This window comes from Furipterus horrens, unplaced genomic scaffold (assembly GCF_987537825.1).
Source record: "Furipterus horrens unplaced genomic scaffold, mFurHor1.1.pri manual_scaffold_6, whole genome shotgun sequence".
Lineage (NCBI taxonomy): Eukaryota > Metazoa > Chordata > Mammalia > Chiroptera > Furipteridae > Furipterus > Furipterus horrens.
The window spans coordinates 85,724,796-85,853,348 of NW_028327176.1; the positions used below are offsets into that span (position 1 = coordinate 85,724,796).

General features: G+C 51.8%; 9 protein-coding genes across 11 annotated transcripts; 6 read left to right on the forward strand and 3 right to left on the reverse strand.

Moving 5' to 3' along the window:
• The first annotated feature begins 2,800 nt into the window (after positions 1–2,800).
• C2 (complement C2) lies at positions 2,801–16,247 on the forward strand. 2 transcript variants are annotated; one of them, XM_090282133.1, is made up of 18 exons: positions 2,808–3,061; positions 3,237–3,443; positions 3,977–4,162; positions 5,919–6,092; positions 6,176–6,274; positions 6,449–6,582; positions 7,626–7,764; positions 8,340–8,480; positions 11,701–11,790; positions 13,902–14,042; positions 14,172–14,266; positions 14,363–14,477; positions 14,595–14,760; positions 14,849–14,925; positions 15,069–15,160; positions 15,359–15,485; positions 15,643–15,692; positions 15,838–16,247. In XM_090282133.1, exons 1-18 carry the CDS (start codon positions 3,016–3,018, stop codon positions 16,012–16,014), a joined length of 2,256 nt encoding a protein of 751 aa, XP_090138259.1. In that variant the 5' UTR covers positions 2,808–3,015; the 3' UTR covers positions 16,015–16,247. The 2 variants fall into 2 exon arrangements, 1 of the variants encoding a protein (XP_090138259.1); XR_016511996.1 differs by lacking the exon at positions 15,838–16,247 and having other exon boundaries at positions 2,801–3,061; positions 15,417–15,485.
• Positions 16,248–16,639: 392 nt separating this feature from the next.
• On the forward strand, positions 16,640–22,638 carry CFB (complement factor B). Its single transcript, XM_090282135.1, has 18 exons — positions 16,640–16,839; positions 16,929–17,162; positions 17,574–17,759; positions 17,906–18,079; positions 18,315–18,416; positions 18,520–18,656; positions 18,914–19,052; positions 19,371–19,502; positions 19,769–19,870; positions 19,961–20,098; positions 20,593–20,690; positions 20,827–20,944; positions 21,145–21,298; positions 21,400–21,476; positions 21,654–21,766; positions 21,868–22,000; positions 22,079–22,128; positions 22,430–22,638. Exons 1-18 carry the CDS (start codon positions 16,710–16,712, stop codon positions 22,583–22,585), a joined length of 2,373 nt encoding a protein of 790 aa, XP_090138261.1. The 5' UTR covers positions 16,640–16,709; the 3' UTR covers positions 22,586–22,638.
• A 145-nt stretch (positions 22,639–22,783) lies between these two features.
• On the reverse strand, positions 22,784–28,760 carry NELFE (negative elongation factor complex member E). 2 transcript variants are annotated; one of them, XM_090282140.1, is made up of 11 exons: positions 28,572–28,630; positions 28,054–28,136; positions 26,441–26,510; positions 26,196–26,341; positions 25,636–25,710; positions 25,511–25,548; positions 25,087–25,334; positions 24,829–24,973; positions 24,612–24,666; positions 24,268–24,370; positions 22,784–22,955 (listed from the first exon to the last, which is right to left on the reverse strand). In XM_090282140.1, exons 2-11 carry the CDS (start codon positions 28,126–28,128, stop codon positions 22,882–22,884), a joined length of 1,029 nt encoding a protein of 342 aa, XP_090138266.1. In that variant the 5' UTR covers positions 28,129–28,136; positions 28,572–28,630; the 3' UTR covers positions 22,784–22,881. The 2 variants fall into 2 exon arrangements, with proteins under 2 accessions (XP_090138266.1, XP_090138265.1); XM_090282139.1 differs by lacking the exon at positions 28,054–28,136 and having other exon boundaries at positions 28,572–28,760.
• Positions 28,761–28,949: 189 nt separating this feature from the next.
• SKIC2 (SKI2 subunit of superkiller complex) lies at positions 28,950–38,541 on the forward strand (the record flags this gene model as incomplete). The annotated part of the gene is made up of 27 exons (XM_090280783.1): positions 28,950–29,072; positions 29,637–29,746; positions 29,842–29,959; positions 30,051–30,165; positions 30,272–30,346; positions 30,610–30,663; positions 30,758–30,939; positions 31,105–31,233; positions 31,459–31,604; positions 31,985–32,131; positions 32,260–32,344; positions 32,527–32,633; positions 32,944–33,090; positions 33,171–33,267; positions 33,435–33,647; positions 33,739–33,849; positions 35,096–35,326; positions 35,667–35,804; positions 35,961–36,098; positions 36,234–36,338; positions 36,620–36,767; positions 36,863–36,989; positions 37,119–37,329; positions 37,470–37,580; positions 37,657–37,875; positions 38,052–38,192; positions 38,286–38,541. Coding segments are annotated over 27 exons (3,729 nt in total), but the record flags the coding sequence as incomplete, so codon positions are not given.
• Positions 38,509–40,925, reverse strand: DXO (decapping exoribonuclease). Its single transcript, XM_090282138.1, has 7 exons — positions 40,655–40,925; positions 40,083–40,473; positions 39,673–39,908; positions 39,366–39,585; positions 39,114–39,249; positions 38,882–38,976; positions 38,509–38,796 (listed from the first exon to the last, which is right to left on the reverse strand). The coding sequence occupies exons 2-7, from the start codon at positions 40,436–40,438 to the stop codon at positions 38,646–38,648; spliced, it is 1,194 nt and encodes a 397-aa protein (XP_090138264.1). The 5' UTR covers positions 40,439–40,473; positions 40,655–40,925; the 3' UTR covers positions 38,509–38,645.
• WHR1 (winged helix repair factor 1) lies at positions 40,243–47,859 on the forward strand. The gene is made up of 7 exons (XM_090282141.1): positions 40,243–41,183; positions 41,325–41,461; positions 45,654–45,749; positions 45,998–46,137; positions 46,918–47,015; positions 47,121–47,268; positions 47,471–47,859. Exons 1-7 carry the CDS (start codon positions 40,934–40,936, stop codon positions 47,514–47,516), a joined length of 915 nt encoding a protein of 304 aa, XP_090138267.1. The 5' UTR covers positions 40,243–40,933; the 3' UTR covers positions 47,517–47,859.
• A 609-nt stretch (positions 47,860–48,468) lies between these two features.
• LOC150006777 (complement C4-A-like) lies at positions 48,469–62,167 on the forward strand. The gene is made up of 41 exons (XM_090282142.1): positions 48,469–48,595; positions 48,689–48,887; positions 49,089–49,281; positions 49,442–49,512; positions 49,589–49,677; positions 49,864–49,946; positions 50,127–50,223; positions 50,383–50,488; positions 50,601–50,733; positions 51,169–51,284; positions 51,385–51,561; positions 51,671–51,856; positions 51,984–52,169; positions 52,263–52,421; positions 52,694–52,820; positions 52,995–53,069; positions 53,338–53,535; positions 53,624–53,735; positions 53,827–53,897; positions 54,135–54,274; positions 54,388–54,597; positions 54,853–54,904; positions 55,007–55,096; positions 55,242–55,451; positions 55,602–55,677; positions 55,843–55,999; positions 56,094–56,210; positions 56,317–56,488; positions 56,671–56,903; positions 56,979–57,146; positions 57,506–57,565; positions 58,498–58,591; positions 58,670–58,868; positions 58,962–59,052; positions 59,167–59,241; positions 60,603–60,705; positions 60,842–60,931; positions 61,011–61,109; positions 61,257–61,340; positions 61,625–61,757; positions 61,920–62,167. The coding sequence occupies exons 1-41, from the start codon at positions 48,531–48,533 to the stop codon at positions 62,059–62,061; spliced, it is 5,238 nt and encodes a 1,745-aa protein (XP_090138268.1). The 5' UTR covers positions 48,469–48,530; the 3' UTR covers positions 62,062–62,167.
• Positions 62,168–64,751: 2,584 nt separating this feature from the next.
• On the forward strand, positions 64,752–67,604 carry CYP21A2 (cytochrome P450 family 21 subfamily A member 2). The gene is made up of 10 exons (XM_090282143.1): positions 64,752–64,988; positions 65,072–65,161; positions 65,252–65,406; positions 65,491–65,586; positions 65,686–65,787; positions 65,881–65,967; positions 66,038–66,238; positions 66,422–66,600; positions 66,677–66,780; positions 66,867–67,604. The coding sequence occupies exons 1-10, from the start codon at positions 64,790–64,792 to the stop codon at positions 67,124–67,126; spliced, it is 1,473 nt and encodes a 490-aa protein (XP_090138269.1). The 5' UTR covers positions 64,752–64,789; the 3' UTR covers positions 67,127–67,604.
• On the reverse strand, positions 67,146–112,025 carry TNXB (tenascin XB). Its single transcript, XM_090280785.1, has 37 exons — positions 111,618–112,025; positions 109,510–111,255; positions 108,929–109,044; positions 104,003–104,159; positions 103,583–103,846; positions 102,082–102,807; positions 100,572–100,940; positions 94,074–94,367; positions 92,144–92,434; positions 91,492–91,797; positions 89,591–89,923; positions 88,886–89,209; positions 85,769–86,074; positions 84,272–84,571; positions 82,770–83,057; positions 81,995–82,303; positions 81,133–81,447; positions 80,683–81,006; positions 79,979–80,302; positions 75,814–76,146; positions 75,124–75,447; positions 74,301–74,578; positions 73,758–74,170; positions 72,162–72,487; positions 70,936–71,226; positions 70,293–70,628; positions 69,981–70,103; positions 69,720–69,863; positions 69,399–69,518; positions 69,166–69,309; positions 68,948–69,078; positions 68,679–68,811; positions 68,434–68,585; positions 68,246–68,342; positions 67,993–68,154; positions 67,754–67,917; positions 67,146–67,423 (listed from the first exon to the last, which is right to left on the reverse strand). The coding sequence occupies exons 1-37, from the start codon at positions 112,021–112,023 to the stop codon at positions 67,331–67,333; spliced, it is 11,262 nt and encodes a 3,753-aa protein (XP_090136911.1). The 5' UTR covers positions 112,024–112,025; the 3' UTR covers positions 67,146–67,330.
• Positions 112,026–128,553: the final 16,528 nt, after the last annotated feature.

The window sequence follows — 128,553 nt, forward strand, 5'->3', positions numbered from 1 at the left end:
TCACACCAGCCAGGGCTATTTATTTTACAAGTTGGGAATTTTATGTACTGAAATTTCTGTAAAAATGTTCTAAAATTTTTTCCAGTCTTTAAAACTAAGCATTGATTTCATTTTTTATCTCCAGATTCTCTCTGGGGAAGGGCTGTAGGGAAAAAAAACATTGTAACTATTCTTATGTATCAAGAAGTTCCAAGAATATTAGTCTCAATCTCTAATAGAAGACAATACTATCCTAGGCTCTCAAGTATAAGATGGTGGTCAAGATGGTGACATAGATAAACACAGCTTGGTTCCTCACACATCAAAATTACAACTAAACTATAGAACAAGCATCATTCATAAATTGTGCTGAATGGAAGTCCTACAACTACGGAATTAAAGAAGAGACCACATGCAAAACTAGTAGGAGGGGCAGAGATGTGAAAGTCTGGTCCCACATCCATGTGTGTGGAATAAAAATTGGGAGGGATATCTCAGGAGCAAGGGGTCCCAGCCCCACACCATGCCCCTCAGCCCAGGGTTCTAGTGCCAGGAAGATAAGTCTCCACAACTGCATGCTGTAAAACCAGTGGGTATTGAGGCTGAGGAAGATAGAAATTTCTGGAGTCCCAGGCATTTCCACTTAGAGGTCCCTTACACAGACGTACTCTGACTCACATCTTCTAAGCTCCAGCACTGGGGCAGCAAATTGAAAGGCATCAGAGACATACAGAGAGGAACTGAATTGTCTGGTATCAGGACAAGAACTAGGGCAGCTCTCTCCCAGACAGAAGTGCTGGCAGAGACCATTATTTCTTTTCTGAGCCCTCCCCACACACAGCCACAGAGTTGGCAGGCAGAAATTGTATCTGAGTCTCTATCAACCTGGCTCACACTGTTTGCCCTACTCTGGTGATTCCCTGAGTCCATGACCCACCCACCTTTTGGGCCTACCCAAGCTGTTTCCATACAAGAGGCTTGTCTGGGCCTGTGCTTCAGATTTTCCTAAATTTTATCAACAAACAGCATCTGGCTCTAGTGAGCCCCATACATATGCTAAGTCACCCCAGACCTGCACTAACAGCAGCTGGCCCTAGTTCACAGCTTGGCCTTGCCTGGGCACCTCCAAGCCCAGCACGAGTAGCGGCCATTGCAGATTGCTTTGTAGCTTACGCTGTGTGACCCCAGACAGAACACAGGTGGTGGCTGACCTTGGATGTGCCAACTGCAATCAAGGCTCAACTACTACAGGAGAGTGTACACAGCCCACACAGTGGGTACACCTTGAATACCCAGCTTGGGTAATAGGGAGGCTAAGCCACTGAACTCTACAGGACACCTACTACATTAGGCCAGGCTACCAAGCCTGGGAGACATAGCAGCTCTATCTAATACGTAGAAACAGACACAAGAAGGCTGCCAAAATGAGGAAACAAACATGGCCCAAATAAAAGAACCAAACAAAACTCCAGAAGAATTAAACAAAATGGAGACAAGCAATCTACTAGATGCAGAGTTCAAAATACTGGTTATAAGGATGCTCAATGAACCTTATAGTGAAAATCTCAACAGCATAAAAAAGATCCAGTCAGAAACAGAGGATGCACTAATTGAAATAAAGAACAATTTACAGGGAATCAACAATAGAGTGGATAAAGCTGAGACTCAAATCAGCAATTTGGAATATGAGGAAGTAAACAACAGGAAGAAAAAAGAATTTGAAAAAATGAGGATAGTGTAAGGAGCCTCTGGTACGACCTTCACATCTTGGGGGTGCCAGAGGAGAAGAGAGAGAGCAAGAAATTGGAAACCTATTTGAAAAATAATGACAAAAAACTTCTTTAATTTGGTGAAGGAAATAGGCATGCAAGTCCAGGAAGCACAGAGAATCCCAAACAAGATAAACTCAAAGAGACCCACACCCAGACACATCATAACCGAAATGCCAAAGATTAACTACAAAGAGAGAATCTTAAAATCAGCAAGAGGAAAGCAGTTAGTTATCTACAAGTGAACTCCCATACGACTGTCAGCTGATTTCTCAAAAAAAACTTTGCAGATTAGAAGGGATTGGCAAGAAATACTCAAAGTACTGAAAAGCAAGGCTCTACAACCAAGATTACTCTATCTAGCAAAGTTATCATTTAGAATCGAAGGGCAGATAAAAACTTCGCAGACAAGAAAAAGCCAAAGGAGTACATCGCCAATAAACCAATAGTATATGAAATATTAAAGGGTCTTCTTGAAGAAGAAGAAGAAGAAGATATGAACAATAAAATGACGATAAATACATGTCTATCAACAACTGAATCTAAAAAACAAAAGTAAAAAACAAGCAGAACAGAAACAGAAACATAGAACATTTTGATGGTTGCCAGATGGGAGAAAGTCAGAGGATGGGTGAAGAAGGTGAAGGGATTAAAAAGTATAAATAGGTAGTTACAGAATAGTCATGGTGATGTATAAAGTACAGCATAGGGAATAGAATAGCCAAAGAACATAAATGCACAACCCATGGATATGGGATTGCCTGAGGGAGTGGGGAGGGGACTGAGTGAAGGGGGAGTAAAGGGGGAAAATTGGGACAACTGTAATAGTATAAACAATAAAATATAATTTAAAGAAAAGTAAAATCCACTTGACAAAACCCAAATGAAAACTGAAACTTTATCTAAATAAGTGGTTTTGCAATATCTTGGATGGTTGGTGGGTTTGTATGCCTTAGATGATTCATGCAAGAGCATGTGCATGGGTGTGTGTCTATGTGGGGGCAGGGCTGGAGCGGCATGCAAGGGCTGTGCTGGACACACACTGACTGGGTGGTTGTATTTGGATTAGGGCACAGGTTTCCCCCCTTGGCTCTGATCCCAGTCCCTGACTGTTTTCTCCTAACAAGAGGCCATCCCCCTTCCCAGTCCCTAGTTTTCTTCTCTGGTAGCAAGTGAAACAGCTGCTGAGCCAGCTTTGGTTTTCAGGAAGTCAAATGACCTTTTCCCTCTTCTGCTGGCTGCCTGTTCCTGCCTGAAGGTGGACACCATGGGCTCACTGATGGCTCTGCTCTTCCTGCTGCTCCTATACCCAGGTAGGAGCAAGGGGCGGGAGAGGATGTGGGGTTCTGTGGGCGAGGCCACTGCTGCCCCCGTGAACTTGTATGCTGGTAGCAGTCTTTTGCTTTCCTTTTCTCATCTCCAAGCCCAGGGTTTAGGACAGTGACTTCCTTCTTACTCCATTTCTGTGTCTTGTCCCCATGCCCACAGGCTTGGCTGCAGCTGCGCCCTTCTGCCCTCAAAATGTGAAAATCTCTGGCGGCAATTTCACCCTCAGCCATGGCTGGGCCCCTGGGAGTGTCCTCATCTACTCCTGCCCCCCTGGCCATTACCCATCCCCGGCGTCCAGACTGTGCTTGAGCAACGGACAGTGGCGGACACCAAGATCTGCCCCCTCGAGAAAGGCAGTCTGCAAACGTGAGGCTCCCCGAGGGCCTCGCTCAGGGTACCCTGCTAGCTCAGAACCTCTATTTAGGATTTGCTGAGGGTGAGGCTTAACCTGATTAGATGGTGTGGGGGGGATGACAAAGCTGTTTTTCCATAGGGCTTTGCAAACTAGTGGGAAAATGTTGGCTTCTCATAGCAGGGCGTTGGAGGCAAGCTTTGATGGGGATTGTGGGGTGCTAAATGCTAGGGATGGTTTTCAAAATACTCAGCAGCTGACTGCATGGTACTGGCCATTCAGAAAGTATGCTGCTCTCTGGATGGTCTTGGAGCCCCTGTTGTGCCCACTCATGGGACATCTGAGGACCCAGGGGAGGGGCTGGGGTGACGTTGGTCCTCAGGGGCTGATCAAGTGGTTATTTATCAGTTTATTAGTTTGAACTCTATGAAATTGCCAGTGTTCACCCAATTTCCAGGAGCAGCAATTTCATGGGCATCAACCCAATACATAGCCAGCCTAAGTGCTACCTGTCCATCCCTATATTCCCATCCCCCTCTCTCTCCAGCTGTTCGCTGTCCAGCCCCTGTTGCCTTTGAGAATGGCATGTATACCCCACGGCTGGGGTCCCACCCCGTGGGTGGCAACCTGAGCTTCGAGTGTGAGGACGGTTTTGTGCTGCGGGGCTCACCTGTGAGGCAGTGTCGCCCCAATGGCATGTGGGATGGGGAGACAGCCGTGTGTGACAATGGCGGTGAGTGCCCTGAATGATGGCTGCATGAGGGCTGGGAGCTTCCAGGAACCCTGGAGCCAGATGTGTCCAGGGAGCCTCCGTAGAGACAGAGGCCTGGTGTTTGTTTCTAGTACCAAAATAATATTACTGGATTTTGGTAAATTGAGATAGACAGGTCACACATCACCGGCCTCTAGGGAGTCTGACCCAAGGCAGTTGGTTCTAAGCTTCAGGCCCAACGTAAAGGCTCCACACATTCTAGCTTTTTCAAATGCCTTAAAGCAAGATATTGGTATTCAGGCCACATGGGATTGCAGGGATGAATGATATGCTGAGAGAGTGTCATGCTTAAGTGCCTTGCCTCTGCAGCTGGATTGGGTTCAAGCCTGTCTCTGACCTTGACAGAGGTTATTTATCCTCTCTAGGCCTCAGTTTTCACATCTGTAAAATGGGGATAGTCAGCACACTTACTAGCCCCATTTTACAGATGTGAGAACTGAAGCATTGAGAGGTTAAATGAGGTTGTCATGTGCATGAAGTGAATTGATATTAGTAAGCATCTAGAACAACCCTTGGAATCTGATAACTGCCACATACACTTTTGTCATGGTTATTACTGTCCCAGTGAATGGTGAGGGGCTCTGCTTGACAGAATGGGACTTCCTGGGTTCCCTGGAGTCACATTTGCTTGTGGGTTTTGGAAGCTTCCTCAATCATAGTTCTAAGCACATAATACAGAAGACACAGAGTCTATGAGATAACAAGACCGTTCTCTCCCCCAGTGGCTGGTGGCTTCATACTCATGTTCTTGACTCTGCCAAATAGTCAGTTATTCAAACATAAATACAGTATACAAATCTTAAGTATTCAGCTTGATGAATTTTTGCACATGTATTAACCCATATAATTACCACCCAAGAGAAAGAAACACATCCAACAGCTCAGGAGGCCCTTGTCCCCTCCCACAAGTAATCACTCTCTGACTTTTGTCTCCCTGGGTCAGTTGAGGTTGTTCTTACCCCTCCTACACATGGAGTTACACAGAATGTGCTCTTTTGCATCTGGCTCCCTTTATTCAACATTCTTCCTGCGAGATTTATCCATGTTGTCCTGTGTATCCACAGCTTATTTTTTATTGCTGTGTAGTTCCACTATATGAACATATTATAATTTAGTTATGCATTCTTTTAGTGGGCATTTGGGTTATTTCCAGTTTGGGGCTGTTCTGAGGAGAGCTCTCTGGGCATGACTTCCATGCACTTATTTCTCTTGAGCATATTATCTAGCAGTGGATTTACCAGGTCCCCATCAGCATATTTAGTTTTAGTAGAGGCTGGCAGGCAGTTTCACTGACACTCCAGCAATATAACCAAGTTTGGTGGACTCACATCCTGCCTGACCCTTGGAATTACACATCTTTTTACTTTTAGTCATGCTGCTGCATGTGTAGTGAGGGCTCCTTGTGGTTTAGTAAGTGCCAATTTCTCTGTGGAAGTGGGCTTCTCTGCTGACATCTTCCTTGGGCTCTGGGATGGATGTACACTGAGTCCCTGGGCTGGGATTGGGATGCTTTAGCTCGCAACTGAGGCCACTGAGCTCTGAACATTTGGCCCTCCTTAGGGTTTTCTATCCACACCCGATGTGGAGACCAAGGGGCCTGAAGAGGCTCTGAGGGACTAGAGAAGGGGAGGAGCTGGAGGGACTGGGCGGGTAAGCAGGGTTAGAGGTTGAGGAGGTGAGTCCCTGATTACCTCCATCTTCCTTTGTTCACTTGTAGCTGGCCACTGCCCCGACCCAGGCATTTCAGTGGGTTCAGTGCGGACAGGATCCCGATTTGGCCTCGGGGACAAGGTCAGCTACCGCTGCTCCTCGAATCTGGTGCTGACAGGGTCTGCGGAGCGGGAGTGCCAGGGAAATGGGGTCTGGAGTGGAACAGAGCCGATCTGCCGCCGTGAGTAGCCATCCTGACCCTCCCAAGACTCCTGGGCACCCAACCCCCCAGCCCTAGCTGACCCTAGTGACTCTTCCCACCAGAACCCTACTCTTATGACTTCCCTGAGGATGTGGCCCCTGTCCTGGGCACCTCCTTGTCCCATCTGCTTGGATCCACCAATCCCACACAGAAGAAGAAAGGTGAGTGCTTGTGTCAGGGCAGCAGGCTTCTGGGCAGGCTTAGTGGAAGGTTAGCCTCTGGTGGGCTCAGCATGGCTGAGTTGACTGGAGGGGAGCCAGGGAGGCCTGAGCCCCTTAGCAAGAGAACAGACCAGAGGTGGAAATCTGAATCCTCCCCTTGCACATTTCTCCCAGAAAGCGTGGGCCGAAAAATCCAAATCAAGCGATCTGGTCACCTGAACCTCTACCTGCTCCTGGATGCCTCTCAGAGTGTGAAGGAAGAAGACTTCAATATCTTCAAGAACAGTTCCACACTCATGGTGGACAGGGTCAGGAAATAGAAGCCTGGGCACAGAGCAGGTCTTCCTGCACACTGTCTCTGTCTCCTTCCCTTGCTCAGAATCCCATTCACAGCCTACCTCTTCAAGTAGTCTTCCCAGATTATATGCATGCCATGAAGGAATCATGGGTTCAATTTATAGTGTCACATTTTTTTTGTTCCACAAGCACCTACTATATATCAGGCACTGTGCTGGGTGCTGGGTGCTGGGGGACACCAGAGGTAAACAAGACTGAGGTCCTAGTTTCTAGGAATTCATCATCTAGAACAGTGGTCTCAACAGAGGGGTACATAAAATAATCCACTGGATATACAGAAAAATACTGGTACCCCCCATTAAATAATTTTAGTTTAACTTAATCAATAACTTAATATTTAATTATTTGAAAGCATTTCAATATTTTGTATGTGTTTATAGTGATATACTTTATAAATATATGAGTATAATTTACAAGTATATATACCTTTATTGGGATATGTGCTCAAAATGTCCTTACTAATGAGATGCATGAACAGAAGAGTTTAGAAGTCATGATTTAGATTCATTGCCCACATTTTGCTTGATAATTATGCTTTTCACTATAGTTTATGTGCGGTTGATGTGCTCCTTTGTCTCTTAGGACTTAAAGTTAAGTAACTTACTAAACTATGAGGATGCAAAAGGTGACATTGGGTGCCTCAGAGCTGCATCAGCAGGTTCAAATTGTACCTCCACCTCTTACGAGTGATGTGACCTGGGGCAAGGTAACAAAGCCTCGATTTCCTCATCTGTAAAGTAGGGAGCATCATGCCCCCCTCACAGAGTTGCTGTGAAGATCAAATGAGGTGTGAGCCTCTCAAAGAGAGTAGATGGCCAGCAAATGTCAGTTTCCGGTGTCCTTCCAAGCAGTAGTTTCTTAATAAATTTCTACACATAGATCTTGCCTTTGTCAGTCCAGGTTCTCAGCCTCCTTCAGGGCCCTTTGCTTACTCTCTTATCAGCAACTCTTTGGTTTTGGGGACCCTCACACTGCCTCTCACTTCCCTTCACAGATCTTCAGCTTTGAGATCAACGTGAGTGTCGCCATCATCACCTTTGCATCAAAACCCAAAGTCATCATGTCTGTCCTGCATGACAACTCCCGGGATGTGAACGAAGTGATTCACTGTCTGGAAAACATTAACTATAAAGGTATGGGTGTCATCAAATGAAAGTGATGGGAGGGGTATGGGAATGAGTCTCCTGCAGACAGATCTGGACAAGTTAGAGAGAGGGGGGCCTCTTGGTGGCATTCAAGTCTCAGGGCTCTGAGGCTCTGGTTCCTTAGGTTTCCAAGTCATGTTCATGGTGGGGGAGTCCCTGCTCCTGCCAACTCCTGGCTTCCTCTAATGTGCTGCATATCCAGTGTATCATGCAGGTTTTGACTCCCTTCTGATGCCAGAACCACATGGCCTGGGTTCCATGGCTCAGCGCCATAGTCCCCTATGTCATGGTAAACTTCCTGGACATAGGCAGCAGATGTAACATGATCCAGGTTGTTTGGAAACTCCATCTTTCCATCTGGGGACTTTATTGTGGCCTTGGATTGGGGTTATACAATGAGCACTTCTTAGGGGAAGAGCAGCTCTTTGTGCCTGAACATGCAATGATGCCAAATCTCTATCTGGATATCCAAGGTCTGAGTTTATCAAATAATGATAATTTCATTCCCAGTGGTTAGGGGAAACAGAGTGATTCCTTTCTCCCTAACTCTTCACATATTCCAGACCATGAAAATGGAACCGGGACCAACACCTATCAGGCCCTCTATCGTGTCTATATCATGATGAATAACCAAATGCAGCGCCTCAGTATGAACACAGCAGCCTGGCAGGAAATCCGTCATGTCATCATCCTTCTGACAGATGGTGGGTGTCACTGCCTCTGGTGAGACTGGCACAGAAGGGGCACCGTGATGGGGTCAGAAGGCCAGCGTACTGGTTCTTCCTCTGCAACTTTGAGCCTCTGTTCCTTATTTATAAAGTAGAAATAGTGTTAAAAAATAGAAATACAGTCAACCTTGGTTCTTAACCATCTTGGTTCTTGAACAATTTGATTCTCGACCAAATTGTTCACAGAAAAATTGTCTCAGTTGTCTAACAAAACTTTGGGTCTTGATTCTCTACCCAACAATACTTCCTTTTTTTAAAAAATATATTTTATTGATTATGCTCTTACAGTTGTCCCAAATTTTCCCCCTTTGCTCCCCTCCACCCAGTCCCACCCCTTAGTTCATGTCCATAGGTCGTGCATGTAAGTTCCTCGGCTTCACCCTTTCCTATACTATTCTTAACATCCCCCTGTCTATTTTGATCTACCAATTATGCTTCTTAATCCCTGCACCACTTCCCCCTTTCTCTCCCTTCCCTCTCTCAGCTGATAACCCTTGATCCCCGTACCTATGATTCTGTTCCTATTCTGGCTGTTTGCTTAGGTTTTTTTTTTTTTAAGTATATTTTATTGATTATATTGTTAGAGTTGTCCCAATTTCTTTTCCCTTTGTTCCCCTCTTCCCAATACACCTCTTCCCTACAGCAATCCCACCCCTCTTAGTTCATGTCCGTGGGTCGTGCATACAAATTCTTTGGCTTCACCCTTTCCTATATTATTAACTTCCCCCTGTCTATTTTGTACCAACCAATTATGCTTCTTAGTTCCTGCACCATTTCCCCATTTCTCCTCCTTCCTCCTCCCAGCTGATAATCCTCCAAATGATCCTCATACCTATGACTCTGTTCCTATTCTGATTGTTTGCTTAGTTGAATTTTGTTTTTATTTTTTAGATTCAGTTGTTGATAGTTCTGAGTTTGTTGTCATTTTAATGTTCATTGTTTTGATCTTCTTTTTCTTACATAACTCACTTTAACATCTCATATAATAATGACTTGGTGATGATGAACTCCTTTAGCTTTCCCTTGTCTGAGAAGCACTTTATCTGCCCTGCATTCTAAATGCTAACTTTGCTGGATAGAGTAATCTTGGCTGTAGGTCCTTGCCTTCCATTACTTTGAATACTTCTTGCCGGTCCCTTCTTGACTGCAAAGTTTCTTTTGAGAAATCAGCTGACAGTCTTATGGGTACTCCTTTGTAGGTAACTCTCTGCTTTTGCTTCCTATAAGATTCTCTCTTTATCTTGAACATTTGGCATTTTAATGATGATGTGTCCTGGTGTGGTCCTCTTTGGGTCTAGCTTGTTTGGGACTCTGTGCTTCCTGGACTTGCATGTCTATTTCCTTCATCAAATTAGGGAAGTTTTCTTTCATTATTTTTTCACATAAGTTTTCAATTTCTTGCTCTTCCTCTTCTCCTTCTGGCATCCCTATGATTTGTATGTTGGTACGTTTATAGTTGTCCCGGAGATTCCTAGGCCTCTCCTCATTTTTTTTCAGTTCTTGTTTCTTCATTCTGTACTGTTTGACTGTTTATTTCTTCCTTCTGTTCCAAATCATTGACTTGAACCCCTGTTTCCTTCCCTTCACCATTGGTTTTGTGTGGATTTTCCTTAATTACACTTAGCGTAACCTTCACTTCTTCCCTTATGTGTTTGCCATACTCAGTCATGTCTGTCAAGTCTGTGAGCATTGTTATCACCAGAGTTTTGAACTTCACATCTGTTAGCTTGGCTATCTCCTCATCCCTTAGTTCTCCCATTAGAACCTTGATCTGTTCCCTCTTTTGGGTCATACTTTTCTGTCTCCTCAACTTGACATCTTCCTGTGTTTGACTCTGTGTCTTGGGTAGAGCTGTTGCACCTGTTACATTGTAAAAGGCAGAGCCTTAGGTATTCGTCAGTGCAGGGCAATTCGTTTTACCACGTTTTGGCACTGTATGTGGGGGAGGGCTCAGAGAGGGCACTTGCCCCCTTTTCAGGCACTTCACCTGCTTCCTGTATGGGACCGGAGCCCCTCTAGCTGTTGCCCTGGTTGTGGTTTCCACAGTGAGTGGGTATACGGATGTTCTAGGACTGTGGGGGCCCTCTAAAAAAAATGGACTCTGCTAGAGACCGGCGGTTTCTTCTGCCGCACCAATCCCCACTGGTTTTCACAGTCAGAGGCAATGAGGTTTTATTTTCCCAGACACTGGAACAGTGTGCTGCGTCATGTGGCCTGGGGCTGAAATCTTCCCCAGGTATCCTGCCTGACTTTTATAATGTGTGATTGACTGTGCTTTCTGCTGGCTATCCACAGCCATTGCCTTGCTGCTGCTGCTGCCACTGCTGCCACTACACAGTGTTCTCTCCGTCCCTTCTCCACCCCTCCTACCTGTCTGGATGAGTATTACTTCTTTATATCTTTGTTTTTTGGACTTCCATATAGTTCTATTTTCTCGTAGTTTTGGTTGTTTTTAATTTTGAGATAGATGTATTCTTTCTTTTGGTTGTGGAAGAAGGCAAAGTGTGTCTACCTACACCTCCATCTAGGCTGAAAGTCCCGAAAACCCTTTCATGCTGATATCTGTATGATTAGTCATGTGTATCTCAGGAGACAAACAAAGGAGGTTCAGTTTTTTAAAACGTTGCTTCCTGAACAGTTTTCTAGAACAAATTAAGTTCAAGAACCAAGGTTCCATTGTAGTTTTGCAGGTGACAATGGCAATGACATTGATGATAACTGCTTTCCTTTCCTTACACCATTTTTATGGAGGGAAATTTAAGTAGTTTGTATAAAAGTGCTTTTTGATTGTAAATTTTAGTTATTGTCACTACCTCAGAGGTCACCTAGAGTGAACTGGATTGGGGCGTGGCTCTAGAGCTGTGAAGTTGAGGAGCAGAAGGAAGGGTGACTGTGCAGTGGATCTGGGCTCTGTCATTGATCTCTTGATTTTGTTTACATTACATCGCCTGTCAGGGCTATGTTCTTGTCTATAAAATGAGGATATCCACACTCCCTGGGGTTTCATGAGAATTAAATGAGATAAAGAAAATGAAGCTCTTGGCCCAGTGCCTGGAATACAGAGAATTTCAGTAAAATTTGGGCAGGAGTGTTAGTGTTGAGATCCCCAGGATGAATGCCTCCCCGCTTCTCCAGAGCTGTGGGGAATCCTGATATCTCCACCCAAACAAACAATTATTTTCCCTCCCTGTTCTAGGAAAGTCCAATATGGGGGGTTCTCCCAAGCCAGCTGTAGACAAGATCAAAGAGATCTTGAACATCAACCAGAAGAGGAACGACCATCTAGGTGAGACTCTGCTCCCAACCCCACCTCTACTGCCTCTTTAGGGGGCACAAGACCCAGTGTCAGTGGTTCCAGCATCTTTCTAGTGAGAGTACCTCTGCCCCGGCTATGTCATTCTGTTTGAAGGCAGCTGAGTGTCATATTGAAGAGTTTGAAGTAAAGCTATTCATGGTTTCAATTATGGTTTCATCTTTGATTGGCTGTGGCTGTGGGCTGTTTCTTCACTTGTAATAGGGGAGCCTTGTAGGCCCATTGGGGCAAATATTCAGGTGTTGCCTGGCACAGTGTATGTTAGCAGTCATCATCTTCATCATCATCATCATCATCATTATCCACCATTTTATGTTCCACAAACCTCTCCAGGAAGAAAAATCCTAGATCCTTGTGGGGACTGTCCCTGGCATTTCCCCCTGTAGCAGTATAGATAAGTAACTAAAGATTTGGCAGCTGCAGACTCTAAAAAAACAATTCTTCAGGTTCAGACTAAATACAAATTGTACTGACCTTTGACCAGAAAACAATTTCAGAGAGAAATGCTCCAGATAAGGAAAGGCAGCTTGTCTTGAGCCTCCAAGTTTCACTTTCCCCTGGTCCTGCCTTTTCTGTCTCCCCTTACCAGCTATGCCCCTCCTTCCCTCAGTGGAAAACTCTGGCCTAGGGAAGGCAAAACCCAAACCCCATTCCCTCACTCCTTAACACCACTGGGCCAGGGGGAAATGTTCAAAAACACTTTACTGAAAAGAAGCAGGAACTGAAAAGAAATAGTCAGAGAACATGCAGGGCATGAGAATAGGTTGCTGCCTGAGGGAAGACTTCTCTCTGAGCATCTTACTCCTTACACTCATCTACTAAAATGGGCCATGAGAGTGCAAAGGGTGGGAGGAGGCTGGACTCTAGGCCCCACTGGGGCAGTTATGACTCATACCCATGCTCACTTGGAGATTGTGCCTGGATGGTTGTGTGGGCTGGGTTTTCAGTGGGAGGGGTGGCTCCAGGATCCTCTCCCAGAGCCTACAGTTTTCAGAGGAAGACTAGATCTGAAGTTTTGCCTCCATGCTATGTTCATGAGTTATTACTTATTTAGTCATTTAAAAGTACTTCTGAGAGCCTCTCCTGGGCTAGGCACCATTCTAAAGATACAGCTGTAAACAAGACAACCAAAAATGCCAGGTTGCATGGAAATGTCATTCTGGAGGGACAATGTATTAGTCAGCTAGGCCTGGTCAACAAATTATACAAACTTGGGTGGCTTAAAACAACAGAAATTTGTTCTCTCATGTTCAAGAGACTAGAAGTCCAAAATCAAGGTGTCATCAGGGTCCTGCTCCCTCTGGAGGCTCTGCCAGCCTCTGGGGGCCCAGGTATTCCTTGGCCTGTGGCAGGGTACCCCAGTCTCTGCCTCCAATTCCAGATCTCCTTCTTCCCTCGGTCTCTCTGTGTCGTCACAGCACTCTCCCTGTGTGTCTGTGTTCCAACTCCCCTCTTCTGATAAGGACACCGGGCATCAGATCAGGTCCACCCTACTCCAGGATGACCTCATCTTGATCACATCTGTAAAGACCCTATTTCCAAAGAGAGTCCCATTCACAAGTACTGGGGGTTGGAACTCGAACATATCTTTTTGAGGGACACAATTCTACCCATTGTCAGCATTAAACAAGAAAAATCAGGAACTCACAGGGCATGGTAGGTGGTGACACATGCTAAGGTACACCATGAAGCCAGCGGGGAGTGGAGGAGTCTAGGGCATTGCAGTCTCAGACAACGAGGCCAGGGAAGGACCCACTGAGATAGTGATGTTTGAGTCAAGACTTAAAAAGGTAAGAAAGTGAGCCATGTGGGAAGTCTGGGGAAGAGTGAACTATCAAAGGCACAGTCTGTGCTAAAGGCCTCAGGTGGGCGTGTGCCTGAAAATTCGAGGAAATTCATGAAAGCTGTGAGCCTGGAAGAGAGTAAAAGGTACACAATTGTAGGGAATAAAGTCGGACAGGTATGGGTTAGAGTTGAGGCTCATGCAGGGCTTTGTAGGGCACAGTGAGTTCTAAATACAGCCTCCTGCCTCACGGGGTAGCCCCCAAGATACAAAATTCTGGTGACTTCTTCCTCCCCATCAGACATCTATGCCATCGGGGTGGGCAAGCTGGATGTGGACTGGAGAGAACTGAATGAGCTGGGGTCCAAGAAGGATGGCGAGAGGCATGCCTTCATTCTGAAGGACACACAGGCTCTATACCAGGTCTTTGAGCACATGCTGGGTGAGTGAGCTTCATTTATCCTCTCCAGAGTAGGGAGGGCACTGAGGAGCCAGCCGGTGGTCCAGGTTGGGAGCCTGCTCACAGTGCCCATCACCTGCCTCCTTCCCTATCTGCTCCTCATTCCCACAGATGTTTCCCAGCTCACAGACACCATATGTGGGGTGGGGAACGTATCAGCTAATGCCTCTGCCCAGGAAAGGACACCCTGGCATGTCACTATCAAGGTACCAGGAAGGAGGGTTGGGGCTTGGATCCCAGAGGTGAAAGTGGCCATGGACCAGAGACACAGCAGTGCCTGAAGATCATCCATTTCCCTGCAGCCCAAGAGCCTGGAGACCTGCCGGGGATCCCTTATCTCAGACCAGTGGGTCCTGACTGCTGCTCACTGCTTCCGCAATGCTGACAAGGACCATTCCCTGTGGAGGGTCAGCGTGGGTAAGGCAGGGCCTCCACCAGGTTCCTGAACCTGTGGCCAGAGCTCCCAATCCTTGTCCCTAGCCTCTGGCCCCTTCAGGAGCCCTGGCCTACCCTAATCTGCCATATTGTTTCCAGGGGATCCCAACTGCCATTTGGGCAAAGACTTCCAGATTGAGAAGGTGGTAATCTCCTCTGGGTTCGATGTTTTTGCCAAGAAGTATCAGGGAATCCTGGAGTTCTATGGTGATGACATTGCCCTGCTGAAGCTGGCCCAGAAAGTGAAGATGTCCACCCATGCCAGGTGCCGACATCTGGGGTATAGCACTCTGGGAGCCCTGAAGGAGGGGGCACCAAGGATTAGCCTCCGTGACTCCCACTCTTCTCCCCAGGCCCATTTGCCTTCCCTGCACAGTGGAGGCCAATCTGGCTCTTCGGAGGCCACCAGGCAGCACCTGCCGAGATCACGGTGAGTGCTAGGACTTAAGGTGCATGAGGAGCTGGGACCAAGACTTGGTGTTGATAGCATAGGCTGTGTTCCCGTCCCTAGGCCAGGAATCTGGATGCTGGGTAAAGGGACCAGCACCAACCTCCCCTTCTCCTTGACTACAGAGAGCTTACTTCTGAACAAACTGAGTGTTCCTGCTCATTTTGTGGCCTTGAATGGGGGCAAACTGAACATTAACCTCAAGACAGGGACAGAGGTGAGAGTTTCAAATCTGGGATGCTGTGAGGGGATAGGGTTCCCCTGGGCATCACCCAGAATGTCTCTGCCTCCTCCAGCTCTGGCTGCTTTCTGCATCTGACCCCTAGTAACCCTTCCTCCCAGGCCTAGTTGAATTTCTAGGTGTCCCCTGGGCCTTCTCATTCCATCTTTCTCTCTTGTTCCACTCCCATTGCAGTGGACAAGCTGTATTAATGTTGTCTCCCAAGATAAAACCACATTCCCCAACTTGACAGATGTCAGAGAGGTGGTGACAGACCAGTTCTTATGCAGTGGGACTGAGGAAGATGACAATCCCTGCAAGGGTGAGTGGCTCCCACCCATCCCCCACCCCTGGAGCCTGGATGCCAGAGGGGAAGGCCGCCTGTGGCTAGTACGCATGCCAGCATGTGGGTGCACTGCCCTGATGACAGTGGAGAAAGGCAAGTCAGGACGACAGTCTCTTGTCCCTTCTTTCTGCAGGAGAATCTGGGGGAGCAGTTTTCCTTGAGCAGAAATTCAGGTTTTTTCAGGTGAGGTGAGAAGGGAGACACTCGCAGGACTGGGGTTACAGAATCTTGGCTTTGTGTGGGGAGGAGGGAGGCCTTTGAAGGAACTAGGGAGGTTGGGGCTTGGATCTGGGGCTGTGGCCATCTCCTGTCCCATTCTCTCTTCCAGGTGGGCCTGGTGAGCTGGGGTCTCTACAATCCCTGTGGCAACTCCAATAAAAACTCCCGCAAGAGAGCCCCCAGGGGCAAGGTCCCACCACCGCGCGATTTCCACATCAACCTCTTCCGCCTGCAGCCCTGGCTGAGGCAGCACCTGGAGGGCGTCCTGAACTTTTTGCCCCTCTAATCATGCCCACTGACCCCTTTGTTGGCCTGCAGAACCTGCCATCTCTTCCATGTCCTACCTCTGAATTTCTGCCTTCAACCCATGACCCATCCTCACTCCTCACCCTGAGTCAGTCCAGACTCCAGGAATCTGGGACAGTGCCAGGTCCACCCTCTGCTTTATATGACTCACTCTCTTTTCCCTTTCACGTGGTATTTTCCAGCTATGAAATTAATAAAAATCAGTGATTTCCACATCTGTCTGTGCCTCTGCCTGGGAAGAGGGGGCAGGGCGGGGAAGTCAGGAGTGATTCCAGGAATCACAGGAGGCAGGTCAGAGACCCTGCTGGACAAACAGGGACTCTGCTCCATAACACAGTCAACAGGAGGTCAGCTGGGACTTATTTCTGGCCCCTAAGTGGGCAGTCTTGTTAGGGAGGAGAACTGTGGCCAAGAGGAGCTGCTGAAGGGGAGAGTCCTAGGCCTTGGGAAGCAAAGGGTGGGGCTTATTCAATTTCTATTTCCTTGACTGGCAGCTCAGGGGGGGCCCTCCCGCCTGGACATTCCGGAAAGTGATGTGGGTAGGGCGGGCAGGGTGAGCCACAGGTGCCAGCACTCCGATCGCATAAAAGGCTGAAGGTTGTTGGGGGCAGGGCAAGGGAGTATGTGACCTGGCCCAGGTCTGCAGTTTCAGCTTGGACACTGAGCCAAGCAGACATGCAGCACACTCTGGGAAAGGTCGTCCTGCCTCCAGCCCCAGCCTCTCTCCTGCCTTCCATGGCCATGTGGAGCAATTTCAGCCCCTGGCTCTGCCTGGTACCCTTGGTCCTGGGCCTCTTGTGTGGAGGTAAGCCAGGGTCACTGCCCCGGTTCCTGCTGTCCCCAGAATCCCTCCTTGGCCTTGTCAGGCCAGACTTCATCAGCCTGTCTCTTTAGATGTGAGCACGACGCCATTGCTGGTGGCTGAGCCCCAAGGCCCTTGCTCTCTGGAGGGAGTAGAGATCAAAGGTGGCTCCTTCCGGCTTCTCAAAGAAGGCCAGGCACTGGAGTATGTGTGTCCATATGGCTTCTACCCATACCCTGTGCAGGTTCGCTCCTGCAAACCCACAGGGTCCTGGAGCACGCTGCAGACCCAAGACCGAAAGATTGTCAAGAAAGCAGAATGCAGAGGTTGGAGGGCAGTGAGGGTGGGCATGGGCTGGCACAGGGTTAGAGCAGGTGGTGGCCAAGGTCCAGACTAGGATGAGATTAGAGTGTGTTGAGACCAGGCAGGCTGACAAGTTGGGCTGAGCAAGTGTAGGAGCTGTCTGGGGTTGGAGGGGGCAAGGAGGGAGGAGGAAGGAAGAAGGGGAGCTAACTTTTATTCAGCATCTACCCAGTACCAGGCAGCCCTGGCAGTTAACAAAACACGCAGGAATGGGAAGGGAGGAGCAGCAGGACTCCCCATGTGTTGAGGGATCCTGTTCCTATGGGACAAAGAAGGCGCTTTTACTTGGTGACAGGGACATCAAGACCAGAAGGGATACTCTAAAGGGCAACCCTTTTCTCTCAGTAACTTCTGCTTATCCCTCTCCCCCAAAGCAATTCATTGCCCAAGACCACAGGACTTTGAGAATGGGGAGTACTGGCCCCCCGCCCCCTACTACAATCTGAGTGATGAGATCTCTTTCCGCTGCTATGATGGTTACGTTCTCCGGGGCTCTGCCAATCGCAGCTGCCAAGTGACTGGTCGCTGGGATGGGCAAACAGCCATCTGTGACAATGGAGGTGAGAAGCATCACCTCCCCCCCATGATGGTAGCCTCTCCCTGACAACTCTGCAGCCTGAGGAACTGGTGCCATAACTCCTGTGCTCTACCTTGCCCTCCCGGCCTCTGGCTTTGGCCCTCACCTCCTTGTTTCATGCCTCTGCAGCGGGGTACTGCCCCAACCCGGGCATCCCTATTGGCACAAGGAAGGTGGGCAGCCAGTACCGCCTTGGAGACAGTGTCACCTACTACTGTAGCAGGGGGCTCACCCTGCGTGGCTCCCAGCGGCGAACATGCCAGGAAAGTGGCTCTTGGAGTGGAACGGAGCCTTCTTGCCAAGGTGACTCTTGACCCGTACCCTCAGGTCAGATCTTGCTCTCTCATCCTCAAGTCCCCACACAAGGGCACTGTCTTCTCCCTCTCCCCCAGCCGAGCTACTTTTCACTTCTAAACCTCCCTGCAGAACTTCCTCATTGCTGAGCCCTTCCCACTCTGCAAACCCACCATTCCTGTCTCTCTGGTCCCTATGTCCCTGACCCTCCCAGACATTTGACCTGATTTCTGACCTCTGCCAGACTCCTTTATGTACGATACCCCTGGAGAGGTGGCCGAAGCCTTCCTGTCTTCCCTGACAGAGACAATAGAAGGAGTCGATGCTGAGGATGGGCACAGCCCAGGTTTGAAGGCAGAGTGGGAGATGGGGCAGGGAACTGGGGGGAGAATGGAGAATGGGCAGGAGAACTGCACATGCTGAGCTTGAGTGTCTCTGGTGGCACCCAGGAGAACAACAGAAGAGAAAGATTGTCCTGGATCCCTCGGGCTCCATGAACATCTACCTCGTGCTGGATGGATCAGACAGCATTGGGGCGCGCAACTTCACAGGGGCCAAGAATTGTCTTAGAGACTTCATCGAGAAGGTGGAACCCCCTCACCCTAAATGTGGGCACCTTGAATGGGTCTCATTGCCCTGCCAGGACTAGCTTCCTGGTGTTCCCAGCCCCTCTGAGCAACAGGGTTCTGGAAACATCCAGGCCCTCCTTCACCTTTACCTGAAGCAGTTTCTTGACCTTTAACCCAGAGTCCCCTGCAAACCTCAGAGTGACCGATCAGCCCTTGAGTCTCTTATTATGTCCTTCCCTGTCCCAGCAATGCCATGACCCTTTGCTTCCCTCAGGTGGCAAGTTATGGAGTGAAGCCAAAATACGGTCTAGTGACATATGCCACAGACACCAACATTTTGATCAGAGTGTCCCAACCAGAGAGCAGCAATGCAGACTGGGTCACAGAGAAGCTCAACAAAATCAGCTATGACGGTCAGAAATCAGGAAAGGGAATGGTGGGAGGTTCACTTAGGGGTCAGTGAGGTCAGAAGGTTCAGGGTGTTGTGTGAGATCACACGGGGGACAGGGAGGACCACTTGGTAGTGCATGGTTAGCAGGGTCAGTGGGGAATGAGGCTTACTGGGAACGTGTTACGGGCTGAGAGGGCCACTTTGCAGTCAAAGGGAAGTCAGAGGGGTGACAATCAACTAAAAAAGTTGGAAAATGTGGGATCTATTGCCAACAGGCCTTTGGGGTTCAAGGATGTCTTAAGAGGACTAGGTGAGGTAATGATCTCTTTCCTTTCCACAGATCACAAGTTGAAGACAGGGACTAACACCAAGAAGGCTCTCCAGGCCGTGTACAGCATGATGAGCTGGAAAGGCAACAGCCCCCCCGAAGGCTGGAACCGCACCCGCCATGTCATCATTCTCATGACTGATGGTCAGAAGGGCCCTTTCTCCCTCCTGACTCCCCAATCTCTCACACCAGTGTATGGCCCTTCAGTCCATATGCAACACCTGCCTCATGGTTGGGGCCCTGAACAGTAATGGGCCTCAACTATGTTGACCTTTTTCTGTGACACTTTACAAGGCAGGACTCTCCGTAATCTATCACTTTCATTTCCTTCCCAACCTCCTTAACCAGCTGTGTCACTATTTCTAATTTATCTCCCATGACCCTCCTCCTTGCTTCCATCTCTTCTGCAGGCTTGCACAACATGGGTGGGGACCCAGTCCCTGTCATTCATGATATACGGGCCTTGCTGGACATTGGTAGGGATCGCAAAAACCCAAGGGAAGAATATCTGGGTGAGTTTTATTACCCAGAACCCAGCACCCTGCTTTCTCAGTTCCTGTCCCCCCGGGTCTGGACCCTCACTCTGCCCTTTTCTCCCTCAGACGTCTATGTGTTTGGGGTTGGGCCTCTGGTGAATCAAGAGAACATCAATGCTTTGGCTTCCAAGAAAGATAAAGAGCAACATGTATTCAAAGTCAAGGACATGGAAAACCTGGAGGATGTCTTCATTCAAATGCTTGGTAGGAAGATATCAGAAGATTGTAAAATGGTCAGGAAACTTAGCTCTCCCCAGATCAGATCCCCCAAGGTCACTCATCTTTCCTCTCCTCCCAAAGCCCTGGCAGTCTGGAAGACTGTCCTCATTCCCTTTCTTGGAGTGTCATTATTGTTTCCTGACACTGTCCTTTTCCTGATCTTAAGAGTCAAGAGTTCCAAATGAAATGAGATCTTCCTCTAGTCCCTTGTTTTACAGATGTGGAAATTGTGGCCGAGATGTCAAGGGACAACAAACTAGGAAGAGTTGGGCCTGAAATTAGCTAGGTCTCCTATCTTAGTCTCAAGTTGTTTTCACTGTACCAGTGATTTCTTGTCTTCATCTTAAGTAAACAGATACTCCTGCCTTACTTTTCGCCTTACGGGCTTCGGCTCCCATGGACATGTAGGTGTCCCTACCTAAAAGGTGCTGTCATTTGGAATGAAGTGTCCCAGCTTTCAGCTCATTCTCTTTTGCCAGATGAAACCCGGACTCTGGGTCTCTGTGGCATGGTTTGGGAGCACAGGAAAGGTACTGATTACCACAAGCAACCGTGGCAGGCCAAGATCTCAGTCACTGTAAGCACAGTTCCCATGGTGGGGACTTCTGGGAGGTGAGGTCAGGGTGAAATGCGGGTAGGGGAAAGGGCAGTTTCCATGTTAGATTGTGGTGTTTGTGGAAGCAGAGCTTTCCCCCTCTGCCTTTTGTCCCCAGCGCCCTTCAAAGGGACATGAGAACTGCATGGGGGCTGTGGTGTCCGAGTACTTTGTGCTGACAGCGGCACACTGTTTCACAGTGGATGACCAGTCACACTCAATCAAGGTCAACGTGGGTAAGGATGATGCAAGAATCAATTCGGAGCTCCACACTTTGGCTAACACTTCCCAGTTCAAGAGCTTACAGTCCACCTGCCCTCCGTGTATCCCCTTCCTTTGTATGCTGGATCAGTTAGGGATGCTGTGGGGCCAGAGGCAGGAAGCTGCCCACAGACAAGTGGGTGGTCCAGAGGTACCTGCTCTCCTTTGACCTTAGGAGGGAACAAGCAGGACTTGGAAATAGAAGAAGTGCTATTTCACCCCAAGTACAACATCAATGGGAAAAAAGCAGAAGAAATTCCTGAATTTTATGACTACGATGTGGCCCTAATCAAGCTCAAGAAGAGGCTCAAGTACAGTGAGACTCTCAGGTCAGACATCTGGCTCATTGAGAAAAAGCTGCAAAAGGCGGGGCTGGAGGACTGGAGCAGGTGGTTTGCCATCCCTGAATTTCCCCATCTCTCTTTAACAGGCCCATCTGTCTCCCTTGCACTGAGGGGACAAATCAAGCTTTGAGGCTTCCACTGTCAACCAGTTGCCAGCAGCAGAGTAAGCCATGTTCAGGGAGAACACTAGGGTGAGAGTCCAAGAGACAAGTGGGACATAAGAGGGAGCTACAGGAGGTACCCACCAAGCTCCTAACTCATAGGGAAGGGCTAGTCATTTGCTGAGATGGTGGTGGTGGTGGGGTAGTGCTGAAATGACCCAGTCTGTCCATTCGTCCAGTGGAAGAGCTGCTCCCTGCAAAGGATATCAAAGCTCTGTTTGTGTCTGAGTTGGTCAAGGATGGGAAGAAGATGCTGGCTCGGAAGGAGGTCTACATCAAGAATGGAGATAAGGTAAGAAATGTGGGATCCTAAGGAGTTCCGCTAAACCCTGCTTCTCCCTAAGCAAACTTTGTTCATCCCCTTCTTTTCCGTGCTTCCCACCTCGCCTACAGAAAGCTGCATGTGAGAGAGATGCTCAGAAGGCCCCAGGCTATGAGAAAGTCAAGGACATCTCTCAAGTGGTCACCCCCAGGTTCCTTTGCACTGGAGGGGTGAATCCCTATGCTGACCCCAACACTTGCAGAGGTAAGAAAAGGCTCTTCGGTTGTGCTGCAAGTTCCTGAGGCCCAAGAGTCTTTCCCTACAGCTTCTCTTCTCCTGTAGGGGATTCTGGTGGTCCCCTGATTATTCACAAGAGGAGTCGCTTCATTCAAGTGAGTCTCCCCTTTCCTAACCATAGGGAGATGCCAACTGGTCAGCACAGGCCCCAAAGCAGGAAAGGTCAACGGATGTGGCTAGAAAGAGGAGGGCCAAGCCTGCTTCACATTAGGGCTATTCCCTGAACTGGCTGGCTCAGGACATGTGTCCAGTCTGGGTGCTGCAGAGGATAGGATGGTGATGGGTCATTAGTCTAACTACTCTAGGTCAGTGCAGATGCAATTGGGAGTAGTTGTCCTTCCTGGGATGAGGAAGGAATTCTACCAAATAGCCATGGCAACCTCTCGCTCTCTCCAGGTTGGTGTGATCAGCTGGGGTGTAGTGGATGTCTGCAAAGACAAGCGGTTGCAGCACCAGGTACCTGCTCATGCCCGGGACTTCCACATCAACCTTTTCCAAGTGCTGCCCTGGCTCAAGGAGAAACTCCAAGATGAGGATCTGGGATTTCTATAACGGGTTTCCTGCTGCAAAGGGCCATGAGCTCAAATTAAAATGCTATGACAATACCTGTGTTCAAGATCCTTTTGGGGTAAGGGAGTGGGGAATGTGCACTGGCCAGCTTGTTAACACATGAAATCAAATCTAACAGCCGTTTTTAAAGGCTCAACCGCCATCCCAAGTGCTGAAAAACCAGAGGCTGAGGGAGATGTATGAGCTTCTACCTCAGTGTTTTACTGAGACCAGTGTTGGGGCAGACGAGGCACAAGAAATCCAGCTCCGTAACTAGAAGCCATCCACAGGTTTTCCTTCTAGACATCATCACTGTAGACAATCTGCTGGGTCCTTTTGTCCCGGTGGCAACCCTTATGATTGTTCTGGACAGCTAGGTTGGATGGAAAGGATTAGTTAAGGCCTGAAGGAGAGCACTGGGAAGACCCTAGGCCCAGGGTCTGATCACCTCACTCCTGGCCTCTGGCTCTTGGAAGCCCAGTTTCTATGCTGCCCTCTGGTGGTCGGAATGGCCAGTCTCCCCTTAGCCCCTGAGGTCAGTGGCTGCCAAATCACTACCAGGGCTAAAAATGAGTGGTATGCTGTTATCTTGGCATACGGGGATACTGTTAACAAATGTTTTGTTCTTAGAAAAATCCCAAATATTATTGTTGACACATGTGAATGTGCTTATTTACTGCCTTTAGTCAGTACATCAAAAATTAAAAACTAGAAAATCTCTAGAGCCCTTTGTTGATATGCTGGTCTTTTCTGAATCCTTCCTTTTATCTGCAAGGCCACTCTTGCTCTGAACCCCTTGTTTTGTCCATGCCTTTGTCAGGAAAATTTATTTCAGTTAAAATGGGTTATTCACACTGAGAAATACTACTTTTCCTATTAAGAGAACTCATTCTGGGGATAGCTTTGGCTCTGAGCATTCTCCCTGGAGCCTCAAGCTTTCCTTCCCTTTCTCTTTCCTCCCTGTACCCAGTGTGTCCCTCTCTTGACCCCATCGCCAAGGTTTCCATCCCTGCCACACTGGGGCTAAATTGAATGCCCCACACTAGCTCCCATCTCTCGGATCTTTGTACCCTGACTGCTGATCACGCCCTCCTCAAAGCTGGTGTCCTTTGGCTTCAATGACCCAGGCCCCCCTGGTGCTGCTCCCAGCCCTGATTCCTCCTGTTGTCTCCTTTGCTGCACTGACTTCGGCCTAACGTGTCAGAAGGGCTGGGATGGGTGGGGCATGAGGAACACAGCCCTGCTTCCTACCATATTCTCTGAGTATTTCCCAAGCCCAATCCTGGGCCATTTTTCCTCCCTAATGTGACCACCATGAGATACAAATGACTAATCTGTTTTCATTTCTTACTTCATGCCTGAGTTCCAGATCCCTATTCCAAATGTTTATTTTATAAAACCTACTATACCTTATCTCAAAATGAACAAGGTCACATGAGATGTTCATCTTCCTCATGAACTTGACCCACTTCCCCTTCTCCCCTGTTCAGTTATTGAAAGTTGCTTCCAATCCTTTTCTCTCCTTTCTCCTGCTTCCAACTGACAGAGGGCCTTGTGCACCCTCCTTCCCATTCCCACAGCTTCCCACAAATCCTGACCTCTAGGGAACTCAGGGACACGCAGGGAAACAAAACAAGGGGTAAAGGGTGGGTTACAGGATGAGGGAGGAGAAATCTCATTCTTACCGAGGAAGCCCCAGACGGACTTCCCAGTGGCGGCATCCAGCATGGGCTGTTTGCGGGCAATGCTGACTTTCAGCTGCACGGACTCCACCTGGGTCCCATTGAGCTGGGCAGAAGAGGGGAGGGGGCAGAGGATAGGGGAACATTACAGACAAACCAAAGGATTTCCATGAGTTGCCATCCTAGGAGCAGACTGAATAGAGATCTGAGAATATAAGGTTTCCTGTGTGAGTAGGGAGAGACTTTTTTGTCAAGAGGAAATGACTTCCTCCTGGCTCCCAAAACTTTTAAGAGAAAACATGAGGATGGCAGGAGGGGTGGGAGGAACAGATCTGGGATATCCCAACCTCAGCAACGGCCTGATCTGCTGACTCCATCTTTTCATAGGTGACGAAGGCACAGCTGGGATGAAGAGAAAACAGGGTTAATAGAGGGATTACGGGCTCTTCTGAACCCAGCCAAACCCATGCTTATAGGCCACTGGAGACATGTTGGCTTCTTCCCCTAGGCCACACACTCCAGTTCCTCCTGGGATTTACTGCTTTGCCCAATTGTCATCCTTACTTTCTGGGTGGGTCCATGGAGAGGTCAATGATGTTTCCAAAGGGAGAGAAGGCCCCACGGAGGAGGGTGGGTGTCATGTCTTCCCCATACACATAAAGAGTATTCCCCTTGCGAGGGGCCCGGTGTTCAGGGAATGAGTCCGACCCTACGGGATCACAAGACATACAGTGTCTCACTCTCCACTTTAAGAGTGCACTTTAGTTGGAGCCACCGGAATCCTATCTGAGGTCACTTTTCCCTCCAGCCAAGTCTACTCACTGCGGAAAGGGCCCTCTCGTTCTCGGTCCCGGTCTCTGTCCCGCTCCCGGTCCCTGTCCCTGTCCCGGTTCCGCTCACGACTGCGGTCCCGGCTGCGGCTTCGGGGAGGGGAAACTGAGGAGCGGGTGCCACCACGTTCTTCATAACCCCAGTCAAAGCTTCGAGGGAGGCCATCACCAGCCCCTGGACCTTCTGCCTCATCTCCATCTGGCCCCAGTTCCCGAAGCCGATCGCTGGAAGACACAAAGCTAGGGGAAGGCGGGCAGTGAGGGTCAAAGAGGGCCTTCACCTTTTCTTCTCAGATCCTGTGGAGATTCAACACTCCTTCTGCATCCCCAGCTCCTTCCATTCCAGGCCCGTACTTCCCAAGGACTGTCACCTTCCTCCGCCGACTGGGACCCAATCCTATTTGAAAATTGCTAACCTCTCATATAGAGATTTCCTTTGGGGACGTCTGGACAACTGAAAAAGAGACCAAGTTTCAGTTAAGATGATTCCTAGTTGCTGGCATGTGGGTAACCTCAGGGACAGAGAATTGGGAACTGTTACCTCCTGCAGATCGTCGTCAGCAGATATGCTCCTCTGGAACGGCTGGAAAGTGGGGACTGGTCCCTTCTCAGGATCCTGGAAGGTGGTAGAGACCAACCTCAATGTGTGAGCCGGAGGCTGCCTAACCACAGGACAGAGGGGATTCCTCTTCCCTTACCCTCTTCTCAGCTTCCTCTGGCCTATCTTTTTTTCCTTTAAGTTTCTTTGTACTTTTCTTATTTGATTACGTGGTATTTTAAGTAAATGACCCTAATATACCCTTAAAATACATAGTTTATCTAAACATTTCTTCAACATTCCAGCCTGTTCAACTACTGAAAACAACACAATGCAAGGGCTCTAATTCATGGATTAAAGCCACAGAATGTGTAAAATGGAGAATGTAGGTGTCATCCATTTTTTTCACTTTTCAGATAAGCTACCTGAAGCTCAGAATGGTGGAACAATTTGCCCATGATTGAACAGGCATTACTTTTTCCCTAAACCTACCTCCATTCCAACTTGGAGGGATGCCCTCTGATGTCAAGAGTCCCCTAAACAAGCTTTCTGCTTGTGCTTACTTTTAACTTCCCCTCTAGGGTTCGAGAACGTTTGAAGCCCGAGTTCTTGGTCTCAGCCTTGATGGCACTGATGGCTCCTGATTTCACCAGCTGCTTTGCCTGCTCTGTTGCGGTGGCTGTGTCCACCACAGGCTGCTCTGACAGTGCTAGAGTGGCGAGGGAAAGAGGCGTTATGTTGGCCAGGGGTGAGAAAGATCAGTCCCCTGCTCCCCATTTCCAGCTTATCTCTGTTTCCTGTCACTCACATCGTTTGACACCGCCCTGGCTGGCTGTGCTGCTGCTACTCTGCTTCTTCAGAGCCAGCAATGCCTTTTTCTGGGAACAAGAATGAAAAGAGAGAGAGGTTGGTGAGGGTCAGTGCCTGACCAGATCCTTTCCCAAGGCCCCTGGGCACATCACTCCAGCGGCCACCATTCTCAGAGAAAACAATGCAAATGGTGCCCCTGGAGTGGTTCATTGAAGCAGCCCCAACTCTTACATATATGGTCCACCAGACCATCTACAGTGACAGCAATACATAAACTATCCAAACCATGGTATTCAGAGGCTTTCCAGAGTATCATGTTTTGAAGATGAAGACAAGGAATTCAGTCACGGACCAGAGCCCCAGGTTATAAGCTGCAAGTAAGTATAAGCTTATGTGTCTTTCTTGGGGGATTCATTCACCCATCCCCTGTATATTTAACAAGAACACACTATTCATTACTTTATAACAGGGCTGTGCAAAAGTATGAGACAGAGTCACCCCAGCCAAGAAGCTTACAATGACTAAATTGCCCAGAATGTTTACAAGAGGTGCAAACTGCTTGAGAGCAAGTAAAATTTTTTTGATGTCAAATGGCTATCAGACTGGACCCTGGGTAGGAACTGCACAACAGAGACTGAGAAAAAAGGGCATTTTAGACAAAGAAAAGAGGGTGGCAAAATGCAGAGACAAGAAGCCTTTGGGAATGCATGTTTTGGAACTAGCAAATAGTTCTATTTTACTAAAAAGGGATACCAACTTAAGGCTTTGTTCTATAGACAATATGAAACCACTTCAGGGTCTGGAGAAAAAGGACAGAATCTTGCGTTTTCAATGGATCATTTTTAAAACAGTGAAAAAAATCTGTTTTAAAAAATACCCCACTAAGGACCATGTTTAGAGACCATTACAACAGTTTAGGTGAATGTCAACAAAGACCTGATCTATGGAATACACAGGAGAAAGTAAATGGGAGAAATTACTTTCAAGAAAGAATCAAGACTTGGCAAATGTTTAGCTATGCAAATGGAGAAGTCAGAGATGAGTTTTTTTTTTTTTTTAAATTGATTTTAGAAAGAGAGAAAGGGAAAGGAAAACATCGATTTGTTGTTCCACTTACTTATGTACTCATTCATTGGTTGAACCCACAACTTTAGTGTAACAGGATGATGCTCTAACCAACTGAGCTAGCTGGCCAGGGCAGAGATGAGATTTTTGATTCCAAACACAAAAGAGAATTGAATGTGATCAGTCCATATTTGGAAGATCAAATAAAGGAACTACAGTAGATTGAAATAGGTAGGAAGATGATAGTTTTATTTTAGATAGGAAGATTATTAGTAAGACATCAGATGGAATTGAAAAAACCTAACTTAGGAAGCACCAGCTTTTGTGATAATAAAAGCAATGGGAAAGGGAGACAACTCCATGAAAAACTGAGTAGAAAAGAGACAAGGCACACAACAAGACAACAGCCCACCTCTGAAGCTACACTGAGGTGACAGTCTCTAAATAGGAGCCAGAAGAACCCTCCATTCCCTCACACTCACCCCAAGTGGTCTCAGAGCGTAGAGTAGGTGAAAGGTTGGGCCAGGCCCCCACACACTCCCTCACCTTTTTCCTCAGTTTGTTGAACTTCTTCTGCAGAGCCTCCTCCTCCTCGCTCAGTCCAGGGGGTATCACCAACATGGTGGCTCCTGGTTCAGGGGCAGGGCCCAAGACATCTTTCTCCACTGTCACCACCCAGGGTTCACACGCCGTCTACTGTACCCAACCCCAGCCCTCAAGGCCTGCTTACTCCTGTGTGTCTCCTCTCCCTACCCCTTCCTTAAGCTAGGCTGCCGTCCATGCCCCCTTTCGTCGGGGTCAACCAGCATTCCCTCCTTTCTAGGAATCACCGACACCAGCGCCTTGGAGCACCACGTGGACCGGGAAGAAACACTCCCTCCGTCGCCATGACGATGGCACCAAAATCCCCCCCTTTCCCCAGTGGGGTTAGTAAGGCAACCGCCAGGTCCGAACTGCAGAGGAGGCAGTGGAACCCGCGCAGCGCTCTCAGAGCAACGAAAAAGAGAAGAACAAAAGAAGGAGCTCGGGAAAAAGGGGTGAAAGTGAGAAAGAGAAGGTCTTACTTGAGGGGTAGTCAGCCCGGACCCAAGGCCTCGGGCTGCGCCCGCGCGGGCAGCGAATCGCCGGCTCAGAGCGATGACGTACAAGGGGCGGAGAACGCGGTAACCTAGGCGGCCCCGAGGCGAAGGCACTTCCGCCCGGCCTTCCGCCGGTTTTAAGGAGGCCCCTCGGTGCATTCGTCCACGCCGCGGCGGGTGTGTGGCGGAAGTAGCCTTTACTTCCGCCCTTTTGGGGGCAGGACTTACCCCACGGCTCTTCGTTGCACTTCCGGGCTGCGGGGCGGCTACGGTGACTCCAAGATGATGGAGAGGGAGCGACTCGGTGAGAGGGGAGGAGGTGGAACGAAGGAATAGACAGGAATCAACTCTTGATTCCTGACCTCTGATCTTTCTCTCGTAGTGCTACCTCCCCCAGATCCCTTGGACCTGCCTCTTCGGGCTGTGGAACTGGGATGCATTGGGTGCTGGGAGCTGCTGAATGCACCCGGGGCTCCTGAGAGCACCGTGAGTGACTTTTGACCCTAGCCTTTGACCCGCATTGAGCTTTAAAGCCTTACAGTAGGACCTAGCATGACCCGCGTTTCTCTCTGGACACGTGTCATCCAGATCTGGACTGGTGCAGGACAGACTCCAGGCTAGTGGACCTGCTGTGAATCAGAGCTCCTGTGAGGACGAGCAGGGAGCGCTGGCAATGCCTTAGCCCCCGGACCTACTCTTTCAGCTGTGTATTTTCTCATCTCATTGGTGATTGAGATGCTAGCCTTTGAGCCCTTGACTCTTCATCTTTAGGTCTGGGACCGTTTTTCCTAAAGTTAGTGATTCTCAAATTTAAGTGTGCCTCATAATTAATGGGGGAGCTTTTTTAAAATACAAATTCCTAGGTCCAGTCCCAGATTCTGAAATCTGTGTTATTAACCAGCGCCTGTGGTAATTCAGTAGCAGGTCATTCGTCCGTAAAGCATTACGGCCTTTGGAAAATATTGCTTCCCTTCAATTGTCCTAGTCTGTTTGGGACAACTACTATTTCTGATCTAAACATCACTTTCTCTCACCTTGCCCTTGTTCCAGCTTCCCCATGGCCTCCCTCCCTGTGCCCCAGATTTGCAGCAAGAAACAGAGCAGTTGTTTCTGTCATCTCCAGCCTGGCTGCCTCTGCATGGCCTGGAGCACTCAGTCCGGTGAGGGGTCTGGAGGGGCCTGGACTAGGGAGATGGGTTCCTGAAGGAAGCTGAGACAGAGAAGAAAGATTTGAAAATTGCTTCCTTCTCTCCAGAAAATGGCAGAGGAAGATGGATCCCTGGTCTCTCCTTGCTCTGCTGGGAGCCCCAGTCCCTTCTAGCCTACAAGCCCAAAGACACCCAACCACAGGTCACATACTGGGCTACAAGGAGGTAAGAGATCAGGGGCCACGAGAAGCAGAGCTGGGAAAAGGAGGATCAGAAGCAAGCTTAACCTCATTGGGGCTCTGATCTCTTGCCTCAGGTCCTGCTGGAGAACACAGACCTGTCGGCCACGACCTCCTTATCTCTTCGCCGGCCGCCAGGGCCCATCTCCCAGTCTCTGTGGGGGAATCCAACACAGTACCCGTTCTGGCCAGGTCGCTCTTGTGGAAATGAGATTGTAGGGGAGGGGGCTCTCAGTCTCCAGGGAAGGGTTCCCGTATCACCCCTCATGAATACTTTATGTGTTCCACCTCTCCCCAGGTGGAATGGATGAGCCCACCACAACAGATATGAGCACTCAGGAGGAAGCTGAGGAGGAGGTAGACTTTGAGAAAGGTGAGGTGGTGCCAGGATGGATTCTTAGGAGGCACAACTTCAAGTCTGGGCCCTGAGGACAAGGGGCCCAGGCCCATCACTGGCATATTAGGAAAAGGTCCCTCTTCCATAATAGCCTTTACTGTCATCTGTTGGAAGATTATTACAACAACAGTCTCCAGCTACAATGCCTATGCTGTGAATGGCATCTTTTAGGTTTATATAATATATGATTTATACAATAGTGTGCAGTGGTCCTCACTTTCTCTGCCCCTGTCCTCCAGATCTTCTTACTATTCCACCTGGCTTCAAAAAAGGTGTGGACTTTGCACCAAAGGGTGAGTTTTGAGATGGGGGTGTAGGAGAAGTGGTGCCCTTCCTGTAGAACAGAGAGGGACATGACCAGGGCTATCATTTTACCTTGATCCTCAGATCACCCAGCTCCAGCTCCTGGGTTGCTTAGCCTCAGCTGTCTGCTAGAGCACCTGGATCTGGGTGGGGACGATGAAGATGAGAGCGAGGTGATGGGACAGCCAAGCAGCACCAGAGGGGACATTGTTTCAGCCTCTCCCTGTACTGCCCGAGCAAGCAGCTTGGAGGACCTAGTGTTGAAGGTTGGTGCTTCTGGGCAGTCAAAACATGAAAGAAGGGGGCCTTCCAATCAGGAGGGTGGACTGGCTTGGTTGGATCTAAGGGGAAGACTGAAGCATCTTTTGGGAGGAGTGGTAATGGAGAGCTTTCTAGTTATATCTTTATCACCCCTACCCCTTACTTTACAGGAAGTGCCCACAGTTACATCCTCCCCAGAGCCCCCCCAAACGCTTTCTCAGGAGCAGTGGGCCATTCCTGTGGATGTCACCACCCCTGTTGGTGATTTCTACTGCCTCATTCCCCAGCCAGCCTTCCAGGTAGTGTGACCCAGTCCTCACATGCTTGCCTACCTCCTCCTGGCCCACTGCCTTGTCTCCTCTCCTCACTAGAGGCAGATGCCTTCTAGGCCAGTCGTGGACCCCAGTCCCAAACTCGCCTCACTCTGGCCTTCTCCCTACTGCTCTGCATGCCCCATGAGCCAGAGGTAGGAAGGCCCTTCTCCCCTCCCTTTTTTAGCAACCATCTATTTCTCTCTCCCATAGTGGCCATTTGAGCCTGATGCATTCCAGAAACAGGCCATTCTGCACTTGGAACGGCATGACTCAGTTTTTGTGGCAGCTCACACATCCGCAGGGAAGACAGTTGTGGCTGAATATGCCATTGCCCTTGCCCAGAAGCACATGACGCGGTACAACCTTTCCCTTCATCAGCCATCCCTGCCTTCTCCCACATCCTTTCTAAATCTCATCTCTTCCCACATCTTTACTTCATCTTTTAGTTGGGAGATTTGGGGGGGTGGGGGGAGGGGGGACTGAGACAGGGGTCCAGGAAGAAATGAGAAGGTGTGGGGAGAGTTTACAAAAATGACCTGAATGAATTTAGTCCAGGAAGGGGTTGTGAGACAGAATTTTTCTGGGGTCATGTCATGAAGGAGAATGAGGGCAGTTTGGGTGAAGAAAGGAGGGCACCTGAGCTCCGCGGCATGCTGCTAGAGGGCTCAGGGTGGGAGAGAAGGTGCTGACCACGGTCTGTATGGAGAGACTGGCTCACTTCACCCCCCCTTCTCAGCACCATCTACACGTCGCCTATCAAGGCTCTGAGTAACCAGAAATTCCGAGACTTCCGAAACACATTTGGGGACGTGGGGCTGCTCACTGGGGATGTACAGCTGCACCCAGAGGCCTCCTGCCTCATCATGACAACAGAGATCCTTCGGTGAGAGATGGGCTCTCAATATGGGTGGATTTTTGGTCAGGAAGGTGAGGCTCTTCTGGAGAGCATGTTGGCTGAATCGGTGGAGGCAGAGGCCACCGGGGAGTTAGCCTTCGGTCTCTTCTCCCCAGCTCCATGCTGTACAGTGGCTCAGATGTCATCCGGGACCTGGAGTGGGTCATCTTTGATGAGGTTCACTATATCAATGATGCTGAGGTAAGGGCATGAGATCCATGGGACCCTGGACCCAGGAATCCTTTCCTGTGGGACTAATTCATCAGCTCCCTCTTCCACACACCCTGAAACCTTACTGCCTTCTTTGTCCTCCATGGAAAACTTGGAGCAGAAGGGCAGCCCCTCTGAGTCATCCATGACCTGTTTTCCCTCTCTGTGCCCAGCGTGGGGTCGTGTGGGAGGAGGTGCTCATCATGCTGCCTGAACATGTCTCTGTAATCCTTCTGAGTGCCACTGTCCCCAATGCCCTTGAATTTGCTGACTGGATTGGGTGAGATGTGTGTCCTGAGGGGCTTGAGTAAGAAGCTGTAGTCTTCCTTGGTTGGGGTGGGGGGTGAAGACTGCCACAGCAGGAAGAGTGGTCAGACCTTGGGTGTGGAAGGAGGAAGGGGTGGGGCTGGGGAACATGGCCCATTTAGGCCCAGACCACTTTGCATGCTGAGAGATATGATGACAGGGACAGCCTTCCAATCTGGCTCTCAGAAAAGACTGGGTGAGGTTAGAAGTGGAAAGGTGGGTGGGGATGTGGGCTGTTCCTTCCCACACTCTCATCCCTGACCTACTGTTCCCTTCCCACTCAGACGACTGAAGCGTCGCCAGATCTATGTGATCAGCACTGTTACTCGCCCCGTCCCCCTGGAGCATTATCTCTTTACAGGGAATAGTCCCAAGACTCAGGGTGAACTCTTCCTGTTGCTGGACTCCCATGGCACCTTCCACACAAAGGGGTAAGCTGGAGACGTAGGGGGAGAGTCAGGGCTGGGCCTGGCTGGGTGTGACTGTGACAGCCTCCCTCTGGGTACCCCAGGTACTATGCAGCTGTGGAGGCCAAGAAGGAGAGGATGAGCAAACATGCCCAGAACTTTGGGGCCAAGCAGCCCACGCATCAAGGGGGGCCAGCACAGGTGAGAACCAGTAGACTTTGTACCTGTCATCACCTGTTTCTTTCCTCATGCCCCAGGGGATTGCACTTGAGCTTTGAGCATTGCCCAACTTGAGACTTCTTTACCTGCCCCCACTTTTGGCCCCCACTGGTTCAGGAACTCCACCTCTGTCCCTTTGCGCTCCTCAGGACAGAGGTGTATACCTGTCCCTGCTGGCCTCCCTCCGCAACCGTGCGCAGCTGCCCGTAGTGGTGTTCACCTTCTCCCGGGGCCGCTGTGATGAGCAGGCTTCGGGCCTCACCTCCCTGGACCTCACCACAAGTTCAGAGAAGAGCGAGATTCACCTCTTTCTGCAGCGCTGCCTTGCTCGCCTCCGTGGCTCTGACCGCCAGCTGCCCCAGGTATGGAGGCAGGACTTGGAAACTGGTGGGAATGGGTGCACTCCACAATCCCACCCCTGACCACGGGCACGGGCCTCTGGACTCCCTGCAGGTCCTGCACATGTCAGAGCTCCTGCACCGAGGCCTGGGTGTGCACCACAGCGGCATCCTGCCCATCCTCAAGGAGATCGTGGAGATGCTTTTTAGCCGTGGCCTGGTCAAGGTGCACATGCCACCCCACTATTTCCTCACTGCAAGACCTTCTGTAAATTACTTAATCTCCCTGAACTTTAGGTTTCCCATCTTAAAATGGGGACGCATTCAGAAGAGAAACCCAAAAAGCTAGCAAGCATGTAAGTTGTCACCAGAAAAATGCAAATTGAAATACTCATAAGACTTTACAGTGATTAGACTGATAAAACTTAGGAAACTGGCTAATGCCAAGTGTTGCCAAAGCCTTATGAAACTGCAGGTGGACCTTGGAGATACTGAGGGCTCAGTTCCAGTATACCACAATAAGTATCACATTAAAGTAAGTCATACAGATTTTTTGTTTCACAGTGCATATAAAAGTTATGTTCACACTGTACTGTACTCTGTTAAGTGTACAATAGCATTATATCTAAAAACAATGAACATACTTTAACTAAAGAATACTGTTAAAAAATGCTCACCACCTCCTGATCCTTCAGTGAATATTGTAATCTTTTTGCTGGTAGAGGGTCTTGCCTCCATGTTGATGAAAATGTAGTATATGCAAAATGCAATAAAGCGAGGTCTGCCTGTGTAGGATTATAGGAACTCTTGTACAGGGCTCGCCAGTCTGGCATTCTTTAGGTAAGAACAACATACTCTTTGATCCTCAATTCCATTCTTGAGTATAAACCACAAAGATGTTCTCACACTGGTCCAAGAGGGAATATGTCCGCTCTTCCTTTGTTGGCTATAGTCTTGTGGCAGTGTGTTTATGGTGATCTTGAGGTGCCCTTCACTGGGTGAGCAGGTAGGTAACTGTAGGGCATGCACCCCACAGTGTCCTGCCATAGTTGGAAGCAAGAGATTAGGTATAACCACAGGAACATGGGTGGATGCTGAAAACACTATGTGGAGGAAAGAAGTAAGGAAACATAAGGGGATCTATAACTGCCATTAATGTGAATTGCTAATTACATGCACACAAAACAAGACAATGTGCAAGGACATAGTCACACAAAACAATACTCATTAAAGACATTGGATGACTGACGGTAAGGGGATGGAAGTGGGACATGGGAGTACAAAGAAATAAATAAGCAGCTAAATAAATAAAATGAGGAAAGTGATAGCCCCTACTCCAAAGATTTGCCTGGAGGGTTAAATTGGCTTCTGTGTTAACCACTTGGATCATGCCAGGTGGCCTTGTTACAGAGTAAGGTACACTGGGTGTCTGTGTGTAGGCCCTTTGCTGATCCTCTCTTCCCATGTCCCAGGTCTTGTTTGCCACAGAGACCTTTGCCATGGGTGTAAATATGCCAGCCCGAACGGTGGTATTTGACTCCATGCGCAAGCACGATGGCTCCACCTTCCGCGACCTGCTCCCCGGGGAGTACGTGCAGATGGCTGGTAGGGCAGGCCGGAGGGGCCTGGACCCCACAGGCACCGTTATCCTGCTCTGCAAGGGCCGAGTGCCCGAGATGGCAGACCTGCACCGAATGATGATGGTGAGCTGGGCGGCATGAGGCAAGCTGGAGGGCCCCAGCTCTGGCACCTGCTGGATTCTCTCTTCCAACCCTCTTCCCCTCTCCTACGTTCTTTGTCTGAGAGAAATCCAAGGGTGAGACCCAGTCTCATTTCTAGTCTTTCCTACCGTGAATATTGAGCTAGTAGGACCTTTGCAAATCTATTACTTAGTTTTTCTCCCTTATTTTGCAGAGGTGAGCAGGCAGTTTGTCTGGGGTCCCATGGTTGCAGAGCTGGGACTATCTGTGCTGGGGGTAGAGCCAGTCTGCAGAGGGCTGAGTGGGGAGCAGTTGGCCCACCCTAGTCCCCTGTGCTCCCCAGGGCAAGCCATCACAGCTGCAGTCTCAGTTCCGCCTCACATACACAATGATCCTCAACCTTCTGCGGGTGGATGCCCTCAGGGTGGAAGACATGATGAAGAGAAGCTTCTCTGAATTTCCATCCCGCAAGGACAGTAAGGTGAGGGGTCAGAGTGACCATTATATGAGGCTGGATTTTGGACAAGGGAAGCCAGGCGGGGAAGAGGTGGGCACATAGATGCCAGTGGGGTGCAGGTGGGGATGTAGCAGACTGAGCCTGGAGACTTGTTTCGCACCTGTCTGTACTTCTTCTCAGGCCCATGAGCAGGCTCTGGCTGAACTAACCAAAAAACTGGGGGCCTTGGAGGAACCTGACCTGACTGGCCAACTGGTCGACCTGCCAGAGTATTACACCTGGGGAGAGGAATTGACAGAGACCCGGAGCCTGATTCAGGTGAGTCAGGGTGTGTGGTTTGGGTGATGGAGGAGGGAAGGAAGACAGGACGACACTTTGGGTGCTCCTGAACTTCATCCCAGCATCCCTGACACTTCCTCTTTTATCCCTTCTGTGCATATCTCCTCTCTTCAGCGATGTGTCATAGAGTCTGTGAATGGGCTGAAATCTCTCTCAGTTGGAAGGGTGGTGGTTGTGAAGAATCAGGAGCATCACAATGCACTGGGTGTGATCCTTCAGGTGACACAAGGGGAGTCTGGGCTCCAGAGGGAGGAGCAGGCTACACTCAGCAGTGCTCTCATTGTTCCCTCTTGGCTTCCTTTCCTTTCCCATCACTTCATGCCCACCTCTTTGTATTCCTTTGTAAGCCCCGCTCCCCCACCTTCTGCTCTTATTGCTTGACTTGGTTACCAGTCTATACTGGTGGGCTCTGCAAGGTTGCTTCCCTGCCTGAAGGTGGCCTCTACCTTTGTTGTCCACTCTTCACATCGCCCTGTCCTGGCCTCCCCCACTTCCCCTAGGTCTCCTCAAACTCTACCAGCAGATTATTCACAGCCCTGGTCTTGTGTGATAAACCCATGTCTGAGGACCCAAAAAAGAGAGGGTTGGCCTCCCTAGGTGTGCCCTACCCAGATGACCTCATAGGATTCAAACTGTTCCTGCCTGAAGGTGAGAGTGGGGCAGGTGTCCAGGTTCTGAACAGTAGTATAGGCTGCACACCTAGGTTCATGGTGAGGTCTGATCCTGACCTTCTCTTTTCACAGGGCCCTGTGACCACACTGTGGCCAAGCTCCAGCCTGGAGACGTGGCTGCCATCACCACCAAAGTGCTTCGGGTGAACGGGGAGAAGATCTTGGAGGACTTCAGCAAGAGGCAGCAACTGAAATTCAAGTTAGATGTTGGGCAAGCCCTTTTCCTGGGGAGGGACTATATAATGGGGAGGAAGTATGGTTAGGAGGTTCCACCAGCCTGAGTGGTGCTCTTATGGAAGAGAAGTCTCAGGACCTGCTCCTTCCTCAGGAAGGATCCTCCTGTTGCTGCTGTGACCACTGCTGTCCAGGAACTGCTGCGCCTGGCTCAGGCCCACCCAGCAGGACCTCCGACCCTTGACCCTGTCAATGATTTGAAGCTTAAGGATATGTCAGTGGTTGAGTATGGGCTCCAGGTCCGGAAGCTGGAGGAGCTGATCCAGGAGGCTCAGTGTGTGCATAGCCCCCGTTTCCCTGCCCAGGTAAGGCCCTGGATGACAACTTCAAAGCTTTTTCTCTCTGGTCCCCTGTAGGCTGCCCACCTCCGTCGCAGCCCTGGTCCTTGGGACACTGTGGAGGGCAAGGGGAAGGCTAACCCACTCCTGTCTGTGGCTCTCCACAGTACCTGAAGCTGCGGGAGCGAATGCAGGTACAGAAGGAGATAGAGCGGCTGCGCTTCCTACTGTCAGACCAGTCGCTGCTGCTACTCCCAGAGTACCACCAGCGAGTAGAGGTGAGAGTGTTGATAGGGGAAGGAGGAGTAGTGAGGAAGGACAGAAGGCTCCCAACACTCACCATCTTCCCTGCAGGTGCTCCGAACCCTGGGTTATGTAGACAAGGCAGGCACTGTGAAGCTGGCGGGGAGGGTGGCTTGTGCCATGAGCAGCCATGAGCTGCTCCTCACTGAGCTTATGTTCGACAACGCTCTGAGTGCCCTGCGGCCAGAGGAGATTGCAGCCCTGCTCTCTGGCCTGGTCTGCCAGAGCCCTGGGGATGCTGGGGAGCAGCTCCCAAGTACCCTCAAACAGGTATGGAGTCCCCACCCCTCTCTCCCTCCCCTGGCTACACATTCCCAGTCCCCACTCTCAGTGACCTCTCCAGCCTGTTAGTGCCCCTAAGAGCTGGAATGGCTTCTTGCTTGATCTGAGTCTCCCTTATTCTGGAGCAGGAAGGCAGTCCTTAACCTGTCCTTCCCCATCTGCAGGGAGTGGAATGTGTCCGGGCTGTGGCCAGACGGATTGGTGAAGTCCAGGTGGCCTGTGGCCTGAACCAGACAGTGGAGGAATTTGTAGGGCAGCTGAATTTTGGGCTTGTTGGAGTTGTGTATGAGTGGGCACGGGGCATGGTGAGTAACTGAGGTCTGGGGTTTTGTAGACAGCTGGTTGGGGAGAGGCTGCCCAGGCTTATTAAATTCAGTCCCCACTCTGCTTCCCCATAGCCCTTCTCTGAGTTGGCAGGGCTCTCAGGGACCCCTGAGGGTCTGGTGGTCCGCTGTATCCAGCGCCTTGCCGAGATGTGTCGGTCATTGCGGGGGGCAGCCCGCCTGGTAGGTGAGCCTGTATTAGGTGCCAAGATGGAGACAGCAGCTACCCTGCTACGGAGGGACATCGTCTTTGCAGCTAGCCTCTACACTCAGTAAATGACTCCCATGTAAAAAGGAATAATAAAACAGCAAACCACCTGTTTGTATTTGAGGTGCTGGGTAGGGTGACTCAGCACAAACACAACAGGGAGAACCACCTAGAAATATGCCTTTAACTACACAGAGACAGGATCAGCCCCCCTAACACCCAAAGTATCAGTCCTTAGGGGATGGTATTTTAGGGGGCGATGAGAAGTCCTGAGTCATGGCTTCCACATACCATGTGGGCAGGAAGGCATGGGGTGTCTCTCGATGTACAGACACTGTGACTGGGCCACCAGGCTCCCAAGAGAAGAGGTGGACGAGCCTGAGGAGAAGATGGAGTTGCCAGTTGAGGGCTAGAGGCTGGGCTTCTGGGACCCAGAGGGGAGGGTTAGAACTGAATGCCTCACCTGGGGTCATCCTGGACAACTGTGTTCTGGGCAAAACGAAGGAAGGCAGCACAGAAGTTCATGCACACAGAGGGATTCCAGCCATCACGGTCATTCTGGAGAGGGTCGAGGAGGAGGCAGAAATGAGTGAGGGCAAAAGTGGGAGAAGAGGAAGGCACACTACAGCTCTGGACACTGGACCTGTGGTCTTGGTGTTGGGGCTACAGGTGGTGCTGTGGCACGACTGCCTTACCCTGACGTGTTCGAACATCTGCATGGTGGGAAAGGTCTTGAGGGAACAGACGAAACCCTCTGGGTTACGGAAGCCAGCAACAACATTTGGGACCCCCAGGAGGAAAGACTGAGCCCACCATTTCAAAAGCTTGTGTCTGTAGGGAAAAATGAGGTGTCAGTAGGACCCCACCTCCACCCTCCTCCTCTTCCCCTAAGTCCCTTTCCCAGCTATCAGTTCTAAGCTCTCGCCCTGCCCACCCCCCTCCTGAACCTGTAGAAACTCCTCCACTGGCCAGGGCTGTGCATCTCCTTGGAGGTCTTGAGCTCCACATAGCAAGTGGGGGGCTGTGGGGACAGGGCCTGGGGGTCTGTGCAGTCTACCTCCCCTGAGAAGAGCAGGGGGTGGTTTCCCAGGCGGCTACGTAGCACAGAGCAGAAGGCCACGTTGGTATTAACCTCTCTAGAGGGGTCCGGGGAGCCTCCAGGTTTGTCTGTACAGGGAGAAAAGCAGTAGCAGGGGTTTGGGCTCTCAGTCTCTGGGGAAGGGGGAGGGGATACAGAGCAGGGACAGCTCTCACCTGCACACATGTACTGCTCAAACTTGTACCCCATGTACATAAGTTCCCGGAGGAGGGGTGGCCGGGCAAGCCTCTGAGCCCGAGCAGCTGGTGTCTCCACCTCACTCAGGTACAGTGTTCCCTGGAACCTGGAGGCTGCCAACTGCCAGCCCTCCTGCCGTTCATATGGTGTTGTCAGCAGTTTTGTCAGGTGCCCCCGCCACGTCACTATGGCCCCTGTCAGCCAACCTGGACCCCTGAGAGAGAGGAGTTAAGAGGCTGGACATCTGACAAAGCATTAGCTCAAATGGCTTCCCCAAAGAATAGCCCAAGTTCCTCCTAAGGACCGAATGCCCTCCAGCTTTGGCTCTCCTAATTTTAGGGGGCAGGTGCAGGTCTCTGCATCTACTTGTGTGCTCTGCTGTGCTCACCCTTCCAGCTGGCCGCGGTGCTCCAGGAGCCAGCGCAGCAGGTGGTCCAGGCCCTCTTGGACCTCCTCATCCCGGGGCTGGTATCGATCGGGGTATCCATCTCTGAGGTCAAAGTTGGGGCACTGACCATTGGTGGGGGGTGGGCTGTAGTAGCGCAAGGCTTGGGCATCTCCATGGTACTGGCGTTGGGCATCCAGGGAGAAGCAGCCCATTTGGGAAGGGCGCCGGTAAAAAGGAAAAGGCCCAGAGTACAGGGCAGGATCTGTGGGCAGTGACGGGGCTGGGCGAGGGGGTTTGTTCACAGGTTCAGCTACTTCTAACTTCCCAGCTCCTCTTTTGGTCCCTCTGGGCTCCATGAGATCCTGAGAGGTTTCCTTTTTATGGAGGAGGCCTGGAGAATGGGGACTCGGGGTTAGGACTAAGTGAGCCTCCTGATGGCCAGGGTCTGGCCTTGAAACACAAGGCCTCAGCCCCTCAGAACCAACGCCAAGTGCACCCATTACCCGTCCCCTTGACCCCCAAGGTGGTGAGGTTAGAAAGGGTGTTTGGGCTCAGATCAAGGATCTAGTTACCTCTGCGCCCGCCAAACTCAACTCCCACCTCCGCAGAGCTTGACGTCTTGGCAGGTACACCCGAAGTCGAAGAGTGATGCCAAGGAGGTTTTCGGCTCTCGACGCATTCAGCGACAATGGCGGGCAAATCCCTCGCACCAGGAGGTTGGTAACCACGCGGCCCCCAGCGCCCCGCGGCACCGCCAGGCGTCGGGGACGTGAGGGGTCCCGGTGGCACCCAAGCGGTACCGGCCACTGAATTCGCATGAGCACCGCCCCTCACAGCCAAGGCCCCGAGAGATGACGGAAGACGTCTCTTCGTCACCGAAGCGTTCAACTTACGCTCGGACGACTGGTCTCGGAAAACGTCACTGCTTCGCGCCGGAAGTCTATTTTAGGGGTCTCTTTCTCAGTACCTACCCCTTCTTCGGCCCCACAAGATCCCAGGACATGAGCCGGAAGAGGCAGCGCCTGGTCCCGGAGACTTTGGGACTGAAGAGGCGGCGGGAACGAGGACTCGCAGAGACAGATCCTTTGAGGGGCGAAGCAGGTAACCATGGGCGAGGCTGAGAACGACAGCCCGAGCGGCCTCGTCTCCCCTTCACCCTGGATTTTGGGAGCACGGCGCCCCCATAAGCATGCCCCCCGCTCGCCCCAGTTCGCGTCCCAGTGACCAGATCTCTCCGCCCAGGGTCGGCGCGCGCGGCAGTAGCGGAGCTGGTGCAGCTGTTCCCGCGAGGCCTGTTCGAGGATGCGCTGCCGCCCATCGCGCTCAGGAGCCAAGTGTACAGCCTTGTGCCGGACCGGACGGCGGCTGACCGGCAGCTGGTGAGGGGCGGCGGGGCCCCCGACCGAAGCAGCACCCAGACTCGTTCCGCCAGCCAGACTGTCATTCAGCAAGCCTAGGTCTTTCTGGGCCAGGCACTGCGGGGCCAGGGAAAATGCTACACACCCCGTTAAAACACCTTCAGGCAATACGGAGCCTGACAGATTCTGGAAGTGGAAAAGCGAAGCTTCTGTGGGAATTATCATTAGGCGTGGTTGGAGCCTGATAGAGCTGGAAATGCAGACAGACGTCAAATTACAATAGGCCTTGTGCATCAGTGTTGTTTCTGCTTTACACCAAAGGCGATGAGCTTAGAGCATGTTAAATACGAGTGTGTTGCGTGGTTTGGAGGTAGTTAGATGAGGCTGGGAGATGAATTCGAAGAAACTGCCGCAGAGAACTGGTGAAGGCCTAAATTAGGACAGTAAAGTAGGAAGGGAGAAGGTTGGGTGAGGGTGAGGGATGTAGTAAGTGGGAAGAGGAAGGAATCCAAGATAACTCTCAAACTTCACAGATGACAGACTAGGAGGCTGGCTGGTGGAGTGAATAGAGGAGCACACTGATTTGTTGGGCAGAAACGATGTGCTTAATTTTGTGCAAGCTGACTTGGAGATGCTTGTGGAGCATCCAAAGGCAAATGTGTAGAAGACAGTTGCATGTGAGGGTTTGGAGAGAATTCTGGGCCAGTGATTTAGAGAACTGGAAGTTATTGAGAAGTGAGAGGTGGTTCAGTCCATGGATGTGGTTGAGATCGGGTAGAAAGAGTGAGTAGAGGGGTAATTTTTAACCTTTTTATAAACTTCAGTAGATAATGAAAGCTACGGCTCTCCTTACAAAAAAAATGCATACATGTCACATATATACAAGGTACATATACAATTTGGCGGGAGAGGGTATTTAACATATCTTCTTAAGCCCATGGTTAAGGACTTCAGGTTTACAGTGAAAGATAATACTGTAGGACCAAATCCACAGTGCTGGGACATTCCAACATTTAAGGCAGTGTTTCTCAGAGTACGTCCTGAGTTCTAACTGTATCAGAATTATTGGGCTGCCTCTTCAAAAATACTCAGGCTAATGAATTAAGATCTCTTAGGGTAGGACCTGGTAATCTACATTTTGAACTACTATTCCAAGTGATTCTTAATGTGCCTTACAATTTGAGGTCCACTGATGTAAGGGGAAAGCAGAGGACAAGGAGTCTGTGAAAGAAGCTGGGAAGGAATGGCTAGAGTTAGGGTAACCCAGGAAGAGAGGCCTATTGTGAAAGTACAGACTTTCCACAAGGTGGGGTGTTTGGTGATTTTAAACCCATGATTCAGGGAAGTGGTCTGTGAAGAGGTCAAGAAAAATAATATTCCAAGACCATTGGGTTTAGCAGGTGGAAGGTTAATATGCCACCTGTCAGGAAGAAGGGGGAAGAACAGGAAAATGGAGACCAGCTCCAGTATCATGAGGAAGCAAGTCAGGTGGAACCACTCCTCATACAGTATTTGTTGTTTTTAATCTTCTGGTGTTATCCTAAGTTTTTTAAAAACTTGAATATTTTGCACAAAAGAAAATATAAACATGTACACACACAACTTAACGTTTACAAAGCATGTATTCATTTAACCACAACCCAAGTTAAACTATAGAATACTGCCAGCATTCCACATACATTGCTCTCTGATCAAAATGCCGTATGTCCCTGGAAGGTGACTACTATCCTGACTGTAATGACAATTGTTCCTTTGGTTTTCTTTTCTCTCTTTTTATTGATTATGCTATTACAGTAGTCCCAGTTTTTCTCCCTTTGCCCCCCTCTGCCCGGTACCCCCCCTTCTCTCCAGCAGTCCCCCTGCTTAGTTCATGTCCATGGGTCGTGCATGTAAGTTCTTTGGCTTCTCCATTTTCTATATTATTCTTAACATCCCTCTGTCTACTTTGTTCCTACCAGTTACGCTTCTTGATTCCTGCACCATTTCCCCATTTCTCTCCTTTCTGCCTCCCAGCTGATAACCCTCCAAATGATCCCCACACCTTTGATTCTGTTCCTGTTCTGGTTGTTTGCTTAGTTTGTTTTGTTTTTTAGATTCAGTTGTTGGTAGGTGTGAGTTTGTTGCCTTTTTAATTTTCACAGTTTTGATCTTCTTTTTCTTAAGTAAGTTCCTTTAACATTTCATGTAACAATGGCTTGGTGATGATGAACTCCTTTAGCTTTACCTTGTCTGGGAAGCCCTTTATCTGCCCTTCGATTCTAAATGATAGCTTTGCTGGATAGAGTAATCATGGTTGTTGCTGGATAGAGTAATCATGGTTGTAGGTCCTTGCTTTTCATCACTTTGAATATTTCTTGCCAATTCCTTCTTGCCTGCAAAGTTTCTTTTGGGAAATGAGCTGAGTCATATGCGAAATCCTTTGTAGGTAACTCTCTTCTTTTCACTTGCTGCTTTTAAGATTCTCTCTTTATCTTTAACCTTTGACATTTTAATTATGATGTGTCTTGGTGTGGTCCTCTTTGGGTCCATTTTGTTTGGGACTCTGCGCTTCCTGGACTTGTATGTCTATTTCGTTTGTCAAATTAGGGAAGTTTTCTTTTGTTATTTTTTCACATAAATTTTCAATTTCTTGCTCTTCCTCTTCTCCTTCCGTCACCCTTATGATTCAGATGTTGGTATGTTTAAAGTTATCCCAGAGGTTCCTAAGCCTCTCCTCATTTTTTTCAATTCTGTTTCTTCATTCTGTACTGGCTGACTGTTTATTTCTTCCTTATGTTCCAATGCCTTTATTTGAACCCCAGTTTCTTTCCCTTCACTATTGGTTCCGTGTAGATTTTTCTTTATTTCACTTCATGTAGCCTTCACTTCTTCCCTTCTGTGTTTGCCATACTCAGTCATTTTCTGAGCATTGTTATCACTAGCATTTTGAACTCTGCCTCTGTTAGGTTGGTTATCTCTTCATTGCTTAGTTCTCCCTCTGGAGCCTTGATTTGCTCCCTGTTTTGGCCATACTTCTCTGTCTCCTCAACCTGACAGCCTCCTGTGTTTGCGTCTATATCTTAAGTAGAAATGCCACACTTGTTACGTCGTAAAGGGCAGAGTCTTAGGTATTCTTCAGGGCAGGGCAACCCTTTTCACCACCTAGTGGCACTGTATGTTGGGAAGGGGTTAGAGAGGGAACAAGTGGCGCTTGCTGAGCACTCACCCTGTTCCCAGTCACTTTCTGTGTGTGACTGGTGCCACTCTAGTTGTTGTCCTGGTGATGGTTTTCAGAGCGGGTGGGTTTGCTTGTGTTCTAGGACTGTGGGGGCCCTCTAAATGAACTCTCCTGAGAGACCGGTAGTTTCTTCTGCCACCCCAACCCCCACTGGTTTTCACAGCCAGAAGCTATGAGGCTTTATTTTCCAGCACTGAAACTGTGAGCTGCGTGGTCTGGCCTGGGGCTGGGATCGCTCCCCAGGTCTCCCTCCCAGCTTTTATAATGTGTGACCACTTGTTCCGCTGGTGAGCCACAGCAGCTGCCTTGCCACCATGGTCACTGCCTCACCTCTGCCATACCACATCCTCTCCACCTCAGCTCCCCATCTCTCCCTCTCCTACCTGTTTGGATGAGTATTACTTCTTTAAATATTTGGTTGTTGGACTTCCATTCAGTTAGATTTTCTGGCAGTTTTTTTTTGTTGTTGTTGTTTTGAGGTAGTTGCAATCCTTAAGGTTGTACGAGGAGGTGAAGTGTGTCTACCTATGTCTCCTTCTTGGCCAAAAGTCTGATGCTTAACAATTTAAAAATAATATTGTATCCAACATTTTAATTAATTTTCAGCAGGTGGGTTGTTTCTTGCTGTTTTCCTGGAAACAATAGTCCTGGTTGATTTTTGTTTTAAACATTTTATCTTGCATTCCTCTACCCCAAATCTAGACTGTTAATTCCTTAAGGGCAGGGCCCTTGTCTTAAACATTGTTTTTATCTTAGTGTTTGGCATATGATTGGTCTTAGAAAATATGTACTGATAGTTTGACACTACAGATGAGGTGGGTGGGTGGGAGGGTAGGTAACCAACTGGAAAAGACTCTTTGGTAATTCACCTGATTCTCATTCCACAGTTTTTCCTTTGCTTAGAGAAAAACTCCCCAATATGAGCCAAGTGCCTAGAGTCTAGCAGAGCATCTTATCCTGACACTTTCCTTTTCACTCCCATCTATCCGGAGACAGAAGGAGCTTCAGGAAGAAGGAGAAATCAGAGTCATCCAGCTAGGCTTCGACCTGGATGCCCATGGGATTATTCTCACCGAGGACTACAGGACCAGAGTGCGTGTGACTATGTGTGTCATGGGGTACGGAGTGGGCAGGCAGGGAAACTCCACATCTCACAGGGCACAGGGCTCTGGTAAGTAATAATATGAGGGAAAGAGGGAGGAGGAAGAGGGAAGGTATGAGAGGTGGAAAGAACTGAGCAAAAGGGAATCTACCTCACACCTGCAGAGAAATGTCTTGGGCAGGAGGTCACTGGAGCATGGTGGTGGGGTGGAGCACACCAGTCTCATCTCTGGTTCCAGGTCCTCAAGGCCTGCAATGGCCGGTCATATGCTGGGACTGTGCAGAAGTTTCTGGCTTCGGTGATTCCAGTCTGTGGGGACCTTAGCTTCCAGCAGGACCAAATGACACAGACCTTTGGCTTCAGGGACACGGAGATCACGTGAGACTTGGGGTACCAATAAAATCAGGCATCTGGCACCTCCCTGCTTCCCATCTAGCCTTGTCCTTTTCCTGTTGCTGAACATGCCCAAAAGGTTGCCTTTTTTTTTTTTTTTTAGTAAAATGATCTATATTTGTATTCCTCCCCCAAGATAGGCCTGTCTTACCTGGGGCCTTGGAAAGATCCCTGGACTAAAGTTCAGGCAATCTGGGTGGCTAATCAGATACATATAGAGGCCTGGCAGGGACCACAAATCCCTGATGTGAATCATGCTGATACTAAGAACATGAGTGGTAGGAGCTAAAGCACTCACCTTCAAAAGAACAGCAACCAGTCATGGGTGAGATAAAAATATCAATGTAGGGTTTGTACCTGGGTCAGGCTCCCTACTTTGTAACCCATGGTACCTGTGAAGGCATTTTCTGAACTTCTTTTCAGTAGGTGTGGGAGGAGCTGTGGTGAGGTATGCGCAGTCAGTTGCAGGAGCACAGAAGGAGGACCCTTATTCCTGGTGGGACTGAGTGTGTCAGGGCTTGTGGTCAGGGAGGGTTTCTGAGATTGGTTTTAGGGAACTAGTAGCAGGTAAAGAGAGTAGGGGAAGGGCAGTTGGGCAGGTGAATGGGATCAGAGAACTGCTGGGCAGGAGTAGGGGTATCTGCTACCTGGTCCCTTTGCCTGGTTCCCATGTTTCTGGAGACAGTGTCCAAGCATGAGCAAGCAGGGAGGAAGGAGGCTTCTCAGAACCAAAGTCTCATCTCTCCTGGCTTCCCACCTACTTAGGCAGCTGGTCAACGCTGGAATCCTCACTGTCCGAGATGCTGGGAGTTGGTGGCTGGCTGTGCCTGGAGCTGGGAAATTCATTAAGTATTTTGTTAAAGGTATCCTGTCTGCAGCCCGAGCCCTCAGTCCCTCAGGAACACCTTTCAGTGGCTTCTCTGACCTTGCAGGCCTTACTTCCTGCTCCTGTGCCATCTCTTCTCCAGGGCGCCAGGCTGTCCTTGGCATGGTCCGGAAGGCCAAGTACCGGGAGCTACTCCTTTCGGATCTCCTGGCCCGGCGGGCACCTGCCTCGGTGAAACTCGGCCTTGCCTACCATGTACATGACCTCATTGGGGCGCAGCTGGTGGACTGGTGAGTCTTGCCTCCAGCCTCCGGCAGTTGACAGAGCAATGACCCAAAGCAAAGCTGGGTTTCCTCCCCACTCCTGCTTTCTTCACTGGGGAGGCCCAGCTCTTCTCTCCTCTGGAACCTGGGAACATCCCTGGCCAAGTTCTGAGTTCTCCCCAGACCTTGGGCCTACATGTCTGGATCTCGCCTTGTCTCTTTCTTGCAGCGTCTCCACCACTTCTGGAATCCTTCTGCGCCTGGCAGAGACATGAGGATTCTACTCATCATGGCAAACCTCCCCAGAGTGGAGCAAGAGGGGCCCAGGAGTGTTGCCCAGTGATGGCTGAGACAGGGTCACCTTGTGAAAGCTTGGGGCCCGGATAATGAGTGTTGGACTCGTGGGTGTGGAATGTCAGATGTGACTGCTGCTGTTGACCTGGGCTCCGAGCCAGTGGTGGGGCCTGGGCGGTGCTTCTTTGCCCTTCCATGGCAGTGGAGTCAGAAAGCGTGCAAGGCCATGGCTGCTACCTTTCATGCAGCAAGGTGCTGCTGTTACTGTCCTGGGTTAGGAAGGTGGGGTTTCTGAGGAGGCTGGGGAGGGAGGGCAGGGTTCTCTTTCCTACATGCTGGATTGAAGCTGCCAAATAAAGTACTTTTTCTGGTGCTATTTCCTGAGTGTTTTGTGTAATGTGATGTGTGCTCCTCATTTGGGGGTAGAGGTAAAGCCACACTTGGGCCTAACCTATACCTCATTGTTCAGAGAGGAAAAGGGAGGTTGAGGTCAGTTTTTCTGCGGGATGACGAGGGTGTGCCTGATCTTCTAAACCACAGAATTTTGGTGAGGACCTGCAAAAAGCAAAGGTCTAATGTAGTTCTGTTTCTGTGGGGGTTCTAGTAAGAGACCGGTGTCTTATCTCCTTTTATCAGGGCCTTGACTAGGAGCCTTGTTTCTCCAACTGTGTGCTACGCCTACCTACACGGAGCATGTTCACATACACACCCAGATACGCCCAGTAGGGGAGTTGCCCAGGGCAAAGGGATGAGATGGGTTAACAGGGAGGGCAATATCCCTGGGGCATGATTTCCTGATTCCCTCAGAGACCCAGGGGCCAGGGTTTCCCCAGCACTGGGCCTGGGGCCAGTTGCTTTTCTTTGCTGTCACATGGTTTCCCGGCTTAGCTGGGCCAGGGGAGGAGCAAGGTCCAGAGTCAACTTTGCTTTAATCCTGAGGTTGACCAGAAAGGAGCAGACACAGACTGGTCGGGTCCCTCTTGGGTCTTCCAGTCATGAGGCTCCTCTGGGGGCTGATCTGGGTGTCCAGTTTCTTTGTCTCATCTCTGCAGAAGCCCAGGTGCTGGAGGCAGGGTGCTGTGGTTGCTGAGTTGGGGGTAGGGGTGGAAGGGGTGGGGGGAGGCTGACTGCTGACCCTGCCTGTTCTCCTCAGGTTACTCCTATTTTCTCCTTCCGTGGTTCACCTGGGGGTCCCCCTATCAGTGGGGCTCCAGCTCCAGGATGCTCCACCGGGACAGGCAGTAAAAGGAACAGTGTTCCTGAGAAATGCGTACAAGCTTCATATCTCCTGCTCCCCAAAGGTGGACTTTATCCTCACCTCGGAAAAAGACTTTATTCTCCTCAGCGTCCAGGTAGTTGGATGCCACTCGCTCCTGCTGTTCTTAGCGCCTCCCATTCTGTCCTCTCTGTCTTCTGTAAATGTCTTCTCACCGGCTGCTCACCCCATCACTCCTTTCACCCAAAGATCTCCTTCCCTGTTTCTGTCTCAGCCTCTCTGGCTTTCTCCTGCTCTTTCTCTGACACTCTTTCTTTCCCTCTCCCTTTCCTGACAGATAAGTCCCAAGAGCTGTGGCCTCGAAACCCTCCTTGGAGGCCCTCACATCCAGCTGGTGGCCCAGTCACCATGGCTGAAGAGCTCTGTGTTCAAAGATGTGGATGTTCAGGGCATCAACCTTCTCTTCTCCTCTCGCCGGGGGCACCTTTTTCTGCAGACCGACCAGCCCGTTTATAATCCTGGCCAGCGAGGTGAGTCTCAGCCCCAGGGCCTCTACCTTGAACTCCCTTACATCTCCTTACATGAGATAACCTGAAAGTGTGCTGCACAGGAAGGCTGGGTACCAAATGTTTGTTCTCCCCACTCCCTGCCCCTATGGACTGCTGTTCACCTCTCATCCTCCACTCCCAGTTCGATACCGAGTCTTTGCTCTGGATCAAAAGATGCGCCCATCCACGGACACGCTCACGGTCACCGTGGAGGTGAGTCCTTGACCTCTGACCCTCCTGATAAGCTGATCTGACCTCCCACCCATGACCCGTTTTCCTCCTGTTGCAGAACTCTCACGGCCTCCGTGTGCGGAAGAGAGAGGTGTATGCTCCCTCATCCATCTTTCAGGATGACTTTGTGATCCCAGACATCTCTGAGTGAGCTCTCGCCCCCCCTGCCCCACCCCATTCCTGGTTCCCTTGCTCTCCACTCCAACACACAGAGTCAGACCCCAGCTCCCTGAGCCTCCAGTTTACCCCACAGTCCTGTCCTAGGGAGCCGCTGCTGGCTCTCCCAGGCTCTCTTGCACAAGTAGGCTGAGTCCCTCCCTTGTCTGTCCTCAGGCCAGGGACTTGGAAGATCTCAGCCCGATTCTCGGATGGCCCAGAATCCAACAGCAGCACCCAGTTTGAGGTGAAGAAATATGGTGAGAGCTGGAGATGTGAGGGCCAAGCAGCTCCTTTCCACAGGGAGTAAGGGCTGAAGGAGAGATGGTGGGAGCAGGGCAGGGACAGGGAGATATGAGTGCCATTTCCCTGAGGGGAGAGAGTCTTTACAGGGCCCTACCGCTAGAGTCTGACTTGCCTACCCCTTTGCCCTGGGTCAGTCCTTCCCAATTTTGAGGTGAAGATCATCCCTGGAAAGCCCTACATCCTGACAGCACCTGACATTCTTGATGAAATCCAGTTAGACATCCAGGCCAGGTAACTCTGGGCCCTACTCCCAGGGTTCCCCATTCAGTATGAACATGCCACTTCCCTCCCTCCCAGACCCCTCCCTCCCAGACCCCTCCCTCCCAGACCATTCCATCGTTTGCTCCAGCCCTCGGCCCCAGCCTCTTCCCAGTCTCTCTGTGGCCACAGGTACATCTACGGGAAGCCAGTGCAGGGCGTGGCATATGTGCGCTTTGGGATTCTGGGTGAGAATGGTGACAAGACTTTCCTTCGAGGACTGGAGAATCAGACCAAGGTAGGAAGGAGGGTGGGGGGTGTGAGGGTGAGGTAAGGAGCATGAGGGAGGAGAGGAGGTGAGGTGGGAGACTCAGGTGTCAACCCAGGTCCTGTTTTCTTTTTTGCCCCAGCTAGTAGAGGGCCAGTGTCACATCTCCCTCTCAAAGGCTGAGGTTCAGGGTGCCCTGGAGAAGCTTAACATTCCTCTGACTGACCTCCCAGGGCTGCGCCTCTATGTGGCAGCAGCCATCATTGAGTCTCCAGGTAAGTAGCTTTGCCTGATTATGATGCCAGGCCCTAGCCTCTGACCTCTGGGCTGACTCTTTCTCCAGCACTGACACCATCCCTCACCTTTCTTACCATCATCTGGGACCCAAAGCTGGGAATGACCCAGGAGACTGTCTCCCTCTAGCTATGCTTCTGGGTGGTATCTGGGGAAGCAGCATCTTCCCTCTGTCTCAGTTTTTTTTTTTTTTGCACCATCTGTCCTTCCATCCATTCATCCAGCAGACGTGTGTTATGCACCATCTGTGTGCTGGGTCCTGTGTTGTTCAGCAAACATAGAAATGAATTAGAGATGGCCTGTGCCCTGAGGAGCTCACTGTCTTGTGGGCGGGAAACCCTTGAGCTGCTTCTTTCCTCTCCTGCCCCTTTTCCTGGGACTCCCTCCTCCAACCCTCTCTGCCTCATGTCTTGCAGGGGGGGAGATGGAGGAGGCGGAGCTCACATCCTGGCGTTTTGTGTCCTCTCCCTTCTCCTTGGATCTTAGCCGTACCAAGCGACACCTGGTGCCTGGGGCCCCCTTTTTGCTGCAGGTTTCGTCTAGGGGTGCATGGGGTGTTGGAGGGTGCTCATCAGGAGGGCCCAAGGCCTTTCTGACCACTCTCTTTGACCTGCCCCTCCCCACCCACCTAGGCCCTGGTCCGAGACATGTCAGGATCCCTAGTCTCTGGCGTTCCTGTCAAAGTTTCTACCACATTCTTTACTGGTTCTGCTTCTGAAACACGTAACTTTCAGCAACACACAGATGGGAGTGGCCAAGTCATCTTTCCCATTAGTGTTCCTCAGACCACCTCAGAAGTGCAAAACTTGGTAGGACTCTGATCCACGGGAGAGCATGGGGAGGGAAAGAAGGGCAGGCTGGGCTCCTGAGCACCCATGGTCCTGCCCGCCCCAACCACCCCCCCCCCACCCCCGCCAGGTGTCTGCAGGCTCTCCACATCCAGCGACAGCCAAGCTCAGTGTGAGAGCCCCGCCTGCAGGAAGCGCTGGGTTTCTGTCCATTGAACGGCTGGATCCTCAACCCCCTCGAGTTGGGGACACTCTCAACCTGAACCTACGAGCCGTGGGCCTCAGTGAGGCCAGCTTCTCTCATTACTACTACATGGTGTGCATGAGCTGAGTTGTAGAGGAGGGCAGGGTGCAGGGCGAGGCTCAGGGAGGAAGGAGCCCTTGGGTGGGGAGTGGTTTCAGCACTGGGGATGTGCAGTGAAGAGAGAACCACTCTTGCCCAGATCGTGTCACGGGGCCAGATCATGTCTGTGAGTCGAGAGCCCAGGACGGCCCTGACCTCAGTCTCCGTGCTTGTGGACCACCGCCTGGCCCCCTCCTTCTACTTCGTGGCCTTTTACTATCATGGGGGCCTCCCGGTAGCCAACTCCCTGAGAGTGGACGTCCAGGCTGGAGCCTGTGAGGGCAAGGTAACGAATGCGCTGGGAGAGACAGGGGTGGTTAAGAGAAAGAAGAAAAGAAGCTGTCCCCACTCTGACTGCCCCAACTTCCGCCTCTGCCAGCTGGAGCTGAATGTGGACAGTCACAAGGACTATCATCCTGGGGATACTATAAAGCTTCGTCTGCGCACGGATTCTCCAGCCCTGGTGGCACTGGGAGCTATGGACACAGCTCTGTATGCTGTGGGTGGCAGAACCCACAAGCCCCTTGACATGGGCAAGGTTTGTTAAGACTCTCCCCCACCCTGCGACCCCCGTCCTCTTTGACTTAGTCTCCTGCTGCCTGAGCCCAGAGCCCTGAGCCCTGAGCCCTGAGCCTACAGCCCACTCAGGCTGCCCCCAACTCCTCCTGCCTCAAGCTGTGGACCCCGTGGCTTCTATTTTTCCACTATCTGTGTCTCTCACATTTGTCCATCCCCCGCCCTGTCACCCATGGCCAATCCTGCCCCTCACGCCACTCTCGTCTGCGCAACATCCCTGCCTTTTCTTGCTAGGTTTTCGAAGTTATGAACAGCTATGACCTTGGCTGTGGTGCTGGGGGTGGAGACAATGCCCTTCAGGTATTTGAGGCAGCTGGTCTGGCCTTTTCTGATGGAAACCAAAGGACTTCAGCCAGAATGAGTGAGACCAGAGGAGGAAGTGGGCTGGGTGGTGGGAAGATAAGGGAGGAGGAAGGGGCCTGAGGGGTAAGATATGAGGAGGGGGTGGGAAGCCCTGGGCCTGGGAAGGGGAGCAGGGAGGGGAGGTGGGAGCCCACACACCCCAGAGCTTGGCTCCAGTCCTGCTGTCTACCAGGTCTGAGCTGTCCGAAGGAGAAGAAAACCCGGGAAAAGAGAAGCATGAACTTCCAGAAGGCAATTAATGAGAAGTGTGAGTTGTGGGTGCCTATGAAGCTCTCCACTTGGGCCCAAGGGTCAGGAGGAGGAGTCTGCCTCTTGGCTCCTCTGCTTCCCAAGGGAACCCATTTATGGTATTCAGGGCCAGAGATCCAAGTTCTGGGGCTGACAGTGGGTGGGCAGGAGGGTCTCTCCACTGGCCTTTCTTGAGTTCCCAGTTTCTCAGGGTGGGTCCTGTGTATCTGGAGATCAGGGTGGGGAGGAGGTGTGTTTCCCATGCTCACCCTCAATGGTCCCTGCAGTGGGCCAGTACACCTCCCCAGTAGCCAGGCGCTGCTGCCAGGATGGGCTGACGAAACTGCCCATGACCCGCTCCTGTGAGCAGCGAGCGGCCCGTGTGCCACAGCTGGCCTGCCGGGAGCCCTTTCTGTCCTGCTGCCAGTTTGCTGAGGGCCTGCGCAAGAAGACCCGGGCCATGGGCCAGGTGGGCCTCGCCCGAGGTGAGCCACTGGGCAGGGCTGGGGGACAGGCTGGGGAACCTGGGAAGACAAAGGCTTCTCCTCATCCCCCTCCACTGTGGTCCCCCAGCTCTGGAGACCCTTCAGGAGGAGGACCTGATGGATGAAGATGATGTTCCTGTTCGCAGTTTCTTTCCGGAGAACTGGCTCTGGAGAGTGGCATCTGTGGATCACTTCCTCCAGTGAGGGCGTGTGGTGGGCCTGGCCTTGTCCCTGGGCAGTGTCTGGGGCCAGCCCAGGGTGTGATGATGCTTTTCACCTTTCCCACCACAGATTGTCACAGCTGCTGCCTGACTCTCTGACCACGTGGGAGATCCATGGTGTGAGCTTGTCCAAAACAGCAGGTGAGGTTGCTTGTGATAGGCCTCTGTCCATCCCTCTTCCATCCCCCCTCCACCCAACTCCCTTTTCTCTTACTGTAACGAGGAGGGTGCAGACAGCAGACAAAGTCTACACTGCCTGCACCAGGGCTGGGAGGCTAGAGAGCAGGGAAGAGATCGGTCACCTTGTCAGTGGGACCCTGTGGCTGTGATGCCCCCAGGCCACTGATTTCTGCTCCTTCCCCCATGCTCTTCTCTCAGGCCTGTGTGTGGCCACACCAGTCCAGCTCCGGGTGTTCCGCGAGTTCCACCTGCACCTCCGCCTGCCCATCTCTGTTCGTCGCTTTGAGCAGCTTGAGCTGCGTCCTGTCCTCTACAACTACCTGGATAAAAATCTGACCGTGAGGCCCTGTGGGAGCCTGTGTGTACAGGGGGCAGGTGGGCGCCAAGGCGGGTGAGGGGTCAAGAGCCTAACAGGACCGGGGCTCTGGCATTCCCATGTTCCTTCCGCCAGGTGAGCGTCCATGTGTCCCCAGTAGATGGGCTATGCCTGGCTGGAGGTGGCGGGCTGGCCCAGCAGGTGCTGGTGCCTGCACACTCTGCCCGGCCTGTTGGCTTCTCTGTGGTGCCCACGGCGGCTGCTGCTGTGTCCCTGAAGGTGGTGGCGCGAGGGTCCTTGGAGTTCCCTGTGGGGGATGCAGTGTCTAAGGTTCTACGAATTGAGGTGAATGGAGTACCCCTGAAGCCAGATCCCCAGGCTCCCAGATTTACCCCCTAAGCCGTGGCACCCTCTCTGCTGGCCGAGCCAGAGGCCCAGTACCCAAACCCAACACCTTGGTCAGTTTACATCTTCTACAGTTCTGATCCAACTCTATCTCTGAAGTTCAAACTCCCAAGTCCTAGGGAGTCTGTACTGGGAGGGGCAGCTGCAGCCCTGGGTGATCTGTGATCTCTCAGAGCTCTGTTTCCCCTGAGACAGAAGGAAGGGGCCATCCACACAGAAGAGACGGTCTATCAACTCAACCCCCTGGGTGAGTGACCTTCGGTGCCCCATCATCGGTGCCGTAATGGGTTTGTTGGTGGAAGGAGATGTGGACATCAGGATAGACTGACAACTTACCCCATCTTCCCAGACCATCGAGGCCGGACCTTGGAAATTCCCAGCAGCTCTGATCCTAATATTATCCCCGATGGAGATTTCAACAGCTATGTCAGGGTCACAGGTGGGAGTGTCCTCCAGCCACTTCCCAGTGGCCACCCTCAGATTCACGTGGAACCTATTTGACCCAAGACAGCATGACCCCATGACCCTCCAACCCAGGGTCTCCAGACCTGCTCTTTATCCTTAACCATCTCCTTTCCCTATAGCCTCAGATCCGTTGGACACTTTGGGCCCTGAGGGGGCCTTGTCACCCGAAGGCCTGGCCTCCCTCCTGAGGCTTCCGAGGGGCTGCGGGGAACAAACTATGACCCTCTTGGCTCCAACACTGGCTGCTTCCCGCTACCTGGACCGGACAGAGCAGTGGAGCAGACTGTCCCCGGAGACTAAGGACCATGCTGTGGATCTTATCCAGAAAGGTTCTGGGTGCAGGGCAAGCAGGAGTGGGGGCCGGGCAATTAATGGAAGATGGGCAGCCCAGGCGGCTAGTGTGGGGAAGAGAGGGGGAACCTGATGGGAATGGAGAGCATGGCCTTGGGCTCAAATAGCAGCTGCCTTTCCTCTCCAAGGCTACATGCGGATCCAGCAGTTTCGGAAAACAGATGGTTCCTATGGGGCATGGTTACATCGGGACAGCAGTACCTGGTGAGGTTGAGAAGAGTGGTTCTGGGTCTCTGAGAGGTGGCAGGGCTGCCAGGGGCAGAGCCAGGTACAATGGGAGGGTGACTGACCAGGTGTCTGGGAGGGGGGTAGGGCTGTGTCCCCTAGAGGGACCAGTCTCTATCCCCAGCTGTCATTCCCCCCCTCTAGGCTCACGGCCTTTGTGTTGAAAGTACTGAGTTCAGCCCAGAAAGAGGTGGATGACTCACCTGAAAAGCTGCAGGAGACGGCCAGCTGGCTGCTGTCCCAGCAGCAGGCTGACGGTTCCTTCCAGGACCCCTGTCCAGTTATCCACAGGGGCATGCAGGTCTGGGCCTGGAGGCTGGGCCAAGGAGCACGGGTGGGGACTCTCCCAGCCCTTCCCCCTCCTGGCTGACATCTTTTCTCCCCACACCAACCAGGGGGGCTTGGTAGGAAATGATGAGACTGTGGCCCTGACAGCCTTTGTGGTCATTGCCCTTCATCATGGGCTGGCCATCTTCCAGGACAAGAATGCAGAGCAGCTGAAGCAGAGAGTGGTAAGGCCACCCACATGTCTACCCTTCACTGGCCCCCAGCACTCCCTCTTTCCCCTCAGCAACCCAGGTGTCCAGCTCACAGACCTTCCTCCCCACTTTCTTGTAGGAAGCTTCTATCTCAAAAGCAAACTCATTTTTGGGGGCGAAAGCAAGTGCTGGGCTCCTGAGTGCCCACGCAGCTGCCATCACGGCCTACGCGCTGACGCTGACCAAGGCCTCTGAGGACCTGCAGGATGTGGCCCACAACAACCTCATGGCCATGGCCCAAGAGACAGGCAGTGAGAGTGGAGGGGGTTCTGGCATTGATCCTGGGGCTCCGGGGACCTGGGCACCTCCAAGTGTGCCCAGAGAGAAAAACTGAACCAAGACCCTGAGAAGGAATGACAGGCAGGGCCAACTAGGGCAGAGTCAGAGCAGCCTGGCAGGATCTGTCAGCTGCTGGGTCTACCTTCCCTTCCAGATTACATGTACTGGGGCTCCGTCATCAGTTCTCAGAGCAATGTTGTGTCACCCACCCCGGCTCCTCGCAGCCCGGCAGACCCTGTGCCCCAGGCCCCAGCCCTGTGGATTGAAACCACAGCTTATGGCCTGCTGCACCTGTTGCTCCGGGAGGGCAAGGCAGAGATGGCTGACCAGGTTGCAGCCTGGCTCACCCACCAGGCTAGCTTCCAAGGGGGATTCCGCAGCACTCAGGTAGGGGCTGCCCTGGGGCTCTGGGGGTGAGTGATCCTGAGACCAAGAGCCTGAGTCCTGGTCCTTCCTCCCCAGGACACAGTGATTGCCCTGGATGCGCTGTCTGAATACTGGATCACTTCCCACACTAGTGAGGAGAGGGAGCTCAATGTGACCCTCAGCTCCATGGGCCGCAATGGGTTCAAGTCCCATGTGCTGCAGCTGAACAACCACCAAATTCAGGGGCTGGAGGAGGAGCTGCAGGTGAACCACACCCTCACCTGGGTTACCATGACACCATGGCCTACTCTGAGGGGCCAGAACGTCCCAGTCCCCCACCCCTGCAGAGCACCCCTAGCAGCTGGTCCTCATACCCTTGAGAAAAGACTTACTAGCTCTGTGATCTGGAAAGTCACTTAACCTCTGAGCTTTATTTTCTTCATCTGAAAGTAATATATGCAGAGTCTACCCAACAGAGTTTAGGAGGCTGAAGTGAAATAATGCACGTGGAGTAAACCTTGTGGAAATGTGAGATGGGGAGAGGAGGGCTTGTTTTTAGGGAGGAGGTAAACAGTATGTCTTTCTGTGCCCTTCTGACATCTCCTCCTTTTTATTTCTGAAAGTTTTCCTTGGGCAGCAAGATTAATGTGAAGGTGGGAGGAAACAGCAAAGGAACCTTGAAGGTGAGAGCCCACAGCACTGGACACCCAGGCCAGCAGGAAGGAGCTAGGGTCTTGAGTGGGAGACCTGTGGGCAGAGCTCAGGGTCAGAAGGAGGAAGATTGGCGTTCTGTGCGCTCGGTCCTGGGTGCTCTCCCCTCACTCTGGTCTCTGCTCTCTCTGAGCTCTTGTTGGTTCCTTTACCCCTCAGAGCTGAGCTCATACAGCCAGTGCTCGGCCCAGGCCTCCCCTGAGACACAGGCCCCTTCTTCCTCCTGTATCCCCTTTGTCTGCCTGACAGAGCCCCTTTCTCCCAGCAGCCCAGCTACCACTCTGGAGGCGTCTTAGTGCTCCTCCCTCCTGAGCGCCTCTTACGGCCCCAGTAACTGCTTCTCTTCTCCCCCTAGTGCCTGAGGCCCCTGTCACTTGATCACTGGACTCTGGGCTAAGACAGTCTTGGAACTTTTCCCACCCCCATTTCTCACCTCTCCGAGCCCCTGTCCACAGTGCAGTGAAACTGACCTTCTGAGGACCCTGGTCCGATCAGCCTTCGGACTCTCCCACGCCACACACTGTTGGGTCCCTGCCTACCTCCCTGGCCAGACAGATGTACACACGTACACAGGTCTCCTTGCCTTGAATGTCCTCCCCCTGCTTCTAGTCCCATGTGGCAAACTCATTCTCTTCCTTCAAGCCTGGCCCAGAAGCCTTTCCTGAACTTTCCATAACAGCCTCCTCTGCACGGCAGAGAATGCTGGTTCGGAAGGCGGGCCCCAGCCGCCCTCTCTGTCTCACAGTCTAGCCATTTATATTTATGGACTGGTCAGGAAGGAGGGCAGGATGGGGCCAATGGCTTCAAAGCCCTGAGCCCAGGGAGATGCCCTCAGGTGTGTCTCTGGAGAGAGGTCTGTGGCCCCAGTTGTCCCGTGTTCACTCCCTGCCCCTTGCTGAACCAGATCCTTCGTGCCTACAATGTCCTGGACATGAAGAACACGACCTGCCAGGATCTTCAGATTGAGGTGACGGTCATGGGCCACGTCGAGTACACAAGTGAGTGTTGGAGTCAGGGCCACGGGGCCCTCTGCGGGCAGGTACCAGGGGCTGAGTCTCAGTGCCTCCCCCATGCAGTGGCAGCAAACGAGGACTATGAGGACTACGAGGATTATAAGGACGCAGAGCCAGGCTTCCTCAGGGATGACCCGGGGGCTCTTTCTCAGCCTGTGACACCCCTGCAGCTGTTTGAGGGGCGGAGGAGCCGCCGCAGAAGGGAGGCACCCAAGGTGGCTGATGAACAGGAGTCCAGAGTGCAGTACACTGTGTGCATCTGGTGAGCTTGAGAGGAGAGGCAGGACCAGAGTTGGGTGGGTGTCTGCCAGCTGGTGCAGGGAGCAGCCAGACCACAGGACACATCTCTCTGCAGGCGGAATGGCAAGGTGGGACTGTCAGGCATGGCCATCGCAGATGTCACCCTTCTGAGCGGATTCCATGCCCTGCGGGCTGACCTGGAGAAGGTGTGGCTCGTGCCCTCAGGAGCCCTGTTCCATCCCTGCAGCTCCTCCAGCTGCGGAGCCCTGCCACATGCAGGGCCCAAGGCCACCTCCCTGAGACCCTCCCCTTCTTTATAGCTGACTTCCCTCTCTGATCGTTATGTGAGTCACTTTGAGACCGAGGGGCCCCATGTCCTGCTGTACTTCGACTCGGTGAGTTGAGTGGGGGGCATGGATGGCACTGCTTACTGTGCATGCACTCGGAGGTTTCCAGGAGACATTGTGGCTCCCAAGGAGAGCCTGATGTGAGCAGGGAGGCATGACAAGAGGGAGCCAGAGCCAAAAGACAGGGCCATGCCTGCAGGCGGACAGCGGCTGAGCCCCTGATGCGGTTTGGGGACCAGTGCCAGTCTGCCGTGGACGGCCTGAGAGGGAGCCTGTCATAAAGCTGAATTTATTCAACTTGAGGGTTTGCTTTTTTTTTTTTTTTTTTAATTGACATTCCTAGTTTTGTTTGGTTTGGTTTTTAAAGTATATTTTCTTTTATGAAGTAATGTTGGTCGTAGATGAGTTGGTTTTGTCTTTGTGGCCTATTTGGCTAAATCAAAGAGTTATCAACCCTCTGATGGCCTTCAAAAAATTTTGGAATGCTTACTATAGCCTCTTGGGGAAAATGTGGAAAAGACATGTGAATACAGTAACACCATTAGCCGGGTATTTGTGGGTCAGGAAAGACCCTGCCTGCCAGTATGTGCAGAGTGGCCAGACCCTGTTAGCTGAGAAGCCAGGCAGGGGAATCTCGTTAATCACAATGGGAAAGAAGGAACCGACCATGCAGAAGCCCAGCTGAGGAGGGGAGGTAGCAGGTGCCAGCCACACTGCACAGTGTGGGCATGGGGAGAGGGCATGGGCCTGCGCATGAGCAGCAGGGTCCCAGAGAAAAGGTGTAGTGATAGCACCTGCCCTTAGGTTTTGGAAGATAAGGCAGGCCCTAGGTGTATCACTGATGAAGTGAGGCTGTCAGGATGGTGAATGGGTTAGGGGGGCAGGCAGAGTGAATTTAGAGAATTTATACATCCTGCAAAAATCCTAATGCAGAAATAAAGCTGAAGATTTTGTTTGGGAATCAGCCTGGAAGGGTTTGGTGAAAGCCAGAGAGTGGTGGGGACATTCACAGGGGAGCGCAGAGGAAGGAAGAGCCAGGGCCAGGGCCAGGGCCAGACCTCTGGGAAGGAAGACGAGGGAGTGTAGGAAACAACAAGGTCAGAAGCAGGGGTGATCCAGAAGCTAACCTTGAGTTTAGGGAGAGTTGCATGGAGAATGTCTGTGATGGGAGACTCTGCGGACAAGGTTCTTGGGGACAAGAGACCAGGGTGAGGTCACCATCTGGGCAGTGAGGTCAGCAAAGACCTTGGGAGCAGTTTTTAGAGTTCCGGCAGCCAAAAGGTAACAAAATGTGAAGGACACCGAAGATGCGACCAGCGGGAACCAGAGACAGGCCAAGGAAATGTAACACAGTGGCCTGTAGGGCCCAGGGAGTGGGTCCCTGACCCTCCCCTCACTCCCCATGCCAGGTCCCCACCTCTCGCGAATGTGTGGGCTTTGGAGCTGTGCAGGAGGTGGCTGTGGGGCTGGTGCAGCCAGCCAGCGCAGCCCTGTATGACTACTACAACCCAGGTGAGCACTGGCAGACACTTGTGACATCAGGAACTGGGGCAGTAAAGGTGGCAAGGAGGTCCTGTGGCTCCAGAGGCCTGGGAGGGGGGGGGGGGCGGGGGCTTGTGCCCTAACTTCCTTCTCTGCTTTGCTGCAGAGCACAAGTGTTCTGTGTTTTACGGAGCACCAGCGAAGAGCAAACTCCTGTCCACATTGTGCTCCGCTGACGTCTGCCAGTGCGCTGAGGGTGAGACCCAGGGTCTGAGGGCGGGCTGGGAAGGTGGCCCGCTGGGGCTGCCCTTGTCTCACCTGGGTCCTGACTTTAGGGAAGTGCCCTCGACAGCGCCGTGCCCTGGAGCGGGGGCTGGTGGAAGAAGATGGCTACAGGATGAAGTTCGCCTGCTACTATCCCCGCGTTGACTATGGTCAGTCTTCCCTCCGGTCCTCAGGATTTCCGGCTGTGCCTGCTCCTGTCACAGGCCTGCCGGCACCCTCTTTGTTCTGACACCAACTTGTAGCCCTCAACCCCAGGGTAACTCACCTGCCTTTCCTTCCCCTAAACTCCCTCACAGGCTTCCAGGTTAAGGTTCTCCGAGAAGATTCCAGAGCTGCTTTCCGCCTCTTTGAGACCAGTATCACCCAAGTCCTGCACTTGTGTATGAAGGGACAGGGCAGGCGTGGGAGCAGGGCTGGATCCGGGATAAAGGGGAGCTGAGGTCTGGGTTTGGGGCCTGGCTGCCTGGAATAGTAAAAATTCAGAAGAGTCTGAGCTTAGATTCTCTCAACCTCTTAGAAGCTCTGGAATTGTCCCTAAATGGGAACGCAGCACCCTGCCGGGAGTGGCAGGGCGCAGGGGGAGGATGTCTGCAAAGCCCCTGGCCCCTTGCTGGCCCTGCCCCTCCTATTCCGCTCTGACAACTCTGTGCCTGTCTCCCTGCAGCCAAGGATGCCCAAGCCACTGCTGGTCAGACTCGTAACTTCCTGGTTCGAGCCTCTTGCCGCCTTCACTTGGAACCTGGGAAAGAATATTTGATCATGGGTCTGGACGGGGCCACCCATGACCTCAAGGGACAGTGAGTTCTCTGGGCCCCTGAGTCTCTTGCTGTTCTGACACCTCATGAGGGAACGGATCCCCAGTGCCTAGGCGCTGCCCCCTCTGAAGCCAGGTACCTCCTACCCTCCTCTCCTGTCTGCCCATCCTCCTGACCCCTGCTGATTGCTCTTTGCCCCCGCAGACCCCAATACTTGCTGGACTCGAACAGCTGGATTGAGGAGATGCCCTCGGAACGCTTGTGCCGGAGCACCCGCCACCGGGCAGCCTGTGCCCAGCTCCGAGGCTTCCTGCAGGAGTATGGCGCTCAGGGGTGCCAGGTGTAAGGGCTGCTCCCTCCTCCCCCGGGTGGAGCCTGGGCCTGGGAAAGATGACTCCTGGATTAGCCCCATGGCAGGGCCAGAGACTCAATAAAGGCCTTTATCAGCAACACGTCCATGTGTGTCTCCAGGACTGAAAGCTGCCCCCATCGTGCCTTCCAGGTTGGGGGGCCCAGGCCAGGGTTTGCGTAATCTTAGGCTTTCAGAGCCTGGATGACCTTGAGTGCCTCGCCCCTCCCAGGTGACTCACTGGGAGCTCAGTCCATCACGGGGCCACCTGAGCGGCCTGCACCCTTGAGGACCCAGCATCCACACAAAGGCCTGCCTTCCACCATACCCGAAGGGCACTCCACTGCCCAGGTAGCCAAGTGTGACCAGGCACTTCCGCCTGAGGCAGGGCCTGTGCTCAGCTCACACGGGGCTCCTCTGCCTCAGGAGCCGCTGTCCAGCCCACGTCTCCCACTGGTCCCGGCACAGCTGGCAGTTCTGGGGCTGCTGCTTTTAGCTGAGAACTGGTCTGTTGAAAGCCTGTTGACATTTGACCCTGTTATCAGTGGCATTAGGAAACGTTCCCAGAGTTGCATAATTCTCAGATCAGATGCTCTCTTCTTCCAGGTACTGATTTTAAACAAGTCAAAAAGTTGTCTTTGGAGTGTTTGTTAATACTCTGAAGAGTATGTTCTACTGGGGTCAACCTTCCTCACCTGTCTGCCTAGCTCCCCACCATTTGGTGGTACCCCTTGGGGCTTAAGAGTTGACATAGAAATCCATCAAATCCATCTAGAGAAATTTGCTGAGACAGTCCAGCAGCCTGCCGTTCAATCATCCAGCAGAAATTTGTGGAACTCTTACTACATGCCGTATATGCCAGGTCCACATCCTCTGAGAGGAGTGATGTTGGGGAGCTGTGTGGTCCTGTGGGGCACATAGTTGGGGCATCTCACTCAGCCTGGGGAAATGGGCAAAAGGGGGCAGGGAAGTCTTCCTGGAAGAGGTGACATCTAAGTTGGGTTCTGAAGGCTGAGGACTCAAGCAAAGAGAGTGGGGTAGATGAGGGCATTTGAGGCAGGAGAAAGAGACTATGAAAGGCCTGAGGCCGGGGTTGGACAGAGCACATTTAGGGGCTCTGCATTTGGATTTGGGTGTGTGCGTGTGGAAGAGATGTCCACGAACATGCCAGCTTTCCCAATCACTCTCCTTTAGAATGGAGTCCTCTCCTATTCCATGCAACTTGGAGAAGGTCTGACCTTCCCAGTGCTTCAGAGCCTTCCCAGGGCTGTGGTTTACATGGCGTTGTGCTTGCCCATCAGGTCTCACTCCCTAAAGCCGGTCACCATGCTGGCGGCATAAACCCATTTGTGAGAGCCAGGGATTCAGCTGCAGCTGTGGCAAGCCCTGGTCTTGGTCTGAGCAAGGCAGCATTGCCCAACCCCAGAAACCCTGGCCCGCGTTCTCTCCTAGTCCTGGGCATGGATCCTGGCGGAGCCTGAGCTCTTCCACTAGGACTCCAGAGTTAACTCTCCAAGCTAGCGGATGGAACAGCTGGGCCTCAAGTGAGGCTCTCCAGGGCACAGCCTGTGCTCTGGGCAAAACTCTGAGGGGAGGACCCTCCATCCCTGGGTGTTGGGGTCAGTTCACAGAGCCAGGGATGAGGAATTGGGGAATGGCATGGGCCTCAGGTCACCTCCAAGCCTTCAACCCCCAGGAGGCCCTACCCTCTTACTGAGCCATGCTCCTCCTCTTTGGCATGGCCTCTCCCCACGGCTTTCCTCAAAGTCCCTCAGCTTCCACCTCACCCATAAAGTTGGCCCCAGATAGTCCTACTTGGTTTGATGGGACCCCACTTCTTATGGCTACAGCTCTCAGGATAGGGCTGGACCCCTGACCCCAGCAGTGGCTACTGAGCTCCTTCCTGGGGACTGGAATCATGGGAGGCATGTTGAGTTGTGCTGGGAAACCTTACTTGCCCTTGGGCTGGACCTGCTACCTATGGACTCTGACCCCAAAGGCAGTCCTGTTCTGCCTGCACCCGAGGGAGGGATGAAGAGGGAGGAAACACCTGTCTCTGGGGCCCTCCATGCTCCCTATCCTTGGCCTGCTCTCAGGTTCTGAGCTCAAGTCCCTCAAGCTGGTCTCTTTTTCTTGCAACCAAAAAGTATCAGGCATATGGTAAGAACTCCAAGTTGGGGACCATATAATTCTTCATTTTCAACTTTTGAGAGTGAAATGGGAGCTGATAATTACACGAGACTACAGGTATAAAGTGGGAAAACCCAGGCAAACCAGACCACATGTTTACCTATCTGTGAGTTAAAAGAACATGAGTCTGGGACTGACATTTTCACTTGGAGACAAACTCTGCAGCAGTAAGCTGGTCCCAGGGTGGGTGGCAGTGGGAGAGGGTTCAGGCCAGACTGTGGACACATTTTCCTGCATGGCTGGTGTGGGGCCATAAAACTGATGCTGGCTGTGGGAGAAAGGTCAGGGTTGCCCTTTCCTTCCTTTCTTCTTGATGGATGAAAGCAAAAAGGCCTGTTCTTTGAAATATGGACTAACCAAGGCCAACAGGCCTGTTGCCATTCCAAGAATGTGCTATTCTGTGGGCGGGACAGTGGGCAGGGGCCTGAGGAAAGGAGTCAATGGGGGCCCCAGAACAACCCGAGCAGCAAGATGGATGGTGGGGCCTCCAGAGCTATAAGTGGCCAGGCGGGGGCCTTTGCGTGGGTCTCTGGTCATGCTGCTCATTGGGCTGCTGCTGCTGACTGTGCTGGTGGGTGCCCGCCTGCTGTGGGGCCAGTGGAAGCTCAGGAACCTCCACCTCCCACCTCTTGCCCCCGGCTTCCTGCACCTGCTGCAGCCCAACCTCCCCATCTATCTGCTTGGCCTGGCTCAGAAACTCGGGCCCATCTACAGACTCCACCTCGGGCTACAAAGTGAGTGCCTGCTCCCTGCCTGACCCCACCACAGTGGGATGTGAGTGTGCTGTCTGCTGATGTCTGCTTTGGTGCTCCCCCAGGTGTGGTGGTGCTGAACTCTAAGAGGACCATTGAGGAGGCCATGGTCAAGAAGTGGGTGGACTTTGCCGGCAGACCCCAGATACCATCCTGTAAGGGGTGGGAGAAGCTGGGGCTGGGGGAGGCAGGACAGGTCAGGTTCTGGCTCCCTTGGTCAGTTCAACCCCCTCCCCTACTTGCAGACAAGCTGGTGTCTCGGCACAATCAGGATCTCTCAGTTGGGGACTACTCCCTGCTCTGGAAGGCCCACAAGAGACTCACCCGCTCTGCCCTGCTACTGGGCATGCGCAGCTCCATGGAGCCCCTGGTGGAGCTGCTGACCCAGGAGTTCTGTGAGGTGAGGCTGGACCCCATGGTCACCCCAGGGCAGCCTCTCCTCTCCCAGCAGGCCCAGCCTGTTCAGTCCATGCTTTCTTCACAGCGCATGAGAGCCCAGGCCGGTGCCCCTGTAGCCATCCAAGAGGAATTCTCTTTCCTCACTTGCAGCATCATCTGCTATCTCACCTTTGGAGACAAGGTCAAGGCTCTCCCATGCTCACATATGCTTGGACCCACCCCTCAGCCTCTCCCTGATGCCCTCCTTGTCCTGCACTGAAAGGATTCCCTCCTCTTTCAGGAGGATACCTTAGTACATGTCTTTCATGACTGTGTCCAGGACTTGATGAAAACCTGGGATCACTGGTCCATCCAAATTTTGGACATCTTTCCATTTCTCAGGGTGAGGAGGTGAAGCCCAGACACCCTGGTTCCTGGGAGTGGGTAGGGGATAGGCTTCCTTCCCAGCAGCTACACTCTATTGCCCCCTGCCCAGTTCTTCCCCAACCCTGGCCTCTGGAGGCTGAAGCAGGCCGTGGAGAACAGGGACCACATTGTGGAGGAGCAGCTGAGGCGGCACAAGGTGGGCACTGTGCTTGGACCGGGCCCCTCAGCCTGCAGCCAGGCACTCAGGCCGGCTCTCCCCTCCCTAGGAGAGTATGGTGGCTGGACACTGGAGGGACATGATGGACTACATGCTCCAGGAGGTGGGGAAGACGAGCGTGCAGGAGGGCCCTGGACAGCTCCTCGAAGGGCATGTGCATATGTCTGTGGTGGATCTTTTCATCGGTGGCACAGAGACAACTTCGACCACCCTCTCCTGGGCTGTGGCGTTCTTGCTTCACCACCCTGAGGTGTGCCCTGGGGGCAGGCTCCTTCCTGGCCACCCATCACTCTACCCTGGTGCAGACTGTGTTAGCACGGGGTGGGGGCTTCTCCTAATTGGCACAAAGGCTCCTGTGGGTGCTCCAGAACATGGCTGGAGACTGGTGAGAGACAAGGCTGGGCCCCACACTAGGCTTGCCCCCATTTCCCAGGTTCAGCAACGACTGCAGGAGGAGCTGGACCGTGAGCTGGGCCCTGGGGCCTGGAGCTCCCAAGTCCCGTACAAGGACCGCACGCGACTGCCCTTGCTCAACGCCACCATTGCGGAGGTGCTGCGCCTGCGGCCAGTCGTGCCCCTGGCTCTGCCTCACCGCACCACTCGGCCCAGCAGGTGACTCCCAAGAGGTAGGGGTGAGTGGGACAGCAGACGGGGTCCTGGCGGGCCTCTAACTCCATCCTGCCATCAGCATCTTCGGCTACGACATCCCCGAGGGCACGGTTGTCATCCCCAACCTCCAAGGTGCACACCTGGACGAGACGGTGTGGGAGCGGCCGCACGAGTTCTGGCCTGGTGCGTGCAGGGCCTGGTGCCCGCGGGTGAAAGCAGAGCGGGCCGGTCCCTGGCAGCCACCGACTAGGCCTGTTCTTCCCCCGCAGACCGCTTCCTGGCCCCCGGTGGGAGTCCCAGCGCGCTGGCCTTCGGCTGCGGGGCGCGCGTGTGCGTGGGCGAGCCGCTGGCTCGTCTGGAGCTGTTCGTGGTGCTGGCGCGCCTACTGCAGGCGTTCACGTTGCTGCCGCCCGCAGGCGCCCTGCCCTCCCTGCAGCCCCAGGGCGGCGTCAACCTCACGGTGCAGCCTTTCCAGGTGCGGCTGCAGCCCCGGGGAGCACACGCCCCCGGCCTGGGCGAGTGTCAGTGACTGGCAGGACACGTGCTGGCCTAGTGCCTCATTTCTCCTTTTATTGCTCCCGTACAACCCTCCCTCCCCCCTGTAAACATAGTGCTGTGAGATCGCGGTGGAGAAGGCTTCCTCTGATGGCTGGGTGGCGAAGGTGGGCCCTGGCTCCTCTCTCCTCGCGGCCCCTCAGTGCTCGGCAGTCATACCTGCGCGGGAGAGGTGAGCCTAGGCAGGGGCCAGGTAGCCTCTGGGTCTCAGCTTCATTTCCGTGAAGGGCACGGAGAACTCAAAGCCCTTCCAGTGGTACCAGCTCACTCCCTGGAAAGGAGGTTGAGGAGAGAGTCAAAGCAGACATCCCATCTGTTCCCACCCTTGCCCTTTTGGGAAGCTGATTCCCAGAAATCAGCCTTCTTCCCTTCCTGCTGCCTCCGTAGCCCTCCACTGCAAAAGAGTGAAGCTTAATCCTAAACTGGCTCTTTCCATCCAATAAATTATCTCCTCAAAATACTGGTGCAAGAGCATCATTGTTCTATTTCACAGATGAGAGCTCTGAGGGCTCAGTAGTAACTGGTCCCGTCACACTGCGTGTCACCCCCAGGCGGGCCGAGCCCCAGCCGCCCCAGCTGCGTCTGCCCCCAGACCCTTCACCTGGTGGTCCACTGTGCTCCCATAGAGCCCGTTGAGGTTGGCATAGTGGCAGTTCCTGTACCACCAAGCCCCTCGGTAGGAGACGGCACAGGAGATGAGCAAGTTGTTGGGGTCTCGGTCTCGGGCAGAGAAGACACTGCCGCTGTGGTAGCTCATGGAGTCCCCTGGCAAGTGGGTGAGGAAAGAAGTGAGGGCCTCCCTTGCCCCACCCCCACCCAGCCCCCAGGCCCAGCCCTCACCTGCCGTGCCGTGGTAGCCCTCCAGGTGGAGGCGGTAGTACTCTGAGGCTGAGTCTACCCAGAAAGAGTCGTACTGGGCGAACACTGCCTCATCCCCGGCCCGCAGGTCCACACGCATGGAGTAGTCACCAGCTCTCGTCAGGCTGTGCAGGAACTCATTGCCTGGGGGTGGGGAGCGTGCTCTCACCGGGGCCTTGGTGTCTACAGGGCCCCCACCCCTTCCCTGGTTCCCCAATCCCTGTGAGGTACTGACCCAGCCAGAACTCCCCAGAGATGTTCCCAAAACCATGGGCATAGTCCTCCCAGTCCCTCCAGAAGTCCGTGTGTCCATCCATACGGCGCTGGAACACCTGGGAAGCAGGTGGGGCACCATCAGCCTGTGGCTCCTGGTACAACAGCCCTGGCCCTGTGCAGGTCCCTGGGCTTCCGGCTGCTACGCACCAGCCAGCCGCCCCCATCAGTCTCCATGTCACAAAACACATTCAGTGGCCGCTCGCGATTGCCATTGAGGAAGATGGTGGTGGTCCTTGAGGTGCCGGCCCCATTCTGCATCTCCTCCCCACAGTCCCGGGGGAAGGGAACCTGCAGTCCACCTGGGAGAGGACAGAGAGGGGCCAGTCCTTTTTCTAAACCCTAGACCCCAGCTGCCCCCTCAGCTCCCACCTCAGCTCCCAGCACCCAAGTACCAGTGGTGAAGGAGGTGGACACAGGCAGCGTGAGGCTCTCGCCCCACATGGCCCGGAGCCAGGCTCTGTAGCTGGTGGAGGGAAAGAGGCCCAGGAGCTGGTGAGAGGTGATGCCTCCTGGGAGCAGGATCTCCTGTGGGACAGAGAAGGGGCAGGTCAGGAGGGGACAGGGAGGTGGAGCCCCAGCAGGAGAGGCAGAAACAGAAGCAGCGCCTCCTGGAATAGAACCCAGGGAGGGGAGTTGGCCAATGGGGCAGGGGTGGGGGCACCTGGGTATGTCCACCAGGGGTGTCGTAGGTGAGCAGGTAGCCAGTCGGTGGGACTTGGGGCTTTGTCCAAGTAAGCAGGGCTGTGCGGGGGGTCACTTCCTTGGCCTCCAAGTCCTGGGGGCCCTCCAACCCTGGAAGAGGAAGGAGGAAGAGAAGAGGGAGATGAGGACCTTCCTTGCACCTGTCCTCCCCCATCCCACACACATCACAGGAGGTACCTGTAATGAAGGTGATGCTGGCTGGAGAGGTGAAGTTGGGGCCGCGAAGGCCATGCACAGTGGCTGTGTAGTTGGTGTGGAGCGTGAGGCCGTGCAAGGGGTAGTCCACAGCGCTGCCGGGGGCTGAGGCCTGTAGAGGGGGCGCTGGGCATAGGGGAGTATCAGCAGCTGCTGCTCTGCCTCTGCTCTCCCTCCCAGAATATGTCCCCTCCAAAAGCCTGAGCCCCACTCACTGCCTGGGGCTGTGACCCGGATGTCATAGGTGTCCACAGGAGCCTGAGGGGGCTTCCAGTGTAGCACCGCAGTTCCCTCTGTCAAATTCAGTGCTCGCAGCTGGGTGGGGCCATCAGGAACTTGGGGGAACAATGGAAGGGGCTCAGAGCGGACCCCTGCTGTTCTCCCCACCCCTCCTTCCCAAACTCTGCTGGGCCTCTGGTCTGAGACTTGACCCTCCAACACCCCTCCCCTCTCCAGCTACCGAACTAACTCCCACACACGGCCTCCGGTTCTCCACTCCCCCGACCACCCTGGCCCAGCCCATGAGGTGATCTCACCCGTAGTGAGGAAGCCTATGAGAGGCTCGCTCTCCTCAAAACCTCGGACAGACACCACTGTCACCTCATAGTGAGCACCTGGGACCAGCCCCTTGAGTTTCTGGGTCCAGGCCTGGCTGTCCACTTGCATACTCTGTGGCTCCCCTGAAAACACAGTGGGTTTTACAGGGTTGCTAGGGAAGCCAGGAGGGGCTGCAGGGTGGGCAGAGCGGAGGGTGTGGAGAAATGAGAGCCAGTGAGGACATGGGCAAAGGGTGTCACCTCCTTCCGCCAGTTGGTAGGACACTTTGAAGCTGTCCACTCTGGATGGTGGGGGCATCCAGCTGACCTTGGCTGAGGTCTCCCCAATTTCACTGAACTGGAGGTCACGGGGGCTCTCTAGAACTGAGAGGAGAACCAAGTAATGATGGTGAGGGCAAGAGCTGGGGGCTCCTCTGCAGGATTCCCACCCACCCCCGTCCCAGGCCACCAGCTGCAGCCACAGACATAGAAATCTCTCTGCATTCCTCACTCCCTGCCCCACTCACCAGCCTCTCTCTGGCTGAGGCACCCGCTCCCAGCCATGGGCCTCACCTGGGCTCAGGGTACGCGCAGTGCCCTGCACGCTGCCGGCATTGTGAGGCCCACGCAGGCCGTACAGTGTAAGGCTGTACAGGGTCCCAGGACGCAGGTCCCGAAGCACAGCCGAGCGCCGTGTCCCTGGCACTGTCACCTCCCGCTGCAGCAAGGGACGCAGATGCGGCTCCAGAGTGCTTGTTGATGGGACCCCATAGCGAAGCAGGAAGGAGTCAAAGGCCCCAGAGGGGGCCTCCCAGTTGAGTCGCAGAGAACTGGTGGTCACATCAGTCACAGACAGCTGGGAGAGCCGGGGCCCTGGCTCCCCTGGGGTCTGACCAGCAGGAGCTGACCCTGCACAGAGTGGGTGGGAAAACGGTTTGGAGGCGGAAGCACACCAGCTGGGTGACCTGGGGCAGGTCCCTTCTGCCATGCAGCCTGGCCTCTAGTTCCTCATCTGTACAGTGGAGCTAACGTGGGGCTGGCACCCACAGTAGGACCCATAATGACAACACATATGTGCAGAGCCAGGGCAACCTGTCCCCACTTTCTCCCTCCTCACATTCTTTCCCTGTGCTCACCACTTCTGGGCACACCTTACCCTTCCCAGGCCCAGACAAGAGGCAGGAAGGCTAAGATGCAGGCCCTCGCCTGACGGTACCTGTGGTGCCCTCGGTTGAAATAGGGCCCAGGCGCTTCCCTTCATGGAGGCCGTAGAGGAAAAACTTGTAGGGGGTGCTTGGCTCCAGGCCTGACACAAGGACCTTGTTCTGGTCACCACCCACAAGCAAGGCCTGGGACTGCCTGTCTGTGTCCCAGTACTGCACCACGAAGGAGTCGAAGAGGCCTTGGGCCACCGTCCATGAGAGGCGCAGGGAGTCCGGGGTCCTGTCAGTCACTGCCAGCATCCCCAGGCGGGGCCCTTCTGCAGGCTCAGGGGCCTCTTCTGGGGCTGTGGGAGAAGCCCAGGGAAGAGGCTGAGTGTGTGTGCATATGTCTGTGCATGTGCATGCAGGTGCATGCATGTGTTTGCAAGTGTGTGTGTGCGCATAGCAGGCCCTCCCAACACCATTGCACCAATTCCTGGGTGGCCCCGGGCTGAGGTGAGGACTTTACAGGTCCTGGTCATGGAAGCCAGGCAGAGAGAAGAGAGGGACTGAGGCTCTTTGCATCTTCCTTCTCTTGAATTTGCCAAATCTCTGCTCTGGTGGTGAGGCCTGCTACTGTGGGCCTCTTTGGGTGTCGACACTGTGGCCCCATGGCTCCTCTGTGGGCTCCTTTGCTGGCTTTGAATTTGTGCTGCCTCTGAGGCAGGACTAACTTGGCTGCTCCCAAATTCAGCCACGGTCCTCCTTTCTGAGGAGAGCCGAGGATGAAAGTGGATGGTGAACAAGGGGCAAACCTACCCGGTGGGACTGACGTGAGCTGGGTTAGTACCTCTGGAGGAGGAGCCCCTTCCACCAACACAGCCACTTCTGCTGGTTCCTTTGCCTCTTGCTGTTTTGTTTTCTAGTAATTTTTCTATTTGAGAAAATCCTCCTGACTCATCCGTGGTTGGAGGTTTTGTCCCTGTCTGGGCAAGGCCACCCTGAGGGGATGTAGGAGTGCCCTGAGGAGGAAGGGGGAGCAGCTACGCACTGGGGAGGGGATGGGGGTGGTGTTGGTTGAAGGGGTCCGGAGAATGAGGACCACTGCCTGGGCCTCTCCTGGCCTGGCTCCTGCTTTCGACTGAGCCCTGGTCACTGTCCGAGCTGGCTCCTGGCACCTCCCTCTGGGCCCCAGGCAGGGCTCCCTCACGTGCCTCTGCACTCTTGCCTGTTCCTATGTCTTCAGCCCAAACTCAGAGGTCGGCTTGTCAGGGCCATGCAGGACAGTCTCCCCACTCACCTGTCACTCCCACGACAGAGACAGGGCCCAGGCGCTCTCCTCCTAGGAACCCGTAGAGCAGGAACTTGTATTTCCTGCCAGGCTCCAAGCCGTCTATGGTGGCCTCCTGCTGGTCTGCGGCCACAGGCACTGCCCGGGGCTGCCCGTCTGTGGCCCTGTACTGGACCATGAAGGAGTCAAAGGGGCCCTGGGCCACCGTCCATGCAAGGCGCAGGGAGTGTGGGGTCTCATCTGTCACTGTCAGCTCCTCTAGGCGGGGTGGAGGCTGCCACTCCTCCTCCAGGGGAGCTGTGGGGAGAGTGGGGTTGTGGGGGGTGCTCTTAGAGCTGCCTTCACCTCAACCTTGGCAACTTCCAGGAGGTTCGAGGGTCTGAGAAACAGTCCCTGAGGTGTGGCTTCAAGGACAGCCACCTGAGGAGACAGGCCTGCTCCAGTCCTGTGTGTAGCCTGGTCTCCTCCAGTGGACACTGCTCAAACCCCTTTCTGCCCCCGCTCCATCTGTACTGTGAGCACACTGCAAGAAATGCATACAAGATCACCTATGAGAGAGGGATGGTGGGCTGCCAAGAAGGGCCTCAGTTTCCCCCTAACCCTCAGTCCCCTGAGCAGAGATGTGGCCAGAACTGAGGAAAGCTCTCAGAGGGTACCTGGGTTGTCATGCTGACAGTAAGAGCCAGGCTGGGCAGCCAGCCAGTCAAGCTCATGGGCTGCCATCACCTGGTCTGACCCCTTTCTTGCTATCAGCCTGGGCCCTCCTTTCATACACTTTCCCAGCCCTGCACTAACCCTGGGACCTTGAAGCTGGCAGGGGGCGGGGGTGGGGGGGGATAGTGGGGGCAGGAGGAGAAGCCAGGAGCAGAGTACAGAAGAGACCTGCCGAGGGTAGGAACTGACTGGTGAGGGTCGAAGGAGAAGTCTGTATCCAGTCACCATGATGAGGGTTCAGGGAAGAGAATTACGAAGTTGGAGGGCCCAAGCCCTAACTGGCCGTGTGCCTCGTCCTTGTGTGGCCAGGCTGACTCATGGTCCTGGGAGTGGGGTGAGGGTCAGTGACCTACCTCCTCCCCTTCCTTGGGGGGTTGAATCATGGGCACAGTGACACCAGATTTTTCCATAGTCTTTTTGCAGCCAAACTCTTCTTGTTTTCCACCTCTTGCCACAGAGTTGGGATAGGGAGGAGGAGGATGTGAACGTTTATTGAGCACCAGTATATATTATCCATAATCATTATGCAAGTGTGGAAACTGAGGTTCAAAGGAAAGTGACTTGCCCATGGCCACACAGCTGGCAATCGGGATTTGAACATGGACCTGCTTGGTTCTGAAGCTTGGGTTGTTTTTATTACATTACCAGTCAGTGAATGGAAAAAATAATGCATAGAAAATGCTCAGAACAGTGCCTGGCATGTAATAGGGACTCAATAAGTGTTTGCTTTTGGTGTTATGATTGTCATGTCAAGACTGAAGGAGAAGAATATACTTCATGGGAAGGCCACAGGGCCAGCTCAGATGAGAAGCATCTAGGAAAGGTGGGCGCAGGGCTGGGGCTTACCTGTGGTTGCCATCAGCCTAGGGGCCCAGCTGCTTCCTGCCTGACAGCCCGTAGAGCAGGAACTTGTTTTTCCTGTTGGGCTCCAGGCCCCTGACAGTGACCTTCAGCTTATCTGCAGCCACGGGCACCACCTGGGACTGTCCATCCCTGTCCTTGTACTGAACCACAAAGGAGTCAAATTTGCCCTGGGGGACCACCCACGAGAGGCCCAAGGAGTCTGGGGTCACATATGTCACTGTCAGCTCCCACAGGCGAGGAGAAGATTTTGTGACTGGGACTGAAAAAGAGAGAGAGACAGATGGAGAGTGACAGAAATGGTGACAAAAGCAGACAGAGCTTCCACAAGACCATATGTCAGGAATGGGGAAGCAGAGGCCTAGGGACAAAAGAGGAGCCAGGGAAGAAAGTAGAGTTCCTTCAGGAAAGGAGGAGCAGGGAAAGGATAGGATGAGGGGTAAAGGGGAGGGCAGTATTTGATTTCACTGGACCCAGTAAAGACATGGGTCTGTCTGGAGACTCTGAGGTCTGGAGTGTGGAGCACAGAAGATGACATTCTCATTGTCACCATAAGGGGGCGAAGGAAGGTCAAAAGGCGCCAGGAGCAAAGGGAATTTGTACTTGCTGGTGGACAGGGGCCAGACCAGAGATGGTGACCTTCCATTGGTTCCCACCCACGGGCACTGCCTGGGGCTGCCTCTGAACATCCCTGCACTGGACCAGGAAGGAGTCAAAAGGGCGCTGGACCACCGTCCAGGAAAGGCGCACTGTGTCTGAGTTCATGGCCGCCACAGCCAGCTCCTCTAGGCAGCGCGCTCTGAGGGGCTCTGTGGGCAGCGGGGCTGGAACAGAGCAGTGGAGCCTCAGGACTCAATGGCAGGACCCTGTCCCAGGGAGGGAATGCTTCCCGAAACAAACATTTGAGCTAATTGTCCGAAGGTGTTTACTGGGTCCCAGGTGCTGTGTAAGCACTCACGACAGGTGCAGTAGGTGCCATTACCAGCATCACCTCACTGTGTAGGGGACCTGCCGCTGCGGAGGTTAAAACACATTTGCATAATATGCAATCAGTACATTCAGAACAGGACTCAAACCCAGAGAGCCTGGATCCACATCCACATCTGAGCCACTATACTGCCCAGACAGGGAGCCTGAGGAAGCCACAGACTAACAAATCAGCAAGTTAGAGGTTCCGGATGGTGAGGAAAGAAACAAAGCTAAAATGTATGGGGCACAGGCTCCATGCCCACCCGACCCTGACGATTGTCTGCACCAGTCTCCACTCATTCAAGGATCACGTGGGACATCGCACCATGTAAGAAAGGACAGGGCAAGGGCCCATGTGTAAGGAGTGCTGACCTCAAAGGGGGAAAGCAAAAAGGGGCAGAGGAAAACCCTGCCCACCCCGACTCACCGGTCAGGCCCACAGTGGACACGGGGCCCACGCGCCGCCCCCCGTGCAGGCCGTACAGGTGCATCTTGTACTTGCGCCCCGGCTCCAGGCCCCGCACGGTGACCTCGCTCTCCTCACCCCCGACGCGCACCACCTGGGGCCGACCGTCCCTGTCCTTGTACTGGATGGTGAAGGACTCAAAGCGGCCCTGGGGGACGGTCCAGGAGAGGCTCAGCGAGTCCGGGGAAGATCCTGTCACTGTCAGCTCCCCCAGGAGGGGCTCCTCAGGGGGCTCTGGGGCCTCCGTGCTGGGTTCTGTGGGGCTGGGGGTCTCTTCCTCTGCAGCTGAGAAGGACAGACACAAGGAGGGTGAGGCAGGGACTGTGGAGATGTCCTCAGTCTGCTCCCAAGATGTGGTCACGACTGGACCCCGAGGTCACTGCAGAGAAGCCCCTCCTGGGGGCTGGGTGGTCCTGCTCAGCACAACCTCACAAACATGCCCAGAGCCTGGGGGTCAGCTGTGGGGAACCAGGGCAGCCGCCAGCACAGCTCACAGAAGCCTTTCTCTGCCCAGGGGGACCCGCTGGTCCTCAGGGAGCCCAGGGGCAGGTGTCAAGGGCACCGTGGCTCAGCCTCAAGCGGAGGGGCCCCCTGCACCCCACTCACCCATCACAGAGTGTGATCCTCCTCAGGCTCCCACCATCCACTCACCCGTCACCCCAATGGCAGAGACGGGGCCCTGGCGCTGGCCGTCATGGAAGCCATACAGGTTCATCTTGTACTTGTGGTCAGGCTCCAGGCCCGAGATGGTGACTCCATCCTCCTGTCCCGGCACCCGCACCACCTTGGGCTGCCCGTCCCCGTTCTTGTACTGGACCAGGAAGTGGTCAAACTGGCCCGTGGGGACGGTCCAGGAGAGGTGCAGGGAGTCGGGGGTGGCATCCCTCACAGTCAGCTCCCCCAGGCGTGGCTTGATGGAAGGCTCACCGATTGTGGTGGGCGGAACCTGGGTGGTCCTGGCTTCATAATCTAGAGCTGGATGAACTGGAGAAAGACACGGGGGACAGGAGAGATCTCCTCAGTTCTCGGTTCAGCAGATCAGGGGTCTATTGCAAAAATAAGATAATAAGGAAAAGAATCTTGCCATCCACAGTGGCTCTCACTCTGAGTCTTTCCGATCCCTTTAATGTCTCCTTCCTCACTGTCACCCTCTCCTCTTCGGCCTCACCTACCACCTGCCAACACCCCTGTGCGTCTCCCTCTCCTCCAGTACCCGCCCCTCCTCTGAATACAGGTCCACGTGGCCACTGTGCCCTAGGCTCCCTCTACTGGGGTCTCGCTGGCATCTCATTGCCTTTGGTTCATGACATTGCTCCCAGTTCAGAAGCCCTCCCCCACCAGAAACCTGCAATCTTCCTGGTTCTGTCCCTGTCCTCAGCTGTCATCAGACTCAGAGCGTTTCACTCTGTCCGAAGTCCCTGTTGCGTCTCCTCACTACCCACACCTGCAGCCCAGCCTTCCTGTTTAGGGATACCCTCACCTCTCACCCGTGCTCCTCCCTCCCTCCTGGTGTCTCTGCATCCCGCCTGTCCCCTCTGCACAGGGGACCAGAATTAAACTTTAAGTGCACATCTGATAGTCGAATCGGTCTTACTTAAAACTGTGCACAACCCTCTGGATCCCCAGAGGAGTCCCCGCTTCCTGAGCTGCCCCTACTTCTCCACCCCCATCTCAAGGCTGTCCCTCTACTCAGAGCATTTCACCCAAAACCCTCTCATGTGCCCTGGTGTTCCCCGTTCCCAGGCCTTTGCACAAGTTGTGACATTGTTGATCTGACACACAGCCCTATCGTGCTACCACCATGCTGACACCTGCCTGACCTCAGGTCTCAGCTGTCCTGTGGGTGGCTGTGGACAGGCTGTCTTAGGCCTCACTGCCCCAGGACTTTCTGTCATATCCACATCCTCCTTTGGCTGATTTGCTGGTTCACAGCCTGTCTTCCCTGACCATGAGCCCCATTAGTATAAGACCTTGTCTCTCTGCCAACTTCAAGGCCGACCCCTGTGAACTCCCACAGTGCTTGCTTGGCTCAGGGTACCCCCATCTTAGTTGGCCAATTATAGTCATAAGTCTGGTAATGTCTGAACCATGAGGTCGGGGTGCTGCAGGCAAGACACTGCTCTCTGAGCATCCCCTGTCCTCTGTCACAGCCTCCAATCACGCCATAGAGTGCTGAGGCTCTGGGACAGACCAGGAATGCCAGTACGATTCCCTCCCATAAATTCTAAGAAAATGTTGATCCCTTTGTTGTGAGGAGATGCTACCAAAGTGTGGTCCTCAGAGCAGCAGCAGCAGCATCCCGGAGGACCTTGTTAGGGATGCAAAATCTCTGGCCCCAGCCCAAAACTGCTAAACAAATCTGCCCTTTACCAAGATGCCCAGGCCACTGATGTGCAAAAGGTGACGTGCAGGTGGGGTAGTGCTGTTTTCACAAAGATGGCAATAAAGGGAAAGTCTTCCAGGGCCTGTCCCCCACTCACTGGTCAGGCCCACAGTAGACACGGGGCCCACACACTGCCCCCCATGCAGGCCGTACGGGTGCATCTTGTACTTGCACCCTGGCTCCAGGCCCCGCATGGTGACCTCGCTCTCCTCACCCCCAACATGTACCACCTGGGGCCGACCGTCCCTGTCCTTGTACTGGATGGTGAAGAACTCAAAGTGGCCCTGGGGGACGGCCCAGGAGAGGCTCAGCGAGTCTGGGGAGGATCCTGTCACTGTCAGCTCCCCCAGGAGGGGTTCCTCGGGGGTCTCTGGGGCCTCTGTGCTGGGTTCTGTGGGGCTGGGGGTCTCATCCACCTCCATGGGGAAGGGGGTCTCATCCTCATACACCTTGGGAGCTAAGTTAAGGGATTGGGGGTAGAGGCTTAGATGGTAACTTGCTTCTCTGGTGTTGTCTGTGGGGACAGCAAAGTCCATCCTGCTGAAATACTGTTCAAGCTGTAGCCACTGGCAAAGCTCCTCGGTGGAGGGAGCTGAGACAGGCTCCCAAATTCCTGTACATGCCCATTGGCATAAACCTTCAGAAGGCAATCTGGACACATGACAGAAGCCAAAATAGTGCTTATTTGCTTTGATTCAATAATATCATTTCTGGGCAGCTATGCTAAGAAAATTATTAAAAAGCAGGAAAAAGTTGTATCATAGGAATTCATTATGGGATTGTTCATGACAGCAAAATGTGTCAAGGGATCAAGAGATCCGCAGGAGGTGATTAATTTTGTTATGGCACTTTCACCACGAAGCATCAAATAACCATTAAAGCAATGATTAATGCAGGCTGTATAGCCACAAGATAAATGCTCCCAATGTCACCTGAGTACAAAAGAAAGTCAGAGCCAAAAATGCAACTTTCAAAAATGCAGAGAGGATGTTATGCACATTGTTACAAATGGTGCCTATTGGGTCAAAAGGTGGTCTGATGAGAGACGTTTTCCTTGTTTTCAAAACTTCCATCATGTTCCTATATTCTTTTTACTAGAAAAATATAGACTTAAAGAGAAATACTGGATTATGAAAATTATTAATCCAGTGGAAGGTGTGGAGGGGTGACGTGGGTCCACTGTATTTTGTATATGTTTGGGATTCGCTTTATTAAAGGGTAAAAAAAACAGAGCAGTGAATGAGAATTAACAGCTTACCTTCATGGTGTGAATTGTTCTAACGTCCACTTTCTAATGAATTCCTGATTCTCCCCTCCCCCAATACTGCTGTGAACACAGGTATAGAAGAGGCCCATAGCCCAGGAGTTAGGAAGACTGAGTGAAATGGCTCCTGTGTGCGCAGTATCTTCAGGAGAGGTGTGGGAACGCCACAGAGCTGCTCACTTGGTGTCACAGAGGCAGCAACCTGCCCTCCGAAGGATCCACCTCAGAGGGTTTGGTTCTTCCACATCCAGAGGAACTCTTGTGAAATACTCTCACCTGGCATAAGAATCTGGCTGACAATGACTTAGAAAAGACTGCACGGTTGGAACTGAATGCACCTTGTGATAGTTCCCCCTTATTCCTTAGGGACTAGAAATTGTCTTTTTCATAATTAGAAATGAAATAAGTTGCAAGAGTGATTGGGGTAAAAGGCAAGCAGTGTAAGGGATAAGATGTTATCTTTAAATTTTTTTCCCTGATTATAAAAGAAATGCATGTCATTTAAGAAAATTTGGATAACACAGGATAGACTAAAACAGAAAAGAGTTCTGGAACATTCTATCCTGTCTCACAAACATGCATCCTGTGGGGTATGTTTCCTTCCAATGTCTTTCCCATGCATGTTATTTTCAAGTGATTGTGGCCAGCACTTTTTAAAAAATTGTGGGCTCCTCTTTCAATGTAGTATTTTAAAGTAATTGTCTTACATTGACACATTTCCATGATGGCATAATAGCTCATCTTATAGATGTTGTCAAGTTATTTAACCATTCCCATGTGGCAGGATGTTGGGTTCTTTCTTTTCTTTTCTCTTTTTCTTTTCTTTTTTTTTTTTTTTTTTTTTTGGTATAACAAAGAATGCTGTAATTAAGTTGGGAAACAAAAATTCGGGTAAATCAAGCTCGGCCTGTGCCTGACACATTTCTCCCGCAAAGGAGGCCAGTGGCTGACCATCAGGAGGCGTCCATACTAGTGCGGATGATGATGCTGTAGGTTGGCAAAGGCCAAACCACTAGGCGTGGACCATGGCCTGGAGCCGCAGAGGGAGGGCATGAAAGGAGAGGTGGGCCAGGACCCTCGCGGACTGGTGAAATGGAACAGTCAATGAGGTTATGACCCATAAGAAAAGAGTAGTTCTCCTGAGATCACCCAAGCATACCCCCACTCACCGGTCAGGCCCACAGTGGACACGGGGCCCACGCGCCGCCCCCCGTGCAGGCCGTACAGGTGCATCTTGTACTTGCGCCCCGGCTCCAGGCCCCGCACGGTGACCTCGCTCTCCTCACTCCCGACGCGCACCACCTGGGGCCGACCGTCCCTGTCCTTGTACTGGATGGTGAAGGACTCAAAGCGGCCCTGGGGGACGGTCCAGGAGAGGCTCAGCGAATCCGGGGAGGATCCTGTCACTGTCAGCTCCCCCAGGAGGGGCTCCTCGGGGGGCTCTGGGGCCTCCGTGCTGGGTTCTGTGGGGCTGGGGGTCTCTTCCTCTGCAGCTGAGAAGGACAGACACAGGGAGGGTGAGGCAGGGACTGTGGAGATGTCCTCAGTCTGCTCCCAAGATGTGGTCATGACTGGACCCTGAGGTCACTGCAGAGAAGCCCCTCCTGGGGGCTGGGTGGTCCTGCTCAGCACAACCTCACAAACATGCCCAGATCCTGGGGGTCCGCTGTGGGGAACCAGGGCAGCCGCCAGCACAGCTCATAGAGGCCTTTCTCTGCCCAGGGGGACCCGCTGGTCCTCAGGGAGCCCAGGGGGAGGTGTCAAGGGCACCGTGGCTCAGCCTCAAGTGGAGGGGCCCCCTGCACCCCACTCACCCATCACAGAGTGTGATCCTCCTCAGGCTCCCACCCTGGGGCGCCCACCATCCACTCACCCGTCACCCCGATGGCAGAGACGGGGCCCTGGCGCTGGCCGTCATGGAAGCCATACAGGTTCATCTTGTACTTGTGGTCAGGTTCCAGGCCCGAGATGGTGACTCCATCCTCCTGTCCCGGCACCCGCACCACCTTGGGCTGCCCGTCCCCGTTCTTGTACTGGACCAGGAAGTGGTCAAACTGGCCCGTGGGGACGATCCAGGAGAGGTGCAGGGAGTCGGGGGTGGCATCCCTCACAGTCAGCTCCCCCAGGCGTGGCTTGATGGAAGGCTCAGGGCTCGTGGTGGAAGGTTCTGCAGGTTCATCCTCCTCTTCCCTTGGGACTAAACAGAGATAGGAAGAGAGAGAAGGACCTAAGTGAGAGGCAGGTGTTCATGAGGCTTCTGCTCTCCTCTCGGCTCTCATGCTATCTGGAAGGAAGAAGGGTGGGCAGAGTTCCTCTTGCTCACCTGTCAGAGATTCCACCTGGATAGGACCCATACGCTGCTGGCCATGAAAACCATACACATTCACTAGGTATCTATGGTTGGATTCCAGTCCAGAGAGGGTGATGTCATTCTCGTTGCCCCCTAAACTGACAATGTGGAGCTGCCCATCCTTGTCTATATACTGAACCTCAAAGGAGTCAAATTTTCCCTCAGTGACTGTCCAGGAGAGGTGCAGGGTATGCGGGGTGGCCTTGTCCACGGTCAGCTTCCCGAGGTGGGGCTCAGACTCTGGAGGGTTTGGGGCCGTGTTCTCAGCTTCAATTTCCTCCCTGGGGGCTGGTTCAGAGAGACAGGTAGAGGTGGGTAATGGGTCTGTTGCTGCACCAGGTCTCTCCAAGGGGAGGGCAGGAGGGAAGGACGGCAGGAGGTGAAGGCAAGCAGTCAGTGATAAAGGGGGTCAACTATTAATACACAGGAATTTCAAAAGCATGATGCTAAGTACAAGAAGCCAAACACAGAAAACTATGTACTGTGTGATTTTGTAAATGAAATGCTGCAAAAGTCAAAACAATTATGATAGAAAGCAATTTGCAGTGCCAGAGGCTCGCATTAGGGGAACTGACTGGTAGGGACACAGCAAACTTCGGGCCCAGGGAAATGTTTTACAACTCAGTTGAAATAATGATTTCATGACTTATACATTTGTCTAAATTCATTGAATTATTCCCTTGAAATGGGTGAATTTTATTGTATGTAAATTATACCTCCATAGAGCTGATCCCTTTCCCTAAACAAAGGAAGCTCAGAAATGGTGTGGCTGGGTGAGGCCAGGAGAGCCTGGCGGGAAGGAAGAATAATCTATTTTGGCCACAGCCACACTCACCAGTCACGGCGATGGCAGTGATGGGCCCCACGCGCCGGCCCTCATGCAGCCCGTAGAGCAGCAGCTTGTACCTGCGGGAGGGGTCCAGGCCCGAGACCGTGACCTCCCTGAGGTTGCCATCCATGGGCACCACCTGGGGCTGCCCATCCCTGTCCTTGTACTGGACCACAAAGGAGTCAAACTGGCCCTCAGGGACCATCCATGCAAGGTCCACAGAGTCCGGTGTCACGTTGGTCACCTGCAGCTCCTTCCCCAGATGGGGTTTTGGGGGACGCTTTGTTCTAGCATCATCCACAGCACCCTGGGTCTCTGAGATATAGACATAGAGGAAATGGCTGAGATGTTTCTGGATGTCTTGGTGATCTTGAAGGGCAGGAGTGAGAGGTCTAGAGCCTGGGCTTTGATACATGAATCCCAAAGGGCTGGTGCTATGGGCTTATGCAAGGAGAAGGGGGACTGGACCCCAGCCAGAGCAAGTGGAACCAGTATCAGCTCTGATGGCAGCTAGCACAAACATCATGACGCCACACTGGCATCAGGTGCAAGGCTTTGCACATTTTTAGCTACAGATTGTTTATAGTTAAGTAAGAGATAAGGAAAGCAGAGCAAGCTTTAAAGCATAATATGCATTTTTCAAATCCAATTCCCATGGAAACCTCCTGAGTGGCCTTTGAGTCATGTCTGCCTCTACATGCAGCCCTGGCCTGGAAGAGTGCCAGACACCTTCCCCAGGGCCTCCAGGAACAGAGGCAGACCCTTCAGGGGAGGACCTCACCTGTGGTGCCATCAGTGGTGAGGGGCCCGTGGCGTTTCTTGCCCAGGAGGCCATAAAGGAGGAATCTGTACTTGTGGCCGCTGTCCAGAGGGGTGATGGTGACGGAGCGCTCGTGACCCAGCACAGGCACCATCCGGGGCCCATCCTGGTCCTTGAACTGGACTACAAAGGAGTCAAAGTGGCCCTCAGGGACCGTCCAGGAGAGGTGCAGTGAATCTGTGGTGGGGTCGGTCACCCACAGCTCCCCGAGGCGGGGTGGGGCCCCTGGGCTGGCGTCACCTTGAGCAGCTGACAGAGAGGAACAACTCTTGTGTTTATCTTCCAAAGTGACTACTTGACTGCCTCTCGCTGGAGTTTGAAAAACCCAGAACTTCCCAAATGATCAGTCCTTCCCCCAAATGTTTCTATCACCCTTCCAGTGGTACCACCATCCCCAGCTGGCCTCAGCCTCTGTCCACTTAAACAATCAGGAGGGGTCTTCTGTCCTAAGACACCTCTGGGAAAAGAGATGCCCTAGCTTGCTGCTTATCTTAATCCTCTTGCTGTCTAGATTCTTCCCACCAATTAGAGACTAGTTCCCTGGCAGGATGCAGCTTGTCACAGACTTGGTGTGTTTTTATCTCCTTTTACCAAGGAGCCCACTCATTGTGATTTGCTGACTTCTGGGGAAATCTGAGGGTCCTAGGAACATCAATCAAGGGAGGCACAAGATCTCTGATGGGGACAGAGAGCAGGTGGGGAGGCATGATGATATGATGGAGGTGATCCTCATAGGCCCTGGTGGAAGGGGGCTGCCTATGCATGAAGAGGGGTCAGGGAGAATATGGGGAGGTCAGACAGGAAAGGAATGTGATGCCAGCCTAAGAAACCATCCTGAGACCTGAGAAGGGGCTGGCCCGCTGCCTTCCTGGATAGCAAGGACGCTGACGGCATTGTTATTGCAAAAGTTTTCTGGCAGCAGGGAGCCCCCCGGGGCAGGGGAGGGCCTGGACTGAAAACCAGGAAAGGGGCACAGCTGGGCAACCAGCCCTGGACTCCTGGGGTCCCCAGTTTCTGAGGCTCCAATAGGAGGACAGGGGAGGAAAAATATGGGACCTGATGGGCCTGAGTCAATAGGGTAAGATATTGGGTGAGAGTCGGAGGGGAGGTGGCAAAACTCTCAGGAGGTGATGGTGCCACGGGGCTGACAGGGCCCAGGGAGGCAGGGAAGGCTCTGCTCCCTTCACTTCCCCTACCCCCAGCACCTGTTCCCCACGTCCCTCCTTCCAGGCTGGGATCTGAAAGGTCTTCCCCATTTAACAGGAGTAGGGAGTATGAGAAGTCAGGGACAGTCAGCAGGGGAATGGATCCAGGACTGGCCCATTGTCCTGGCTCTCATGTGCCTTGGACCAGGCAGCTTTGCCAATGAAACAGAAGGACAAAGGGGAGGCCTGGCAGGTGGGACAGGAGATCAAACAGTGTGAAGAGAGGCCTCAGGCTCAGCTTCAGGGGGTCCCTCTTACCCGTCTTTGCCTCCACAGAGACAGGGCCACTTCGCTTCCCTTTCTGGATCCCAAAGAGCAGGAACTTATATTTCCTGTTGGACTCCAGGCTTCTGATGGTGACCTCTAGCTGGTCTGCGGCCACAGGCACCACCTGGGGCTGCCCGTCCCTGTCCTTGTACTGGACCACAAAGGAGTCAAATTTGCCCTCAGGAACTGTCCACGAGAGGTCCACGGAGTCCGGGGTCACGTCTGTCACTGTTAACTCCCCCAGATGCGGCTCCTGGGGGGACTCTGTGGCTGGGGCTGGTAGGAGGGGCACTGGTATCGGGGAAGACAAAGAACAGGCTGAGACTTCTGGAAAGACAACTCTCCCCACAGGGCTCTGGGCTCCCAGGGACTCAGGGGCCTGGAACTGAGATGGGAGACAATTACATCTTTATTTTCACTGACCTCTAAATGAAATGTAGCATTTCCTTCAATGATAAATATAGGAAACCAACCACAGTGTACTAGCAGTACCTGTGACTCTGTCACCAATAGGAATCACAGATGTTTTCACATCAACTTAGAAATACTTCAGAGACTTCACAATACAGGTTACACGCATCACTACTTCCAAATGTGCCACTAAGTCTTGTTATTTAATGAACGAATAAAGAAGTCCCTGTATTACTAAATCTTAAACTTGAATTTAAAAATATTTTGATTAACTGTATATCAATACAATTGGTTTCCCTTGTAATGCTATGCATTTTATTTTATAGTTGTTTTTAGAGATTTGATTTATTTTTTACAGAGAGGGGAAGGGAGGGAGAAAGAGAGGGTGAGAAACATCCATGTGCAAGAGAAACATTGGTTGCCTCTGGTTGCCTCTCACACACCCCCAACTGGGGAGCTGGCTCACCACCTAGGCATGTGCCCTGACCAGGACTTGAACTTGCAAGCTTTCAGTTCGCAGGCCGGCACTCAACCCACTGAGCCACAGCAGCCAGGGCTATTTTATAGTTTTAAAAACACTGCTCTGAAGGGGATCCATGGCAAAACAACAGTGCAAGCCCATGTCTAGGAAGCCATGAGGGGCGGGAAGGCCATAGAGGTCAAGTGTGAGGGCCACTTCCAGAGGGGGCTGAGTGCCTGACAAGGGACTCAAGGGATGAGTGCCACTTAACCCCAACTAAATAGGGCAGTGAGGGAGGTGGCAGCCATGTCCAAGTCACAGGGGCTTGTAAAGAAAAGGAAAGAAACAACTATGGACAGTCAGAGAGGGAGACCCTCTGAACTGGATTTGGGTCAGGTGAGAGGAAGACATTCTTGCCTGGGGAAGGGGTGGAGTGGAGATGGGGCTGGAAAGCAGAGAAAGTTCCAGCCTGGGGGAGGAGCTAAGGGGTCAGGGAAGGGACTAGGATGCCTGTGACCCCAGGAGAACCCGCAGAGGCCACCAAGGCAGGACCCAAGGGGCTGCAGGTAGGAGACTCGGGATAACCAGGGTCGGGCACTGCCTGGCCCCTCACTCACCTGTCGCAGCTACCACAGAGAGAGGGCCCACACGCTGCCCATCACGGAGCCCGTAGACGTGCATCCTATATTTGTGTGCGGGTTCCAGGTTGGGGATAGTGGCCTCATGCTGGTCTGCAGCCACAGAAACAACCTGGAGCTGTCCATCCCTGTCCTTGTACTGGACCAAGAAGGAGTCAAACTGGCCCTCAGGGACTGTCCACATGAGGCTCACGGAAATGGGGGTCACATCTGTCACTGTCAGGATCCCCAGGCGTGGCTCCAGGTGGGGCTTGGTGGCTGCAGGCATCTCTTCTGGTTGTGGAGCTGTGACAGAGATTGTGGGAGGCTTTTAGGAAAAGGCCTTCTTCCCCTTGGTAGTAATTATGTCTGTTTTTTTTTTTTTTTTTTCCTGTTTGTTTGTTTTTGTGGTGCCTGTGAGGTGGGTCTGATGTAAAACTAAACCGATTGGCAGCATCTGCCTGGCCAACAGCCACTCACTAAGTCCCTGCCAGGCTCTGGGGCTGAGCCTCCTGGGAGCAGTGTCAGCCATCACTGAAACCTGGGAAAGTGGCTGAGCTTCCATCCCTGCCTCAATGGCTCCCCACTGTCTAGACCTTCGTGATACCTCCAGACTGGTCAGCATCTTCCCTGGGTGCCTTATCAGTGTCCCAAACTCAACAGTCCAAACCCAAGCTCAGGGGCTCTGCCCATACCTGCCATCTCCTGGCCGCCCCACCTCGCACAGCCGCTGCTGCCTTCCCAGTGCCATACCCAGTCTTCTCTAAGCCCCAGCCCAGCCCAGGAGCTAGTCCTGGGGGCACTACCTACAGAAGATGACCCTCCCCACCAACTCCCCTGCTACCATCTCCAGGCACCACCAGCTCTTACGGGATTACAAGACAGTCTCCCTAAGTCACCTCTCTCTTGCACACTCACCCCCTCCTCTGTTCCCCACTGTTAACACATTAATCAGAGATGTTCCTGCCATGACGTCCATCTCACTCAGAGCAAAAGCCAAGTCCCTATGATGCCTTGTGGTCTAACACGTTCACTTCTCCCCCTTCTCCCCCCAATTCCAGAACGTTCCTTCCTGGTCCATGGACATTCGGACACCTTCCCTCTACCCTGAGTGCTTGTTCCCAAGGGCCTCAGTGGCTTGTTCTCTCCCTCCTTCAATCTGTCCTCAGCCTGGCCCTTTTCCATCACCTTCCCATCCACGAACCTACCGGCCTTGGATTTACTTCCCATCTTGTCATTGTTACTGTGGTACCATTGATATATCTGTGCAGTTGGGTGCCTGCCTCCCTTCACAGGGAAGACCTCTGGCTGTTTGCTGCTGTGCCCCCAGCACCTAGCACCCAGTGGGTGCCCCACAATGTTTGTTAATGAGTACTCTGCATGGCTGGTCTAGGAAAGGCCAAACTCAGGACCCTCTGGTTCCCATTGCCAAGAATGAGTTCAGCCTGGGAGCCACTGCACCAGTGACTGAACCTGAAAGGTGGCCCCAGGAGTCAGTTGGCAGGGGTGGGGGGGTGGATGGGGTTTCTCTGGCTCCTGTGGAGGAGACTAGGTTCCAGACAGATAAAAACTTGCTTTAAAAATAAGCTGCTGATGAGATCTCAGGAAGACAGAGATGAGTCTAAGAGGGAAGGGCAGGGATGGAGGCAGCTTAAGGGATGGGAGTGGTCACCGCTGAGCAGCAACAAGACAGGTGCTGGGCTTGGGACTGAACTTCATTTTATTTGCCTTCTGTCTCTGCTAGTTCCTACAGCATCCGCTCCCTGCTTGTTTTTGCCCTCTCTGTAGTTCTTTCCGTGAGAAAGAGAAACTGTCCCTCACCATCAAGCCTTATTGTTGGTGGTTTGGCTTAACTGGGAAGATGGGATTATACCTACCAATGGGTATGGAAGTCCCAAGGTGTGATTGGCGTAACTTTTTCCAAGTTAAAAACATTTCTCACTAGCTGCACGTATTTCTTCTCCTGCCAGGGATGGCCCTTGGTCAGCACAGCAGCCTGCTCTGATAATGACCACCCTGCTTGATCCCATAGTTAGGAGCTGGGAAACCTGGAATGCAGCTCAGCTTGTCAGATTCCAGAACTTGATTTTCCCCATCCTTACCTGGGCACCAGAGATGGCCTCACAGAGCCCAGTGTGGCTGCCCGGGACAAAAGGACTGATCAAGGGTCTCCCCTGGAGAAACTTCAGCCTCATGTTCTGCACCTGGCACAAGCCTTCACCCTGCTACATGCAGGACTCAGGGTAGCTTTCCCCTCTTCCTACTCTCAGTGCTAACTAATGGAAAAAGAAATCAGGAGTGGAATGTTCTGGAAACTAAGCCAACCAAGTCACAGTGAGGTTGAGCTTTGTGGAAATACAGAAAGTTTCCTTGCTCTGGAAACTCCTCTGCTCCTCTGCTTTCAAGTTTGTACTCTTTCCCCTTATAGTAAAAGTTGTTTTTTAAAAATGTGTCTTTCTTTCAGTGAACTAAGGGGAAAAGAGATGCCCCTTGCTCTGACCGAGTGGGGCAGGTCAGCAGGAGGGTCCCAGAGTCCACCTGGGATCCAGGCCCTTGTGCTGAGGGTCCAGAGAGGAAGTGCCCAGGCTGGATCCTTTATGGTGGCCGGGGCGGCCGGGGCCTGGGCCTGAGAGAGGGCTGGAAGGGAAGTTCTTCCTTGCTGTAAAGGCACTCACTGGGAGCATGGTGAAAAAAGCTTCCAGTTGTGCTGATGAAGGAGCCAATGTCTCATGCACACTGATCATCTGGGTGGCTGAAGCAGCCAGCCCTGAGTAAGGATAATTGTAGTAGTCACAGTGGCAGACACTGACAGCATGTTCTCTCTGTGTCAAGCCTTTCTTAGTGCTCTATGTTGTTGACCCACTGAGTCCTCACACCAGTTCCGTAAGGTGGACATTACGATCCCCACTTTACAGATGAGAAAACAGAGGCATAGAAAATTTAAAACTTGTTCAAGGTTGTACAGCTGGTTGTAGCCCATACCCTGTGAACTGCTTTTCCTAGGTCTTCCCCAAGCTGGTGGGGCCATGAGGTCCCCTGCGGCAAGGAGAGCCATCACCACAGGGAGGCTGGGGGCACCAGTAGTAGGAAAACGAACCGCACCTCACCCCCACTCACCAGTCAGGCCCACAGTGGACACGGGGCCCACGCGCCGCCCCCCGTGCAGGCCGTACAGGTGCATCTTGTACTTGCGCCCCGGCTCCAGGCCCCGCACGGTGACCTCGCTCTCCTCAGCCCCGACACGCACCACCTGGGGCCGACCGTCCCTGTCCTTGTACTGGATGGTGAAGGACTCAAAGCGGCCCTGGGGGACGGTCCAGGAGAGGCTCAGCGAATCCGGGGAGGATCCTGTCACTGTCAGCTCCCCCAGGAGGGGCTCCTCGGGGGGCTCTGGGGCCTCCGTGCTGGGTTCTGTGGGGCTGGGGGTCTCTTCCTCTGCAGCTGAGAAGGACAGACACAAGGGAGGGTGAGGCAGGGACTGTGGAGATGTCCTCAGTCTGCTCCCAAGATGTGGTCATGACTGGACCCTGAGGTCACTGCAGAGAAGCCCCTCCTGGGGGCTGGGTGGTCCTGCTCAGCACAACCTCACAAACATGCCCAGAGCCTGGGGGTCCACTGTGGGGAACCAGGGCAGCCGCCAGCACAGCTCATAGAGGCCTTTCTCTGCCCAGGGGGACCCGCTGGTCCTCAGGGAGCCCAAGGGGAGGTGTCAAGGGCACCGTGGCTCAGCCTCAAGCGGAGGGGCCCCCTGCACCCCACTCACCCATCACAGAGTGTGATCCTCCTCAGGCTCCCACCCTGGGGCGCCCACCATCCACTCACCCGTCACCCCGATGGCAGAGACGGGGCCCTGGCGCTGGCCGTCATGGAAGCCATACAGGTTCATCTTGTACTTGTGGTCAGGTTCCAGGCCCGAGATGGTGACTCCATCCTCCTGTCCCGGCACCCGCACCACCTTGGGCTGCCCGTCCCCGTTCTTGTACTGGACCAGGAAGTGGTCAAACTGGCCCGTGGGGACGGTCCAGGAGAGGTGCAGGGAGTCGGGGGAGGGTCCTGTCACTGTTAGCTCCCCCAGGAGGGGCTCCTCGTGGGGCTTCAGGGCCTCTGTGTTGGGATCTGTGGGGCTGAGGGTCTTCTCCACAGCCTCCTGAGGGGCTGAGAAATAGACCGGGATACAGGCTTAAAAGGTGACTTGCTTTGCTGGTGTCATTAAACATGGCAATCTGGTATAGTCAGCAAATATACTCCTCAAGCTGCTGGGCTAATGGTTTGCATGGCTCCTGGGTTAGGCATTTGGTGGCTGGTCATGGAAGACAGGGCTGAGAGAGCCCCTGGTTCCCATCACGCAGTGCTAGCTGACTGCACTGGTGGGCTCTGTGGGCTGCAGTCTCCCCTTATGCCTGAGAGAGGAGCTGAGACAGGAAGATTGGACCTCTCAGACGCTGTCTACCATGTTCACTGACAGTGCTGACCTCAGGTAGTGAAGGGCAGTATGGCCTCTTCCCACTTGCACCTCTCTTTCAGCTTCTACCACCCCCACCCCCACCACCCCAGGGCTTACAAGGCCCAACCCACCATAACCCTCAGGAATGAGTCACTAAGGCAGGGTCAGGGAAGTGGGAGTAGGGTGGGCTCTGCCTCAGATTTGGGGGTGGGGTGGGGCTGGGGAGGGCCCTGAACTTCCCCTACCCACGTCATCTGCAGTTAGATCTTTGCTGAGGCCCCATGGACTGGGGAGACTGGACAAGGGAAGCCAGCCCCTCTGTAATCCACTCCCAGGTCCACGGGGAATAATTAGGGGAAAGAGACTGAGGAGGGAATAGGCAAGTATGATAACCCAGTCGAGGATGGGGAAGGCAGGGGGCATGTGAGGAGTGAAAAAGTACACTGGGAGGCAAGTGAGAAACAGCAGCTCGCTCTCAGACAGGAGTGTCAATGTGCCAGGCACTGTCCTGAGTGCTGTATGTACTCCAACAACTAACTGTGAGGCTGTTACCATTATTATCCCCACTTGACAGACGAAAAACTGAGACACACGCCGTCATAAATTGGAGAGCTCGGATTAAAATCTACGCAGCTGGTTCCAGAGCCATACTTCCAACCATGAGGCAACACAGCCACAGAGATGGCACTGTCTGGGGAGGCTGGGCATGGGGAATATCCTGGGGGTGTTGGAAGTGAGCCCTTTTCTCTGCGCCAAGCTGGATGGGAGTCAGGGGGCTGGGAGGAATCCTCTTCATGCTGGACAGGGCTAGGGAAACACGATGCTCTTGTCCCTTGGATCTGCCAGCTCTGAGCAGAGCAGCAATGATATCAGAGTATGGGCAGCAGATGACAGAAGCTCAAAAAAATGACCCAGTAAAGCCAGGTCATGGAAGACAAAGGAGTCCAGCACAAACCATGGGGTAAGGACACAGTGGGTGAGGACAATGCAGGCAGGAGAGCTGCAGGACAGCCAGGGTGGAGGGATGACTGCAGGTGCTTGGATTGCGGAAATGTGGGCTGCTCTTAGAGACGGAGAAGCAGGGCCATGAGAGAGGCTGGGCTGATGGCTGGGTGAGAAGTCCTGGGACATGGGGAAGAAGAGGGTGGAGGCTTTGGCAGAACTGGAGCCGAGAAAAGGAAGGTGGAGGTAGGTGCATAGGAACCCTGGGCCAGGTCCTCAGGTCCCACTCAGAGGACTGGGCGCTGACAGGGCAGGCGGGCCTATGGCCCTGACTCACCGGTGGTGGCCACCACAGACACGGGCCCCACACGCTGGCGACCATGAAGGCCATAGAGGTTCATTTTATACTTCCGGTCAGATTCCAGGCCGGAGACAGTGACTGAGTTCTCATCTCCCTTGACAGGCACTGCCCGGGGCTGCCCCTGTGCATCCTTGTACTGGATCATGAAGGAGTCGAAGTTGCCCTGGGCCACTGCCCAGGACAGGTGCAGGGAGTCTGGGGTTACGCCAGTCACTGTCATTTCCCCCAGCAGTGGCTGCTCGGGGGCCTCTGGGTGGCGGGGCTCCTTTCTCTTCCCTGGAGCTGTAAATAAGAGGACCCAGCCAGGGCTGAACTGGCAGCCTGGGATTGGGGGTCGGGGTGTGAATGGGGTTGTCACACCTGGAGGGTCATATTGGATTAGTGCGAGTGCTGAACTCCTCGGACGTCTGGCACTGCCAGGGTATGACACACCTTCTGGGCCTTGGGGAGCAGCTAAATGGGTTGGACAGGACCCAGCAGTGTGGGGGAGGCTGGCTGCCTCTCAGCCTGGAAGCAGGGCCAGGATCTAGTCAGTTTTCTCACTGCAAAGCCCAGCCAGTTCCTGGCTGAGGGCAAGTGTGTGGAAGGCTGGGAGGGGTCACACAGGGCTTAGGTGGCTGCCACTCACCAGTGGTGCCATCAGCTGTGAGAGGGCCATGCCGCTTCCTGTTGGCAATGCCAAACAGAGTGAATCTGTACTTCTGGTCAGGGTCCAGAGGGGAGACAGTGACCGAGCGTTCAGGTCCTTCCACGGGTACCACCTGGGGCCGTCCATCCTTGTCCCTGTATTGGACCATGAAGGAGTCGAACTGGCCCTCAGGGACTGTCCAGGAGAGGTGCAGTGAGTCTGGGGTGGGATCTGTCACCCATAGCGTTCCAAGACGGGGTGGGGTTGCTAGGCTGGAATCATTCTGAGGCACTAGGAGAGAAGGAAGGGGACATAGGTCAAAGGAGAGGGGACATCCACCTCCCATGCAGGGATGCTGTGTGAGGTTGTGCAGGTTGTCCACTGCACAAAGGAGCACAGCTAAAGGAGCACTGCGAGACAGTTCCCAGCCAGTACGCTGCTTGCCAAGCTACATACCCTGGCAATGGGCTATGCCCACCTAGAGGCAGGGCACCTTCTTCTAAATGTATGGACTGGTGTGGCCCTTCCTCTATTCCTGGCCTGGGAGGGGCCTCACAGACAAGGGATCCCAGTTAGCCCTTTCTAAATCTCCATGGCCAGGAAGTGTTCCAGAGCAACCTTCATTGCTTCCAGGCTTAATGGCTAGCTTGTTTCTCCTCCGAGAGAGAGCAGCACCATACTTAGAGTGAATTAATGTGGGAGAGCCTCCCTCACCTATGCTCTGGGCCCCACGTCCTCCTCTCCTGCCCTCCTCCACTTGGCTGGATCTTCCTCCACCCCGCCAACCTCCCTCTCTGCTCTCTGTTCCCAGTCCAGATTCCAGAGATGTCTACACTGGTTATAGCCATGCCCTCATGTCCATCACCCTCCACGGCAGCTCTCACCAAGGCAGTAGTGAGCTTGCATTGCTAAGTCCTGTGGACACTGTGTAGCATTGAATCACTCTCACAGAACCTGATGCATCTGACCACACTCTTTATTTTGGCATCCAGGAAAGCACTCTGTGGAACTCTGTCCTCTTCACAAGTCACCCCTCTGGCTACCGTTTGGGCTCTTCTTTCTCTGTGAGTGCCCTGAGTGTTGGCTATTCCCAGGGTTCTCACAGGCTCACCCTTGATCCTATCTGTTGACACTGATGACACCTACACCCCCTCTCCAGGCCTCCCCTCTGCTCTCCACACCCAGGAGGGCAGCAGTATAACCCCAGGACCTATTACTTTCTGCTTGAGTGACCTCGTTGTGCCTAGACTCTCCGCATCTGTTGCAAGGGCGTGCCTCCTGGGGCTGCTGTAAGGGTTGGCTGTGATGTGACACCTAGAACATCTGCAACACATTTGACCTTAACAAATGCTCAGAAGATGTTTACCAAGTGTCCCACTGCACTGTTCCTCATCTCTGCTGTTCCTTGTCTCTGGGAACAGGACTCTTTGATCCAGAAATGTGGGGTGCCTGGGCCCCTTGCTCTCTTTCACCTCCCACATCCATACTCACTGCCACTGCCCCAACCAGGCTCTTACTTAACTCACTTCTCCAGCTATCCTCCACAGCAGCCTTGGTGTAATTTGTAAGATAAATATAGAATCATGTTTATCCCCACTTAACACCCCTCAGAGGCCCCCCCCCAGAGCCCTCAAATGAGGTCCAAGCTCCTGTCAGACGCATGAGACCTGTCCCCTCAGCTGCCCAGCAGAGGAATCAAACGCGAATGCTCCTACAGAATCACACTCACTCCTGCCCTGCTCTCCATGGCTCCCTCTGTCTGCACTGCCCTCAACTTCTCTGCCTGACCCACGACTGATTTCCCTTCGGGATTCATCTCAGGGGCCCCTGCCTCCAGGAAGCCTTCTGGAGTTCCCAAAGCACTGGGAAGACCCCCTTGAGGATCATGTAGAGGGCAGGGGCAGGTGAGTGTGTGACTGCTCTCACTTACAGATCTTGACTTCAGTCACCAGGGGTCCATGCCTCTTCTTGCCCACATACCCATACAGGACAAATTTGTACTTGCGCCCCAAATCCAGGTTGTTGATGAGGGCAGAGTGCTGGGGCCCCTCCACAGGCACCACGTGGGGCCCATTCTTGTCTTTGTACTGGATCACAAAGGAGTCGAACTTGCCCTCAGGGACCGTCCAGTGCAGGAGCAGGGAGCTGGAGGTCACATCTGTCACTGTCAGCTCACCCAAGCGTGGTGGGACCAAGGGCTTCCCAGGTTGTTCCTCATCCCTGTCTGGAGTAGGGGTGGGAGAGTAAAAGCAAATCAGGCAGACTCAACCATGGCCTTGTCCTTGTCTCCTTCCCTCTCCTCTGCCCACTGGCTTGCTTCAGCCTGGACAGGTCCCTCCCTCCCTCGAAGACTCCATATCCCCACCCCTAAATCCTCTGTGACTAGCCTTCTTGTGAAGGGGTATTTTCCCCCCTCAACTTCTGTTCTGGAGTCAGAACTTTGGCCCTTACTGACCCCTCACAAAAGTCCCAGTCCCTCTCCACACCAAGTTCATGGAGAAGTTTCAGGTCCTCCATGGTTCTCCCTGAGAGTTTCAAAACTCCCCACTGCTGCTATAGAGTAGTCTGAAGACTCCTCAGTTCACCTGAACTTCTCTATTCCTTGTCTCCCTCTCTCTCAGTGGTAAGCTTGACCTGGACTTGTAGGGAGAATCAGCTTTCCTGGTTCCATAAAGAGGGACGAGGAGGGGATGTGAGAACCAGGCACCCCAGGCCCTGTCCTCAACTGGCTCTGAAGATCCCATTCATCTCTGAAGTCCTGATGGCTGTGGTGCTCCTTGCCCCAAGGAACCTCCCCCCAAGGAGAGTGGCTATTGGAACCATGGGGCACTGTCCACAGCTGACTGGGACCCACTGCTGACTCAGTCCCCATACTGCAGGCAGACCACTCCCCTCCAAGTAGCCTCAGCCTGAGGAGAAGCAATTGCCTCGCCCTGAGGAATTAATCTGCCCCACCCTCGGTGCTTAAGCCTGATGGCTGATCACAGAGTGAATAGATTAACAACTAAAGAGACAGACAAAAACAGTTGATCTCTGGTAGTTTTGAACAGGCTGCCTAGGCCCAGACTGCTGCATGATCTGACATTGCCAGGGGCAGAACCAGGAAGTGCAGGTCAATCTAAGAAGCAGAAACAAACAAGAAGAGTCACAAAAAGTGGGGAGACAAAGAAACAACCCCCCTTTGAAAGGAAAGGAGGAATCCCCAGATAGTGTACTAGATGAAATAGAGGTAAGCAAACTATGAGACACGGATTTCAAAATAGTGATTATAGGGAAGCTCAATAAGCTCAGCGAGCTCAAAGAAAACTACAAAGAACTCCAGCAAAGCTACAAGAAACTTACTGAGAACTACATCAGCATTAAAAAGGACATAGAAACTATCAATTAGAGCCAGGAAGAAATGAAGAATACAATTTTGGAATTGAAGAACGCAGTAGAAGAGATCAAAAGCAGGCTAGATGAAGCAGAAGAGCAGATCAGTGAGCTGGAGGACAACATAGCAAAAAAATTCCCAGAGAGTGCAACAAAATGAAAAAAGACTGAAAAAGAATGAAGAGGTTTTTAAGAGAGCTGCAGGACAACATGAATCATAATAATATCCATATCATAGGAATACCAGAAGGAGAAGAAGAGGAGCAAGGGATAGAAAACCTGTTTGAAAAAGTAATGACAAAAAACTTCCCTCACTTGATGAGAGAAAAAGTCACACAAGTCCAGGAAGCACAGAGGGTCCCAATGAAGATGAACCCCAACAGGCCCACTCCAAGATACATCATAATTAAAATGGCAAAACTCAAAGACAAAGAAAGAATCCTAAAAGCAGCAAGAGAGAAACAGTAACATACAAGGGAGCTCCAATAAGGCTACCAGCAGATTTCTCAGCAGAGACACTACAAGCCAGAAGGAAATGGCAAAAAATATTCTAAGCAATGAAAAACAAAGGCCTACAACCAAGAGTACACTCATTCAAAATGGAAGGTGAAATAAGGAGTTTCACAGACAAAAGAAGGCTAAAAGAATACATCTCAACCAAACCAGCATTGCAAAAGATGCTAAGGGGTGTGCTTTAAGAAGATGAAGAAACAGAGAGAGACAGAGAGAAACAGGTACAAAAGGGAAAAATGACAATGACAATAATAACCTTAAATGTAAATGGATTAAATGCACCAATCAAAAGACATAGGGTAGCTGATTGGATAAGAAAACATGACCCACATATATGCTGTCTGCAAGAGACCCACCTCAGAACAAAAGATCTACACAGATTGAAAGTGAAGGGATGAAAAAAAAGCTATTTCAAGTAAATGCACATGAAAAAAAAAAGCTGGGGTAGCAATACTTGTATCATACAAAACAGATTTCACAACAAAGACCATACAAGAGACAATACTTAAGGGAACGATCCATCAAGAAGATATAATCCTGGTATACATATATGCACCCAACATAGGAGCACCCAAATATATAAGGAAAATCTTGGAGGACTTCAGGAAAGATATCAACAGCAACACACTCATAGTAGGGCACTTTAACACCCCATTGTCAACAATGGACAGATCTTCCAAGCAAAGAAACACCAAGGATATTGTGGCACTGAACAACACTCTAGAACAAATGGACTTAATTGATATATACAGAACCTTTCAGCCCCAAAAAGCAAATATACATTCTTTTCAAGTGCACATGGAACATTTTCAAAGATAGACCACATTGTAGGACACAAAACAAGCCTCAAAAAATTCAAGAAAATTGAAATTATATCAAGCATCTTCTCAGATCACAATGGCTTGAAACTAGGAACCAACCTCAAGGAAGAAACTCAAAAACATTCAAATCATGGAGACTGAATAACAAGATATTAAATAATGAATGGGTAAACAATGACATCAAGGGAGAAATCAAAAAAGTTTCTGGAAACAAATGAAAATGAATACACAATAGCCCAAAACCTATGGGATACAGCGAAAGCAGTCCTGAGAAGGAAGTTCATAGCTATACAGGCCTACCTAAAAAGGATAGAAGAATCTCAAATAAACAACTTAATCCTACATCTACAAGAACTAGAGAAATGACAACAAACAAAGCCTAGAGCGAGTACAAGGAAGTAAATAATCAAGATCAGAGAAGAATCAAATGACATAGAGACTAAAAGAACAATTCAAAAGATTGATAAAATCAGAATCTGGTTCTTTGAAAAGATAAACAAAATTGACAAGCTTTTAACCAGACTCATCAAGAAAAAAAAGAGAGGACCCAAATAAATAAAATCAGAAACAAAAGGGGAGAAATCACAACCGATACCACAGAAATACAAAGAATTGTAAGAAATTACTATGAACAATTATATGACAAAAAAATCTGACAACCTGGGTGCAATGGACTAATTTCTGGAAACATATAATCTTCCAAATCCGAATCAAGAAGAAGCAGAAAACCTGAATAAACTTATAACAACTAGTGAAATTGAAGCAGTAATTTTAAAAAAATCCCTGTCACACAAAAACCCCAGGCTGGATGGCTCCACAGGCAAATTTTACAAAACATTTAGGGAAGAACTAACTCCTATCCTTCTCAAACTATTCACAAAAATACAAGAAGAGGGAAGACTCCCAAAGTTTCTATGAGGCCAGTATTATCCTAATTCCAAAACCAGGTCAAGACACAACAAAGGAAGAAAACTACAGGCCAATATCACTGATGAACAAAATATTGGCAAATCGGATGCAGCAACACATTAAAAAGATCATACACCACGATCAAGTGGGATTCATCCCAGGGATGCAAGGATGGTATAATATTCACAAATCAATAAACATAAGACACCACATAAACAAAATGAAAGACAAAAATCACATGATCGTATCAACAGATGATGAAAAAGCATTTGATATAATTCAGCACGCATTTATGATAAAAAAAAAAGTGCTCGGCAAACTGGGAATAGAGGCAGCTTACCTCAACATAATAAAGGTCATATACAAGAAACTTGCTGCCAATATCATACTCAATGGGCAAAAGCTAAAAGCTTTCCCTCTAAGATCAGGAACAAGACAAGGATGTCCACTCTCCACTTCTACTCACCGTAGTTTTAAGAGCTCTAGCCACAGCGATCAGAGAAGAAAAATAAATAAAAGGCATGCAAATTGGAAAGGAGGAAGTAAAACTGTCATTATTTGCAGATGACATGATAGTATACATAGAAAACCCTAAAGACTCTACCAACAAATGACTCAACCTAATAAGTGAATTTGGCAAAACAGCAGGGTACAAAGTCAATATTCAGAAATTGAAGGCATTTCTGTACACCCACATGATATATCCAAGGTAGAAATTAGAAAAAAATCCCATTTACTATAGCAACAAGAGAAATAAAGTACTTAGGAATAAACTTAACCAAGAAGGTAAAAGACCTGTACTCAGAAAACTCCAGAACACTGAAGAAAGAATTTAAGGAAGATGCAAATAAATGAAAGCATATACCATGCTCATGGATGGTAAGAATTAACATCATTAAAATGTCCATAGTACCCAAAGCAATTTATAGATTCAACACGATCACTATTAAAATATCAATGGCATATTTCACAGGCCTAGAACAAATACTTCAAAAATTTATATGGAATCAAAAACAACCCTGAATAGCCTCAGCAATCTTGAGAAAGAAGAACAAAGTAGGAGGAGTCACAATACCTGATATCAAACTATATTACAAGGCCACGATAATCAAAACAGTCTGATGCTGGCATAAGAACAGACATATAGATCAATGGAACACACTGGAGAGCCCAGAAATAAACTCATGTCTCTCTAGTCAATTAGTATTTGACAAAGGGGGAATGAACATAAAATGGAGTGAAAAAAGCCTCTTCAACAAATGGTGTTGGGAAAACTGGACAGGGACATGCAAAAAATGAAATTAGATCACCAACTTACACCACACACCAGAATAAACTCAAGATGGATAAGAGACTTAAATGTAAGCCATGACACCATAAAAGTCATAGAGGAAAACATAGGCAGTAAAATCTCAGCTATCCCATGCAGCAATATTTTTGCCAATATATCTCCCAGGGCAAGGGGAATAAAGGAAAGAATAAACAAACGGGGCTAAATTCTTCAAACTAAAGAATTTCTGCTCAGTGAAAGAAAACACCAGCAAGATGAAAAGAGAACCAACCACATGGGAAAACATATTTGCCAATGATATCTTGGACAAGGATTCGATCTCCAAAATATATAAAGAACTTATATGACTCAACACCAAGAAGACAGACAATCCAATTAAAAAATGGGCAAAGGACCTGAACAGACACTTCTCCAAGGAGACATACAGAGGGTCCATAGGCATATGAAAGAATGCTCAATATCATTAGCCATCAGAGAGATGCAAATTAAAACCACAATAAGATACCACCTCACACTAGACAGAATGGCCATTATTAACAAATCAACAAACAAGTGCTGGCGACGATGTGGAGAAAAGAGGACCCTAGTGCACTGTTGGTGAGAATGCAGACTGGTGCAGTCGCTTTGTAAAACAGTATGGAATTTCCTCCGAAAACTAAAAATAGAACTGCCTTTTGATCCAGCAATTCCACTGCTAGGATTATACCCGAAGAATCCTGAAACACCCATTCAGAAGAACCTATGAACCCCTATGTTCATAGCAGCACTACTTACTATAGCCAAGTGCTAGACACAGCCTAAGTGTCCATCAGTGCATGAGTGGATCAAAAAACTGGTACATTTACATGATGGAATACTATGCAGCAGATAGAAAGAAGGAACTCCTACCATTTGCAACAACATGGATGGAACTAACGAGTATTATGCTTAGTGAAATAAGCCAGGTGGCAAAAGAAAATACCATATGATCTCATTTAATACAGGAACCTAATGAACAAAACAAAGGAAGAAAATAGAACCAGAGGCATGAAAACAAGGAACAGACTAACAATGACCAAAGGGTGGGGGAATGGCAGAAGACGGGAAAGAGAGGAAGGGTCTAGTCAAGGAACAAATATAAATGACCCATAGACATGGACAACAGGGTGGGGATTGACTGTGGGAGATGGGGGAGGTGGGTGAGGCAGGGGAGAGCAATGGGGAGAAAATGGGGCAACAGTAATAGAACAATAAAAAAAAATGGAAAAAAATAAAAGAGATAAAGTCCCTGTCCCACCCTGACTTCTCCCATCTTCTTTTCCTGCAGTACTCTCCTTCCTGGCCCACCCTGTTATTGTTCTCAGACTCCACCCCTATCCTTCTTGCTTCTGAACCCTGAACTCCTTTTTTCTCCTTGTTTTCTCCCATCACTTCGACCCAAATACAGCCCTGCCTTTCTCCCCCAATCCCACTTCTGAAGTCCTGATGGCCCAGGCCCTCCCCAAACCTCGGGACCCTGGTCTGAGCAGAAGCCAGAATGTACCCATAATGCCTTGATAGATGAGAGGGGCAGAGGGTTCACCCTCAGGGGGAACTCCACGAAGAGACAGCTCATAGGGGGCTCCAGGAGGGGGTGAGGGCACCAGCGCCTGGCGGGCATCCCCTGGCAGCAGTTCGTCATGTGTCCCTGGAACATCAGGCACCCGGAGGCGCAGCTGGAATTGGGCAAAGGTGTCAGGCTGGGCTGTCCAGGCCACATGGAGGTGCCCATTCTTGTCTCTGCCCAGCACCCTCAACTCTCCCAGCTCCTGGGGACGCTGCTGCACGACAGGGGCCTGAGCCCCTTGAGTTGTTGAAGGGCCTGAGGGGGGAGGCTCATCAGTGGCTCCCAAGAAGCCTGATGGGGAGGATCCTGGGAAGGGCAGGGCAAGAAAAAGAGGAGAGTCCAGTATGAGAGCCAGGAAGGAACCCCAGCTCACAGGTTCTGCCCTCTAGTCTCTAAGAGCGTGCACACATTCCCTGAGCCACTTTGTCCTCCCAAAGGTCGGCCTGGCCCTCTACCTCACCTGAACAGACAGGCCTGCAGATAACAAATGAAAGAAATAAAGCCTGCCATCACCCCCCCCACACACACACACACCCAACTCCTATGACCTCCAGCCCCACAGACTTCCAAGTCCCTCCCCACAGGCATCCCCCTCCCCAATGGGTGGTGGTCATGGCTTCCATTAGTGCTACAGTGAGAAGCCTGAAAGAAAGGGGGAGAAAGTGGTGTTAGGGAATGAGGGTGCAAGAGGAGGGAGAATGGGTAGTGAGGAGAGGGGGATTAGCGTCCAGCTCAGGTGGCATCTGGGCCCTATGGGTGAAGAAGAGGCCCACAACCCTCCCCGTGGTGGCCAGAGAACACCCCTTCCCTGAGCCCTGACATCATTCCTGTGGGAGAGACCAGCATGAAATGAGCCAGGAGATCGGAAAGGTGGTTCAGGAAGCAGTGGTTTCCCCTTTCACATACACATGCTGCCAAAGGCTTCAAGGCAACCCAAGCAGTTCCTATGTATCCCTTTGAGGTTAAGGCCAAATTGTGGAAAGTAGTAACCACTGACCACAGTCTACAGCCACCCTTACCACAGTGAGTCAGAGCTGAAAACCTCTGGTGTCAATCACCCCTACCCTACCCTACCCAACTGCTCCAGTGAGTCTGCAGTCCCTCCCCATCCACCAACCATCCCTTCTGTTGCCTAGAACAGCAATCCTGGCAGAAGTGCCTTGAGAAACAGAGTGAAAACCAAGGGACCCCAAAGACTAGGTCTCCTGGGCCTTGGATATCTGCCAGTACCCTGAGGGTGGAAGTGGTTGGATCTAGGGACACAGGAGAGCTGTGCTTTGCTATCCAGTCATCTGGAGCCTGGACCAGGGTAGGACGTGAAGGCAGGAGGGTGTGATGAAGGTGACAGTCTGAGCAGTGAGCAGTGGGAGGAACTGAGGGATGCAGACTCCAAAGGCAGGTGAGCCTGGACAGGGGAGGGGTGGTCCCGCACCCCAGCCCACGCTACCTGTGGTGGTGATGAAGGCGTAGGACTTGGAGGTCTGCCCTGCCCGCACCCCGTGGACCTCCACGTGATAGGTGGTGCCTGGCCTGAGGTCGGGCAGGGTGACAGTGCGCGTGGTGCCAGGCACAGTCAGCTCCCCGTGGGGGCCATTTGCAGGAGGCTGGGGCTGCCAACGCAGCACCACGCTCTCGAAGTGGCCGCGGAGCCCATCGAGGGACACGAGTAGTGAGCCGTCGGTGGAACTGCCCAGCACCTCAGGTTTGGGGTGACGGGGCACAGCCATCCCATCGACGCCCTGGCTGGAGTCCCGCTTCCAGGTGCCGGAGTTGGGGCTGGCGGTGGGGTAGGGACGACGGGACGGGGCTGCAGGGGAGCTGGCGGGGGCAGCGGCGGCCAGACGCCGCTGCAAGTATTCATGGATGTGGCGCGCCACAGACGCGTAGGTCTGGTTGGCCCGCAGTGGGTAGCTGTGAACCCGCAGGTGGCGCTCCAGGTCCTGCACCGTGCCTCGGAAGCGGCCCAATTCCGCAGTCAGGTTGCCCCAAGGCCGCCGGGGGGGCTGGGGCAGACTAGGCCCAGGACGAGGCTCCCCCTGTCCCTCCTCCGAGGGTCGAGGGGGCCTGGCGGGCCTAGGAGGTCGCGGGGGCCGCGGGGCTGGGGCCGGCCGGGGCCGGGGTTTGGGGGGCGGGGCTGGAGGTCGCACCTCCGGGTAACTGTAGTGTCCTGGTGCTGGGGGAGGGCAAAAAAAGGGGAAGGGGGAGAGCAGATCAGTAGCAGCCGCCCCCACCATCCCTGCACTCCTCCCTGGGCATTGCCTCCCTCCGTCCGTCCCTCCCACCGGAGCCAGAGGTCTCCTCCCTGTGCTCCAGCCCGACCTGGAAAGAGAACCGAGAAAAAGGAATCATTGTCCCAGGAGCCCCTCACCCCTCGCCCTCCAAGCCAGCCGCTGTTGGTGTCCTAAAAAGAAAGAAGCCAGCGGAGCTGGGCCCTGTGTCTGAAGGAGAGAAAGGGGTGTGGGAGGAGAGAATGTGAGCTACAGCAAGGTGGGGGTTCCTCTGTCACAGGAAAAGAAACGAAAGATCCAGGTATCTGTCAAGAGACCTTGAGGTTAGTGGAAAATTACTGCCATGAGACCTAACTCCCCAAATCCCAGTTGTAAAGTCAACAGGACTGTTGGTGTCTGATCTGCCTAATTCCAGTCCCTACAAGATCTGACCACTGACTGAGCATGAGGGCTGTCCCCCATCTAGGTGGGTAGCCAGCGTATCTTATTCACTGTTCTCTCTCAGCAGCTCCTCCCATACTCCAGCCCATAGGACTCCAGTGCTTGAGAGCTGTCTCTCTGGTGCCCTTGATGCAGAGCAAGGCTCCCAGCAGGTGCTTTGGGACTGCCACACATCCTGCCAAGTGCATCTGGAGGAGCCTGTGAGCCTTATGTGGGCTCCCATGGAAGGGCTCCTACACTCAGAAACCAGGCCTTTCCCTAACCCCTGGCCAGCCATACCTGTGTTAGCCCTGACAGAAGCTGGGTAGCTTACTGCCCGGCCCCGCTCCGCAGTGACAGTCACCACATATTCCACGCCTGGCATCAGGTCAGTCAGCAGTGTCCCGTCTGCCTCAGCTGGCACTTCCAGCCGCACCCTCTGGTTGCCAGCACTGACATAGGACACCACAAATCGGTCCACCTCAGCCTGGGGGCGCAGCCAGCTGAGCTCCAGTGTGGTTGGAGTCACAGCCACCACCCGGAGGTCCTGGGGGCCATCGATCACTAGCCAGGTTAGAGAGAGGAGGGATCAGGTGGGAGTCTGGTTCTTCAGTCAGCAGCTTTCCTTGCCCCACCCAAGCCCTCCCCTCTGCCCTCCTGGCCACCTCGCTCATATCCAGATCTCCACTTGGGACACCACCCCACAGCCCCTGCTCTCACTGGTGGTGATGGTCTTGGAGACAGGAGGGCCCCAGTTAGTTCCTCGAAGGGCACGGACAGTGACCTGGTACTCCTGACCAGGGGCCAGTCCTCTCTGGTCATAGGCTGAGGCAGAGCTGGGCACCCGTGCGGTGAATGGGGGACTCGCCCCCTCTGTCTGCAAGAGAGAGAGCACTGGGTAGGTCAGGGCTGGCACTCTGCCTCTGCTGCTCAATCCCCGTCTCCAACTCCAAGTGGTATCAACTTGGGACTGTGCAGAACTTGACCCTGTACAGCTGAGGAGCACAGATGGTAACAGCAAACACGTCTAGAACACTTTCCATGCCAGCTACTGTTTAAGGCAATTTATGTATATGAACTCACTGAATCCCAAGCAATGTGACCTCAGAGTCCCCTCAGTTGGGCACTACCTTTTAGCCTGTTCATCAGCTGTCTGCCAGAATTCTACCTGACACCCAGGGCTCTGGCTTTCCCCACAATCCTGGCTTCCTGGCAGGAAAAGGCTTCTCCTCAGCGCACTCCTGTCAGGACAGGTGGAGGAAATGAGGAATGCCCCTTCAAGTCTCACTTCTTCCTTAAAGCATCTGCCCCAGCCTGAGCCTCCCCACAGATACCTGACCTGCTATTTAATCTAGGTGTGACCCCTGTCATGACATTTCCCTCCAGGCACTTTTCTTGTCTCCTCAGCAGGGTTGTAGGCCCCTAAAAAACAAGACCCATCTGCTCAGAGTTCCACAAATACGTTTTCCAGTTTTGTACCTGGCATCATGATGGGCATTGAGACACAAAAATAAAAGCTATGGTCCCTGTCCTCAGAGAGTTCATGCTCTAGTAGCAAATGTATGGCCATGTCTTAAACTTTATTAGACCCCTACCCAAGTGTCTATGTGTAAACATGCCTGTGAGAAAACAACCCTCCTCCAAGCACACATTTACATTATTCTGATTATCTGTGGTGACCCCCGCAGGAAAGCTGCTGACCCCTGCTCCAAACTGGGCCTCCCTGGGGTACAGTGCTGGGGGACAGAAGGAACTGGATATCTGCAAATAGTCCACAGCCCCACATTTCACTGGGCTGTCCAGCTAATAAGGATGCTCTGTTCTGCTGAGCTATGTTGGCCATGATGGATGCCTCCATTCAGCCAAGTAGAATTGGAAATTTCAAAAAGTACTCTCCTAAACCCAGAGTTGGAAGGGAAACAACATAGTAATAACCAAAATATAAAACCAGATGAGAGGCCACGTATGGATTTCTGGGTTGAGGATGAATAAAGCTTTGTCAGTTTTCTTGGCTGAAAAAGTATCCTGGGCACATAAGACCCTTGTCCCTCTCCTGCTTGCCCTGCCCTAGGATACCCCAGTCTAGGAGGCCTTGGGTTGACCTCCACTCAAGACCCATGAAGTCCTCATCCTTCCCATGACTTAACTCTCTCTGTCACCCTTTATTCCCCCAACTCTACACACACACACACACACACACACACACACACTCACTCACTCACTCACTCCTTGGGTGTTCCCTGATGATGTCTGTGATGTCTGGTCCTTTAAGCAAGACAAGCCCATCCCATCAGATCATCTACATGAACCTTTAGATATTTCTTAGTCCCTCCTGAGATCTATTTTGGAACAGTTCCCTGACAATCCCACTGTCAGCACATCTGGTTGGTCTGAGGCAGGCTCTCTAACCAGATGCTGGTAGCTGGCTGTGCCCCTTAATAAAAGCTTGGCTACTTCACTGATTGTCCATGGCAAGTTTCTAACCCTATTCTCGAAATCAACCTTGCGGCCCTAGTGAGGGATTCCACCGTGGCAGGTCCCTGCAGATTAATTCACTCCCATCTCCTGATTCAGACCAGACTCAAAACACAAACTTTTCTGAGTCTGCATGGTCTTGTGTCTCAATGAAAACTTGGCATAGCCTTGGTTTCCAGGCTGCAGAATACACCCAGACAAGGAATACTTGAACCTCTTTCTTTTCAGGGGTTACCTCCCTCAGTTTCCTCATGCTTTCTCTCACATTCATAGAGGAGCCAGCATTTTTCAAAATAGCAACATTTCTTAAGTTAGTGGTCCTCAGGCTTGGGGTGCATCAGAATCATCTGGAGGTCTTGTTGCAACACAGGTTACTAGGCCCCAGCCCCAAAGCTTCTGATTCAGTAGATCTGGGGAAGGAATCCAACAATTTGCGTGTCTAACAAGCTCCCAGGTGATGCTAATGCTGCAGATCCAAGGAACACACTTTGAGAACTACTAAGTCAGAGTAAAATGCCATGTATGCAGAGAGAATTGTTCCTCTCTGGTGTCCTGAAAATCATTCCAATAGCTAGGTGTGTCCCTTGACCAGGACTAGCAGAGCCTGGGCTTTGGGAGAGAAGTGTTTCCGGATAAGGTAGAGACACACAGACTTCTAGGAAGATGGCAGAGGCCAGAGGACAGCCAGCTACTGAATATATTCTATGCCAGCAGAAGTGGACAGAGAGCACTGGCCAAGGCAAGAGGCACAGTTTCAGGGGCCAGCTACAGAAAATATAGCAAGTATAGTCTGAGGGCCAGTAGCACAGGTTGATGGGGAGTCCAAGAGGAATGTCTGGGAACCAATTTTACAGGAGCTTTTTTCACACCTGGGCTCAGAAGGAACCCAGAATGTGACAGATGCCTGTACCCAGAGCAGAGCACATAACCTGACAGCCTGGCCAAGCTGGGCTCAGGCCAGCTCAACGCCACACAGACCCACAGTGAGAGAGGAAGCCTAGGGCTTCGACTGGGAAGCCCCACCTCTTGAGAATATCCAAGGGTGGGTTTGTATTTACTAAGAGCAGGAGACAGTGCTGTCCTGCATGCTCCTTTCATTTCAAGTGTTTATTTTAACTCCACTTTCCCTCAAGTTTCTTTGGAAAATTCCTTTTAAAAGTCCCACACTCTCAAGATTAGAACTATGTAAATAATACACACAGAGAAAAAGAGAGTGGGAGAAACACTTAAAAATGTTAACAGTGCTTATTTTAGTGTGAAGCAGCCAAGAATTATTTGTTTTTTTTTCCTAGCTGCCAAATTCCTGTCTTGTGATTAAATTATTTTTATACCAAATAAAAAAATTTTGGTTCAAATTTTATTTATTTTTAGAGAGGGGAATGGAGGGAGACAGAGAGGGTGCGAAACATTGATGTGAGAGAGAAATATCAATCAGCTGCCTCTCGCACACACCCTGAAGAGGGACTGAACCTGCAACCCAGGCATGTGCCCTGACCAGGAATTGAACCACTGACTCTTCACTTTGTGGGATGACACCCAACCAACTGAGCCACACTGGTCAGGGTGTAAAAAAAAAATGTTTTTAAACAGAAGAAAAAATCCAAGCTATCCTGGTTGTAATACAAAGTAGGGGTTTCTACCTCTGCTTCTATCAGGGAGTAAGGAGAGACAGAACATGGCAGCAATCTGGCTTTGGCGTATAATAACAATAACTAGGCCAGTTGGGGTAGGGATGACAGCCAGCACCTCTGAGTTGCCCCTTCTGTCCCAGAGCCTTTCTAGGGTTTTGACCCTTAGAGTTCTTTATTTTTCCAGAGTCCTGGCTGGGCAGAAATGAGGACAACATGGCCTACCCACTATGACATTTGTGGGATGATACAGAGAAACATGAGTTGAACAGTAGAAATGTCAGATGACTTGGGGTTAGGAGACCAAACACATCATAAAAGCCCCATCTGCACAAAAAGAGATCTCTAATGGGAGGCCACAAGGCTTTGTCTCTAAAGTGCTCCCCAAATATTTTAAGAGTGAGTTGAAAGGAGACAGAGAAACTATGCTTTGCAATGCACTAATGACATGGAGGCAGGAGAACTACTTCACAGATTCAAAATTATTGCAACAGGCTAGACAGCTTGGCCTAAACCAAAAAAGATAACATTAAATAGAGCTAACTACAAAGCCCTATATTTAGGCTAAAAGAAGTGTATATAGTTCATTCCTTCTTTTTCCCCCTTATTTATCTATATTTGCTGAAGTTCCCACACTAAGCCTACATAAGTTTTATAATAAAAAGTTATCTGGCCCTGGCTGGTGTGGCTCAGCAGATTGAGCACCAGCCTGCAAACTGAAAGGTCACTGGTTTGATTCCCAGTCAGGGCACATGCCAGGGTTGCAGTCCAGGTCCCCAGCTGGGGGCGTGTGAGAGGCAACCAATCGATGTTTCTCTCTCTCTCTCTCTCTCTCTCTCACTCTTTTCCCCTCTCTCTAAAAGTAAATAAGTACATTTTTAAAAAGTTATTTAAAAAAATGATCAAAACAGCTGACTGTGTGACCACAAGTTAATATATATCAACTCTGAGACAAGTACCAATGTCTCCAGAGTTAGGGCAATGACTGGGCTCCTCTCTGTACTCATGTTTTGGGGACAAATGCAAAAAGCAGGAGGCACTAGAAGAGGGAGCTCTGAAAGTGAAGAATTCAAGAACGAAGTCCTAAGGAAAAGGTGGGGCAGAACCAATGGGTTTTGCCCACAAGAATGAAGGGTGAAGTGATGGCTGATGTCTCCAAATCCCTGAAAGCCTGTGGTGAAGGATGCAGGACAAGCGAAAAACCACCCTGACTGCTGGTGAAGACCCAGCTAGGTCCGCTGGGTGGATGTCAGAATGGGGCAGATTTGGATTCAGCAACAACAAAAAGAACTGCCTAACGATGATGACCAAAGGACTAGACAGCCTCAGAGAGTACTGAGCTCACTGTTACCAGAGGTGTTCCAGCAGGAGATGTTGCAAAGGCCCCCTGCACCCCATAAAGCAGGAGAAGAAAGACTTTACAGCAGCTTCAGGAACCCAGACATCTGGACTTAACCACTGATTACCTGGAATGTCCGGCATGAGGTGAGCACCCCCTACCCTGGTCCTACCCTCTTGTCCCCTCCTGCAGTGTGGCTCTCACCGTGGGGGTGAACTGAATTTCATAGGCATCCACAGGGCCAGGAGCCCTGGTCCACTCTGTCCGAACCGTTGTCTCCTCCAGGAGGTGCATCCTCATGCCCTCAATGGCTGGCACCTCTGCCCAGGAGAATGGGATATGGCAAGCTGGTTAGCCCAAGGCAGCCCCACCTGACCCCCGTCATCACAGGCTCCCTACTCAAGGACAGTCAAAGAGATCAATTCCAGTTCCCACTCCTCTCTGGGGAGGGTGGGGGCAGAGCTGGCAGAGGCTTGAACAGACCTTCGGTTTCCTTCAGCTTCCCCTTAGCTCCAGGAACACAAAATCTCCCAGAAAACAACCAAATGGCTCCCCCAACTTGCTCATAAGATATCTGAAAGCAGGTCCTGCCTGCAGATATGCACCCATGGTTCTTCTGCCCCAGTGGACACTGGCTTCCTGGCTCCTGTAGTCACGCCCCTCATATATAACCTCCCTCCACTCTTCCTCCAGCTCCCTGGGCTCCTAGGCCTCAGGGTCAGGCCTTCCCATGGACTCAGATTCCCAGTCCCTGACAAAGTATACTGGGGCAGCTACCTGCTCACCTTCTCCGCAGTCCTCCCCTGCATAGCCCTCTTGGCAGATGCAGCTGCCCTCATGACAATCTCCTCGGCCATGGCAGTCCTCAGGGCATGTCTGGATGGAGCAGTCAGGGCCTCGGAAGCCCTCAACGCACACACACTGGCCTGCGCGGCACAGTTCCCGGGGCCCGCAGCCCTCAGGACAGGCGCTGGCAGGAGGCTCTTCCTGCCCACAGTCCTCGCCGCTGTAGCCCACGTGGCACACGCACGATCCCTGCACACAGCGCCCACGGCCCCGGCAGTTGGCCGGGCAGGTGCGAGTCGAGCAGGAGGGGCCCGTGTAGCCTGAGTAGCACACGCAACGCCCATCATCACAGCGGCCATGCTGGTGGCAGTTGGAGAGGCAGGTACGGAGGCTGCAGTCCTCTCCCGAGTAGCCATCCCAACATATGCACACACCGTCCTGGCACACGCCGCGCTGGCTACAGTCGCCCGGGCACCTCCTCACACCGCAGTCATCACCCGAGTAGTCGTCATCACATACGCAACGTCCATCTAGGCATTGGCCACGGCCTCGGCAACCTCCAGGGCAGCTGAGTGAGCTGCAGTCCTCTCCCTCGTAGCCTGCGTCGCACGCGCACACGCCATCCTCGCAGCGGCCGCGTCCGCGGCAGTCCCCGGGGCACCGGCGGCTCCCACAGTCCTCGCCTGTGAAGCCCTGGTTGCACACGCAGCGACCGTCCACGCAGCGCCCGCGCCCTCGACAGTCGCCAGGGCAGGCACGTGTGCCGCAGTCCCGGCCTGTATACCCGGGCCAACACACGCAGCGGCCACTCTCGCAACGACCCCGGCCGCGACAGTTCCCTGGACAGCTGCGCACGCCGCAATCCTCGCCGCTGTAGCCCGCATTGCACACGCACACGCCGTTCTCGCAGCGCCCGCGGCCCCGACAGGCGCGCGGGCAGGCGCGCGCGCCGCAGTCAGGCCCCGTGTACCCCGGCCAGCACACGCAACGGCCGTCCTCGCAGTGGCCCCTTTGGTTGCAGTCGCCAGGGCAGCTCCGCACGCCGCAATCGTCCCCGCTGTAGCCTACGTCGCAGATGCATTCTCCGTCCTCGCAGCGACCGCGGCCCTGGCAGTCGCGTGGGCACGTCCGTGTGCTGCAGTCCTCGCCCGCGTACCCGGGCCAGCACACGCAGCGGCCGTCCACGCAACGCCCACCTTCGCCACAGTTCCAAGGGCAGGTTCGCGAGCCGCAGTCTTCGCCAGCGTAGCCAGGGTCACAGACACAGCGCCCGTCCTCACAGCGCCCTTTCTGGCTGCAGCCCCGGGGGCAGCTCTTCACTGCACAGTCCTCGCCAGTGTAGCCGGGATTGCACACGCAGCGTCCATTTTCGCAGCGCCCCCTCTGGCTGCAGCCTCGAGGGCAGGAGCGCAGGCTGCAGTCTTCTCCAGAGAAGCCCGACCTGCACACGCACACGCCCTGCACGCAGCGCCCGCGGCCGTGGCAGTCCCCGGGGCAGGAGGGCCAGCTACAGCTGGGGCCGGTGTAGCCAGGGAAGCACACGCAGTGACCGCGGACACAGCGCCCCTGATCGTTGCAGTCATCTGGGCAGGGCCCCGAAGCAGAGGGTGGAGAGGAAGGGGACACCCCAGAGTCTGTGGGATCTGAGCAGGTGGGCCCATCCCAGCCTGGTTCGCAGGAGCAGGCGCAGCGGCTCAAGTCAAACACGCCGTGGAGGCTGCAGAGGCTACGAACGTCTGTCTGGCCTAGAGTAAGCACAAAAGGAGGATCTCAGTGTCTCTGGGGGAGTGGTGAGCCCATATAGTGCTCCCTTGAGTCTTCCCCTCCAGTAGGGCCAGCCTCATTTCATAAGGCCATCTTAGCTTCCAGCTACTCCTAGTCAGCATATGTGGTTTCCCAGAGCCCCAGCATATGCTGGGGAGAACGGGAGGGAGCTGACATCTAGCCAGGTGGCTCCCCTCTCCAAGTTGTACACTCACCACCCCCAAGGGTGAGGAAGGGGTGCCTTTTTCTAATTCATACCCAGGTCCTTTATAGACTAGAGATGACCATCCAACTTCTCCACTTGCCTCTTTTTCTGTTCCCCCTTCTGTGGTCACTTGCTTACCTGTGCCAGCCTGGGCAGCAGCAGGACAACATCCCCCTGTGCACTGTTCCTTGAGCCCCTTCACCAGCTCCTCCAGGATCTCTAGCCGTACCCTTAAGGCCTGCACCTCTGAAGCAGGGACGGGGGGCTCAGTGCCTGGGGGACAGCCACAGCTAGTTGAAGGGGGCAGATTAATGCGGTGAGTGAACACCACCTGTTTTTCCCCTCCTTCTACAGTGTGCTCATAAAGCTGAGAAGTGGGAGTCCCCACTCTTGACTCCACTGTGCGCCCCCCCGGCTGAGGAGGGGGTTTTGAGGCTGGGAGTGTGATATTGGAGCGTGAAGAGAAAGGCCCTGATCTGACTGTGCTCAGCAGCAGCAGTAGGAGGGCCAGGCTGAAGGTTAGGGAACGTTGGGCTGGCATCATTCAGGAGGCTGCAGGGAGAGAGTGTTAATGTCAGAGCAGTTTTGCAGAAAAGAGAAGATACCCCACCCAACACACACATTAACAACAGTCCCACCACCCACAACTAATGTACCCAACCCACATGTACATAAAAATCCACATTTAACCCAACCCTAAGGAATGCCCTCCTGAGAGAGATTTGGTGTCTAACTCACTTTCTGATGTCATTTGGTTACCCTGCTCCCCATTTCATTTTACTGTTCCACACATACCAATCCTTATTTGTTCCACAGACACCACAAACTTGCATTAGTCTAAGGACCTTTGCACTGTATATTCCTTCTGTCTGGGATGCTCTTCACTCAGCTTTTAATGGTGGGCTCCTTCTTGTTTAGATCTTAACTCATATGTCATTGACACCCAGAGGCCTTCCTTGCTGCCCAGCTGGAGCAGTCTTCCCTTACTCTCCACCACAATATCCTAGTTATGTTCTTCACGGTGTTCACTGTTGTCTGAATCATCTGGGTGGGCACTTGTTTGTTCTCTTTCTCCCACTAGTAGAATGGGAACTCCATTAGAAGTGCACAACTGTATGCCTGTGCCTGGCACACAGGAGCTGTCCAACACATTTATGTCGAATGGATTAGTGGATGAGTATCTAAGGCCAATCCTTCCACAAGCACCTGGATCTCAGCTCCTACTAACCTCTCGGGAACCTTCAGGTACAGATGATCCTCTCTCACTTTTTTTAAAAAAAGATTTTTATTTATGTATTTATGTATGTATGTATGTATGTATTTATTTATAGAGAGAGGGGAGTAGAAGGAGAGAAATATCAATGCGTGGCCTGCAACTAAGGCATGTAGCCTGACTGTTTGCAGGCCAGCACTCAGTCCACTGAGCCACACCAGCCAGAGCTGAAATCAGTCACTTTTATTCAACCTCTCACTTTGCTCAACTAGATCCTTCCCATCAACTTTTATATGAGCTCAAATATAAAATGAGCTTTCAGTTTTTAAAAAGCCCTTTTCCTCAGGACTTAATTACCAAATATCAAAATTTATTACAAAGGCAAAAGGATAGAGAGAACAGAACAGAGTCCAGAAACAGATCCACATGTATGGGGTCACCTGGTTAATGACAAAGGTGTCACTACAGTTAAGAGGGAATGGATGATCTTTTTGATAAATGTTGCTTGACCAACTGAAAATCCGTATGGAAGAAACACCTATCTCTACATTATGTCCACACACAGAAATTAATTTAAAATAAATCTAATGGACCTAATTTTAAAAGATAAAGGAATAACTTTCAGAACAATGTCTAATAGAAGAAAATACAGGAGAATATCTTTATGACCTTGGGGTAAGCAAAGATATCTTAAAACCTAACCATGCAAAATTTAACTGTAAAAGATTTCACATAAAACTTAACCATAAAAAAAGACATTGATACATTGAACCCAATTGAAATTCTTAACTTCTGGTTATCAAAAGACACCATTAAGAGAATAAGAAGGAAAGCTGTAGACTGGAAGAAAATACAGTTCAGCCTTGAATAAAGTGGGGTTGAACTGCATAGGTCCATTATATGCAGATTTTTTTAAATTGACCTACACAGTTCAATTCTGCCTTGTCCAAGGCTCAACTGTATGTGATATGTCAGAAAAAAAAAAAGAGAAAGGGTTTTAAATTCTAAAAGAACTTCAAAACAAAGACAACAAGTGAAAGGCAGGCCACCTAGATTTTAAATCGGCAAAAGACCTAAAAAGGTACTCCAGATAAGAATACAGTATATCTGAAGGGCCAATAAACATGAAAAGGTGAATAACATCACTAGTAATCAGGAAAATGCAAATTAAAACCACGATAAGATGCCATCAAATAGCCACCAGAATGGCTACAATTTAAGGAACTGCCATTGCTCGATATTGGCAAGTGTGTGAATCTACTGGAACTCTCATCTATTGACAAAAGGAGCACAAATTAGAGCAACCACTTTGGAAAACTGGCAGTATCTACTAACTAAAGCACATAGCCTATAACCTGGCAATTCTACTTCTTGGTAAATATCCAACAGAAATGACTGCACATCCTCAAAAGGACGCGTACAAGAATGTTCATGAGATTTATTCATATTAGCCAAAACTGGAAACAACTCAGGCATCCATTAATAGTAAAATGGAGAAATAAATTGAGGCATTGTCATACAATTGAATATTATACAGCAATGAAGAACATCCTCTTGCCATATGGGACAACATGAACAAATTTCACATACAATACTGAGCAAAAGAAACCACAAACACAACCATTTTGAATGACGCTATTTATATGAGAATAGGATTCCTCTCAGGGACAGTATTGACTGGGAGGAGTTACAAGGGGGGATTTCTGGAAATGTTTTGCACGTTGATCTGGGTGGTAAACAGATGTATACATACTCAAAATTAATTAAGCTACACACTTAAAATTTGTGCATGACACTGTATGGAAGTTATACCTTAAAATAAAACAAAATATCTTCACAATTACCTAAATCCTCTCAAACTAGCAACAGCCAGCCTCAGTAAGCTTCCAGACCTCATACCTCTTGCTAAGGGGCCACAGGTCAGCACTAGCAGCAGCCAGCTTAGATTCACAGACTTGGCTTTGCCTAGGAATTTCCAAACCCAGCAGAAGTAGCAGTCATCTCAGATTGCTTTATAGCTCAGGCAGGGTGCTCCCGGGCAGAACACAGGTGGGGGCTGACCTTGGCCTGCACCACCCAGAACCCCCAGAGCCTGCGCACCCAATGGACAGCTACAGACTACACTGGAGCACCACCACTCTGCCTCTGCACAGCTGATTCTCCACAGAAGGCAGAGGTTGGTGGTCAGTGGTCATAGCCAGTCCTTGCAGCTGACTGGCCTGGGTAAATTTCTCCAATTGACCTGCCAACAGCAATCAAGGCTCAACTACAAGAGGAGGGTGTACTCAGCCCACACGAAGGGAGCACCTCAAGTACCCAGCCTGGGTGATAGGGTTGGCTGTGCCACTGGATCCTATAGGACACCCACTACATTAGGCTATGCTACCAAGACAGGGTGTCATAGCAGCTCTACCCAATACAAAGAAACAAACACAGGGAGGCTGACAAAATGAAGAGACAAAGAAACATGGACCAAATGAAAGAACAGAGCAAAACTCCAGAAAAATAACTAAACAAAATGGAGATAAGCAATCTATCAGATGCAGAGTTCAAAACACTGGTTATAAGCATGCTCCAGGAACTTAATGAGGACCTCAACAGCATAAAAAAGATCCTGTCAGAAACAAAGGATACCCTAACTGAAATAAAGAACAATTTAGAGGGAAACAACAGTAGAATGGATGAAGCCAAGAATCAAATCAATGATTTGGAATATAAGAAAGCAAAAAATAACCAATCATAACAACAAGAAGAAAAAAGAATCCAAAGACTTGAGGATAGTGTAAGCAGCTTCTGAGATAACTTCAAGCATTCCAAGATTCGCATCATAGGGGTGCCAGAAGGAGAAGGCAAAGAGCAAGAAATTGAAAATCTATTTGAAAAAGTAATGAAAAATAAATTCCTAATTTGGTGAAGGAAATAGACATGCAAGTCCAGGAAGCACAGAGAATCCCAAACAAGATGGTTGCAATGAGGCCCACACCAAGACACATCATAATTAAAATGCCAAAGGTTAAAGATAAAGAGAGAATCTTAAGCACAACAAGACAAAAGCAATTAGTTACCTACAAGGTAGTTCCCATAAGACTGTCAGCTGATTTCTCAAAATAAATTTCACAAACCAGAAGTAATTGGCAAGAATATTAAAAGCAGGAACCTACAGCCAAGATTGCTTTACCCAGAAAAGCTGTCATTTAGAACTGAAGGGCAGATAAAGAGCTTTCCAGACGAGAAAAAAGCTAAAGGATTTCACTATCACCAAACCATTATTATATGAAATATTAAAGGGACATATTTAAGAAAAAGTGGATCAAAACTATGAACAATAAAATGCCAATAGATACATATCTATCAACAACTGAATCTAAAAAACAAACTAATCAAACAAGAAGAACAGAGGCAGAATTGTGGATATACAAAGAGCATGTTAAAAATCTTTTATTTATTTTTAGAGTGAGGGGAATGGAGGGAGAAAGAGGGGGAGAGAAGCATCAGTCAGTTGCCTCTCACATGCCCCCAACTGGGGATCTGGCCCGGAACTCAGGCATGTGCTGTAGCTGGGAATCAAACCAGCAAGCTTTTGGTTCGAAGGCTGGTGCTCAATCCCCTGAGCCACACCAGCCAGGTCTAGGAGAGTGTTTTGATGGTTGCCAGATGGGAGGGGGTGTGTGGGGGAATGGGAAAAGAGGTGAATGGTTAATAAGTACAAATAGGTAGTTATAGAATACTCATGGGGATGTAAAGTACAGTATCAGAAATGGAGTAGCCAAAGAACTTATACGCATGACCCATGGACATGAACAAATGTGTGGTTACTGCCTGAGGATGTGGGGGATACTGGGTGGAAGGGGGCAAAGGGAAAGAAATAGAGGAAACTGTAATAGCATACTCAATAAAATACAATTTTAAAAAATTCTCTGTCTATTGATATGGTAACCAGGAGAAATATGTGACTTGAACAGTTGACATGTGGCAAGAATTACTGAAGCACTGAGTTTTATTCAGTGCTTTAAAAAAGCTCCCCAGATGATTGTAATGTGCAGACAGAGTTGAGACCTACTGCTCTAGTCACACACCTAGATACCTCCCTCCAGATGCATGGCTTTAATTTCCAATGTACACTTCAATTTATAAACTAGCTTAGTCACCTCTTCTTAACTCCAAGCGATATATCCAACTGCTTACTTGGCATCTCCTCTGGGGCATCCCAATTCAGGATGTCTGAAATGGAACTAATGACTGCCCTTCCTGAACCCCATGCATTCTCAGTATTCTCCATTGAGCTCATGGCCCCACCACCATTCATCCAGCTTTATAAGCCAGAAACCTAACAGCCCATTCAACACCATCATATTTCATCATATTTACCCACATTTTCTTTTTTTAAGTATATTTTATTATGTTGTTACAGTAGTCCCAATTTTTCCCTTTGCTCCCCTCTTCCCAGTAGTCCCCCCTTCTTTCCGGCAATCCCATTCCACTTAGTTCATGTCCATGGGTCGTGCATATAAGTTCTTTGACTTCACCCTTTCCTATATTATTCTTAACTTCCCCCTGTCTATTTGGCACATACCAATTATGCTTCTTAATCCCTGCACCATTTCGCCATTTCTACCTCTTCCCCCTCCCAGCTGATAACCCTCCAAATGATCCCCATACCTATGATTCTGTTCCTATTCTGGTTTCCTTATTTGGATTTTGTTTTTATTTTTTAGATTCCATTGTTGATAGTTGTGAGTTTGTTGTCATTTTAATGTTCATAGTTTTGATCTTCTTTTTCTTAAATAAGTTCCTTTAACATTTCATATAATAATGGCTTGGTGATGATGAACTCCTTTAGCTTTACCTTGTCTGGGAAGCACTTTATCTGCCCTTCCATTCTAAATGATAGCTTTGCTGGATAGAGTAATCTTGGTTGTAGGTCCTTGCTTTTCATCACTTTGAATATTTCTTGCCAATCCCTTCTTGCCTGCAAAGTTTCTTTTGATCAATCAGCTGATAGTCTTATGGGAACTCCTTTGTAGGTAACTCTCTGTTTTTCTCTTGCTGCTTTTAGGATTCTCTCTTTATCTTGAACTTTTGGCATTTTAATTATGATGTGTCTTGGTGTGGTCCTCTTTGGGTCTAGCTTGTTTTGGACTCTCTGTGCTTCCTGGACTTGTATGTCTATTTCCTTCACCACATATGGGGAGTTTTCCTTTATTATTTTTTCACATAAGCTTTCAATTTCTTGCTCTTCCTCTTCTCCTTCTGGCACCCCTATGATCCAGATGGTGGCACATTTAAAGCTATCCCAGAGGTTATAAGCCTCTCCTCAGTTTTTTCAATTCTTGTTTCCTCATTCTGTACTGGTTGACTGTTTTTTTCTTCCTTATGTTCCAAATCATTGATCTGAACCCCGCTTTCCTTCCCTTAACCATTGGTTTTGTGTGGATTTTCCTTCCTTTCATTTAGCATAGCCTTCACCTCTTTGCTTATGTGTTTGCTGTACTTAAGCATATCTGTCAAGCCTGCGAGCATCTTCATCACCAGTATTTTGAACTCTACATCTGTTAGGTTGGCTATCTCCTTGTCACTTAGTTCTCCCACTGGAACCTTGATCCGTTCCCTCTTTTGGGCCATATTTCTCTGTCTCCTCATCTTGACAGGCTCCTGTGTTTATTTGATTCTGTGTCTTAGGTAAAACCATCCCACCTGTTAGGTTGTAAGGGGGTGGAGCCTTAGGTATTTGTCAGTACAGACAACCTGTTCTACCATGTTGCAGTGCTGTATGTGGAGGAGGAGTCTGAGAGGGAACAATGCTGCTTGCTCAGCACTTGCCCCTTTTCCAGGCACTTCTCCCACTTCCATATGGAACTGGTACCTCTCTAGCTATTGCCCTAGCCATTGTTCCCAGAGTGGGTGGGTCTGCAGACATTCTAGGACCATGGAGGCCCTTTAAACAAGCAGACTCTACTGAGAGATGAGCAGTTTCTTCCTCCGCCCCAACCCCCACTGATTTGCAGTCAGAAGCAATGAGGCTTTCTTGTCCCCAGCACTGGAACTGTGAGCTATATGGTCTGGCATGGTGCTGAGAGCTCTCCCTAGGTGTCCTTCCCTTCTTTTTAAAATGTGTGACTTTGCTTTCCACCAGCCTGCTGCTACCACCGCTGCTGCCACCACCACACCACATCCTCTCTGCCCCAGCTCCACCCCTCCTGCCTGTCTGGATGTGTATTTCTTCTTTATACCTTTGTTTGTTGGACTTCCATGCAGCTTGATTTTCTGGCACTTCTGGTTATCTCTAGTTTTGAGGTAGTTGTATTCCTTCTTAGTTGTGGAGGGAGACACAGCCTGTTTGTCTAGGCCTCCATCTTGGCCAGAAATTTCATATTTACCCATATTATCTTGTAAATATATCTTTAGTTTGCTTATTTCTCTCCCTCTTACCAATGTTATAATCCAGCTTCCCGTCCATCTTTGGCTTGACAACTAAAGTTGCCTCCTGGTTGGTCCCCCTGCTCCCACTCTTGCCCTTTACAATCCTGAAAAGGCAACTAGGATGTTCCTCTCCCCCTGAAGACTCTGCAGTGCCTCCCCTCCAAATTCTCTTCAAACACTGACATCCCTGCATCGTCTAGCCTACTGACTCTTACCACCTTATCTCCCACAACCCTCCCCTCCCTCTCTCCATTCCAGTCCCACTCGCCTTCTGTAAGTCCCTCATTCTCTTCCCAATCCTAGACCTTTGTATATGTGGTCCCCTGCATGTGGTCTGTTCTTCCCTTTTCTCTTGGCCCCCTCATCCTTTAGGGCTCAGCCCCACATCACTTCCTCAGGAAGCTTTCCTGCCCAGGTCAGGTCCCCCTATCATGTGATATCACAGAACCATGCAACTCTCATTTGTAGCATTTATAACATTTTGTAATCACAGATTTACTTGTGAGAATATTTTATTTCTTGTCCACACTCAATCTCGCCTGCTAGCCTATAAAGTCCATGGTGGTGGCATGGCACCTGTGTTTATTTCTTGGCTGTGTCTGTGCTCAATAAATACTTATTGACTGTATGATTGAGTGAAAAGTTCAATTTAAGTCCAAGACTAGCTTCAGAGCTGCAACCAAGGATAGGACCAAGGTCAGGGCTAGGACCACGGACAGTGTCTGGGACTGGAAAGTTGGTTAGAAACAGCAGCTCGGGCAGAACGTGGGCCAGGTGTGGATCCTGGAAGAGCTAGATGGTACAAACACTTTGGCAACCTGTTTGGCTGACTCTACTGAAGGTATATATGCCAATCCTATGACCTGGCAATTCCTCTCCTAGGAGTATAGCAACCATAGCAGTACTATTCATAATGACCTCAAATGGGGAACTACCCAAATGTCTCACATCAGTGGGCTGAATCAAATAAAGTGGGTTATTCACACAGTGGAAAGAAATAAAGCAATGAGACTACTGCCGCCGTACGCAATCACGTGAACAAATCTCACTAATATAGGGTTGAGCAAATGCAACCAAACACAAATGAGAACATGCTGAAAAATTCTATTTATGTGAAGTCTGAGGAGTGACAATGCTCAACTACAGTGTTACAAGTCAGAAGTGTAGTACTACTCTTTGGGGCATGGTGGGGAAATCCTGGGGTGCTAAGGATGTCCTATTTTGCCCCGACCAGAGAGGCTCATTGGTTGGGTGTTCTCCTGCAAAGTGAAAGTTTGAGTCTATCCCTGGTCAGGGCACATGCCTGGGTTGCAGTTTCATCTGGTCCAGTCAAGGGAGATATGAGAGGAAACCGATTGATGCTTCTCTTCCTTCTCTTTCTTTCTCCCTTTCTCACTCTCTAAAAAGAAATAAAACCTCAAAAAAAAAAAAAAGAAGAAGAAGAAGAAGAAGAAGAAGAAGAAGGAATGTCCTATTTCTTGATTGAGGTGCTGGTTACTTAGTTGTACTTGTCTGTGGAATTCACTGAGGCGAGCACTGAGAAGCACAGGGAGAGGTTTAGAGGAGAAACGGTGGATGCTCAGGGTGAGCTAGGAGAGGGGCCCTGGTGAATAGGAGTGTGTAGGGGACAGCCCAAGTTCCGTTCAGAACAAGGGTTAAAGAGAGGTGTGAACTGTGGCTCTTCCAAACCTGAGAAGCTGGAGAGAAAGGACAGGGGGAGGGATGGAAATGCTGACAGAAGAGGGAAGGGAACAGTGACTGCACCCTCCTCCCACACACATACATTTACTGGCTTCCTACTCTTAAACTTCTCTGGGTCTGAGGAAAAGGAGTTTTCAGGGCTACTGGCCATCACACAGGGGTGCCAGCCAACAAAAGATGAAAGGGAGCTGGACAACAGGGACGGAGCATTTGTGCACTGAGAGCACCCTGCCCAAGAAAGCCCAGGCAGAGAGGCCTAGCACACAGAGAGCTGCCCTTCCTTGGGCCCTACATCCCATCTCTCAGCCTAGGGTATAGCCTTGGGTGTGAGGTACCTACTCTCAAATCCTGCCACCCTCTGTCAAAGGCCATGCAAATCACAGGGTGCATGCACACACAAATACATGCACACATACACTTGTGTGCGCTCATCCACAAATACAAATATAGCCTGCATCTTTGCAGATGGGTGTGCGTGTGTACACACACACACACACACAATCTCATGGTCTTCCACACTCAGTCATTGGTGATGCCTCAGGACGCTGATTTCTCCTTGGCTCAGAGGGCAGCTATGTGAGTCAAAAATTTAACTGGAGTGAGAACCAAAGGGAGGCCCTTCTCCAGGGGGAACAAGGCTACCAGGTACCCCACTCCTCTGGAAACTTTTGGGAGTACCCCTCCTCCCGCCACTGGATCCCATGCCCTTCCCTGTGTGGTGGGGAGGGGGAAATCTCTGCAGCAGGAAGAAGCTGGAAAGTAGTGAGGCTGGTCTGGGTGCAGAGGAGTGGCCCCCACCGGCCACGCCCCCAGAGCCTCCTTCCCAATCTCTCCTGTCCTGTCACCATCACCCTCCAGTCCCTACTTCCAGTTTCTGGAAGAGTTCCCCTCTTCTCTCAGCACTAGGAAAGCAAGGAACTTGGGTATCTATTGTGTTTCCCTGCCTCATGCCCCTACTGCAATGCCAGGGAGCCTTTCTGCAGTGGGGAGGGGGATGTGGCTTCTCTCTCTTGGTATCCATCCCATGGCTGGAGGGCTGGCAGGGGTTGAGGCATATTCCCAAGCTGTGACTCAGTGTGCAGGGTATTGACGTTGTGGCCAACTCTGGCACTTCGTTCATCAGGGACTGCAGGTCCCAAGAGGTGGGGAGAGGGCTGGCTTCCGTGAGGGATGTTCCAAGAGAGATGTCCCTATGCCTCCCTTTGCCACTCACGCCACATGAGAGGTGAAGGTAGAAGGATTCCAGGAGTGTGAGAGGAAGGAGGGAGATGAAGGAGGTCCAGTTATTGAGATGGAACCAGGTGGCAAAGAGGTGTCAGGCTGGGGCACATAGGGGGAACAGATGCCCCATATTCTGAGGAGCTAATGGGCCAGCAAATGGAATTATTAAGAGACAGGATCCCCCCACCCCATCCCAACCCCACACGCACAGGGGCAGTGATATACAGGAAGGCAGATTTTGGTCCTGCATTGAGTGACCAGGACTCAAGAGCAAGGAAGTTTGAGGAACTGAGGCGATAGGTTCCCAGGAACTTGGAGGCTGGGCTGGGAAAGAGGGGAAGAGGCTGAGGATCCGGGAAGCGGGTGGAGACTGGAAACGGACAGATGGCAGCTGTGGTGTTTCCGAGTTGCTTCCCAGTAGTTCATTTCCAGTTGTTTCCAAGCCATGAAATTCTTTCCAGGCAAGATAAGGGGCTATCCGCCCCTCCCGGGTGTGTCACGTGTATGGGGGGAGGAAAGTTCAGACAGAAGCAGGGGGAGCCTGGAAGGGAATGGATTGAAGACGGAGCCCTTGTGCCCCTAGAGGCACCTCTCAGTCATCCCAGCCCTGCTGAGCCATGAGTCATGGGTGCAGAGCTCTCAGCCAAGAACAAGTTTTAGGATCCTCTCTGCAAGCTCTGTGCCTGTCCCAGACCTGGGAATCCTGACTCTACTCCATTCCAGCATTTCCTAAAGGCTCAAGACCCCCAGCTCTCCCTCCAGAACCTGCCACCCACGTGCTATCACCTAGCAGTCCCCATCTGGATGCTGAAAGAAGCTTTCTCTGGCACTTTCCTGAGCTGGGGCTCAGCTGCTCCAGCCAGAGCACCTGGGGCTCCACCAACTCAGCCAGCCCCTACTCTCCCCTAGCACCTCTGGGGCCCAGAGCCCCACTTCACCGATAACCACCTCCACTCTGGGGCTACCACATGATCCAGTCCACCCCTCCACCCATGCACTGACCTTCCTCCCAGATGCACCCTCCACAGAGAGTCCAGTCCCCAGTGCACAATCCTGTTTTCACTACCCCAACAGAAAGTCCTGCCGGGGGGAGGGTCTCTTGAGAGTTATTGCACCAACCTTTGCCTGGGGTGTAGGGATTGGATAGAGCCCCCACGTTTCCTGACTTCCCTGGATCTCCCCAGAGCTCTGTTCCTTACCTGGTCAATGAGTGGCTTCAGTGTCTGTGCACCTGTTCTGTCCCCAGTCTCAAGAGGTGGACCCTCAGGGCAGGGCACGCTCCCCTTGGCAACCCTGAGCTCCTAGGTGTCCCTTGCTTGCTCCCTACAGCAGGGGCTCACTGAGCCGCAGCCCGTCTATCTAGGCAGTGAGAAGGAGGGAGGCTGTAACAAGCAGGGGGAGGAGAAGGGGAGGACTAGCATGAGGTCAGGGAGGGGAGCGGAGATAGGAGAGGTCCTCCCACCCCTCCCAGGCCCTCCCGAGTCATCTCATGCCCCTCCTCCCGACTCACAGCTGATCCCCTCTCTGTCTGGGATCACTGGGTCCCACAATACCCTCATCTTGCCCCCTCTTTCCCTGTTCCTACCTCCTGCATCCTTCCCCAATTCCATTCTTATTCTTCCACAGCCTAATTTTTGGCCAACTTGACGTTCTCCCCACCCTTGTGCTATTCCCCCCACCACCCATTTCTCCATCTGCTGCTCCTGCTCTCAGACCTGCTTTCTCTGCTCTACCAACACCCTTCCCCAAGTCCAGCCCCTTCTCTCGTCCTCCCCTGCACCTCCCCTCCCACCTCTTCCTAGTGGCCACACTGCTCCCTGTCTGTGTGCTGCCTGCACCACTCTGTCCGGCACCAATTCTCAGGGGTGGGGGGGCATGGGGCAGGAGGACACTTCCCTTCCCAGCATGGGGCCTTCTCAGGGACTTCGAGTGTCCCCGCCCTGCCCACTGTTTCCACCCAGAACCCTGTCCAATGGTGGGAGGTCTCTTCTGTGCTCCCCTGCCCTGTGCCGCCTTTCCTGCCTGCTCTGCTCAGTCTACCTCCTCTTCTCCAACCGGATCACTGCCCCTTTACTCTCCACTTCAAATTTCAGACTAGTAGCAGATGAGACTTGGGCACTGGCTGGACACCAGAACATACAAGATTTGGGAAGGCAGGGAGGAAAAGCCTGGAGGTTAGGAGGAAGGTTTAGTCACGGAGAGTCAGAGTCAGGAGGCAGGTATGGGGGAAAAGTTGTTGAAAGCAAAAGGGGCTAATTTCTGGCAGCTACAGGGAAGGAGCAGGGTAGAGAGAGTTGGGGGCTGAAGGAAAGGGGCACTTAGATCTCAGGCAGAGATACAAAGACCAACACGAGAGGGTGGGCATCAGACACACCCACATAAGGCTGTCGGCTCTTTCTCTGGCCTCGTTTCCCCATGTGCTTGTTGCCCTGATGGGAGGCTGTATAAGGAGACTTGACACCGAGGAGAAAGAGCCAGGTTGTTGGAGACTCCACGCCAGGTTTCGAAAGTTCTAGCTGCCCTCTACACACCTCACTACTGAGTAGACTGGCCAAGCCACAAATGAAAGGCATGTGCAGGAGCCTGTATGTGCCTGATTCTGCCACTTGGGTTGGGACACAGGTGTCCACAGTCTGGTCACAGGTGTGGTGTTCCTGGGTGAGGGCACACTGGGCCAGCATGTAGCTAGACCAGATACCCAGTTGAGGTCCCTGTGGCTGGGGAGAGGTTTGTATGGGTTCTTGCATGGGTGTCCCCATGTGTGTATCCCTGTGTTTGGGTGTGTGTATGTTTTTTCCTGGCTTTGATGGGGAAAATGAAGTCAGAATCTTGGATGGAGCTGAGCACAGCTTCCTTCCGCTGCTTTGGCCCGAGTCCCCCACAGCTTCCCGGAGGTATCTGGGCGGGGGTGGTGGAAAGTAGATGCAGGGTGAGGGTTCAAAACAGTACAACACAGGGAGAGCAGGCTGCAGAGGATGGTTTTCTCTGGTACCCCAGATTTCAGTAATTCAGTCCCATGGTCCTATCCATTTTTTTTTGGTCCTGTGCCTTAGGTTTTGGTTTTATTATTTAGGAAGTATGTATGGCCACCTAAGCATAGTTGGCCCAGAGAGAGGCCAAGAGACCCTGGCAAGGAGCAGGAGCTTGAAGGATGGCCCTGATGTCCTGGAAGTCCACTGCTGAGTACAGACGGGATGCAGAGTCTCAGAGAAGAGTGCAGGATTCCAGATATTTATGAGCTTACAAGGCATTTGGGGAAACCACTGGAAGCTTGACATATTAATTCCAGGTTCTGAGATAATCACTGCCTAAGATTTGATTCCCCTGGATTTGAAACTCAGGGCAATAAAAATTTCAAAGCCCCTGATTTCCAGGCTTTCTTGTCTCTCAAGGAGGTCATGTCTCACATATCTGCATCACATCAGAAAAGCACCAGGAAAAAAAAAAAAAAAAAAAGCACCAGGCTTTGCACAGGGCAGGTGCCTGAGCAGTACTCAACACTGAATTGTGAGGCATGCTCTCCCTCTGGAGGGGTGCCTGTGCCTTTTCCTTCCCCTCTCCTTCCCTCCTGGCACATTGCCTTTGCCCATCTCTCCTAAACTTCAAGTGTCCTTCTTCTGCCTCTGTAATTTGTTTCCTGAGCCTACGCAGCCCAGCTGGCTCACTTCTACCTCTTTCTAAATAGACTTTCTCTTATTTAAAAAAAAAAAAAAATTGTGAAAGGACTGGGAAAGATGGGAAAGTGTCTGGTAGGGAACATCAGGCGTGAGGGCAGGGATGCCTAGTGGTCAGAACAGGATTGCCTTCTCTGAGGGGTCTTGGGTGACAGGCAGAAAGGGGTGCTGTCAAGAACTGTCCACATGCTCTGGCTGTTCTCTGAATCCTCAATCCAGATGTCTTCAGCTCCGGGCCTTCATCCTTGATTGAACCTCCAAGTTCCTGTACTGACCTCAAGAGGATAAGGGATAAAAGACACAGAAAGGAAGAAAAGCGAAGGGAAGGAAGACAAGAATAAGGGCAAATTAAGGGCAAGGACCTGAAGGATAAGGAGAGGGGAAGGCAGACCAGGGGCTGTGACCCAAGGAAGCAGTCCCCAAAACGGGAAAGAGGAGAACATTTGTGCATTAACTTCCTACAAAAAGCACTTTCCCACAGTGTGGGCACTTTATTAAACAGAGGCTCAGAGACAGCAAGTGACTTGTCCAAGGAACCTTGCTAGTGATAGTGAAGGTGGGCCTCAACCCAGGTTCTGATTCCAAAGCTTGTATTCTCTCCCCTCCCCAAAGAGGAGCCCTGGATACTGAAAACTTAAGGCAGACACAAATGAAGGGACTCCTGGAAGGACTTGAGAAGGAAGGGTAATGGTCTGGATTTTTAAAACTTCTTTCTGTGTTATTATATAGGTTCAGTTAGAAGAAACTGCCAAATTTCATTGAGATTTGGGGCTGGGAGATGGAGAGGAAAGGGGAACATGGAGGGAAAAGACTGACTTTGAGATGAAGATGGAAGAAAACTAAGAGGCTCAGGCTGAATGGAGCCAAGAGAGCCACAGGGAGAAAGATCTGGACCCTCTGAACTTCTTTTGCCTGCAGACATGGGTGTGGGGAGAAGGGAGGAGGAAGGACATTTCTATCTCATGACAAAAGAAAGTCACACAATTGTTTTGTTCTCTGCTCTGGGAAGGGTGGGTGCCCATATTTACCAGAGGGACTGAGGTTGCTGTGGCAACCACACATCTGGGTCCTGGAATCCAGATGTGCTGTATCCAGAAGCCATAGCAGAACGATGAGGCAAACATTAGGCTCCTAAGTCCTGGCCCCCACGGCTGGGGAGAGCACAGAGGACTGGAGTGGGAAGTGAAGCGGGGAAGGCTGAAGCAAGGAGGGGAGAGGAAGTCATGGAGAGAGACAAGGAATTCGGACAAAGCAGTGGAAAGGGACATGGGGGCAGGGGGGCATGAAAAGGGAGGAAGGAGCACAGGGTCAGCAGGAGGAGATGAGAACACCAAGAGAAAAGAAAGGGAAGAGAGTGAAACAGAGGAGGAGGAAGAAAAACACACAAAGAAGCAAGAAACAAAAGGATGAACAAAGAATAATGGTTCAAAAGGAGGTGATGATTCCTGGCGGGTAGAGGGCAAAGAAAGGCAGGAAAGCAATCTAGAGAAAAGAGGAGGGGGAGAGACAATGGGTCAGGCCTGGTAAGAACAAAAGGCAAGATCCTGAGGAAGGAAAGCAGCAGACCAGAAAGACAAAGAGTGCCTGTGACAGGATGAGCCAACAGGAGGTACAGGACTGACAGTGGCTGGGAGGCTGATGTTGCCTTGGATGGGGGCTGTGGCTAGAGATCCTGGTGGGCCCAGATACTGCTCTGCCCCAACCCCCAAGGCATATCCGCTCTCTAGGCTTCTTTCCTACCACCCACTCTCTCAGCCAAGTTTCCCAGTTCATACTAGAGGACAGCTGTCCCTTGCCACTCAGCCAGAGGAGCCACATGCTTCGCCCCAGAGCCCCCAGTCTGAGATGGCAGCATTTCCATCACTTTCCTGAACTGGGGTCAGGAAAGAGAAAGAACAATGGCACAATGAAACAGTGATGGGACCCAGATGGGATAAAAGTGAACCAAAGGAGAAAAGGACAATGTAAATGAAGCAAGGAGCATGGATAAGGAAAAGGTGTGTCTACTATGAACCAGACACTGTGAACAGCGTCTTTCTCCCTCACATCAAAACTGAAGCAGGTATAAAATACTTTTTTAAAAAATGAAAAAAAAAAAAAATGAAGCAGGTAGGGGCATCCTATTTAACAGATAAGGAAACTAAGGTTTCAAGTTACATAGCAAGAACATCCACGAAGAAATGCCAACTCAGGTGATCTTTGTTCTTGCACTCACTACCTAGATAGGGCTGGATAAGGCTCAAGGGACCATGGGACAGGAAGTGCTGCTGGCTGAAAAGCCAGGCCTGCACTAGACGGGGAAAAGCCCTAGTTCCAGGTTGCCACAGTTACTCTGTTTTCACCCCAAACACAGCAATGGAGAGGGGTAAGCCTGGCTGGACACGTGAGGTTCTTTCCCCTCCTCAGGCCTGGGCTTGTGGCCCAGGTGGCCCCTGTCCAGCCATCTGGGCGTTGGGCCCAGTCCCAGCCCACACCCTCCAGCTGACCCAGAGCACTCCTGCAGGAGTCAGAGGCGCTGCTGGACAGGAGCCGCTGACGGGGATCTCCACAGGTTGAGTGAGACTTGGCCTCTCACTCTTTGTCCTGCTATCCTTCCTGCTAACTAAAAACCACAGCCATTTCTGCCACATCTGCTCTTGTCTTTTTCTTTAACTGGACCCTGAAGTCTCAGTCTCCTCCAGTTCAGGGCTAAGAAGATGCTCCTTAACATCTCTCCTCCAAACACCACCCCTTTCTGGCTCACAGACCTGGGGCCCCAGCTCAACTGTTTGTCTTAGAAAGTGAGGTGAGGAAGGGAGAACCTGCTAGAATGCAGAAGACCCAGGGAGGCTGCTCACTCCGAAGG

What these genes read in the sequence shown, in the direction of transcription:
- TNXB (XM_090280785.1), bottom strand. Translation starts at nt 112,023, where the DNA reads ATGATGCCAGCCCAACGTTCCCTAACCTTCAGCCTGGCCCTCCTACTG. An exon ending in CTCTGCCATTGGGGTGACGG is followed by an intron (nt 75,448 to 75,813) that starts GTGAGTGGATGG and finishes TGTCCTTCTCAG; the next exon opens with CTGCAGAGGAAGAGACCCCC. An exon ending in CCTTTGCTCCTGGCGCCTTT is followed by an intron (nt 74,171 to 74,300) that starts TGACCTTCCTTC and finishes CTGCCCTCCCCT; the next exon opens with TTACCCCTCATCCTATCCTT.
- C2 (XM_090282133.1), top strand. Translation starts at nt 3,016, where the DNA reads ATGGGCTCACTGATGGCTCTGCTCTTCCTGCTGCTCCTATACCCAG. An exon ending in GGAAAACATTAACTATAAAG is followed by an intron (nt 7,765 to 8,339) that starts GTATGGGTGTCA and finishes CACATATTCCAG; the next exon opens with ACCATGAAAATGGAACCGGG. An exon ending in AGATGACAATCCCTGCAAGG is followed by an intron (nt 15,486 to 15,642) that starts GTGAGTGGCTCC and finishes TTCTTTCTGCAG; the next exon opens with GAGAATCTGGGGGAGCAGTT.
- WHR1 (XM_090282141.1), top strand. Translation starts at nt 40,934, where the DNA reads ATGACGGAAGACGTCTCTTCGTCACCGAAGCGTTCAACTTACGCTCGG. An exon ending in CCGAGGACTACAGGACCAGA is followed by an intron (nt 45,750 to 45,997) that starts GTGCGTGTGACT and finishes CTCTGGTTCCAG; the next exon opens with GTCCTCAAGGCCTGCAATGG. An exon ending in GGGGCGCAGCTGGTGGACTG is followed by an intron (nt 47,269 to 47,470) that starts GTGAGTCTTGCC and finishes TCTTTCTTGCAG; the next exon opens with CGTCTCCACCACTTCTGGAA.
- CYP21A2 (XM_090282143.1), top strand. Translation starts at nt 64,790, where the DNA reads ATGCTGCTCATTGGGCTGCTGCTGCTGACTGTGCTGGTGGGTGCCCGC. An exon ending in ACTCCACCTCGGGCTACAAA is followed by an intron (nt 64,989 to 65,071) that starts GTGAGTGCCTGC and finishes GTGCTCCCCCAG; the next exon opens with GTGTGGTGGTGCTGAACTCT. An exon ending in CGCACCACTCGGCCCAGCAG is followed by an intron (nt 66,601 to 66,676) that starts GTGACTCCCAAG and finishes TCCTGCCATCAG; the next exon opens with CATCTTCGGCTACGACATCC.
- CFB (XM_090282135.1), top strand. Translation starts at nt 16,710, where the DNA reads ATGCAGCACACTCTGGGAAAGGTCGTCCTGCCTCCAGCCCCAGCCTCT. An exon ending in AAGTACAGTGAGACTCTCAG is followed by an intron (nt 21,299 to 21,399) that starts GTCAGACATCTG and finishes TCTCTTTAACAG; the next exon opens with GCCCATCTGTCTCCCTTGCA. An exon ending in ACATCAAGAATGGAGATAAG is followed by an intron (nt 21,767 to 21,867) that starts GTAAGAAATGTG and finishes CCTCGCCTACAG; the next exon opens with AAAGCTGCATGTGAGAGAGA.
- LOC150006777 (XM_090282142.1), top strand. Translation starts at nt 48,531, where the DNA reads ATGAGGCTCCTCTGGGGGCTGATCTGGGTGTCCAGTTTCTTTGTCTCA. An exon ending in AGCAGCTGAAGCAGAGAGTG is followed by an intron (nt 56,211 to 56,316) that starts GTAAGGCCACCC and finishes ACTTTCTTGTAG; the next exon opens with GAAGCTTCTATCTCAAAAGC. An exon ending in GGGCCACGTCGAGTACACAA is followed by an intron (nt 58,592 to 58,669) that starts GTGAGTGTTGGA and finishes TCCCCCATGCAG; the next exon opens with TGGCAGCAAACGAGGACTAT.
- DXO (XM_090282138.1), bottom strand. Translation starts at nt 40,438, where the DNA reads ATGGAGCCCAGAGGGACCAAAAGAGGAGCTGGGAAGTTAGAAGTAGCT. An exon ending in TGAGCAGTACATGTGTGCAG is followed by an intron (nt 39,586 to 39,672) that starts GTGAGAGCTGTC and finishes CTCCCTGTACAG; the next exon opens with ACAAACCTGGAGGCTCCCCG. An exon ending in AGATGTTCGAACACGTCAGG is followed by an intron (nt 38,977 to 39,113) that starts GTAAGGCAGTCG and finishes GACCCTCTCCAG; the next exon opens with AATGACCGTGATGGCTGGAA.
- NELFE (XM_090282139.1), bottom strand. Translation starts at nt 28,745, where the DNA reads ATGCACCGAGGGGCCTCCTTAAAACCGGCGGAAGGCCGGGCGGAAGTG. An exon ending in CCGGGCTGACTACCCCTCAA is followed by an intron (nt 26,511 to 28,571) that starts GTAAGACCTTCT and finishes TCTTGTTCCCAG; the next exon opens with AAAAAGGCATTGCTGGCTCT. An exon ending in CAGATCAGGCCGTTGCTGAG is followed by an intron (nt 24,371 to 24,611) that starts GTTGGGATATCC and finishes TCTTCTGCCCAG; the next exon opens with CTCAATGGGACCCAGGTGGA.